Below are 114,072 nucleotides of genomic sequence, written 5' to 3'. Positions count from 1 at the left end.
ATAAAGATACTGTAATTAGGTGACTATGTCAAGTCCTTTCTGTTACATTAGTTTTTTATATCAACACTTTGTTTACACCCCTCTCAATAACTAATGACTGATTAGATTTTGAAGTATATCGTTTTGATCTACAAGTGGGAATTGTGGGTAATATGCTCAGGGTTGTCTTTCTTTTATTATTATTATGCTGGCACAATGAAGTATAGTAATGTTTTACATTTCAGTGTCACTGTTTTTACAGTCTTGAGCGAATTGATTAGGCTAAATGTACAGTTAGTGTGTTTAATGATCGATAATATTTAAATTCAGAAACATGTAGGCTGTGTGTAACATAACATGTGTATTTTTTTTTTTTCATTCTCTAAAACGTAATTTAAAAAGACCATCAGACCTCTTTAGGCTATGCCAAAAAACTTAAACCAAAATGTGGATGCTTTTCAAACCACAAACAGTCTATGCCACTTTGCCCTTGATGAAGTCCAAATATCTATCATATGTTATATATCAACTTTTTAAATGTAGATTTAAAAAAATGAACATGGGAAATACTAATAAAAGTTATTAAAAACTAGTATTTTCATTTATAGATGAGCTGAATTTGATCTTTCTTTTAGATTCATGTTGTTCTTTTTGAATAGTTTTTCCTCATTTCCCAAATTTATTAGAAAAAGTATTGCTTTGAAAGTATTAAATAAGAAATTTAGAGCTCAATTCCAGTTCTACCCCTTCACTAGATAGCCCTTCAAACGGAGATCGTCTACAGTTTAATTTTTTGGCTTTTTTAAGAATTTTTACAACAAACAAACGTGTTTTAATACATTCATAATGCTATTTGTGTTTTACAGTCATGCTTTAAAAAACAATAAAAAAAAAAACTGCAAAATTTTAAACCATAAACATAACTCCTGAATGGGAATGACGTTTTTAAACTGTCTGATATAAGAATGTTGCTTTCTTGTTTTAACATGGATGAATACAGCCACGGTGTAAATGCACAGTACAGTTACGATCTTTTTGCCACATTAGATCATTAAGGCAGCATTTACACTGCATTGTTTAGGTGACTCGATTCCATTTTTTTTTCTCCCATGAATAAATGAATTTATTTATTTAACAGGGACAATGCACAAAAATTACATTAACCTCAAGGAGGAAAGATGCATTGTGCCAGGTTGTAGCAGGATTGCTAATTTCCACCTGCAGTCCCTGGACAGGTTAAAAGGAAAACAATAATATCCACTAAATTAAAAAAGTCTAAGTTTTTAAGCATTCAAGCATAAACGTACATATAAACTATAACACTGACAACTCAAAAACATCTCACTCTGTGTATAAATCTGATTTGACAAAAAACACTTTCTAGTTTGACGTGAAAACATCTTATAATTTGTACATTTGATTATTTCTGTTGGGAGAGAAATGTGGTACAGATCGGCTGTGGCCCATGTACGTACGTGTAAGCAGGAACAAATCACATGGATTCCGATTTACTCGAATCAGATTCAGGCCTTGTTCATATGTGGAAAATTATTCGTTATGAATCGGATAGGTGTTCTCGTGTCTGCTGTAAAAGCAGGTAGATCAGATTTTCGTCTGTCAATGTGAGTCGCGCACCATTAAAAACCATAGCGAATGACGTCAAGTCTGACACTTTCACTTCAGAACAGACTTCAGCAGAGTCCCAAACCTTAAATCTCATACACAAGGAACTACACAACTTTTATATTGTCATATAGCACAGGTATTTAAGCATGTTAACGAGAGCAAGAGAGCGCAATATAACCAATATAAACTAATATAAAACTAGTGTATAGCTACATCACGTGCATAAATCATGCCAAGGACATTACATCAACATGCCTAAAGGTTTAAAAAAGCCTATATATCAAAAGTAGATGGACAAATGAGAACCTTTCTGTCATAAACTATACATCAATAAAGAAAAGAGCACTTAGTAATTATCAGCTGTTAGTCAGCGCCGCTCTTTTTTTCTTGGTCATTGCGCCTTTGCCGTGTGCTGTGTCGGTTGAGAGTCACTTTTAAAAGATGATGTAAGCAAATCGGATACAGTCACAAAATCGGAACTGACCATCAAGATCTGCAGTGTAAATGCAGCCTAAGATAACAACATATTGTTGCCTTCTGTGATTTTCTGAAGAATAAGACCAAAAAAAGAACGTAACTGAAATAACTACAGCAGTCACCATTGTTGAGCTCATGTGAAGTAAGAGCTCGCAACGACATATGACATTTGTGGGTGTTGTCCCATTTCTTAGGGGTAAATTTTAAAGCCTTTCCCTTCACACTGTTTCAAGGGCCAAGGTAAAAATTTTAATTGGGCTTAAAGGTGCCATAGAATCTAAATCTGTGTATTACAAGTTGAATAAGATTTCAGTCTGTGGAAATGACATACAGTACACTGCTCCTCCTTCAATAAATCTCATTTAAACAAAAGGCCACAAAAAATACATAAACCAGAACACAACACTTAGTTACAATCCAGATCATTAATATGCCCCTTCCCTCCATCTTTTGATGGGCCACAGCATTCCTGGTGAGATGACAACGATATAAATGTTTCCTTGTGTTTAAAGTTTCAATTCAAAGTTAAAATGTTCAAAGCTTAATATATTTACTATGTATGCAGGACTCTTATTGTGAAAACACAACAGGCGTTAATGTTCTTAGTTCTAAGATAATGAAACAAGTAACTTTTGGAAAACCTCATATAGTCAAAGATAATCCAAACACTATATATGGGTTTTAAATGTATTCAGCACACCCCCAAATAGGCATGATGTCTGTTAAGCTGTATCTTATATTAGTTTTAATGTGTACATTGTAAAATTTGCTGTGTGCTTTTTCCCCAACTTGATTTCACCAAGTAGGACATGTTTCTGGATTGACATCTATGTTGATCCTGGAACAACATTCCAATCCTCAGAATTAGGGGATATGTTTACAGTTTATGTTATGTTTAGGCATACGGTTAGGTTTATGCACTTCTACATGAATGTTATGCTACTATTTTGGGAATTATCTGATTTTGGGAATAATTTAGTTGTTGTTGGGTTTAGGGGTAGGGAATAGGATGGATTACATTTTCGAACAAAGGATCAACAACAGATCTCTGTCCAGGATCAACATGTTAATTTAGGATTGCATCGTACTTGGCAAAATCATGATATGCGTGTGTTTGTAATGAGGCAACAGCGATTTAACTTTGTTTAATCCTTATCTTAGCATTCAGTTCTTGTGTGATTTTTCTGGAGTGAAAGGATGGCAATAAGCTTCATAGGACAAAGTTTTTGTTTATTATTCAGACAGGGTGATAATAGTATGACAATCTGTTTGTGTGATCTGTTTAGGTTGATATATGAAAACACATCCAGACAATTGTTTAATCCACAAAAAAAAAAACAAAAAAAAAAAACTGAAAACTCCTATATTTCTTGTGGTTAGAATTATATTTACCCTTTATTTTATCTATATTTTATTACAAAGCTCACTCTTCCCTGGCTAACGTGACTATTTTCAATGATTTAATTGAAATGATTGTCATGTTACAGGATCTACTTAATTTGTTCATATATATATATATATATATATATATATATATATATATATATATATATATATATATATATATATATATATATAGTATAAAACTGGATTTGTGTATTTCATGTATTTCAGAGTACATCATAATTTGTGAGCATCAGTAAGCAGAGCTCATTATTATTCACAACCCTTCCACATAGGGTAAAAACAGAGCACATCATTGTAAGTGGACATGTAAACCCGTTTCTGGGGAATTTTTGCAACATACCTTAAATGAAGATTTTGGATAATTACAGTTGAAGGCAGAATTATTAGCAGATTATTATTCTTTTTAAAAATTTCCCAAATTATGTTTATTAGAGCAAGGAAAATTTTACAGCATGTCTGATAATATTTTTTCTTCTCAAGAAAGTCTTATTTGTTTTATTTCGGCTAGAATAAAAACAGTTTTAAATAATAAAAAAAAAAAACATTTTAAGATCAAAATTATTAGCCCCTTTAAATCCACAGAACAAACCATTATTATACAATAACTTGCCTAATTACTCCATCCTGCCTAGTTAATCTAATTAACCTAGTTAACCCTTTAAATGTCACTTTAAGCTGTATAGAAGTGTCTTGAAAAATACCTAGTAAAATATTATATACTGTCATCATGGCAAAGATAAAATAAATCAGTTGTTATAAATTAGTTATTAAAAATATTATGTTTAGAAATTTGTTGAGAAACTCTTCTCTCCGATAAATAGAAATTAAGGGCTAATCATTCAGGGGGACTAATAATTCTGACTTTAACTGTATTTAAGTATATTGTATCAATGCATTCAATGGCACCTTTAATTAACTCATTTTAAAAGTTAAATACTATTCCAAAGGTGATTTATATTAAAGGGATTGACACAAATCACTGAAATATTCGGGAAAACAAAGAAATAATGTGTTTGGTAACTTTGTAGAGTTGCTGCTGCATTTCATGGAAACATTACCTTGGTGTTTTGTACAAGACCATCTTTTTTATAAACTTTTTTTTTTCTTTTCTGTACAATATGAACAAGTTGAATTATTTTGTTTAAAAAAAAACCCAATAAAGTCTGCAAATAAATACCAACATGACTATGTACAAAAGTTAATTTATTTTTGAGTATTTACATCTTTTCACTCAAGCTACAGTTTAACACAGACCACAACACATATAATCCTTTAAGACAACTGACATTAAAATTCAATCATTAAGTAACCAGAGATAAATATTTACAGGGTAACACATTCCTGAACTATACAAAAACGAAAGATTTATCTTTATTGATTTAGGCTTAGAGTTAATGATTGACTACTATGCACTGAGGTTTGATGGGGTTTTGGCTCAATCACATGATGGGAAATGGAGGAAGGAGTGGGAATTCATGTGGATGTATACTACCATTCAAAAGTTTGGGATCAGACTTTTTTTTTTTTTTTTAAGAAAAAGGAACTAATACACTACCCGACAAAAGTCTTGTCGCCTATCCAAGTTTTAAAAACAACTAATAATAACTTGACTTCTTGTTAATCATTTGGTATCCGAAGTGGCTTATATGAAAGACAAAGGCCTCAAGATTACGCTTATTTTATCATAATAGAATATGATTATGCCCTAATTTTTAGTTATTTAATTAGGACAGTAAGGTCTGACTTTGCTTACACAAAAGTCTTGTCAATTAACAGAAAAAAATGTACAGTATAGAATATAAAAATCATGGTGCAGTGGAAACAGAATTAATATTGTGTATGACTCCCATGAGCCCTGAGGACTGCATCCATACACCAATGACTCAAATAACTCATTTATAAAGTCATCTGGAATGGCAAAGAAATCATTCATCTTCAATGCCTCCTCCTTCATCTTACCCCAGACATGCTCATTAATGTTCATGTCTGATGACTGGGCTGGCCAATTCTGGAGCACCTTGACCTTTGCTTTCAGGAACTTTGATGTGGAGGCTGAAGTATGAGGAGCGCTATTTGAAGAATTAGCTTTCTCCTGTGGGACCTGTGACACATCAGGCTGTTGTTGTTGCCATACACTCTGCAGATCTCTCGCACGCCCCCATATTGAATGTAACTCCAAACCATGATTTTTTCCTTCACCAAACTTGACTGATTTGTGAGAATCTTTGGTCCATGTGAGTTCCAGTAGGTCTTTTGCAGTATTTGTGATGATTGGGATGCAGTTCAACAGATCATTTAATCTACCTTCTGCCACTTTTGCAAATGATCATCTAGAAGTCAAGTTATTATTTGTTGCTCTTACAACAGGGATCGACGACAAGACTTTTGTGTACTTTTATTCAGCAAGGATGCATTAAATTGATCAAGATTTATAGTGTAGCTAAAGATTTCTGTTTTAAATAAATGCATTTATGAACCATCTGAAAATACTGGAGACAATGCAAGACGGTGTCTATAAAAATACCAAGCTGCTTTTTTTAACATTGACAGCAATACATTTTGTTTTGAGCAGCTAATCTGATTCATGTATATCTTTTTATTGGTAAAGTTGTTTTTTTTTTTTGTTGTTTTTTTACAGTATTACTAACTTTTTGTTCAAGTAAATGCATCCTTGGTAAGAATAAGACAATTCGAAAAGCATTTGTTTTTAGAAGTAGAGTTGAAGCACTGCATGAAACGATCGTCCCACTATATGTCATTTCTAAAGAATGTGTATGAATTCCCAAAGGAGCCTGAAATACCTTCTCGTCACTGTCAACATTATCAGCGGCAGACATTTAAATGTTTGCGGAGATAAGAGAATACTGCGGATGGAGCGGTTAGCACAGCGTGGAAGAAGAGGTCGGACTTAAATATATGCTTGCAGAGCTCAGCGTCTGCTCGGGTCCAGACGTGGTGAAGGAAACATTTCTCATGACTAAATCATGCTGGACCGCCTTGTCCCCTTACTGAGCAAGGAGATTTGTCCTGAAATGTTCAAGTGAGTGTGAGGTGTGTTTCTGAGTGGCCTTGTCACCATTGTTCAGTTCCAGTTGCGCCCTGTGCAGTGACCCACGGAAGAGCACTCTGGTAAGGGAGCGCGGATGCCCCTCTGCTGAACCCCTGTGGCAGGCGAAGAGAGGAGAAGTTTCGCATGGGACGCTCCCAACGGGATGCCTTCTATGGAGTGGCAAGCAAGGGAACTGAGGTTCAAAGTGAGGACATGTCAGACGCTTTCTCTCTCTCTCTCTCTCTCTCTCTCTGTCCTGCTTTACTGCCTCTTCTTAAGCGCACATTATGGAGTCTCTGTTCCTCAACAGCTTGTCAGGGTCTATGTGCATCACCGGGTGAATTAAGTGCACACACGTACACACAGGTAGATTTTTACGTGTGTGGGGGTGTGTGTGTGTGTGTGTTGGTGAGAGGAAAGGGCTGGTGGCGGATTTTGAAGTTTGTGCATTACATAAAGTCATTTTTTAGGACTACTTGTTGGGTTTTGTTTTTAATGGCGGTAGTCCATTGGAGTGTCCGAATTGCATATTGGAGGCGGTTTTTAGATTTTTGAAAGTCCTTGAGGTGGTCGGTTCGCTCAATTCCTGCTGATGTCAGACTTTGGCCTTTTTTGGTACCACAGGGCGGTAGGCAGGTTCTGGCATCCCATGTACTCCTTCCTCATTTCAGCCTCGGTGAGGGCCGGGGTGGAGTTGCATGGAGCCCCGGCCAGAGTCACGTTCAGCAGACCCAGAGCTGCATCACCCAATCGGGACGGCACTGGACTCTGGTGTCAGATTAAGCAAATAGTTAAAGAGTTTAGACTTTGAGTTAAAACGGTTACCCAAACAAATGAAAATTCCCTCAATTTCCCTCAAGTCAACTTTTATGAATTTCTTTCTTCCCAACACAAAAGAAAATGTTCTATAGCAGCGGTTCCCAACAGGAGGGTCTTGGCCCAAAAGAAGGCCTCAGCATGCTCTGTGTTTCTTCTTTTTTTTTTTTTTTTTTTTTTTTTAAGCAGTGTTAAATTAGAAGAACGGTGTTGCCTTAGTTCATTTCATTCCCTGGCTGAACAAAAAAAATCACAAATTTGTAATTTGTTCTCTTCAAGAAAGACAGAGTCTCACTGATTCGCCTTCAGCAGCTAATACTAATGACAAGCATGCTGGACCCACGTGATGAAGCGCCAAGCATTTTGGGTCCAAGCACTAGCAATACTGGAAACACGAAATGCAGGAAATACCGAGATAGTTACCTGAACTATGCTTTTACTCCATTTTCTTGAAACAAAGAGTCCCTGACAAGAGTCCCTGAAAGTTCTTGCTAACAATTGCATGAGGTTGTCCAAATAAATTTGACATTTGCAGACAATTCATATCCAATACCGCGACAAGTCCAGAGCATGTTTTGCAAAAGAATTGACACACACCCAAAATGAGGTGTGACACACCTTAAAATGAGACGTCACAGCTACTGACAATGAACTTTTAAAAAATTGGCAACTAATATAGGGCCAATTTAAAGGCCGAACTGATGTTTGGATTTTATATTTTATATTAGGCTATTATTTACTTTTATCATTAAATGTTACCTTACATGGGCCTTACAATATTTTCTGGGGGAAAGGGGGGTCTCAGACAAAAAAAAGGTTGGGAACCACTGTTCTATAGAATGTTGCAGAAAACAACTATTAACTACTTCTCCATCCATATGTTTTTATTTCCATTAATCCAAAATGAGCATAAAAAAAAGATTTTAAAAATGCACACAAATGAGTAGAATAAACTTTTAGCCAATCAAAAAAAAAAAGTGTATAATCTACTATAAAAGCACATTTATTTAATAAATTTCAACATTTGCATCGCATCGACCCACAGCTACTTCTCCTGTGGCAGCAAAATCCATTTTCCTTTTTGATATTCAGTGTCAGTTTATCAGGAAGTAGTGATATTGTTCTCTGGAGGTTCTGGAGGTCCAGTATCCTATAGTTTTTAGCTAAAACGTACCTCAACACATCTGCAAGGATGTTTCTAGAAAGCAAGAGCTTTCAAATTAAGAGCTTGAATAGCTAGCCTAGGTGTGTCTGATTGGGGTTGAAACTAAAATCTGCAGGACACCGGACCTCCAGACCGATATTGAGAACCCCAGAACTAAACCTTTGTAAGAGTTTTGTGTGTGAAACAGATTGAAATCATTTCACTGAAAATCCTAAATGTCAAAGTTTTGACTTCCTGTATTAACATGCACTTTCAGTGATCCCATCACAAGTGCTCAGCCATTGAATGAATGAACTCATGTCAGTCTGACCAAGCTGAAAAGAAAACAATAGAAAAGGATGTGGATGGCAACTAATACGATTTTGATTGTAATCTGTGTGTTTTTACACAAGTCAGCGTAATATTGTTTTTGGTGCACTTTCTCACAAAATGTCCCATAAACATTGCATTTTAGGTCAGTAGACTGAGATTAGCTGATCTTTTGTGGCTGCTTGAATCCATTCGGCCCCATAGTGTTTACACTATGGAAGCAACCCGATATAGCACATATTAAGCTACCTTTGGCATAGTTGAATGTGTTTTAGATCCTGCTTTTAACACCTGTATTCACCATTGTCCTCTTGTGTTCATATCAACAACAAATCTGAATATTAGTTGCCAACTAGCCTCATTTGTCTGGTGATCATGCTACTTTTTGAATTTGGGCCTGTTTTGCAGAAAAAAAATAGTTATAACACACAAAAAGTGCTACAGAGTATTTCTACAGATGGCACTTAATGATGTAGGTCAAAAGCATGTTTTTTCTTCTTCTTTACAACCTTAGTTCCTTTTCACTGTTTATTACAAAAGCATTTTTAAGATATTTGGTATCACTTTACAGGTTCCATAAGCTAAACTTATTAAAGATTATACCATTTTTTTTTTTAAATACCATGGTTCATTGTTAGGTAAAGTTTATTAAATTTTAATTTTGATTATGTTTTAGTAAATGTTGAATTCTTTAGAATAGTTTTTCATTGATTAACACTGTTAGCAAATGGAACTGCCTGTTTGTTTCTTTGAACAAAATTATTTTCCATTTCCATTGTCTAAAATTGTGAATGGTACCAATATAGTCAACCTTTTTATTGGTTCTTTTCCATTGGAATACCTAACACAATTCTGGTGCCTAAAGTGTGGAGCTTTGATTAGTTGACATAAAAATTTTCAATTGTGCATGCTACAAGAGCCACTATTTTTACAATATACAGTAAGGTTGGTAGGCAAAAATGAACCATGGTTGACCCAGGAGGTGCAGAATGAGCACAAATGGAATTGATTGCTATTTTCTGGTACACACCGAGCCTATCACGTGACGTCAATCTCTACTTATTAACACATGCCATGCTTATCCAGTTAGGGTACTGTGACAGTGAAAATTCAAGTCAACCGTTATTTATGTAATTACATAATCTAGTTTGCATATCCACATTATTTTTGATTTGTAGAAGATACTGTAGTAGAATAATATCCCAATTTAGTGACCACTGAACATATGAGCTGAAGAATAACAAACTATTGCACTGCAAGGTAGTGTGTTTATGATGATTATATTGAATTAAAATATGATATCGAATGCCAGTTTTGCGTTATCAAGCAGCATAATGGACTATTTTCAGTCCAGCTAAGACAAGGGTGTCCAGTCTATTCCTACAGGGCTGGTGTCCTGGAGTTTAGTTTAAACTTGCTTTAGTCTACCTCCCTGAAGTTGCCTGAAGACATTGGTCAGCTAGTTCAGGTGTTTAAATGAGAATTGAGGATAAACTTTGCTGGACATTGGGCCTCCAGGAGCAGGATTAGATACTTCTGAACTAAAATAACTGGAAGCGGATCACATAAATACTTACAAATTCCTGGATAGCTTTAGAAACTTTTTTACATAAAAAGTTTAGCCATACTTACACTGAGATTTAGGCCACATTTTGGATGTCTAGGAAAAAATTGGGAAATCCTAAAGGATTCCTATAATGCAAGGCTAAAACCTTTGGTCTTTGATTGCAAGTTTGGTTGCAAGTGTTCGCTGAGAGCAAAGCTCACTGAGAGTTTCTGGCATTTTGAGAATATTTGAGAAACATTCCTTCAGTATACTTTGTTTAAAATGTGGATTCATTTTGTATGACTTTTATTGACTTTTGATTTTGTTTTGATTGATGACACAAAACCCCAGATGAGTGTTTTGCATGTATCCATTTTTCCATAAAGTCTGACATTAAGTCAGCTGAAATCTTACAGTGTGACAGGAAGATCATGTTCCCACCATCACACAGCTTTATCAATTAATAAATTCCGGCCATTTAAAGCCTCTTGTAAAGCCTCACCTTACTGAGGTGGTCTATGAGGCATTGGGCCGGGTGCAGAGAAGCCCAGAACTCAGCGGTTTGCACCCAGGGCAGGCCGTTCAGCAGCACAACATTGACGTGTTTGAGAGATCCCATCAGCCTCTTGCTGAGCGCCCCACTGTAGCTCTGCTCCACAAACAGCAGCACTCGACTGGCCTTGCACCCGGCCAGATCCGCCAGCAGTTCGCCCACAGAGTAACGCTCCTTCAGATCTGCCTGAGGATTTAAAAAAAACAAGACATGTTAACATCAGCTATCCATGAGAGTCCACACATCACAGTGGTTTAAGAAATAGTTTCTTGGCATAGCTTGATGTAAAATATGTGTAATGTAAGGACCCTTGTGGATGTTGCATTTTTAAACAGTGCCCACAGCAATAATGAGAACATAAACATACATTGCTGTTCAGAAGACTGGGTTCTGTAAGAAGTTTAACATTCAGGTTTTTAATCTAAAATACCTTGAAAACAGCAATATTGTTAAATTTCGTTTCCTGAATTGAAAATGTAAATAGAAAACAAAATAATATTAATAAATCATATTGTTTTTGTTTTGTTTTAGAGGCAGAATTTTCTACATCAATACTTTTTAGTATCACATGATCCTGTAGAACACATTCTAGTAATTTGATAATTTGGTTGTAAGCAGATTTTTGACACCATTATCCATTTTTTAGCAATTTTTAATAGTATTTATTTATTTTAGACACATGGATCATTGTAATATAACATTATAAATATATTTAGTGTCACTTTTTATTACTTGAATGAATCCTTGCTAAATTAAAATATGAAAATAGTATGTATTAATCATAAAATAAAGTTATTACAAATGCCGAGTTCACAATGCACCGTTTTTGCTTGATCGCCAGGTTTTGTGAAATCGCTGACAAAAGCCAAAAATCGAAATATCTGAACTTGTCTGCAATTCAAAATCATGCTGTGTGAAAGTGTTCTGACTAAAAACAGCCAATGAGAGAGATGGATACAGGTCAGCTGAGATTTCTGGGAGTTACAGACCACAATATCAGAATAAATAAGCTTTACAGCAACATTAAACGGAAACAAAGAAACATTAGTTTAATCAGCCGCACATTGTATTATTTATTGAACTTCAACTATTTTTTTCTCTCTTTGCACAATGCAGTCCTTGTTCCCAGCATCTCCCCAAACATTTCCTGCTCCATAATCTTTTCTTTTTGGCCTTTCGCTGTAAATCACCATTCAGCGCACAAACCATTTAAATGGCTGATTATTTAAAATATTTATTGCAGGGTACCTTTTCCAGTCTTGCATGTACTTTAGAGTGATCTTGTCACTTCTTGTATCCGTTTTTATGTCAGAGTTGTCGAAGATTTGTTTTGTAGTCATGCAGTGTGTATCTTCCGTTCACAGATCTATCATGCAGTATGAACACAGCAGCAACGGAACGCCATTCTAGATAGTCATTCAGTGCGAAAACAGTCGATCTGATGATTATAGTATCAAACAGGTTGTGATTGTTTTGTAGTCATATAGTGTGTATCCTCCTGTCTTAGATCTGTCATACAGTATGAACACAGCAGCAGCAGAACACCACTTATGATAGGCATGCAGTGCAAAAACAGTCAATCGATGATTATAGTATCGAATAGATTGTGATTAACGGTAATGCATTCATCTTTCCCTCTATCCTGACTAGTCTTCCAGTTCCTGCTGCTGAAAAACATTCCCACAGCATGAAGCACCACCATGCTTCACTGTAGGCATGGTATTAGCCTGGTGATGAGTGGTGCCTGGTTTTCTCTGAATGTAACGCCTGACATTCACTCCAAAGAGTTCAATTTTAGCCTCATCAGACCAGAGAATTTTGTTTCTTATGTCTGAGAGTCCTTCAGATGCCTATCGGCAAATTCCAGGCGGGGAGTGACTTCCGCTCTACCATACAGACCTGATTAGAGAATTGCTGCACAGATGGTTGTCCTTCTGTAAGGTTCTCCTCTCTCCAGAGAAGAACACTGGAGCTCAGACAGAGTGACCATTGGATTATTGATTACCTCCCTGACTAAGAGCCTACTCACACTATGCCATCCGTACCGTGCTCAGGCCCGTTTCCCGGATCATTTGAGAAGTGTGAGTGCGCTGAATCGGGCTCAAGCACGGTTCACTTGGCCGGCCCTGGCCCGGTTGGAAGAGGTGTGCCTGAGCGCGGTTCACTTAGGCTTTGGCGCGGTACGCTTGTGTGTGAGTGCAAAACGCGCCAAAGCCCAAAACTGAAAGCAAGACGTGACTTTTAAGGGGTTGTTTCATATGGATTTATTAATCATTCTTACTGTTCAGTGATCGCAAACTGCCGTAGTTTATTAAAGACAAGAACTCCTCACAGCACGACAGCTGTGCGGCTTCAGCAGACCTCCTCATTCCTGCAGCACGAGAGCTTTATGATTGTTTATGAGCGCCAAAAGTGGTGGATCTGTTCGGCGAAATATCTGACAGCGTGTCACCGCATCGCCAAGGACTGTTTGGCGAAATATTTGACTGCATGTCAATGCATAACAAACGACTGAAAGGATATAACTAGAGAAATCTCCACTGTGCTACTGGGTGAGAGCGTATGGCAAGCCGTTTTAGCATTTAAACCTTGTTCTGACTATCCATAAATATATTTAGAGATATCTCTAATTATATTTTGACTAGTCATAATTATAATTCGACTAGTCAGAATGAAAATTAGAGATATCTGCAATTACAATTGTACTAGTACGAAATCAGATTGGAGATATCTGCAAATATATTATGACTAGTCATATTCCTCCATTGACTTCCATTGAAAAATATTTGCAGATATCTCTAAATGAGTTTTGACTCGTCACAATTGTAATTAGAGATATTTCTAAATGAATTTTGACTAGTCAAAAATCCAATTCAAGGTATCTACAACTGTAATTTGACTATTAGATATCTTCAAATATATTAGTAAAAATCTCTAAATATGACAAATTAAAGATATCTCCAAATGTATTATGACTAGTGAAAACTCAGTTAGAGATATCTCTAACTACAATTGTTACTAGTCTAAATTCATTTGGAGATATCTCTAATTATGATTGTGACTAGTCAAAACTCTTTTAGAGATATCTGCAAATATTTTTCAATGGAAGTCAATGGAGGATATGGTTTGAGTGCGGTCAGTCAGGGGAGACGGGAGGGGGGACAAGCGTGCTTTGGCCCGGTTCGAGGCAACTGTACCTAGTGTGAGTACGGCCTAAGGCTCTTCTGCCCTGATCACTCAGCTTAGATGGCCGGCCAGCTGTAGGAAGAGTCCTGATAGTTCCAAACATCTTCCACTTACTGATGATAGACCACTGGAACTTTCAGAGTAGCAGAAATTTTTCTGTAACCTTCCCCAGCCTTGTGCCTTGAGATAATCCTGTCTCGAAGGTCTACAGACAATTCCTTTGTCTTCATGCTTTGGTTGTGCTTTGACATGCACTGTCAACCCTGGGGCCTTATTTAGAAAGTTGCATGCCTTTTCAAATCATGTCCAATCAACTGAATTTACTGTAGGTGAACTCCAATTAAGCTGCTGAAACATCAAGAATGATCAGTGGAAGCAGAATGTACCTGAGCTCAATTTAGAGCTTCATGGCAAAGGCTGTGAGTACTTCTGTACATGTGATTTTTCAGCTTTTTTACTTTTTATAAATTTGCAAAAAAAAAAAATGTAAAAATCACATTGTCATTATAGGGTATCAGCGACGCAGTGGCGCAGTAGATAGTGCTGTCGCCTCACAGCAAGAAGGTCGCTGGTTCGAACCTCGGCTCGGCTCAGTCTGCCTTCGCGTGGGTTTCCTCCGGGTGCTCCGGTTTCCCCCACAGTCAAAAGACATGCAGTACAGGGGAATTGGGTAGGCTAAATTGTCTGTAGTGTATGAGTATGTGTATGAATGAGTGTGTGGATGTTTCCCAGAGATGGGTTGCGGCTGGAAAGGCATCCGCTGCGTAAAAACGTGTTGGATAAGTTGGCGGTTGATTCCGCTGTGGCGACCCCGGATTAATAAAGGGACTAAGCCGACAAGAAAAATAATGAATTATGGGGTATTGTGTGTAGAATTTTGAGGAAATAAATGAATTTATTCAATTCAAGGCTGTAACAAAAATTTGTGGGAAAAAGTGAAGCGCTATGAACACTTTCCGGAAGCACTTTATATAGTGTGTATCCTCCTGTCACAGATCCATTATGCAATATGAACACAGCAGCAACGCCACTCATGATAGTCATTTAGTGTTAAAACAATCGATTCGATGATTATAGTATCAAATTAGTTGTGATATTTGTAGTCTTTTTATCATTTAATTATTATATGAATTTATTTTACATGTTGTTTTTGTGTGTTCATTTTCAATTGTATCACTACAATGACTGTAATCCATTGCAAGGCACATCAAGAGACTAACATTGATTTGTTCTGGCAATTACGCTCACGGCAGTTGTTGAAGTGAACAGTTATCCACACTTTCTACTTGAAGGAGAAATCAGCAGCTTTCCTGTGGGAAGCCGAGCGTCTGGTGGCCCTGATCCTGTGTGGTCCTTGTCTTTCAAGGCCCCCCCCCCTTTTGTCACTACACCCCGTCTGGGGATCAGGTTGTTGCCTTTGTCCCAAGAGAGTCTGTCCCTATTGTCATGGAAGGGCGAGCTTTACTGCACAGTCTGCTCCCTTCTGTTTGCCCCACTCTAAACATATGGCCAGGATTACTGACCACCTTTTGCGAAGGATTGCAGGATTTCGCTGAAGCGACATGAGTGTACTTTATAAAAGCCAATATAATTAAATGTGTGCACATTTTTCTGGAACAATTGTATTAATGATAGATGAAAGAGACACAAGGTGGATGGCTGCTCTATTGTGAGATGATAAAAGACCCGGTCTGTGTTTCCTAATAAGATCGAGGGCTTAAGATTGTGCTATATTTCTCTATGAAATTCAATCTAATCTCTTTTATCTTTCTTGTTAAGTAATGACCATGCTCTGGATTGTACATTTGCTGGTTAATCTCACATCACGTGTCACAGTTTCTGGGTCTAAATGCTTTTTCAGATGCCAAAAGCAAACAACAAATGGTTTTAATATGCAGCGGGGACAATAAGTATTGAACACGTCACCATTTTTCCTCAAAAACCATTTTATAATAAAGGTGCAATTCACTTGAAATTTTCCCTGGATGTTGGTAACAACCAAAGAAATGCATATACTGTATGCAAAGACAATAAAACTAATTAGTTCATAAATAAATTTTGTGTAAATAAATGAAATGACACAGGGAAAAAGTATTGAACACTTGAATAAAGGGAGGTGTAGAAATTCAGTGAAAGCCCATACAGCAGCTGAAACCTCTATTCAGCAGCTCTCTGCCCTCCATCATTGTAAATGAATATTAGCTGCTTCAGTTCAACATCTACATTATCAGAATGATGAAGATGAATCCAGGGTGGACATTTCAGCAAGACAATGAGCCAAAACACAGCTAAGGAAACTCCTAAATGCTTTCAGAGAAAGAAAATCAAGCTGTAGAATGGCCCAGCCAATCATCTGACTTGAATCCAATAGAGAATACAAATTAAAGTTCAGATTTGATTGACAAGACCCTAAGAACTATCAAGATTTTTAAACTCTGTTGGAGTGAAAAACTCACCTTAGCAGTTAATGTGACTTTATTCTTTATATAAGAGGCGTCTTTAAGCTGCCATCACCAAAAAAGACTATCATATAAAGTATTAAATACATTTCAGTAGTTCAGTAATTTCTCGTTGTCAATACACTGTTATTACACACAACACATTTTTCAGATTTTTTTTTTTCATTTTATTATTATGTTTGTATTGTTTGGGTTTACCAAAATCTGGTTCAATTCACAAATATTAAATATTATTCACAGGAAAATCCATGATGTGTTCAATACTTAATTTCTCCACTGTATGCTTACAATGTGCTATAATAATCTTGAAAATCATGTTTATATCAATACTCAGATGGTCAGACGGCGATTCAGCTTTTATAAATAGTTATAATATTGGTTTCTAAGATGCAGTCATTTCAGAGACTGTACTGAACACCATGATTTGTAAATGATTCACTTTAATGTGTGTTATGGCTGAGCCCATGCTTGGGTGTTGAGGAAAATATTCCCAATTTAAATTGGTAGAGGCATGGACCTGCAAACAGTTTTCTATACATTACAACTTAAATCCAAATTTTATATTGTTGCACCGTAGAGAGAAATCTAAGTGGGGTGGACTTCCGTATAGGTTGGGTTAAAACTAGAATTTTGGCTACTGAGCATGTGCAATTAAAATAGCGTAATTTTTGTGTGACTGTTCAACAATAATTTTTGAGAGTCATAAGACTGATTAGATGGACTTTAAAAGCAGCACAGACACACACACACTAGTTGCTGAGGCTTGTTATACAGTATTGTGAGCATTAGAATGTGTTTTCCTTGCTTTGCCTTCCATGTTTGAACCTTGCCTTTTGTTTGTTTTATGTTGTCTGCTGCCTGCCTTTTTGACCATCCGCCTTTCTATGACTACGACTCATGATTTCCTGTGTACATCTGTTTTCTCCGGTATTGACCATTGCTTGCCTGACCATCTCTGTTTAATAAACCTCCGTTTGGACCCACACTTTCTTTGTCAGCGTCCACTTTACATAACATTTGCACACAAAATCTGACATTTTTGGCTGAAATATTTACACGTTAAAATATAAATTTGACCATTTGCACACTGCCTACAATCTTTTGTCCATCATACAATTTTTGAATTGGGTTTGATTTATTTATTTTATTATTTTTTTGCATCTGTAAAAAGCATTTTGAGAGGTATTTAAACAGCTCAGAGCCATCATTTTTGAGAGAAGACTGGACGCCTTAAGACTTAATTCATGTGATTTGTTTCACGTTTTTATGTTGTTGGTTGCTGTTGTTGTTATTAAATGTGAGTCTTGGCGTGTATTGTGTCATAAATGAAGACTCTAGACTGTAAAACAAATCTACTTTTTGAACAAGTAATCTAAGCTGTACAAGCGAAAGCCAAAATCTGAAATGCTGTCACAGCACAGATAGGAACTTTAGATAACAAAGTGCGTAATATATAGACAGAATGTGGTGGATGTTTGAGAACCACTGCTGTAGCCTATTGCATGCTGGTTTCAGTGCCTGGCATGCCCGTTTCCCATGTCGGACTGTGTGTCCATACGTTTGACATATAGCCAGTCTGTGTTCAGGATTTATTTAAGGAAATGTGTGTTATGGGGCAGCAGTATCATAAGCAAAGTACTAAAATGCCACTGATTTCCTGAAATTAATATTGAATTTCAGGATGATCCCGCAATGTGCTCTGATTCGATAAGGAGGTGAACTCTTCTTCCTATACATGCAGTAAACCACTGCATAGAGAGGAGAAAGAGTTCACCTCCTTATTGGATGAACACAATATTTCCTCCTCCTTTTTTTAGGATAGAAGAAGAGAGTAAAACAAAGTATTGCTGCTAGAATTGGCCAAATTCTGAATTGTTAACAATGAATCTATTTATATCCAAAGATTTCTGTGTGACAAATTTTTGGATACCAATGCGAAAAAATAACGCTTATGTAAATTCCAGACTTCAGTGTGGAAAGACCTTAAGGCAGGGCTATTCAATTGGTGGCCCGACCTGCGAAGCAATTTGTTCCGGCCCTTGAAATAGTACGACCAAGACATCAAAAATAAATTTAGTTCAGTCGAAAAACAGGTGCTATAGTTATAAAGTGACGTGCATCTGTTCAATACAGCATGAGCTGAAGTTGAAGGCTGCGCAGAGTGTGAATCACCTCACATTAAGCGAGTGGTGTGAGCAGCCGAAAACATTTGGATCCTTAATTGTAAAGTCTTCTCAACGCCGCGTTTCTGTTGCATGGATTGAAACTGCTGCAACTAAAGTTATGCCACCTGTGTGCTAGTTTAAAGTTCCAAACTTATACATGAAGTCTAATACACTGCAGAGGAGCGGGCCATTCACATATTGCGTCTTTTCCACACACAAGTTCGTTATTCCAGTGTAAAAATATATACCAATCTGTGTACGCAAGCGGAACGATATTCTCACGCCTTCCAGACACAACAAGTAGAAAACATCTCTTGTTGTGCGTGGATTTCAGTGCAATGTAAACAAAAGACATGTTAGACGAATTATTACAAATTAGTAAAATGATTATGTATGTATGAACGCACATGATAACAACAGTTCATTTAAATACTTACCTTATATAAAGCTTAAATTTACTTTAGACGTGATGAACATGAAACCATAATCATTCTTTAGATTTTAGCCGTACAACCAAAATACTTGATGCATTCCTAATTGTTATGCAGTTCACAACATAACATATGAGTGTGTCTGAATGTAGAAGAAGCCTACTTAAGCATTGCACTGCTTTTGTTGTGCTTTGAAATACAACATTTGAATATTTGTAAAAAAAATAATAAATAAATAAATAAATAAATTAAAAGTCTATTGTACAATGCAGTGATATTATTTAGTTTCAAAATACAATATATTAAAAATTTTATGTACAAACATACAATGTGGGTGTCTTAAGGAGCAAAAATACAACATATGAGCTTTTATATGCTGTTTTGTCATCACTCATTGCAAGTCATATTTCTCCGGCCTCTGATTTGGTATGCTTTTCATGAACTGGAACTCATGACAAACTAACTGAATAGCCCTGCCTTAAGGGATAGGCTTGGGTTTGTCGTAGGTGTAGACGTTAATAATAAAAGCCTCCTGGGGCTTTATTAAATGCCTTCTATATGACACAGAGTTCACTCTATTGTGTTTTATTAGCATCTACACCTACACCAACCCTAAACCTATCCCTTACAGTAACTTGTTTTATTAACATCTACACCTACCTATATATATATATATATATATATATATATATATATATATATATATATATATATATATATATATCAGTAGCCGCAGTTGTAACCCCTATAACCCCAACCTACTCGCGGCATAAGTCCCTCCCACTTGAACATCTGCATGCTTAAGCGATATAGGGCCCCTATATCATACACCCAGCGCAAGACATTAATGCCGCAATTTGTTGCTGTTTTCAGTCTAGCAAAACCTTAATTTTCACGTTTTGCGCCACGTTGTTTAAACGTTGTTTGTGCCACTTTGTGTTCTGGTCTAAAAATGAAGGTGTGTTATGGTGTTAATCATTAGCATGTATTTTGAGGAAGTGAAACAGACTGCACCATTGACCAACTGAAAGTTGGTCTAAAGTCCAGTCCAGTTATGGGGTTAAACACTTACACATTGCTTAATACACACAGGGTGCAATACACAAATATCTTTACATATGAAAAAATAAAGGATTAAAATATTACAAAAATTATTTTCTACATAAATAAAAAAAAGAAATCACTGCCTCCATGCCGCCTTCATCTCGGGAGCTTTTTTCAGTTTATTCATGACAATTTGCATTTGAAGATAATATTATTATCCGCAGTATTATTGATTATATGCATATTTATATTTGTTTTAATAAAAACAAGTTTAGATTTGTCCACCTGTTGGGTTTTGTAGACTTTTGCATCACCATATGGGGCATAAGTGTGTTTGGTTTTTTTAACCACACTTGATTATTATTGTTCATTTATTAATTTTCTGGAAATTAGAACTGAATTTAGAAATAGTTTTGAAACAAATCTTTGCACTTAACGAACTAAATTAAATATGTGGACTAATGGATGTAAAAAGAAGTGAGTTTCCACCATTCCCTTACTCCATAAAAGTAAAGGAGTAAAGAAAAGTAAATTAAAGAGAAAGAGGCAGAATGGAGGAGGCTCATTCTTTATCCTCATGCTGCAGATAGTCTGTTTTACTGTTTTCTCGCTAGTGAAGTGTTCAGTTTTTCCACTTAATAAGTCTGCCATGTAAATAGCATATGCGAAATGACTCGACGTAACTGACTCTTAAAGGGAATGGGAGATTCCTATATATATATATATATACCCACAGTATAGGGGTTGAGTTTCGACGGACAAAAAGCAAATACAGACATCTTCTGGATGGATACCCACCAAAACCCTCCAGTACCACTCAAACAATTTAAAAATATAGTTAAAGGGCACCTAGGTTACCCCTATTTCAGATTTAATATAAGTCTTTTGCGTCTCTAGAATGTGTATATAAAGTTTCAGATCAAAATACCCATCAGATTTTTCATTATACCTTTTACAAGATGCTTTTTTATGCTGTTTTTCAGCAGGGGGTGGTTTTGTCGTACTACGCCTTTAAGACGATTCTTTCCCGCCCACTACATGCCTCCTTCCTCAGCTGCGTCAGACAACAGACAGACTTAAAGGAAGAAGGTCTCACGTAGCGTTTGTGAGATACTACAGTAAGAACTAACCTTTACTAATCAGTATTGTGAAGTTGCATTGATGAGTCACACACAAAATCGTTACAAAGTTAGCACACACACACACACACACACACACACACCACAGATGACACACACACACACAGGCAGGCAGACAGAGCGCGCTTAGCTTAGTTAAGGCCAACCTCAAGTACTGTGAGGATATCTGTTATGCTAATGTACAAAATAAACCTAATTTAACTTCCACAAACCGGGATTGAAGCGTCTTCTTTTATAATTGTTCTGACACGCGGCTGTGCTGATGAAGTAAAGCTGAAGTAAAACGCTATAATTAATTACACACATACTCTATTTTAAAACACTTTAAACATGTGAAACTTACTCTTAATCACATTTGATGATGATTGCTGATCCTAGCGAACAGAACAGACCTTTTATTCCCCGGTTGCTTTGCGTATGTCTGCCTGGTCTTGTTGACATATACACAAGACTACCGGAACATGTTAATGCGCGCAGCTGTCAATCAATTCGGTGGGCGGGGGGATCGCACACCTACGTAATGGTGCGATCGATTTGAAAACAGCTCCAATTGGCCGACCCTTTTTTTTGTAGTTAAATTGAAAAAAAAGGACTGGGTGTGTTCATATCACCCCAGTATGACGGTCTATACACTATACCAACACACAGATCTGTCCAAACAGCTTGAAAAGTAGATTTTTTACCATAGGTGCCCTTTAAAATCTGAATTATTAGCCCCCTTTAATTGTTTTTCTTTTTAAATATTTTCCAAATGATTTTCAACAGAGCAAGGAAATTTTCACAGTATGTCTAATAATATTTTTTTCTTCTGGATGAAGTTTTATTTGTTTTATTTTAGCTAGAATAAAAGCAGTTTTTATTTAAAAAATAAAAGAAAACATTTTAAAGTCAAAATTAATAGCCCTTTTAAGTTTTTTTTTTTTCTTTTTTTGCATAGTCTACAGCAGTGGTTCCCAACAAGGATGTCCCGGCCCACAATGGGGCCTCAGCGATCTCTGTGGAGGGGTCGCATCATATTTTTAAAAGTTTTAAGCAGTGAACAATCAGGAACAATCATGTTGTCTAAGTTCATTTTATCCCCTGGCTGACCAAAAGATGGACAAATTTGTAATTCTTCCTCCACAAAAATTACAGTGTCTCACTAATTCTTCTTCAGCAGTTAATACTAATGACCCAAGCATACTGGACCCAGATGAGGAAGCTCTAAACATTTCTGGTCACAGCACTAGCAATACTGAAAACACGAAATGCAGAAAATACCAAGATACTTTCCTGAACTATGGCTTTATTCAATTTTCTCGAAGCAAAATAACCCTGACCCAGCCACAGTGTATTACCTGCACCAGAGTTCCTGCTAACAAATGCATGAGGTGTCCAAATTATAAGACAATTGCTGACAACTCATCCCCAATACAGCAACAAGCCCAGATCATTTTTTGAGCGCAAGGAAAAAGAATCGACACACACTCAAAATTAGATGAGTGACGTCATTGCTAGAAAGAAAAAAGAAACAAGAAACTTTTACAAATTTGTCAACTAATTGGCAACTAATATAGAGCCAATTTAAAGGCCAAAGGCTTACGTTTTTCAGTTACAAATGGCAAACTGATGTTTTTTTATTTTTCATTTTACACAGGCTATTATTTGTGCATAAACATATCTAGATATAAACATACAGTTTGTTTAAAAATAACATTTTTTGTCATCACTACAGCAAATTATATGAACGATAATAACATTAAATGTTAAGGGGGGCCTTACAATATTTTCCAGGGGGAAAAGAGGGTCTCAGCCAAAAAAAAAGGTTATGAACCACTGGTCTACAGAACAACCATTGTTATACAATAACTTGCCTAATTACCCTAACCTGCCTGGTTAGCCTAATTAACCTAGTTAAGCCTTTAAATCTCACTCTTGAGTACTTTTTATTGTCTTGAAAAATATCTAGTCAAATATTATGTACTGTCATCATGGCAAAGATCAAATAAATTAGCTATTAGAGAAGAGTTATTAAAACTATTCTGTTTAGAAGTGTGTTGAAAAAAAATCTTCTCTCCGTTATTCTTCCCTCTGTTAAACAGAAATTAGTTGAAAAATAAACAGGGGGCTAATATTTCTGACTTCAACTGTATACACAGTATTACAAGCTTAACATTGATATATTCATTCATTCATTCATTCATTTTCTTGTCGGCTTAGTCCCTTTATTAATCCAGAGTCGCCACAGCGGAATGAACCACCAACTTATCCAGCACGTTTTTACGCAGCGGATGCTCTCCCAGCTGCAACCCATCCCTGGGAAACATCCACACACTCACTCACACACACTCACTCATACACTACGGACAATTTAGCCTTCCCAGTTCACCTGTACCAAATGTCTTTGGACTGTGGGGGAAACCGGAGCACCCGGAGGAAACCCACGCGAACAAAGGGAGAACATGCAAATTCCACACAGAAACGCCAACTGAGCCAAGGCTCGACGCCACTGCGTCGCCTACCATTGAAACACTGGCTGGATATGTATTTTCATTTTGGACTATTTTTAACCAAAAATGTTCTGTACTGCAGCTTTAACATGGGGTAATGTTCTGACAGTCTTGGGTGTTCACTGCAAAGGTGGTTTTCTCATTAGCTGCCCTAAAAATACTCCAGTATAGTGCAAAGTATCTACAGATTCATCGCTTCTGAGAAAAGAGTAAGTTGAAGTCAACTTCCATAGCATAATGCTTGTATCCTTTGGTTAGTGGGCTCTTTGAAGTGGTGGGATTGGGGAAGCATGTTGGATTCATTTTCAGGAAGATAAAGGATTCCTGAACTCCCTTTATGCATCTGTCCTTTCTGTGCTTCCTGGAAAGCCACATTTAAGATAAATCTCCCTCAGCACCTACATAGGAGGTCTGACTGTGAAAGTACATCCTGTTACAAGAAATCCACTCAACTAAGATATTTATGTATTTTTTAAAACTCTTTTTTTTTTAACTACTACACTACCTGACAAATGCCTTGTCATCGATCCTAGTTGTAAGAGCAACAAGTAGTAACTTGACTTTTAGTTGATCATTTGAAAAAGTGGCGGAAGGTAGATTTTTCAGATGAATCTGTTGAACTGCATCCCAATCATCTCAAATACTGCAGAAGACCTACTGGAACCCACATGAACCCAAGATTCTCACAGAAATTAGTCAAGTTTGGTGAAGGAAAAAAATCACAGTTTGGGGTTATATTCAGTATGGGGGTATGGAAGAGATCTGCAGAGTAGATGGCAACATAAACAGCTATAGCAAGACGTTTGTGCTACCCATTACATCACAAACCACAGGAGAGGGCAGGATATCGCTAAGTTCCTGAAAGCAAAGAAGGTCAAGTTGCACCAGGATTGGCCAGACCAATCATCAGACATGAAGGTTATTAAGCAAGTCTGGGGTAAGATGAAGGTGGAGGCATTGAAGAAGAATCCAATGAATCTTGATGAACTCTGGGAGTCCTTTCTTTGCCATTCCAGATGACTTTATTAATGAGTTATTTGAGTCATTGCAGATATATATGGATGCAGTCCTCCAAGCTCATGGGAGTCATACACAATATTAACTCTCTTTCCACTGCACCATGACTTTATATTCTATACTGTACATTATTTCAGTGACAAGACTTTTGTCTAAGCAAAGTCAGACTTTACTGTCAAGACTTGATCATATTTTATTTGAGTTAAATAAGCGTAATCTAGAGGCCTTAGCCTTTCATATAATCCACTTTTGGTGCAAACTGATCAACTAGAAGTCAAGTTATTATTTGTTGTTCCTAAAACTCAAATATGTAACAAAACTTTTGTCAAGTAGTTTACAGAACACAACGGTTAACCTCTGGAAGAATAAATAATGACAAATAAAGGTTTTTTTCATGGTAATACACTTTCCAACACAAACCTGTGATGATGTCAGAGATTGACTGGTGACAAGCCTTAGTGCAATTCCAGTTTTAGACACCTGTTTTTACCAGATAATTTTCCTGCAGTAATTGTAACATTGAAGAGGAAATTCCTCTAGTTCCACTTTTAAACACTTCAAATTAAGTCAGTCTTAAACTTCTCTTACTGTAGTGTTTAAAAGTAAGTTAATTTTTTAAATGCCATTGTCTTGTGGCAAAATTTCTTTTCAAATTAATTCATTCATTTTCTTGTCGGCTTAGTCCCTTTATTAATCCGGGGTCGCCACAGCGGAATGAATCGCCAACTTATCCAGCAAGTTTTTACGCAGCGGATGCCCTTTCAGCCACAACCCATCTCCCTGGGAAACATACACACACAATTACCCACTCATACACTAAGGGCAATTTAGCCTACCCAATTCCCCTGTACCACATGTCTTTGGACTGTGAGGGAAACCAGAGCGCCCGGAAGAAAACCCACACGAACACAGGGAGAACATGCAAACTTCCCACAGAAATGCCAACTGAGCCGAGGCTTGAACCAGCGACCTTCTTGCTGTGAGGCGACAGCACTACCTACTGCGCCACTGCTTCGCCTTTTGTTTTCAAATATTTTAGTACAGTTTTATTATAATTATTATAATTTTGTATTATTAATTTTTGTTAGAATTTAAAATAAGCATTTTTACATATTTTAAAATGTAGTTTATTCATGTCATGAATAAAGTAAATTTTCAACATCATTCTTCTATGTTTTCCCATTGATGGGTTGCAGGTGGAAGGGCATCCGCTGTGTAAAACATATGCTGGATAAGTTGGCAGTTTATTCTGCTGTGGCGACCTCAAATTAATAAAGGCACAAAGCCAAAAAGAAAATGAATGAATGAATTCTTCAGTGTCACATGATCCTTTGGAAATCATTCTAATATTTTGCTTTGAATATCAAGAAACATTCCCTAGGAATAGTTTATGTTATTTGAAATGTAAAGCATTTGTTGCTATTATTTTTTTCAAAGATTTTACTGTCACATTTGATTCATTTAGAGCATACTTGCTGGTAAAAAATAAAAGTAAAAAATAAATTAATTAATTAAATTTTGAAAAGGTGTAATTAAAAATATGCATAAATTATGTACGTATTTTAAATTGTTTTAAATTAATAAACAATAAAATCAGAGGTCCAAGGCACTCAACGTAAGTGAATTTTTCAAAAAGTCTTTAGTAACATTGCTATTCTATAAAACAACAGGTCTTTCGGCACACTTGCCTTCATCAGGGTAATCATCATCGTTATCCTGATGAAGGCCAGTGTGCCGAAACGCCTAGATGCTGTTTTATAGAATAGCGATGTTGATAAAGGCTTTTAAAAAGAAATTCACTTACTTCATCATTTACCTTTATGAATCCCTTACCCAAAGAACACTGACACATTAATTACCCCTAAAGCATTGGAATCATTGGTTTGATTTTGGGTCTTTTTTTTTTTATTAATGAAAAAAATGTAATAAAATTATAAAAAATGTATTAATAAATTAATAATAAAAAGTTTTCATTATTGTTATAAAGTATTAAAACTCATCATTTAATTGATTGACTATCATACCAATAGTAAAAGCTTAAATGTTGTACAATGTTAAGCTGCAAGGACTTAAAACTAAAAGCAAATTTTATCCCCCATGCAGATTTTAGTTTGGGGTTATCAAGTTCACTACTTTGAATGACAGAAATCTACTTCGTTTCAGAGTCACTTCTGCGTGCTTCATCATACAAGGCTACAAAGTTGCCATGTCATAATTACTAGATTACATACATTCAATACGTTCATTTATTTTCCTTCAGCTTAATCTCTTTATTCATCTAGGGTCGTCACAGCGGAATGTACTGCCAACTGATCCAGCATATGTTTTTCACAGTGGATGCCCTTCCAGCATAATGCAAACAGTCCAATCAAACCCATTCTCAGGCTTTTCTTTGTAATTCTATGGCAACACCTATCCCGACACCTATTCATCATTTATGAATTCCCACGACAACCCTACATCTAGCAAATCCTGTATTCTGAATGGGACTTTACACTACCCTGTAAAATAATTCCATGAATTTGCAGTTTTCCCTATTTTCCCTTGTTTATTTCTGCTTTTGAATCACGTTATGGGAGCTTGATCTTCCTTCCAACAACTTTTGACCCTAAAAAGTTGGATAAGTGACTTTTATTTAAGCGTTTTATAATTTAATGCGAGATATTGTCTGGGTTGATGTTGTATATTATGCTACAAAAACATTGTAATAAGCTGCCAGTACATTTTCTGTTATTTTACAGATTTATTTCTCTATATAGTATACATTATACATTACATTGCTTCAAACTACTAAAATGTCACTGTAGAGAAATTTTTTATGTCAAAAGTCGACAGAGCAGAGATCAACATCCCACAATGCAATTCACAACCGCAAATAAATGGTAAACAATTATGAGTCACTAAATACAGACACTGTTAATTAACAGATTTTTTTTTGACAGTGTACATGGGCGTCAGATTGTTTAGTAGCACACACTCACAATGCCGTTGTTGTTGCGGTCCCAGAGCAGCATGGTGCCGTCATTGCGTGTGGGGCTGTTCAGATATAGAACCAGGGAATCCACACAGTGTTGCTTGCGGCAGATGTAGGAGATGTGGTTCCTGATCACCTCCTTCTCTGTGGCTGGATACATGCCCTCCGTCTCTTTAACTGTAGAAGTAAAGAGCATTATTACATCTAAATGCGACAGGCTGAAATGCCACTTTTAATAATTAATTGGGCACTATGCACAGCTAGAGCTTTAAAGTCAATGATAAACCTCCGGTGAAAGCCTAATATGACTATTCTCAATTTCACAAGGTTGTTTTTAAATGCATCGGTGTTGTAATGTATTTACAATACATTCAGTTAAGTAGACTTCAGCATGCATTTAGTTAAGCGTAAAACAAGATGAAAGACTGTTGTAACCACTAGCGCTGTCTAGCAACAGGCTAGTGCAAAAATTTTTTAAAAAAATACTGAGGTAAAATAAACGGTCATATTTTAAAGACATGGCAAGGGGAAATGGAATTTAATGCAGTGCTTCTTGTCCAATCTGAGACCCACTTCATATCGTATATCTAACAGGCAGTGAAGATTGCTGATTTTTAAAGAAATTTCATAATGGAAAGACTGTTCAAAATTCTGTCCAAATTTCATAATGGAAGTTCACTGGAAGCTCTTGGGCTGCCTGGCTGAAAATTAAAAGTCTGTGCATATAGCCTATTCAAGTTTATTTTGTATTGCACTTTTCACAATAATTATTGTTTCAATGCAGCTTTACACAAGCATTACGATCAAAATCAGAGAGGTAAAGATTATAAGATACTATAACTTTATTAGTTAACCTGTGTTGGGGTTAACGCATTACAAGTAATGCGAGTTACGTAATAATATTACTTTTCTAAGTAGTGAGTAAAGTAACCCATTACTTTTAAAAATTAAGTAGTAATAGTTGAGCTACTTTTTAAAAATATAACGCAAGTTACTTTTTGGTTTAGTTAAATTTGCTTTTAAAAATTAGCTGAATTAAAATGATCATAGTCACATTAAATCTCACACACAATAACAGACAGAAATGAAGATGGCAAAGACTTACATTTCTGCGATTGAAAATATTCTCATTATTTTAAACACATGGAAGAAAAGAAAAGAGGTTTATCTGAATGGGCAGTGATTTTACTTTTTAATAAGATAAAAAGTACAAAAGTAGCAAACACGTTGCTTTAAACTTTCATTAATCTGTAAATAAAGCATGTATAGCTCTGGGGTCAGGAAGTTCTCCAAAGATAACTTTATCCTACATTAATTATTATTATGTTTTTTTTTCTATGTAAATTAAGGTTATATACAATGTGTTGTTAACTCCTCTTTTTAAAAAAAGAAGAAGAAACAAAAGAACCTGCAAGTTCTGAAAGACAATAAACCTCAGCCAGATCAGAAAAAGTAAAATTAACTCAAAAGCAACGTAACGCATTACTTGCCATAAAAAGTAACTAAGCAACATAAAATTTTTGGGGGAGAAAATCAATATCGTAATGCAATACTTTCAAAAGTATGACCCAGACGTCATTTTAAAAGCGAAAGTGAGGCTGCGGTGGGAAGAAACTCAGAAGTACTCTGGAGTCTCACTATTTTCCGACCCAAAGGTTCGTTCTGAATGGATCGTGAAAATAAAAAAGTCAAAAAATGTTAATAAAAGTTGCTTTGTTTTACTGTGGAGTTGAATTTTCAACATTAAAAGCCGACAGAGCAGAGATCAAGATCGCATAATGCATTTCGCAACCGGAAATAAACAGAAAAAACTAATTACGGAAACTGCTAACAGATATTTATTACAGTGTATGAGTACTTGTTCAATGAAGTTTATTGAGTGTATTTGTTGTCTTCAAAAGTCAATTTTATGACAACAAACACCATAATGAGTCAAATAAACATCCATCTGTTCAGTAAATTGTTTTGCAGCACCCAAAATCTGATTCTGAATTCAATTTTGAGTCAGTCATCATCAGATTTGAACAGTGTTCTAGTACTAACAGTAATAACAACCCATTAAAAGTGTAACTAACGTCCTCTGACCTGCTACCTGTCCGTTCCCAGCAAAGAAAGTCTTAACATGGTCCTTATGGAAGCCGTTGTTCCTCAGCATCTGGTAGAAGAGCTGCAGGTTGTGCGCGTGCCGCTGGTATGTTATCTGCTCCTGCCAGCCACCTGCACGTGCACGGGTTAAAGGTTACGCAGCGAGCAGCATACCTGAGAGTGCTGATAATCCTGCTTTTCTGACATCATAGAGGCAGATCTTACAAATGAGCTCTTTGAGTACCTGACAGGAGCACGGCGTGATCACAGGTCTGGTAGAGGCGGCAGGACAGGTGTGTGGCCAGACGTTGCTGATGGCACCGGCGGGTGTTTTTATTGAGCTCACAGCTGGAGATGGGCACACTGGGGCTGGTCAGAGGCAAAGGCTGTGGGCATCTGGCAAAGTCTGGATGATCTACGGCAAATATCATTGAAATTATTTAATTTTTAGTTGAGCAGAAATACAATGTAGAGGAAGAATGTTTTTTTTTGTGTGTGTGTGTCAATAAAAGTCAATGGTTACCAGTTTCCAACATTTTTTTAAATAGCTATCTCAAAACGTTTTGTGAAATAAGTGAAGGGTGAGTAAATGATTAGTTAAATGATGTGAAATGTTAAGATGCAAATATGTTGGTCATACAAATTCTCCACTTTGACAAAACCAGAACTGTCCCTGTTTATACCTGGCATTAAGATACGTTTGTTAAACCAGGATACTAATTCAGGTTTATACCTGATGTTTTAATCTGTCTCTTTTGTCGACTGTAGAACACTTTCCTGATTTCCATCAGTGGAGGGTTTATGGGTAGATGTACAGAGGGGAAAACAATTACTGAACACGTCACCATTTTTCTTAGAAAACATATTTCTAAAGGTACCGTTGACTTGTTAGTTACAAAGAAATCCGTTTATGCAAAGACAATAAAACGAATTAGTTCATAAATAAATTTAGTGTGAATAAATGAAATGACACAGGGAAAAAGTATTGAACACTTGAATAAAGGGAGGTGTAGAAATTCAGTGAAAGACCAGACAGCAGCTGAATCTTTCAGTTCTTCAGCAACCCTCTGCTCTTCCTCATTGTAAATGAATATTAGCTGCTTCAGTCCAACATCTATTATCAGGATAATGATGATGAAACTAAGGTGGACATTTCAGCAAGACAATGATCCAAAACACAGCCAAGGCAACTCTTAAATGCTTTCAGAGAAAGAAAATCAAGCTGTAGAATGGCCCAGCCAATCACCTGATTTGAATCCAATAAAAAAATACAAATTAAAGATCAGATTTGATAAACAAAACCAACAGAACCATCAAGATTTTTACTCTGTAAAAAAAAAAAAAAAAAAAAACTCACAACGGAGTAGTTAATGTAACTTCATTCATATGAGAGGCGTCTTCAAAGGTTCAAGACACCCATGGGTACTTTTTTATTATTTTAACAGATTTATGTGTGTTGAGCATCAGTTAAGACAACAGTAGCACCTGTTAGGTTTTATTCTGGGGAAAATTGGATAATTTTGAGCTCTTGTCAGCTAATTTCTTAATTATTCATGAAAGCACATCATTCACAAAAGCAAGGCATACTTGCCAAGCAATTTTTGTTGGGAGAGCTGTGCAAGAATTGGAGAATGGCAGACTTTGCCTTTTATTAGTTGAGTTTGTTACTATTGAGACACATTACCTATACCTGTGCTGCTGTTCGCATTTTTTACTGGCAGGGTTAATGGTTGAAATAGACCTGCTGCACTGCTATCTACTGTCTGCATTCAGACCCAGGGATTGAGAAAGTGTAACGAGGAGACTGACACGGAGGGATCCATTATGCAGTATTTATTGCTCAAGCTCTTATTCACACACACACACACACACACACACAATATGCACTAACGTGCAAACACACAACAACAATAACAGTCTATGATGGATAAAGACTGGCGATGAATAGACACGGAGTATTACCAGACATAGATCGAGGGCAGGCTGCAAGTATCAGAATCCTTGAACCAGGCGTGGTTCGTGGGCAGGCAGTGAGTATCAGAGTCCGTATACAATGCGTGGGTCGTGGGCAGGCAGAAGGCCTGAGTCAAGAAACAGGCTGGAGTAATACACAAGGAATCAGGGAGGAATAAAGCTCAGAAATGCTGGCCAGGGCTAAACAAGACTTCGCACTGAATGAGCATTTGGTGCTGGCTTATAAAGGGTACGTGGATCATTAGCGGGATTCAGTTCAGGTGTGCATGATCAGAGTAAATGGATGATGTAATGCTTAGAAGTCCGGAGATGGTGGCCTCTGCTGGCCAGCGAGGGGAATGACTGGGACCGAGTCGGTGACAAAGAGAGAAGTCCTCCTTATTTATAGTGATTATATAAACACAATTATCTTTATAATGAGATAACAAATTGTGTTTATGTTTATATGAAATTACGAATAACAAATGTAGCAGGACATTAGATTACTTACTGTGTATTTATTTGCATTTTTACTCTGTAAACTATAAAATTATGGGTCTCCTTTTGGTTTGTATCTCACTTTGTGCGCCAAGTGACAACAGTTATTTGCCCCCCTCTTTTTCCCTTGCTCTGTCGACCATGCCTACTCCAGCTCGCAGAGCTCCACGCCCTGCCTCATGAAGCATTTTTTGAAAAAAAAATTACTTGGGCCCAATCCCAATTCTACCCCTTAGCACTTTTAGCCCTTTCCCCTTACCCCTACCCCTCATTTTGCATGTTCCCGTGAAGGGGTAAGAGTGTCCCAATTCTCTTTAGCTTGAATGCGTATAGGGCTAAGGGGGAAGGAGTGAATAGCCCTTCGAACAAAGATTTTTCAGGACCACACTTGAAAGCAAGGGGTAAGAAATTTTCCCAAAATACACCAGCCACAACGGCAGGATAGTTACACCCGGAAGTGAGGAGATCCACAAATGTGTATTTATTTGTCATTATTTGGAAGTTTTACAACAAACAAACACTAATTTTAATATATTCATAACCGTGTTCGTGTTTACCATCATGCTTTAAAAATAAAAACTAAATTTCACGATCTATAATCCATAATCATACCTCCAGTACAGCAGTCCCACAACATTCTGACACTTGGTGACAGTGGAATACCCTGTCAGAAAAGTCTAATTGCAGGGAATAGGCTTTTTACATTGTCTGCCATAATGTTAATGTTGTTTTTGGTGTGTTTACATAGATGAATATGGCCACTGTGTAAATGCACAGTACAGTTACAATCTTATTGCCACATTTTAACTGCGATCCCAAAAAAAAAAATATATATATATATAAAGTATTAAAGGCATTTAAGTAGTTCAGTACTTTCTTCTTGTTTCATTACACAACAAAATTTATTGATTTATTTATTTGTTTTTTTTTTATGTTTTTTTGTTTTTTTTTGTTTTTTTTACCAAAATCTGGTTTAAATCCATGTCACAGCTCCTTTGAAAATTAATAATATTATTCCCAAAAAAACATGACGGTAAATACTTATTTCCCCGATTGTATGTACAGGCTTTTTCTGATCTTTCAAGCTAATACTGCACAACAGTCTTGCACAGTTTAAGAACTAGAAATTAGACAGCAGAAGATAATAAACATGGCAGCGGCATTAATTTGGTTTCTGATAGCTGTAAAATTAAACTGAATTGCAGCCACAATTTCAAACCAATATATCAAAAGTTTAAATGCCATCAGACTACTGGCTTCAACAGCACAGTCATTTTTAAGGAATATGTCAGTTGGTGGTCTTATGTGGCTGTTTGAACGCACTTGACCACATAAGAACTTACAACGCGCAAGCAGTCCAAGCCAATGTGTTTTCAACTACCTTTACCTTTGAAAGTGGTCAAAAATAGACCAGATCAAAACATTTTACACCTGTATTCACTATTGAACACCTTACGAGTGCGAGATCATTCCAGTAAGGCTTAAGCACAGTTAAAAGTACCGTGTATATACAGTAAGTGTATATATATATATATATATATATATATATATATATATATATATATATATATATATATATATATATATATATATATATATATATATATATATATATATATATATATATCAAAAAACATATTTCACTAAATCTTTCCCTAATAAATAACACCAGTATCTGTGACAGCAATAAAAAAAAAACATTAATCCTGTAAAACTGCTGTCTGCATGTAAATCACCTGGGATTGAAGACATCTGCTTGACAGATTTGTCTTTGGCGAGTGGGTTTTGGAGCAGAGGACTAAAGGAATGTTTAACCCTTCAATGTGTACACTCACACCAGTTAGAAGAGAGTATTCAGTGCATGACAAGATCATCTGCTAAATTCAAACAAATATCATGCATTTTACAGTATAGTTAGGTTATTTGTCGATATTGGCAAAGAAGGTCAAATTAATTAAAAATCAAAATATGCTTAAATCTTCAACATGTGTCTCACATGATAAAACTGATGCATTGAAATGAAAACTTTAAAGCGATGCATTATAAATAATGGTCACATTTAAAAAAGAAACACACAGGGAGCTCCATGGGAATAGTTAAACAAAAAGTGTAAAAGGAGAAAGGAATATATATATTTTTTTTTTCACTACAATAAATTTAGATTTTTGGTAACTGGTAGCCACTGACTTCTATAGTAGGAAACTACACTCATTGACCACTTTATTAGGTACACCTTACTACTACCGGGTTGGACTCCCTTTTGCCTTCAGGACTGTCTTAATCTTTCTTGGCATAGATTCAACAAGATACTGGAAAATTTCTCAGAGATTTTGGTCCATATTGCCATGATAGCATTACAGTTGCAGAATTGTTGGCTCCACATCAATGATGTGAATCTCTCGTTCCACCACATACCGAAGGTGCCCTATTGGATTGAGATCTGGTGACTGTGGAGGCCATTTTAGTACAGTAAACTCATTGTCATGTTCAAGAAACCAGTCTGATATGATTCACACTTTATGACATGGCGCGTTTTCCTGCCTCAAGTAGCCATCAGAAGATGGGTACACTGTTGTCATAAAAGGGATGAACATGGTCACCAACAATACTCAGGTAGACTGTGGCGTTGACACAATGCTGAATTGGTACTAACGAGCCCAAAATGTGCCAAGAAAATATCTCCCACACCATTACACTACCACCACCAGCTTGAACCCCTCATACAAGGCAGTTATTTGAGTTACTGTTGCCTTTCTATCAGCTGGAACCAGCCTGACCATTCTGCCTCAACAAGGCATTTGCGCCCACAGAACTGCCGCTCACTATATATTTTCTCTTTTTTGGGCCATTCTCTGTAAACCCTGGAGATAGTTGTGCGTGAAAAATCTGGTAGATCAACAGTTTTTGAAATACACCAGCCCATCTGGCATCAACAGTCATGCCACATTCAAAGTCACTTAAATCACCTTTTCTTCCCCACTCTGACGCTAACTGAACTGCAGTAAATTGCTGTGACCTTGTTCACAGGGCTAAATGCATTGAGTTGCTGCCATGTGATAGGAAATTTGCTTCAATCAGCAGTTGTACAGGTGTACCTAATAAAGTGTCAAAGTCTACAGGCTTTTAACATTCTACAAAACGTCTTTTGTGTTAAACAAATGAAATAAACTCAAATAGCTTTAGAACAAGTGGAAGATGTGTAAATGACAGAATTTTCATTATCGCTTCTAATCTTGGCAGAAAAAATTAGAGCAGGACTTTTAAAGTCTCTGTGACTTCAAAAAAAAAGTGATATTAATATCAGTATGTTTGTCTTAAGTATATTTATAAGCTGGTGTGCTCTAAAACAGTGACAAATTTGGCGTTTAAAAGATGGAAACATTCAAAGCTTGCAGTTTGTCGCTTCCTTTTTATATTGTGCATTAGTCATTTACAGTTATAAGAAAATCAGGCATCAACAACAAAAGTTCCAAAGAGAATTGAAATTCTTAGAAAAAGAAAAACAAAGAAACAAAATGGCCTAAATGGATCAACGATTTTCTGTCGTCACCTCATCCTTCAGTCTCTCATCAAGTCTGGAGACCAATTAAATGCTCTCTAGTATCAGTGTGTTATTTTTATATGCGCTTAAGCTCAACCACTCACACTGGCAGATCTGTGATCAAATGAAAAGCTATAGACCCTTTTCACATTTCTGGCTTTCTCAGAAGTGGAAGTCGTCATAGTTGGGAAAACTTAAAGTGCAGTGAATGTGAGAATACAACAAATATTTTTTTTCAAAATCTTATTTGCTCAAATAACTAAAGAAAAACTCTACAAGGATGTTATAAAGACTTCAGAAATAGGAAAAAACATGTGTAGGATGAGGGCAGCCAGAAGAGAGAATAATGTCAAATTTACTGTCCTGTTCCATATCAGAAACACCTCTCACAAGCGGTAATTCATTTTTTGTCATTTAAAGCAAAGATTATATAATACATACATAAATTTGTATAAATCTTCATATGTTTGTAAAAAAAAATCTAAATTTTAAAAACTTTTAGGGATTTAGGATGCTGATGACCATTAAACGTGTCATAACAGGCTAGTGAAAAGGGTCCATTGGCTATTTTATTAAAAGGGGAGGGGCTGTTTTATGTCCTGTCATGTCTTGTTTCAGTTAAAATTACACCACAAATCAAACAAAACAGCCTATTTCAAAGCACTTCACAAGACTTTTAAATAGTATTTAATTCCTACTCAAAGTAGGATAATTATACCATCATAATCAGCTCATTGTTACTGCTTCTTCCTAGACTTCCAGAGATCATTAAGCCGGTTGAACCACCTCAGCTGACTCACCTACACAGCGCAGTCGTTGGGTTCGGTTGGTATCTTTCACTCCAACAACCAGAGGGAGAAAGTGAATCTCGCAGAGGCCACTGCTGTGCTCCATGCGGGCCGTCCTGCCCACCGGACTCCTGCGGGCCCTCAAGCGGCTCGCCATACGGTCACTGCGGCTCCTCCTCCGCTTCAGCTGGTTCTGACAGCGCGTTTTCACAGCCATCGTCAAGCACTCCTCTCCTGTAGAGGTGTAGCATGAAATTGTGAAAATGAGATTGTGAAATCAAAAATAACTCTTATTTTAATGGAATACTTCTGTGTTTGTTGTTGCAACCCAGACTCATTGTGGAAACGTGCTCCATCTACATTTCTGAGTGTGTGAAAATGTGAAAATGTGTGACCGGAGGTCTGCTCACAGTTTTTGTTTTTGTGAATCCACCAGAGGCTGTCGGGTAAGCTTTTTAATGATCTTGAATGTTTCTTGTTGAAATCCACCAGAGGGCACAATATACACTTCGGCCAACCAGGCCAGCTTGCTGTCGACTTACTGACTGACCACCCACCCCTTCCCTAAACCCAACCGATAGTGTTTTCAAGAGCAATCTAGAAAAAGAAAAGCTGTTGCAGCTGCGTGATTTCACCACATTTTCAGCCTGTCGCTTCTTAATTTATTGAATCTTTTCTTTTGTTTTACTTCATTTCTGGAACCGTTCTTCGACAGACTCGAACCTTGGCTGTTTTTCAATATGCGTTCTTGTCGGTTCTTGCATTCTTGTGTCCTCTTAAAGCGTCATTTACCGTCGCCGAAGTACTGTTCCAATTCAAAGTTCACATCTTGCTAAGTACAGATAAAATTCCCAGATGTTTACTTGCTCCGCCACTTTTGCCAAAGATGCATCTAGAGGTGACTTGTGCGAACTTGCGAAGCACAGGTATCTCAGAATGCATTGCAGCCTAACCAGCAAAAGCTAATTGAAGAGGAGAAAACCCGTACTGTTTTAAAAGTACTGTCACAAAATAAAGTTGTAACATTTTTTCAAGTGAGAATGTACTTGTTTTAAACTCGAATCGGCAGTTTGTTTATAAAGATAGCGCATCTTTGGCGATGTGCCTCAGCTTATGGTGACTCTGACCCCCAGCCTGTCAGCAGGAGCTTCGTCATCATCTCCCCCTCCAAGAGCAGTTTTAATCGGCCAGTCCATCCCGAATGTACCGCTGGATTGCATCTCTCCATAGTAGTTAAAACATAATTTAAAACATCTAACATATCTAACAGACAGTTTTTGGTCTTATAAATCTATTATTTTATCAGTATTATTTTGTTAAGCCGTCCCTACAAAGACAGGTGGTGAGCTGAAAGCTTGGAAAAGAACAGAAGCTGGCAATGGCATCATACCATCTCGTACCGTTCATTTTAACGACGAAATTTCGCCAGATGTACTTCTGGCCACATAATTTGTGCTCTACAGAAATGTAGACAGGGGTACATATCCACATTGAGTGTTCTTGTTGTTATTTGTGCATAATTATAACTTTTTCGTAATTTATGTACCTTCATATTTTTTGTCTAAATAGTTCCTCACGATGACATGAGGGTGGGACAAACTGTCACACACTTGAAACTGACCAATAGCAAATCACAGTGATCCAATCCAGCCCAATAGACAAAAATCAAGCCCAACCCTACATTTTTTTTCCAGTTTCACTACAAGTCAAAGAAGAAATAGAATTTCAAGAATCAATTCAAAAACTGTATTACATTTTTTTTTGTTTTGTTTTGTGTTCAAACAGGTTTAGAATAAGTGGAGGAAGTGTAAATTATAGAATTTCCATTTTGAGGTGAACTGTTCCTTTAAGTGCGACATGTTTTCGCTGTATCTTATCAGGCATATTAGGTGCAATAATAATTTGATGATATATTAAAATGAACGTGCAAGCAGCTGCAAAACACTAAATAATTGTTGTTTTAAATGATACTTTATCACTATCTTTCGAACCACAAGGCTTTTTTGTCAGCAAGAAGCTTTTAATCATTTCAAATATAATGCAATAGTATATAATCTCTTATTTTATATATGCATAAAATACAATGTTTAATTTTTAATACATTGGATTGCATTTTTAACATCTATTTTTTGGCATTTTATTTTAACAAAAGTTCTTTAAACTTTAAAGTAGATCTTTATATTTATATTAAATCACTTTTGCAAATTTGATGGTGGCACAAAAATGGGAAGTGTCATCTTTTTTTGGGGTTCTTTTTCCAATTCTAATTGTGTAAAGTAGTTTAAAGCATTTGTGACCAGTAGTTAAAGTAAAAAAAAAAAATTTTGGCCAAAAACAAGCAGTTTTTGAAGACATTTGTAGGAATACCCAACAATAGTATGCAAAAATGATAAATCCTTGACGAGCAAAAATGAGCAAATGTTATATGAAGACATTTTAAAAATTCCATACTCTAAATATATTTTAAAAATTTCATTTCTGGTTAGTAAATGCAATGCTAAGATTTTCATTTGAGCAACTTCAAAGAAAATGTTCTTCAAATTTAGATTTTTTTACTTTCAGATTCCAGATTCTCAAATGGATCCTTTTCACATTTCTGTGTTTTTCAGTACCAGAAGTCGTCATAGTTGGGTAAACATAGAGCGCAGTGAATGGAAAAGTACAACAAATAATATTTTTTACAATTCTATTCTAAATTATCTGATTATCTGAAATAATACAATAAAAGCTCCATTTTGGTGTTACCAAGACTTTTAGAAAAGAAAAAAATATTGTGTGAGATTGATAATGGCAACCAGAATAGAGAAAAACATCAAATTTACTGTCCTGCCGATAGACGCTACATTAGAAACACTCCTCACAAGGGGTAAATAGTTTTTTTGTAATTTGATGCAAAGATGATATAATACATACATAAATACATATAAATATACGTATATTTTGTTTTGTTTTTTAATCTAAATGTTAAAAACGGATTTAAGATTAAACACCATTAAACACATCACAACAGTCTTGTGAAAAGGGTCCATAGATCGGCCATAACAAACAATCCATCAATGAAAAGCTTATTCATTTTTCAGATGATAAATAGACATAATAAAACTCTGTTTGTGATCAGTGGCGGATTTAGGCATGGGAAATATGGGCGATCGCCCAGGGCGGCATGGGTGCGGCACAGGGACATAAAAACAGGGCCCTAGTAAAAGCTATAAGATAAGATTTACTTTATGCAAGTGTATTGAGTGGTTATCCAAGAATAAAGACGTAAGGGGCCATTCCCAATTCAATTCACAACTCAAGTTTGTTATTCTTTATGTGCAACCAAAACAACGCTGATTAAAACAAATTGATACATGTGCGCAGAAAGCCTTTTCTACGTGCCTCAATAGCGCTGCTCCTGATCCCAGTTGTTTACTGTACATGCACGCCGATATGCGTCAACATCCAAGTCGACAAAACTAAAGTTCATATCATATGATGATGATGATGTTACTTTGACTAAGCAGGGCTATGAAGCAGAAAGGGGGAATAATGAGTCAGGAAGGTAACTAAGACTTCATAACATTAATTCTAGGCCATGAGTCAGGTCTAAGACAACAGATAATTCTATAAAACATATATATTTGTATTCTATAGAACTGTCATAATTAATATTCATGCAAAAGTCTTAGAATAGTACTCCAGTTGTGTCTTTACATTGTTTTTCAGTTCCATTTAGGATTGATTTCTTTTATTTTTTTAGAATAACAATTGTAAAATAATAATAATAAACAAATTGTTATATTTATTGAAAATAAATATACTTAAATATACTTATAATAATAATTATAAATGTATATACATATATATATATATATATATATATATATATATATATATATATATATATATATATATATATATATACACACACAGTTGAAGTCAGAATTATTAGCCCCCCTAAATTATTAGACCACTTGTTTATTTTTTCCCCAATTTATTTTTAACAGAGAGACAATTTTTTTCAACACATTTCTAAACATAACAATTTTAATAACACATTTCTCATAACTGATTTATTTTATCTTTACCATGATGACTGTAGATAATATTTGAGTACAGGATTTTCAAGACAGTTCTATACAGCTTAAAATGACATTTAAAGTCTTAACAAGGTTAATTAAGTTAACTAGGCAGGTTAGGGCAATTAGGCAATTTATTGTTTAACAGTGGTTTGTTCTGTAAAATATAGCTTAAAGAGGCTAATAATTTTGTCCCTAAAATGGTGTTTAAAAAATGCAAAACTGCTTATATTCTAGCCGAAATAAAACAAATAAAAAAGAAAGACTTTCTCCAGAAGAAAAAAATTATCAGACATACCGTGAAAATGTCCTTGCTCTGTTAAACATCATTTGGGAAATATTTAAAAAAGAAGGAAAAAAAATCGAAGGGGCCTAATAATTCTGACTTCAACTGTATATATATATATATATATATATATATATATATATATATATATATATATATATATATATATATATATATATATATATATATATTGTTGTTGTTTATTTTTATTTAATATATATAAAGTCCACCGCATAGTGTCTTTATTTCTAGAGGGATGTTTGGGGTGGCCCAGGGTGCCATTTGAACTAGAACCGCCACTGTCTGTGATGACTGAACATGCAAATGTCAACAGTTTAGTTTAGTTGAACAGCATTGTACTTTCTTCATCTAACAGAGCATAAATCTGCATAAAAGTCCTGTGACTTGGATAAATGAGAGTCATCGGCATCATTTGTCCAGGTTTTATTGCTCCACAGTCATGATCATCCACCTGGCTTTAATGAAAAAAATGTGCCTGCAATGCCAGTTTCCACCCTATAAGAGTGACAAAGAAAAACCGGCCTTTCACAACAAGCACTAATAATGACTTTTAAACAGGCATAGCGTCGGGCCTGGCAGAACAGCGTGCATTCCTTCAGTAATCCGCCATAACTGCAGACTATCCATTCAAGCACATGCTGCACGCTAGACAGGACTGCAGCAGAGCTTCTGATGCCAGGCAATTTTGATCAGTTTCACTCTGCGGAAACCTGAATTAGACAGCAGCGCAAGGGGGTGTAATCACAAGCCATTATAAATCCATTTCACTTAACAACTCAAATTGCCTCACAAATTAAAGGTTTCCTTGGCTGCCCATGATTTGGCACTGTGGGGTGGAAGACAGCATTAGAACACTGTAAAAAATAGCCGATATTTAACGTTCTGTATTTTGTGATTTACTGTTTGTTTGTTTTTTTGTTTCTTATTGTTTTCAGTGGTTATGAATTGCGTTGTGGTGCATTTGTACATTTACATAACAATTGATGCTTTGTTCACAGCGACTTACAATTGAGGAGGCATTCAGCGATTCAACATGAAGAGGCAGTGCACACAAGAAGTGCTAATTACACAAAGGGAGTGTTAGAGAATTGAGTTCTAGAGTAAAAGTCTTTCCCCACTGAAGCCTGAAATTTTAGTATGCCTTTTTTTGTATTCAAATTTTAAAAGTTTGTCATGTACTTAATCCTTACCCATCAAGTCCAATGCATATTAATCTGTTGCGTAATAATTTGAAAACAATACAAAACAAAGTAGTTAAGATAATTTTGTTGTCCTCTCCCTGCTTAACAAAAGAAAGAAATATTGGGTCTGAGAAGCACTGTCGCCTCACAGCAAGAAGGTCGCTGGTTCGAGTCCCGGCTGGGCCAGTTGGCGTGTGTGGACTTTGCATGTTCTCCCAGTGTTTGCGTTGGTTTCCCCCACAGTCCATACATGCGATATAGGTGAATTGGATAAACTAAATTCTGTAGTTTTAGATCCCAGCTCAGAACAGGATTGGTGCAGTAGGACTGGTGGGTTACATGTGGGGGCTCGTCCGGGATGAGAGTAAGGTTTAGGGGGCTGAGTGTAACAGAGGCCATCTAGCGAAGTACTATCCAGGTAAACCTCACTCCTCTGACCTCAAAAGGTGCTCTAGTGACAGGCGCTAAAGGTCATTAGCCTTCTTGTTAGAGCAACCGACTCCCATAAAAAGAATCGTCAGTTTAATCCCAGCTTAGAACGGAATGGGTGCAGTAGGACTGGTGAGTTATACTAGTGTCTGAATGTGTGTGTGTGTGAATAAGTGTGTATGGGTGTTTTCCAGTCCTGGGTTATGGCTGGAAGGGCATCCGCAGCGTAAAACATATGCTTGAATAGTTGCCGGTTCATTCTGCTGTGGCGGCCCCTGAAATAGAGTCTAAGCTAAAGGAAAATGAATGAATGATTATTGGGTCCATCCCATCCTTAGATTGCAGAGATCAAAAAGCTGCAGGATTATGCCAAACCATTCAAAGTTTACTTCAGTATGTCATCGGTTTGATATTTTACAAGCAATACTGGAACCTTATTTTAAAAAGAAGACCACCAATTTCTGTAAACAAATTAATCCTGAACAAAGACTGTAAGTTTGTCTAACATATGGAGACAGACAGAAACACACAAACAGACACACACACACACACCAAACTAGCATACAAAAAAAACACAGAACATTTGTATTATTTTATATTAATTTCTCAGACACCATTTTAGATTTTGCCTTTTTCTTGTAAGGCAGCCCTAAATTGTCAAAACACTTTTCAAAATGAGAGGGGTCTGGAGACCTGGTGCAGATGCAATCTGAACTGCATCCAATGCTTTTTATTGCGCACACCTAACCCCATCGCTTCCCCTTACAGTGATGTCACTAGATCCATTGAGTGTATTGTTTCTGACATTACGTCTCTGAGAGATGCAGTCTCAGCTTGCATCATCAAGACTGCATCCAGATATTACTGCTCCCTTTTCGGATGTGAAAAAGAAAAAGAAATCGAACACCATCAAATGTGTTTTATAACAGATGAAAGTTTCAGAGACAGTGTGTCAATAAGATTGAGAAAATAGCTATTGACAATAACTAACTTTATGCGCAAAACTGGAATATAGCAAAAAAGACATGCAAATAAAGCAGCACTTTCATCCAACGACTCAAAGTGAACAAAATCGTCACTTCTTGATTAACTACTTCCAAATATCAACAGTAAAAAACAGAATTTGTTGCATTATGAATAGCTGCCTGAATCTTTTCTTTGTTTAATAAACGACTTATGCCTCAGAAGGCAATCCTGACATGCAGTGAATGGGTTGTGGCGTTTCAAGGCACGAGACACGGATCACAGTCTCAATTGATAAATAATATAGTATTAATAATTGATAAATATTAATAGTAATTAATAATATAATGACACTAATACTGAAATGGTTAAGGCATTTTAGAATGACCAAAACAACATTTCAGACGATTTACAATGTTCTCAGCCTGCTGGTTTGTCCATTCACACACATTTTTATCATCACATGATCTCATATAACAAAATCACATGACTTTTAAATGGGCATACTGGAATTTGTACAGTAAAAGTGTTTCCATCGCAGTTTACGCGCATCTCTTCGAATAAAAAGTTTATCCTACCCAGTTATGCGCATACATTTTTATGTGCATTTACAAAATGTATGTGCATCTTGGCGTTTCCATCAACCATTTTTTTTTTTATGCGCACATCATAAAGATGTAGCTAATGTGAGGTTGAATAAATTTTTTATATGCAGAAATTTTGGGTTCAGTGTGCAAGTTTTTTTTTAAAGAGAGCGAAAAATTTATACAGGTGGTTTGTCAACCCCACTTACCTGTGTGAGGCACATTTCACAAACGCCCAATGTTTGAAAGTTCAACTCTGCAGTTTAATAAAGTGACTTTTATTGACATTTTAGTAGGTTAAAGCAATATATTGTAGTAGTCTATAAAGTAAAGGAAAAAGTACCGAACACGTATCTTCATTTACAACAACAATACAGGAAATATATATCACTTCAAACGATCAAAAATGTAAATAAAAGATTTTTTTTTTTAAACATTCAACATAAAAAAAAGTTGGAGAAAGGATTAAGGTCCCATAATGCAATTCAAAAGCATAAATAAATAAAAAATCATGAACCACAAAATATGAAAAAGTTTGTGCGATTGACAATCTGAGGTAAATTTATTTTTTAACGTGAAGAAATTGCGGTTGAAATTTTCGGATTCAGTCTGCAATAACCTTAAGGGGGTGGGGTGTTTTTTTAGAGAGAGAAAGAGAGAAGAATTTCAACAGGTGGTTTGTCAACCCCACTCATCTGTGTGAGGCACACTTCCTTAACACACAATGTTATTTCATCTAGTAGGTAAGGTGGGTTTAATTGTTATATTGTTGTTTACTAGTTTAAAGCGATATATTGTATAAGACATAATATATATTCCATAAAACATAAAATAAAGAAACAGCACAGTACACATTTTTGTGCAGTAATTTACAACACTAATACCGGGAACAAATATCACTTCAAACTATTAAAAATGTAAATAAAAGTCTCCTTTTTCAACATTTAAAAAGGAATGTTGGAGCAAAGATTACATAATACAATTCATAATAACAGATAAATGAAAAAAGTGAACCAAAAACTATATTAAACTCTTAATTCACTGGTATATACAGTTGAAGTCAGAATTATTAGCCCCCTTTAAATTTTTTTTTTTTAAGAATTTTTTTTAAAGATTTTATTTCCAAAATTATGTAACAATTATGTAACAGATTCAGGAATTTTTCACAAAATTTCTGATAATATTTTTATTTGTTTTATTTGTTATTTAAAGTTGTATTTGTTTGGCTAGAGTAAAAGCAGTTTTAAATTTTTTGAAAAACCATTATGTAAATTTATGTAAATAAATCAGTTATTAGAAATGAGTTATTCAAAATATTGTGTTTAGAAATGCGCTGAAATGTGTAAAGAAAATAAACTGGGGGGGCTATTAACTCTGACCTCAACTGTATATATCTATACAGTTTATATCTATTGAGTCTCTCTCATGCTCACTCATATGCGGAGACCCTTTACAAAAACGCAGAGAGACTTGGGCTGATTTTAAATGTGGCAACAACTAAACGCAGTTTTCATTCCAGCCTCTGATTCCCACCACATCTTCAGATGAGATGGTCAAGTTTGGACACGGGGAGAGTTGAAAATGCTTCCAGATTTGAACCGAGTCGCACATGCCTTGAGCTCTTGTGTAAACCGGAGTTTTTTGTTTATCATTTTTTAATAGGTCTGCTCATTATTTCCCTTCCCAAGCTTTATTTGGTCTCCATTTGCTAAATATATTTCTCGAGACAGTTCAGTATGAGGAAGACTTGAGGCTGGACATGCTTGTGTAGTCTTGAAAACCAAATTTAAATATATTTACATAATACAGATGAGTCTAAAAGCTGAGACTAATTTATAAGAGAATTCTCTGAACATTTAAGCATCGCAACATTTTCGAAATTGGTGATGATGAGAAATGTTTCTTGAGTATCGAATCAGCATATTAGAATGATTCCTGAAAGATCTTATGATACTGGTGTAATGATGCTGACAATTCAGCTGTGATGGCATTAATTTATTTGAACATATATTGAAATACACTGTAAAAAAAAACTGTTAATTAAAATCTCCTGTATGTCTTAATTGGGTCAGTTGGCAATTCTGTGTGGAGTTTGCATGTTATCCCCGTGTTCGTGTGGGTTTTCTCTGGGTGCTCCAGTTTCCCCCACAGTCCAAAGACATGTGCTACAGATGAATTGGGTTAGCTAAATTGTTCGTAGTGTATGTGTGTGAATGAGTGTGTATGGATGTTTCCCAGTGATGGGTTGCAGCTGGAAGGGCATCCGCTGCAATAAAACATATGCTGGATAAGTTGGCGGATCATTCCACTGTGGCGATCCCAGATTATTTAAGGGACTAAATCGAAAAGAAAATGAATGAGCGAATTTGTCCATAGTGTATGTGTGTGAATGAAAGTGTACGGGTGTTTGCCAGTGCTGGGTTGCAGCTGGAAGGGTATCCTCTGTGTAAAACATATGCTGGATGAGTTAGCGGTTTATTTCGCTGTGGCGGAATGAATGAATGAATGTATGTCTTGATCCATTTTTTTAATGAATCTTGTTATGGGCCTTTTATTTCTGCTCCGTCGACTTTCGATGTTGAAATTTTCACTCTGCCATTTAAGAAGGGGACTTTTATTGACATTTTTGGAACAATATATTGAATAAAAAGTAATATATGTATAAAAAAGTCCCTAAAATAACTGAAAACATTCTGGCAGTTTATTGACAGATTTTCAAACCTTAATTTGCAACACCAACAAACAAAATATCAATTTAAACTATTAAAAATGTCAATAAAAATCAACATCAAATTTTTTTAGGAAAGATCAAGGTCTCATAATGCAATTCAAAGCACATAATGCAATTCAAACATAATTTACATATATTTTATAGCATAGAAATCTTAAATTTTTATATATTTCTGATCAAATAAATAAATTATTTTCTTTTAAAATAATTTTAAACTTTATTATATTTAATTTTATATTTAGTTTATTCAATTTTAACTGACTTCAAACTTTTGAATCGAGTAATAACGTGCAAACCATATATATATATATAATTTTTTTTTTAATTGGTAAAATAAAAACAAACTCATAATTTTTTTATTAAAATATTTTTAGTTTTTATAAATTTTAAGTAAACTTTTTTATTATTTTTAAATAAATCTTTAAAATTGATTTTGTCAATTTGTCAAATATTTTACCCAAATTTGCATCGACACAATGCTGGATAATTTAAATCCCATTTTGGATAGAATATGTAAAAAAAAAAATTTTTTTAAATCTAATTTTAATTTGATATTTATCAAATAACATTTTTGATTCAATGGATAAGTCTGTACATTTTTTCAAAATCTCCAAATTTAGATTGAAACAGTCCAGCAATTTATTTATTTATTTATTTATTTATATTTATTTATTTATTTATTTATTTATTTATTTATTTATCAATCTAATGCTTAAAAGTAGTCACTGATAAAGCTTTTAACCTAAAGAAATGCAGTCGAATAAACTTTCATCATCAATTTTTCACACATCTCTTGCAGCAGTGCAAATCAGTTCAGGGAAGGGGGCTTGACTTATAGTGAACTGGGGGCACAGCTGGGCACTGAACCCAGTGATAAGGACTGAACTCTCACAGTCAGGGATGAATTATTGAGCACTCTTATTGAGAATGCATGACTCTGTCTCAGTCGTGAGTCTGCCCTCCACTTTCCCTGCAGGGTGTTTTGGCCTGAAGTACTGCAGACTAACTCGCACAGCTTCATGTCACAGGCCAGATGACCTTAGTCTGTTTTGAAGTGTTGACTTCACATCTAAACTGACTTTTTATATGAACTATTGACATTTTTAGGAAGATCTATATTCATTTAAACAAGTTTTGCATGTCTCCATGCTTCTGAAATCACTTTTATCTAATTAAGCTTTTCTATTACTATTAATCACTGCCCATCCCGAGTTTTACACTGTATTTGAGTATATGCGGTATAAATAGATATTATGCCCTATTCATGTTCGGGTTCATCTTCTACTTATATGTAATTATTTTGTGCTGTTATTAGCTGCTGTAAATGCACATCATTACTGTAATTAGTAGGCTGTAGTCATTCGTTATAATAGCATAATTAAAGTAACTTGATTGAAGGTTTTATGCATAACACACCTTACCTTGCACATTTATACCAAGACAAAACACAACTATTACAATAAAATAGGAAGCTGTCAAGAATACTTTGGTTTGAAGGGGTTTTAAACAGAGGATTTTACAGTGAGACAGGCTTGAATTCATGTCAAAACATCAGGCGAGGGTCAAAGCTTATTGAAACATGAGTCTGTTTTGTATTATGCCTCACATACAGTAAATCATGTCAGATGGCCAGTCCATGGCCCTTCAGTTAAGAGTGCATAATTTAATAAACAATATAGTATATACAAAGCTTCATGTCACTCATATAAATCAAAAGTACGCATTGATTTATTGATAATCTATTATCACTGACAGCTGGCTCAATATTAATAACTTTATTTAATATTTACCTATTAATATTTAGCTTAAATTTAACATCATATTACTTTACTTTAACGTAGGCTATTACCTTTTTTCTCAACAAACATTTTTCTCCATCATTAAAGCTGCTTTAAAACTTTTTTCCCACTTGACAAATTAATTTATTATAGATTTACAGTATAAACCTGGTGGCTAAAACTAACTAAACTCATCCTTTTGAACTCTCCTTTAAATTGAGGAAACAGCAATCTCGGTAACACTTTAGGACACAATTCATCCTATTAAGTACTATAGATTAATACTTGTCTGTTATTTAGATAATAACTGTTCATTAGTAGTTATATAAAATGATTTTATGCTGCATACTTAATCCTACCTAAAACTTCAACCGAATTTGTACCTTACTAACTATTATTAAACAGCTAATTGGCAGTTTATTAAGCTAGCTGTGTTAGTTAATGGTTTGCTAATACCGTGAATTGTGACCTAAAGTGTTGCAGCAATCTCACCGGGGTTTGTTTGTTTTTTGTTAGTTAGTTAGTTAGTTAGTTAGTTAGTTAGTTAGTTAGTTAGTTAGTTAGTTTGTTTGTTTGTTTGTTTGTTTGTTTGTTTGTTTGTTTGTTTGTTTTAGTAGCATATTTTTTATTTCAAATCTGACAGAAAAGGTCCACTCACCCAGATAAATGCCGTCCATGTGAGCGCATTTCTTCTTGGTTACGTTGAAGTCCACGTAGAACAGAACCACCGGGTGTCCGAAACTCTCTCCGGGACTGGGGTCGAGCAGCAGCACGGCGTCATGCGCGCTGGCTCCGGGGTACAGCTCCTCGTTGGTCCGGCTCTCCTCATCCGCGCTCGGATCTACCGAGAACCCACTGTGTTTGGACTGCAGCGCGCCGCTCGAGTAAGAATCCGGCAGGATCGCCAGCACCTTCCCTGAACCGGACTCGGACACGTACACGACCACCCCGCTTAAGTGCAGGTGGGACATCTTCTTACACTCGCTCTCCGGCAAAGAGACCCTCCGGCACAAGTTGAGCTTCAGGTACTGAAGTCCAGTTCTGACCCAGCGGTCCACGCGAGACCCGCAGCACTCGCCAATGAGCAGAGCGCAGATGAGGAGAGAAACGCACTGGAGCTTCATAGTTTGGCTGTGTGGAGGTCTGTTTTGGGGTGTCCTGGAGGTGAAGTTTACTTTTAGCAGAGTTGTTTTGCGCTTGGGGTGTCTGTTGGACACTCGGGGCTCTTGTGGAGTTTGGACAGATGCGGCGGTCTTCATTAAAGGTGCTCAGAGCAGCATCCAGAAGGAAAGCAATGCGCTGTAACTCCATCCCACAGGCTCTGACATGCTGTTAAAGCCGAGGAAGGAGGGAGGGGAGAGAGAGAAAAGAGAGGGAGGGAGGATGGACTGTCGTGTAATTTCCATTAGCGAAATTATTTTATTGTTACTTTTATGTTATTGCTTTCTAGAATAAAATGAAAACGTCTAGTGTTTGAAATAACTCGAATTAGCCTAGCCACTGTCTTTTTACTTCTGTTTCACATCAATTTGCTATGCATGCAAGTGACTATAAACACAAATATTGCCTTTTACAATTTTAGTCATTTTCTAGTTTATATATATAAACTAGAAAATGTATTTTAAGATAGCAGTGCCACATGATTATTTGTTTGAGGATGCAGTCTATACACCATTCTCAGTCCAATAATTAGGCTATGTTGCACTGACTGGATCTTAAAATAAAGATGTTGAAATAGATGTATGCTTTAGGAAATACGGTTATGCGTTTATGAATAAACGAAAAATTCTAGATATTTTATTATTATAGCATGGTTTTAGTGCACTTGCTCGATATGCAACTTAAAGGCTAAGCCTTATGGTTTGCGCCGAAAATATGACAGAGGTGCGGTACAAACATGCAAGGGCTTATTATATTACAATTATTTTAAGGGCATCCTGCTGCTGGATAGGTTGGCGGTTCCTTCCGCTGTGGTGACTCCTGAATAATAGAGGGACTAAGCCGAAAGGAAAATTAATGATTTAGCAAATAACAAAAACTTGAACATTATCATTATTGTTACTATTATTATTATTATTATTATTATTATTATTATTAGCCCCAGGGAGACTAATGTAATATGCCATGGTAGAATTAGGCTATTTGAGAACTTGAAGCACACATGATCAGTAGATAGCCTACATGCACACACACATATACATAGCCTACATGATGATGTTACAGATGTTTAAATAAGATGTTACAGATGTTAAAATAATAAATAAGTAAAGAAAAATCACAAGGGGAACACTGGCGCATAAATCTTGGTTTTTAAACGCAGTTGTTGTTGTTTTTTCAGAACAAGGTTAGATTTACCAGGGGGTGGCGCTGTTATCTCATTTATTATGTTTCAGGTCACACTCAATTGACTACAACCTGTTTGACCAGTCAGATTATTTGAACATAATATCTGGATAAAACGGTGAAATGATCAGTCGTTTCATAATTACATTATATTGTATTAGATATTATTTCACCGCATTGATTTCAAAGCAGACTAAATTACATAGAGAGAGATTTCTTGAACACAGAGACGTCTCTTGCGTGACTGCAGTTTCTCAGAATGTCTGAGGGTTTCTTGACATAATTACAGGCCATTGTGTCATTAATTACATTTAATTTGAAACACAATCTGCATTCGATTCTACCTCTAAGGTCAAAACTCTTTTAATTTCCAGTCCTAGTTAGAAAACTGTCATTGTATTTTCCCTGCACTGTCTCTGAGGGATAGTTCACCCAAAAAAGAAATGGGCTATATGCGCTGCCAGTGTTTTTCAGCCAATGATGAACTTTCAGTAAAAGGTGTATGTGACTATTTTCAATTTCATAAGTTTCATTTTACAGTATCGATGTCGTAATGTCATTGGAACACATTCAGTTAGACTTAAGCATCCATTTGTTTGTTAAAGCGTAAAAGGAGACGAAAGACAGTTTAAATGTAAGTGCCGCCATTAGCCACAGGCTAGAGCAAAACTCCATTAAAAATACTGGGGCATAATTAATTTCCATATTTTGGAGACATGGAAAAATATTATTTAATGCAGTGCATCTTGGTCTCGCTGTTTTTCAAAGAAATCAGATCTTACTGTAAATGTGGTAATGGGATTACAATTAACTGGAAGCCCTAGTACTGGCTGACTGAAAAAAAGTTTGTGTGCATGTACCCCATTTTTACTCACTCTCAAGTCAGGCCCATAACCTGCCTGGAAAGGGGCGATTCTTTTTTCCCAAAAAAAAGGACCTTTTTGCAAATATACGCCTCATATTTTTTCGGTATACCAAAAATATTTAAGTTTTAAAGATTTAGAATGAAAAAATATGAAAAAAATTCAAATTTAGCTTATTGTCATAAATAAAGGCAATTAATAATAACAAACTGGCCTGCAAATCCAACTTTTCACAATCAGACCATTTGAATAAAATAATAATAATAATAATAAAATAATATAGAGCTTTAGCCTCTCTTGTAAATTAAAGTATATTTGAAAATCCATGGATAACAATAACAACTGCCAAATTGGTACTCAAATTATCACTGATATGGTCCACTTTTGGTGCTTCACACATTTTTATTGGTCATTTTTTGTTTGAATGAGGTCCAGGACTTAGAATAAAAATTACTTGTAAAATATTTAAAAACAATACAGTGGCAAAAGATTACTGCACTTACATCAGATTGTATGTTTTCTAGCAGCTGGATGTTGGATTCATTTATTCGTTCATTTGTTCGTTCGTTCATTCATTCATTCATTCATTCATTCATTCATTCATTCATTCATTCATTCATTCATTCATTCATTCGTTCATTCATTCATTCATTCATTCATTTTCTTTTCTTCTAAGTCCCTTTATTAATCAGGGTTCTTCACAACGAAGTGACCCGCCAACTTATCCAGCATAAGTTTTACACAGCGGTTGCCCTTCCAGCGGCAACCCAACACTGGGAAACACCCACACTTTCTTGGTCAAAACTGATTAGCTGAAGTCACAACAGCCAACAAAGGATTCCGCTCCCTCTTCAAGCCATTTTGATGAGTTATTTTCACTTACTATGACGGCACAGCAGTCAAAATAGGACAAATGAGCTCATGTTTGGCACAAATTCCGAAACTTTGTCAGTGAGGGGTGAGTCTTTAGAACCACCTGAACCCCCCTGGCTAGAGGCCTGAAATGGTTCCATAATTTTGTGCAAAAATGAAATTTAGAAGAAAGCTGACAACCTGTAAACCCTAACTTCCAAGGGGAAAACAATGGAAGTCAGTTGTGGTTTCCACCTTTTTTTCTAAATAATTTTGTGTTTAGCAGAAGAAAAAAGAAACTATGAAGTGAAGGGAGAGTAAATGATGGCCATTTTAATTTTTGTCTGAATTATCTCCATTATGAAGGTTTCGATCTAATTATTACAATTTTTCACTTTTACTTCAATCACAAATGGGTGCTCGACCAAAGAGTCAAACAAAACAAATATTCATTCATTCATTTTCCTTCGGCTTAGTCCTTTTATTTATCTGCATGGGGTCACCACAAAGGAATGAACCGCCAACTTATCCAGCATATGTTTTACGCAGCGGATGCCCTTCCAGCTGCATCCCAACACTGGGAAACACCCATACACTTTCGCATTCACGCTCCCTACGCCCTACTTAGCTTACCCAATTTAGCTGCATGCTTGTGGAAGAAACTGGAGCACCCAGAGGAAACCCACACCAACATGGGGAGAACATGCAAACTCCACACAGAAATGCCAACTGGCCCAACCAGGACTCGAACCAGCAACTTTCTTGCTGTGAGGCGACATCGCTAACCACTAACCCACCGTGTCGCCATAAAACAAGTAAAATAAACAAAATTATTTAAAAAATAAAAATGAATGTCAGATTACAATGATTTTGTGGATTAATACCTGACACACAACCTAAAAACCAAACCAGATATTCATTTCTACCTTTATGTTATCAGTTATTCTTATATATGTTTCACTAAATAGACCACTGTACTTTAAGCATAGCCTAGTTAGTAGCAGGTGTGAATGGTCTTTCCATGGTAATGTAACCACAACTTGACTTCAGTCACCCTATCCAGTGTCATGTCATTCTAGTGCTGAAGAAAAGAGGTGATCAAGCCCTCTCTCACCTGAGGATCAGGACGCCATTGTGATTTCATGAGGGTCACTGAAAGAGTAGAGCACATCTCTGATTCAGCCTCAAAGCATCTGCAGAGCTTAATGTAAAACTAATGGAATATACTGTATGTGTTTAACTGTGTGTGTTTTTGTATGCGAGTGTATGTGTGTGTGTTTGTTCTCTAGCAACTGTGTTTCACTGTGTGTGTGTGTATGTGTCCAAGGGCATCCCGGTGACCTGCTGAGAGTTTGAATTGCAGGTAGTTTGTCACTATGCATATTTAATTTTAAGAGCATGTGAGAAGGTGATACTGGGTTACCTCGTTCTGTAAATGAGTTTACAATAAACTGGAACGGATATATGATGAGTTTAGTCAGTTGGCTTTGTCTTTACCACTGAAACCACGTCTCTTGAGCTGATTTAATTGGTAAGATTATAGATTATATGATAATTATTGATCTATTTTTGCCTATTTTTCTATTGTTTAGTGTTAGTTTTTTAAACTGCCAATGCAAAAAAAAAGTTTGTTCTGTGTACACAGTAGATTTTGAATGATGATAAGGTTTATTTTAAGCTAAGTTTTACTTAGTTAAATGAGTTAAATGTCTTTGTTCTTTATATCTGTCGTTAAACTTTTTAAATAGCAGTTTGTCTCTTTAAGGAAGTATGCATTATCAAAACAATAAGAGATCATCTTTTTATTTATTTTATTTGATCAGTTATTCTTATTAGTTCTGTAGATTTTCCATTAAAAGGTATTTTGTAAAAAATCGTATGTGCTATTTACCTAAAAATTAGTGGTAACACTATTGCACGTATTTTTAAGTATAGTTTGAAAACTTGATTCTTTTTTTAACTTGAATGAATCATGTGAAAATTACAAATTTTTTTGAGTGAATTTTATATTATTATTGGAATGTGATTTTATAACTTAAGCAAATCCACCACCATTTACTCATATTTATTATTTTTAGCAAAAAACACTTAAATAAATCATGTAAAGATTACTAGTTTATTTTTTATTTTTGGAGAGATGATGAATTTAATATTATTAGTGGAATGTGTTTTTATAATTTAGGCAAATTAACCACCTTTTACTCAAATTTATTAATGAAAATTACTTGTTCATAAAATATAATTTATATATTTTGTAATGAAATACACAATGCATGTTTGCCAAATTTCATTTTATTACATGTTCCACTGATATCAAAATGGTACATACAATTTGTTAAACAAAATCTACAGCAATGCTAAGCTCTGGAAAAAGTCCTTTCTTTTGTAGGAATAGTCACATTTTAATGTGACAGAATTGCACAACAAATAAAACCAGTATAAAAGCTGTATCTCAAAATATTAGCAACACAATCTGTCAATGCAGTGAAAATTCCCCAAAAGTTTGTGGCAGTTAATTTGTGTCAGAAACATATTATACGTTTGTTTTTGGGTGATTTTATTTGGGGAATACTTGTATAAATCCAGTTTAGCAATTTTAGGCTTTCTATGACTCGCTCATCCTCCAAGACAATACAGAAGTCCTCATGGTTGGTCATCCCTCTGGCAGACAGCATTTCTCTGTGCAATCCCACACTGTAAAAAAAACATTACGTTTATCATTATTAAATTATGCAGTTGTACATTTTAAATGTTTAAGGTTTACTAAAACACATTAGGCAAATACATTAAGGAAAAAAAAACATTTCTTTGTATCTCTGTGAACAGTAATTCTCCAAAATGTTTGAGTAGACATTGCTGACTTACACTATAACACAAGTACACAAGTATTTTGACTAATATTGGACAGGGTGTTTTCAAAATGTATACTAGTGTACAAAAAATAAGTTTATAAAAACAAACCATATTTATACAAGGAATAGTGCGTTCAACAATGTACTGTTTTTATTAAGTTTTTATTTTTTGTAAAAATGCAAAAATATAAAGGCAGTTTTCTAAAAACCATAAGTATCTGAAACAGTTAAAGACACTTACATGGCACTCCCGGATGAGCTCTTCTACTTTTTTTTATACAAGTACACCAGCAACAGAGAACGACATCTCTCATCTTGTCCCAGATTTAATGTGAGGTCTTATGCAACAAAAGTGTAGAAATTAGTAATATTGCCTAATAATAATACTACACAAATAGCATGATAAAAAACTGCTGTATGGCACCCACAAACTGCTCCTCTTTTGTGGGAAAAAAAAAACTGTATTCATTAATCTGAAAAAAATGAGCAAACAAATATTAGTAGCTATTTATATACAGTATTAAATAAAAACACAGTTAATTACATTACATCATCAATGCTGTAAAAGGAACTTTATGAAATGGAAAAACACTAGCTGTGCATAAACTCTGTTGAATAGCTATATATACTAGCTTAGGCTAACCAACAAGTTCACTGTTGTTCATCCAACCCACTTAAATGTTGCCTGATCAAACTAGGCTGCTGAACAAGCTTGAACAGCATGTGTCTTTTCTAAAAGAATTTATTTAACAATAAAAATGATAAACATGCGCACTGTTGATCTGCTCCTTCAAAATGTCGTCTGGTCACTGCCGTTGTTGAGATACAAATGCAAACATCTCGAATAAATCCACATAATTGAGTCAATTTTCTTAAAACGAACCTGAAGCCATCTTTCCTCAATTTTATTAGCTTATTTGGTTTCTCAAATGAAGCCTAATAATTGCATGGGTTTGCTTTAAAAAATAAGTAAAATTTATCTCTTGATTTTATTAGCAAAATCTTCTCAATATTTTATAACAAATCCAAAATATCATTTTTAATAAGAAATTATGACCATTATTTTTAATAACCACATACATTTTTTAATGAAAATTACAAGCCTCAAGATTAATTTTTTATGTTGTAGATTTTTATAACTATGTATGAACATAGCCTATTTTTCATGACTACTATATTTTGCGCATGTGGCTGACGTTTTAGAATAGTCTACAGCATTTCAGAAAATGTGATTGTCAAAACTCATAATAATGTTATCAGAAAAATTAAACATGTGAGGGGGTGGCACTGTGCATAGCGCTGTCGCCTCACAGCAAGTATGTTGCTGGCTCAAGCCTCGCCCTGGGTCAGTTGAGATTTCTGTGTGGAGTTTGCATGTTCTCCCAGTGTTCCATGGGTTTCCTCCGGGTGCTCTTGTTTCCCCCACAGTCCAAAGACATGCGCTATAGGTGAATTGAGTAAGCTAAATTGTCTGTAGTGTATGTGTGTGAATAAGAGTGTATGGATGTTTCCCAGTATTGGGTTGCAGCTGGAAGGGCACCCGCTGCGTAAAACATATGCTGGATAAGTGTGGATGAATAAAGGAACTAAGCCAAAGGAAAATGAAGGAATACACGTGAGTTATGAGTATGCTATATTTTAATATAATCTATGTTGTAGAATTTGACTAATATGTGACCTGGTCATAAGTTATAAGGGTCAATTTTCTTGAAATTGAGATTTGTACATCATCTGAAAAAGCTGAATAAATACGCTTTTGATTGTTTTATGGTTTGTTAAAATACCATAATATTTGGCCAATATAAAACCTGGAATCAGAGGGTTCCGTAAAGTTATTAAAATTAAGTTCACGCCAGCTCATTTTACTAAACAAAAAATAGCCTAGTTTTTCTTATACTTACACATACGTGTAATATTTATCATAATAAATGATTTTTGTCATAAAAGAAAAATCTCTTAGAGGCCCATAGCCAACCTATTAAAAGAGGTGGTTCTTTTTTTCCTAAAAAAGTTAACCTTTTTGCAGTTAATGGCCTTAAATTTTGAGGTTCAAATACCGTTACAACTAATTTGTGCTGGATTAGCTTGTTGGATGGTTATCATTACCACACTTTTTGATCCAAACAAAAAAATTTTGCTTATCATAATATTTTGCTTATCATATCATTTTTTTTTGTTTACAAAATTGTATGTTTATTTACAAATGTGCATTTATACTGCAAGTTATTTATATAGTTGTTTATATAGTTTATATGGTTGTTTATATATAATGTAATGAGAATAGAATTTTAAAAATACGAAAAATACTTATTTTTTTAAATGCTAATTTTTTATCGTCCATCACAAAAAATAAACAAACAAAAAAATACATGTTTTAACATGAAAAACTGTAGCCTTTAGGCAAATAACAAACTGACCAGCTCATTTCCTTAAACAGAATTTGTCCATTTAAATAATTAAAGCCTTCTTTTATTGGTCATTCTTCTTAAAGCCTTCTTCTATTGGGTATTTTTCACAATTTATGATGGCATACTGTCAAAAATGGGACAAATGAGCTTCTATAGGGGCCAAATTCTGGAATATGTCAGAACGTGGGTGGGTCCTTTGAACCCACCCGGGCTATGGGCCTGTCATACAGTGTATTTTTGGCTATTCTCATAAATACAACTGTGCTCCGCAACTTTGTTTTGTGGTCCAGAGTCACATATAAGGAATGTTAATAAACATTTCTTCAATTTTCTTTTTATTCATTCAATTTCTTTTCAGCTTAGTCCCTTAATCTGGGGTCGCCACAGCAGAATGAACCGCCAACTTATCCAGCATATGTTTTACGTAATGGATGGCGCTCCTGCTGCAACCCATCTCTGGGAATTTTTTCCTTTTAATTTCAGCTTAAATTTTAGAAATTCTGTTTTAAAGGCTTTTTGACATTTCCCCTAGCAGTTTCAGTTAGTTTTAAATAAATGTAGTAATTTCAGTAGGCTACTTCAACCTTCAGTTCATTGTCAGGGCTTTTTTTCAAATTTCTAGACTTTTAAACAAGTTTTTATTAAATATTTTACATATTTTATTATTATATGCCAGCTTTATTTGTATTTTTTCCCCCATAGAAATCTATATATAATATGCATGAGCAGCAATGCAAGTCGAGCAGTGCTTGTGTATGAGTGTATATGTGTATGAGTGTATATGTGTATGAGTATGTGTGTGTGTCAGACACAGTAGACAGGCAGCGGCGCAGGCAGCAGCAGCACGAGGGAAAACGGCACGAGGCGCGAGACATTACCCTGTCATCCCGAGCCGGTAAGACTTTTTTATCACTTACCACTTACAGACCTAAGTCTTTGTGTAGAAATAATTGTTTGTGTTAAAAAACGTGTTTGTCTCGTACACGAGGACGCTGGTGACGAATGTCAGGAGAAAGTGTTGTTAACCCACTATGAGGCTACTGATGTGTGCGAAGCTAACAGGCTAACAGTTAGCTTTGTATTGGCCGTGTCTCAAAATCTAACGCGGTGTCTACATAGACTTCATTTAACACGACTGACAGCCCTAAACGGACTGTGTAGCTAGGCGGCTCACTAAGATTTGAAACGGAACCTATGATGTATGTTTTGAATTCATTCACAACAATAAATCAGTTTGTGTAGGCTTAGTGAAAGCTCATTGCCAGACCGCCCAACATATTGATTATTCATTTTAACAAGCTGGATTTACGTCTGAAGTGAGTGGAGGTGTTGGCCTTAAAGGGTCTCCATGGAATTCAAGCACAAGTGGAAAGATTAAGCCTTTTAACAGTGTGGTTGTGTCTCAAAATAATCTTGGTGCATTTTTAGGTGCCCACTATCCCAAGAGTTCTTTTAGTTTGTTTTAAGACTACACAGAGACTCAGGCTTAAATGCACTTTAGTCTTACTGTGCATTGTGTCGAAGAATACCATGAGCTGTAAATGCATTAATTGATGAATATAAAAAGAGAAAGCAAAAAGTTTGTTTAGCTTCTTGTCACCACATGGCAGGACCTAAAATAACACTGGCCAAATGCAAGTAAACATCAGCATTGACTGACTAACTTAGTGTAAATGAGTTTACTCTCCAGTTGGACATCATTTTGTTTTTGTTATTGATTCTGAAAAGGCCAGAAAACACATTATGGTTTAGCTCAAGCATCAATTTGTAAATTCATTCATTTTCTTGTCAGCTTAGTCCCTTTATTAATCCGGGGTCACCACAGCGGAATGAACCGCCAACTGATCCTGCACGTTTTTACGCAGCGGATGCCCTTCCAGCCGCAACCCATCGCTGGGAAACATCCAAACACACACACTCATACTCTATGGACAATTTAGCCTACTCAACTCACCTGTACAGTATGTCTTTGGACTGTGGGGGGAAACCGGAGCACCCGGAGGAAATCCACACGAACGCAGGGAGAACATGCAAACTCCACACAGACACGCCAACTGAGCCCAGGCACGACCCAGCTACCTTCTTGCTGTGAGGCGACAGCACTACCGACTGCGCCACTACTTCGCCCTAAATTTGTAAATCCTTTGTGTAATTATATGAATATGCAATCTAATGCTAATTTGATCTTTTTCAAATGAGCTTTTCATAACAGTGTTTTCTTTGATGAGTATGAGTAAAAAAGTTAATTTGGAAGTGGAACATGTTAAACATCTGTCCATATTTGTCATGAGATTAGGTTATAAATTTGTTGCCTGCATATATTATAATTCGCTGTGTGTTTCCATAAAAATTTAAAGGGATAGTTTACTCAAAAATGAAAATTTTGTCATCATTTATTCAGTCTTTGCTTGTTTTAAAGCTTTTTTTTCTTTCTTTTGTTAAACACAACAAAAGATTTTTTTTAAAAGAGCTGAAAAAACCTTTAACCATCAACTTCGTTAATAATTTGTTTTTTTTCTGCTATGGAGATCAATGGTTACAGGTTTTCAGCATTCTTCAAAATATTTTCCAACATAAGAAAGAAACTTATAAAGGTTTGGAACCACTTGAGGGAGAATAAATAATGATTAATATGTTCTTTTACGGTGGAAAAAAAATCAAAAACAAAATCTCAATTAAATAAACATTTTAATTCTATTATGATTAATGAAATATTTATTTTATGTTTTTGTCCTCATAGGTAAATATGCTCACATATTACAAGTGAGAGATGTTTGAATGAAGGATCCATTACTTTATTTTTAAAATAATGGAAGTAAAAACACACCATCTACGATTATTGAATATTAATGCTAAACAACTGAAATTACCTAAAACGAGGCTCTCTGATCTCCCCACTCTCATCACCTCTACTAAACTGACCAATCACAAAGCTTGTGCTGCATGTCACTGTGACGTGTAGTTGAATTCTTTAAAAGGTGTGCGGGCATGCGAAGGTTGCGCCGGACCATGCACTTGTGCTTGGCATAAGCATGTCAGAATATTATAATAAGTATAAATCATAATATAAAAAGTATAAATTAGCCTTGACAAAGTGGGGTCACGTCACTCCACGCGCGGTAGGAAAAGCAATTGAAAAAATTAACCTGGAAAAATTTTATCTTTTATAAGTTCTAAATGTTGATTTCACTGGGCTATTAGGACTTAAATCAAAATCTCGATTAATTGACAAACTTGCAAATAACACCCTTTTTCTCCAGTCTACCTTTAAAACGAGCACCTCAAATTCACAATCTGTTCAAAGTTGACAGTGGCTGATTTATACATCTGCATCAAGTGATCGGCATGACCCACGGCGCCTGCCTTATGTGTAGCCGTTCATTGACATACGCAGGGGGGATTTATGTTCCTCTGTGTCGAGTTTCTTTATGGAGGTTTTGTTTTTTCTGAATGCTACCTTTAATGTACAAGAAGATAAATCTCACACAGGCTCTCTGCTGTCCGAATTACAAATTACCAATTACAAAGCTTGCGCTACATGTTGTCGCAATGTGTAGGTACATTTTTGGGAGGTACATGGGTATGCGAAGGCTGTGCTGGACCATACGCGTGCTCTTAATGCAAAAGTATACTGTAAATCAGCCTTAACAGAGCGGGGTCACGTGTAGAGCTGTAAACTTACACTAGTCTCACGGTTCGGTTACGATTATCATGCCATTGATTCGGTTCAATTCAATATCTCGGTGCATCACGGTGCATTGACTGTGCTTTTTATACACAGTTTTATATTTTCTTCACAGCAGTAATTCTTGTATTATAATGTATGATATATTTATATTTATATATTATTTGTAATACAATTTTGTCATTTAATACCAACAGCCAGATACATAAACTGTACCTTTAAACAACACGAGCATTTAGCAAATAATATAAACAAATGTAAATATCCAGCTCGTTTTCTGATCCTTGTCTAGTTCTCTTACACCCCTTTGATTGGTCAAACCCTCAACAAAAACAGTTGCTATTGGCTCTTGCGGGCTGCGCTCTTCACAGAGTGATACTGATAAGTGGCAGACGGCAGCAGCGATCATAGCTGATCCATGATAGACACGGTGGAGAAGACTCTGCAGACACGTGCTCGTGTCTGTATCTCGAAGTATCGCTGTAAAACAGCCGAGAGGAGAAGAAAAGTCAGCCAGCAGGTCAAATGGGTGCGTGCGTGCGTGAGAGAGAGAGAGAGAGAGAGAGAGAAATTGATTACTTTCATTCTCTCAATCGCAGTGAAATAGGGGCTTCTGCTGTAAATTTCAGCGAAAGACTGATCCAGCAAACACACACAGTGAAATTGTGCACAGTTTATGAGTTCTAAGTAGTTTGTGCGTTGTAAATGCTCCCGCTCGCCTCCCTCGCGACAGAGCGGATATGAGATAAATGACGTCAGTACATAATAACCGGGTTTGATTATTACTGAACTGAAACCAAATTGTCCGCGTCTGCATTACGGTAGGGCTGTGACGGTAACAGATTTTCTGTTACCGCGGTGATGAAGCAAGAAATCAAGCAGTATGTCGGTTAACCGTGCATATATATATATATATATATATATATATATATATATATATATATATATATATATATATATATATATTTATCTATATATATATATATATATATATCTATATTTATCTATATATATATATATATATATATCTATATTTATCTATATGCGCTACATAGCAGGGACGTTAAGGATTAATCCATTGTAGGTAACCCCAATAGACCTCATTAATGACATTTTAAGTAGGCTATGGACTTTTAAAGTCTAAGTTATGCTTTGCGCTGAGATGTGTCCATGCGTTCGTCCTAATCGGACGTGCTGCGCGCGTGCACTGTGGTTGGTACTCGGAGAACGCAGCATCTTTCGAAAAAGAGACCGATCGAGTCAGATCGGGGGGGACAGAGATGGAGAGCTTTCAAAGAATGTGGTATTCTTGTTTAAAACCTGTTGAGGTGCTTTTCTTGTTGATCGTAAATTGTGAATTTTAAGGTGCTCTTCATATTTTTCTTCTCCCCTCCTTGTTGTGATTGTTACACGACGCTGAGCGCCGTAGGGGCTAAGTCCCATTTACTTTGAACTGAAATTTTCTCTTGTTTTTGGTTTAGTTAAGAAGTAAGGGTAGTATTTGAAATATATTTTCTGCATTTCTTTTGGCTCATTAGGTAAGTTATCTTCGAGGTGGAGTTAGCTAATATTTTGATTATTGATTTGGTGTTACTCAGCCCTGAAGCAATTTTTTTCGCTCATTTCTTTGTTTTCTTGTAAATACAATCTTTTCCTCCTCCTCACAATTAAAGAACCTTTAAGGCATTTTAAATCATAACCTGCCAACTGTTTATTTATTTATTTTCTTTAACATTTATGTTCAACCTCAGCCCTAGACATTTGAGTCGTAACACTGATCAATGAATGTTTGTCATAAACAGTCATAATATAGGCTGCTCAATTCATTTTGATCATACAGTTTACAAAGATACATTATTTCAAAACTGAATATTTCACTTTTATTAAATTTATATTATAATTGTATTTAGCAGGCAATGTTTGTGTTTTGGCCATGGCATATAGTGGACCCGGAGGCACATTGCTTCATCTTAAAGTTTATTCGTTATTCTTGTTTTTTGACAGTATTCTTCAGTAGTCACCTGAACTCAACGCAAGAAAGCAGAAAAGTGCAGCGCTGAGGATTTGTTCGATTCCTAGATTATGTAGGCTATTTTAAAATAGCTCTGCCCGTGTTCGCGTGGGTTTCCTCCGGGTTCTGCGGTTTCCCCCACAATTCTAAAGACGGTACAGGTGAATTGGGTAATCTAAATTGTCAGTAGTATAGCTTCTGTAAAAAAAGACCTACAATTGATCAGCCTTTTAGCCTTTTTACTGATATTCCTGTGCCAGTTTGACACTGTACATTAAACTGAGGATAGTTTAATGAGGCTACTTCACAACACTCCGTCATCTGAATTGGAAAAATCATCCTGGGAAAATTAGATCGATTATAGGTTCTGAATGTCGATTTCGATTATTTTTTTATTTATCACGTGTGTGTTATTTACGTGTGCGCTTGATGCAGAAGTATAATGCTGTGTTCACACCAGACGTGGAACGCGCGGATAAATTGTGCTATTCACACGTAAATAGCTGCGTGAGTTTACTCGCTTCATTCGCGCATCAAATCTGCTTCATTCGCGCGTCAAATTCACTTAAGAACAGACGCGGATTCGCGTGATGGGCAGGGCTTCTGTCTGCCCGGTGACTGTAGCTTTGTTGCTAGATGGGTAACATGGATTTTATGAAGAAAATAACAGTGTTTATGTGCTTTATGAAGGCTGAAAAACAGCGTCGGTACGTTTAGGGGCGTTTCTGAGTCTACTAGATTCTTTCAGAGGTGTAGCCAGCTCTATGAGCTTATAAACTCTTCCAGTAACTTAACGTGGATGACGGAGGCTTTCAGCGGTGATTCTAACTGAGCCGAGCCCAGTTTGATGAACTTTTTGTCAGTGTCAGCTGTAGGACTTCCCTTGGGACACCTACAACAGGCGATACGTCACAATCATGCGCCCACAAGATCAAGCTCCTGATTGGTTAACACAGCGCGAATGTCCGCTGAAGTTCAGATTTTCGAACTCGACCGATTCGTGCGAAACGCACATTAATCAGCGCTAAGACTGTTGCTTATTAACGGGGGAGAGTCTGACTGTTTGTAATTAGTCAGAATCTATGTTGCTAAAAGGCAACAAAATTCAGTGAGTGCTATCAATAACCACTGTTATTTTTCTCTGATTTATAGCCTTGGCCCTTCTACCCTTTGCTTCTTCACTTATGTGTGTGCCTGAGCCCATGCCAGGGGGGTGTGAGATGGCAATTGATGGCCTCCAGTGGAGCTGAAGACGTAAGGAATGGGGCATCCTGGCCAGCCCTCATAGTCCAAGCCAAGTCTGCTGTAGTTCATTCGCCCAATGCACGAGGCGGCTTCATCGCTGAAAGAAAGAGATCGCAGGGCAGCTCGAGTGATTCAGTGCCTCACCCCAATGTGAGAGTGCTGTACGATCAGCCCTACTGTATCTCAGGGACCCCCACACAACGTGCCTATCCACACGTGCCTACAGTACGAGTCAACCGTGCACAGAGCACAAGTGCAGCTTCTCTGAACGGTGCTAGCAATGGTTTAAGGGCGCAAAGCGTTTTGTCCAAGAGCTTGCCACATATTAACACTACTCCCGCTGCATGCCATCGTCAACCCCACTGGAAACTTGAATCACTTCGATTCAAGTCTGGGCTGTTAGGAAAAAGGGCCTTTTCACCTCAGCTGTCTGTTTGTCCTGCCTGTCCTTCCCCACCGAAGTCGTCTTCTCAAAGAGGCGTAATTGAGAAAGTCATGCCTACCAATCAGTCTTCGCCTTGGACGAGTAATAAGCTCAGGAATAACAGCAATGGTGTTGTGCGGCCCCCAAACGCCAAAATGCCAACATTCTCTAAACAAGAGATGCACAGTCCTGCCAATGTCATGTCCAGCTGTAATGGGACATTTTCACGAGGCCTCAAAGTAGATGCAATGAAGCCTCCTCAACCGAGTGTGCCTTTGAAAGACATAAGCACAGATGTGATTTTGAACCACGGCAAGGCTGTTAAGGATTTGAGGCAGTTTGAAAAGATTAAAGTGGATAACGCAAATGAACTGGACTGCTGTATGGGACACGGTGTCAATGAAGCTCCTCAGAGAGTGACGAAAATCAGCTCTGAGGCAGAGTTCAATGCCAGTGCTGTGCTAAAACCTAATGTACATGCAAGACAAAGGACAATCAATGGTTTGAGCAACATAAAACGCATCACTGTTGGTGCTGTGCCCGTCTGCCTTAATGATGAAGAGTCTCGTTTTGCACCCATGGAAACCAACAGTGCCCTCAGTTTTGGTATTATAGCGGATGAGAAGTGCCCCTCTGATGTTGTTTGTATTGGAGGTGATTGTGCCATTCCAGAGGTGACCGGCCATAATATGCCTTCTCCTCTTTCGCCATCTGTTTACACCGTGACAAACCAGATTTCTGCCATTCAGCTCACAAAAGAGGAAAGTTGTCAGGCCTCTCCAGTGGGCCCACTTAACGGAGAGGCGGGCGATGATAATTCTGAGATTCAAAGGTGTGTTCACACTTACTCGATGAACTGGTTTTGTATATTCATAGTGCTTGTAATTTAAAACTTTTATTAAAGGAGTCTTTTATGTTCTCCAAGTCTGCATTTGCTTGCAATACAATAAAGTATAAACAAACAATAGTATTGTGAAATAATAAGCTATTCCATTTTAGATAACTGGTTAAATATATTTAAAATGTATATATAAAACTGTTTTAAATATTCACGTAATGTATTATATGTTTAAAATACATTTTAAACTGTTTATACATTGATTTTTTTAAATTTCATATTTTAAATTGCTCAAGAAACATTTATTTATTATTATCATCATCATCATCATCATTATCATTATTAGTGTTCAAAACAGATGTCATTTTTAAAAAAATCACCAACAATTCATCCTAAAAACACTTTCAACCAAACTGTATTTAAAAGTGGTTAAAAATGTACTTGTTCACAGCTAGGGTTTGCTTGTTTTGACACATTATTTAAAATGTGTGGCAAAAAAAAAAAAACTATTGTGAATTTTTTTGGGATGATGCAAGTAAACCTTTTCTGCAGGACCTATTGAGCCATTAGAAAAATGTGTTTAGCCCTCTATTATTTCATTCATAACAGTCTTAAAAAGGTCTAAAAAAAAGTCTTAAATCTGACTATATGAAACCTGCAGAAACCCTGAGTAAATGATTTTTCTCTTTTTTTTTTTAAGTAGTTTTTGATACAATTTATATTGTGTTGAGTTGTTTGAAACTAATTTCTTTCACTGAACTATTTGGAAACTACTCAAGCATTTTTGTTTTGCATTTTGGATTCCGTTTGTTTGCATGTGCTTTGGTTGATCTGATCGCAAGTAGACAACACATTCCCATATACACCAGGCTATTTATTTGGTATTTTGGTTTGGCTAAAGATTTAGTCTATTTTGTCCACTTTTAACCACTCACCTCATGAAAAAGTTGAGGGTTGGCTTTTGTGTCTGTTTGAATTCATTGAGTCATCCAAACTAGAAAAGCAGTCCATCAAATATACTTTTTGCAACTTTGTGGTTGAAAATGGACAAACTGAACCTTTTTAGCCCCTTTTTACACCCATATTTAGAAAATCTTTTTTAAACAGGTCTTAATTTTCCTTTGGTCATGTATTGCAACCCAATCTGACCAAAACCCATACCATCACCAACAATACATCTCAATAAAACTTTAAACCTTTTATTTAAAAAGTTAATTTTTAACTCTATCATAATGGTTTAATTATTTTCCTTACAATAACATTTGTTCTTCAAGTGCTTCATGTATTTACTGCTGAGGACACTGACCTGGACAGATTGTTGTGCATAGATTTAGTTTCTTAAAGTTTTTAAAACTTTTAAAACATTTAATCATTTTTAAATGTTAAAACTTTATGTTGGAAAAAGTGTATGGATATGGAGTAGAGCTTGCTTGTTTTTAAACAATTCATTTTTATTATTAGTATATGATTATATCATTAAATTATAATATGTTTTTGATAGGACAAATAAAAATCTTTTTCATCTGGGTCATTTGAAAAATTCCTTAGCTTTTAGCCCTTTATAAGTCTAAAATTTCATTCATAATGGTATTAAAATGTCCTAAATTTAACTCTGTGAAACCTGCAGAAACCCTGTATTTAGTGTTGTTCATTAGTGATTAGACTGACAAAAATGCACCTTAAAACCAGTTGCATACAGGCCCTGTAAGCTCAGATTTCTTTTTTTTTTTTATTTCTGCATCACTCTCCAGGCAGGGTATGCTCCTGGATGTTGATGAAGAGGAGCTTCCAGATAAGCTGGAGGATGACTTCAGTGATGATGGTAACTGTGTCTCTCTGTTTGGCAAGAATTAATTTTAATTTTTAAATATATATTAGGTTGTATTTTGTTAATGTCTGACTGTATGTAATGTTACTTTTCCATTCCTCAGATGACTTTGATGATTGTGATGTCTCCTCAACAGCATCCATGGCTGCTTCGTCCAAGTAATTATTACATTTCTTACTTTTAATTACTTGTTTTAGTACTTTAGGAGACTTTTACATTTTTTAGGACACTTAAGACGGATACGATTCTGTACAGTATGTGTAAAAAGGAAAAAAATCACATGGATACCGATTTACTTAAAACAGAGTCAGGCCTTGTTCATATGTGGAAATTTATTTGATATGAATCTACAGTGTAAGCAGGTAGATCAGATTTTCACCTGTTAATGCAAGTCACGCTTGACCTAGTGAATGACATCAACTCAGAACGAGAGCGAGAGCATAACATTCGCCATGTAACCATTATAAACAAATATAAAACTATTGCATAGGTCACATGCACACATCACACCATGGCCCTTAACGTTAAAATGCCTAGATTAAAAAAATATGGCCAAATGAGAACTTATCTGTCATAAACTATAGTAAAACGACTTGTCAAAAAGAATTTTAAAAATGAAACTGTGCGCACAGATTAAATACAAGAACAGGGAAAAGGGTGCTCTTTTATTATCAGCTGTCAGTCAGTGCCCACTTTTATTTATTTATTTTTTGTTCATTGTGCCTTTGCTGTGTGCTTTGCTTTGCGCTGTTCATTGTGCCTTTGCTGTGTGCTGTGTAACTGCAGACAAGTGGATACGAGTCACTTTTAAAAGATGATGTAAGCAGGTCATCAAAGAATCGAATACAGTCACAAAATCGGAATTGACCATCAAGATCTGCAGTGTTAATGCGGCCCTTATTTTATATCTTGAAATTTATCTCATCCAAATGTAAATCATGTTTTATTTTAATCATAATTACTAAATGAAAATGAAATTTATTAATGAACTTATTCATTAAATGACTAAGACTCTTACAACTGATTGAATCAGCAAATGTACTATTTTATTATAAGGTTTCTTTCCTTTTTTTTCGTATATTTCTGTCATCAATTTCTTATTTTCAGTTAATAATCATTGTTCTCAGGGTCTCACCCTAAGAATGGTGGTCTTTTCATGAAAAATAGCCTCACTAGTAGTCTCTAGCAAAACATTCAGCTATAGACTACAAAAGAAACAGCTTTTCAGTTTAGCATTGTGTTTTTTATCTGCAAAAAGCATATTGATGTTAAATATTAATGTAATAAAAAATATTGTTGCTGTTACTAAATACTGTTTAGTCTAAATATGAATTAATAATAATTCAAACGCACCCTATGACGTCATTTTTTTGTCATTAAAATGTTTTTGCTATTTAGAATTTTTTGGCAAAATCTATCAAACTCCTCCTAGGCCGTGTGCCCGATTTTTCACAATAACCATGCTGACCAAAAGTTATTCAGGTTATATTATAAGTTATATTTAAGTTGATTCGACAAACCGTTTTTCATTTAACTTCACAAAAATCTAAAGTAGCTTGCGAAAATGGACTTGAGGCGAAATCTTCGTAATGCATTGGGATATTCACACCAAACCTAGTGTGGGTTATGACAACCATGGTCTGAGATAACCTGTAGTGCTTCGTTGCCCAAATGGTAGTGTTGTTAATACCAAATAATATTTTGGAATTTAAAATGAACTTGCTGAAGAAATTATTAATAAATAATAATAATGAATAAATAAATAAAACAAACAGAACCTGTTGAACTTTTAAACTGGTAACTAAATAATTCCCTTTACACATCATGATCCAAGCACTGTTTCCCTCTGAATTTTAGTTCAGCTACAGTATTTAGCAAATCCCCGTTTTTATCTTTTTGCTGATCTAAAGATCTCTTTCTGCTAGCTAATCCTGGCTTTGTGCTGGTTGCTGGTGATCTGCCAAAAGCTTACTTTTGACTGAGATTTTGAGGGCAAACTAAGGCTGACTGTGTAAGCTAGATCACAGTGGAAGAGTCTTAAAACTTTGCATGTTTCTCCTCTAGTCACCTGACATTACCATGGTGATTACCAACACACAGAGGAGGACCTGACTGCTTTTTTTTATTTTCTAGTGGTTGCTGTCAGAGAAAAGCTTTAAAGCCAGAGGCCTGTAGAAAGCTCCCACAATTGTTCTTCTACGATAGAAGTAGAACTATCCCTCTATAACAGGAAAATGAGTCTCTGGTGAATTGTTTTAGCCTCGTGGAGCCATTGTCATGAAGTGACGTCCAGCTGCTGGGTTTGTTTGTAGTAAAGGTTTTCTGGTTTTGTTTTCTCCACTCAAAGTAAAGGCCCATGTTGAGTGTAAGCTCAAACTGATTTACCATTTTGGATCAACTTTAATAGTTCTTCATGACTGTCACGTGAGTTTATTTATTACCTGTCTTCCGCTGACTTAAGTTGATTTATATCACAGAATGTCCAAGATTAGTTTGTTGTTGTTGTAATCGCTTAATGAAGTGGTTTATAGTTTGCTGTTGATGGATACTTAAACAACAATATTTTTTAAATTTTTAATTATATATTTTTTTATGACAAATTCAGAATTTAGACAGTTACTTTTTGTGTACACTTTTTGATAAATATGTGTTTTTAACAAACCTGACAGTGCTACACAATATTTACATTAATCTTGAGTTCTCAATAAATAAACATAGAGGATGTGCAGGCCTATCATTGCACCAAGATACATTGCGATAAATGTTATTGTCATTTTAAGGCCATTTAATGCCACTAACTGCCAGAATGACAACATATAATCATCACAATGCAAGTAAACTCTTCCAAAGAACACATTCTTCTTGAAGATTTCATTTTAATCACAGTAATTTTAACAATTGAATAATTATGCATTGCAGTCAGAATGTGAAAATGCATATCCTAAAAAAATTATAATAATAGTAAATGTTAACAAAAAAGTGCAAAGTAAAGAGTAACAGAGGCTGCGATATCAGATCTATTTTCAGTTGTCAGACACCCACATAAAAATTATACTAATGGTATTTACGGTAAATATTATAGTGGGTTTTTTAACCACACTGACACCTCTAACAGAAAAAGAGAACAGCCAGCTAAATGTTTCTAGAATTGGTTTTTATGTCTGGGCGAAATATAGGCATGGGCTGGTATAAGATTCTGACGTTATGATAACCTTGGATAACAAAATATCAAAGTTTCACAGTGTTATTGCTACTATAAAATATATTCTTTTTAAATGCCTGGGTAAAAAGCTAAAAATGTTTTTCCCCTTTGAACACTACATATTTTATTTTGAGAAACATTTATAATATTTTGGAGCAGTGAACATGTCAGGCTAAATAATTCAAATGAGTCATTGCCTTCTGTCTTCATTAGTTAAAAAAAAACAAATTTCTTTTACAATTTAAAACGGGATCTTTGGATATCTTTTCTTCTGGAGATACTGTTGTCATAAAAAAAAAATGTAAATAAAAAAATCTTTACCCATACTGTAGGACCAGTATTACAGACAATTTTGGCAGTTTTAAAACCTTGACTTCTCTAAACCACGGTATACGTTGAAGATTATTGTCCCAAGACTAGTGATATATATGGCATCACCAATAATGCTTGAGGGTATGTCCATGTGTTGTACGATAAGTCGAAATATAAATTATTGTGACAGGCTTTGAGGTGTTAGATAATTTGTTAATATTGAAAAATTGTTGTAAGTGTGTTCAGAGTGTGTTGGTCATTTGTGGACCTGCTAATGATCCTTGCTTGTGTTTTTTAGTGTTGAGGAGCCTATTAGTCCTGATGTGGAGGGAGATTTGGTGGAGAGATCAGCACTTGTTCCCAGTCTTTTCCCCCACATGCCCTCCACCCTATACTTCAGCACTGCCAATGAAAGAGGTTGGCACACAAACAAAAACACTGACTTCTAATGCATATTTAATTGTTATTATACTAGAATTATTTATTACCACTGTCAGACTTAAATTGGACTTATTTTGCATAGTTCTTATTTTAATCTCTGTTGTAACTTTCTTCTCACTTCGCAGTGGAGCTGTTGCCCGCTGAACAGATGAAGTTACTCAAATGGAAGATTACTACAGTCACTCCAAATGTTGTGAAAAACACCATTTTCAGATCACACTTCAAAGCTACCAAAAGTGAGTCAACAGCTTTTCTTTTGTTGTTTGTTGTTGTTGATCGTGTTTAGAATGTCAACGATTGTTTAGCTTAGGGATCAGCTTGCTTTAATGATGGAATGCCACTAGGGTTGTCATGGTATTAAAATTTCAGTGTGTGGTACCAATATCATTGAGAATACATAGTTCGGTATACTCACCCTGAATATACACGTTTCGGTAGACTAATTATCTCAGACAAACATAGAACAGCCAAACACTGCAGTGCTTTTAATTTTGTCCATAAATGCAACCTGTATCAGTGTGACAGCTTGTCGTCCTCTAAGAAAACGACTGGTCGCCTAAGCTAAACTGAGCTAAACTGAACTGAACTGAACTTAAACACTAAAAACTGAACTACACTGTTCCAGTTACTATGACCATTTATGTGAAGCTGCTTTGACACAATCTACAATGTAAAAGCGCTATACAAATAAAGCTGAATTGAATTGAATAATTTTGTTACCAAAGCAAACTAATAAACCATACTAATTAAAAAACACACTCTTTATTAACAAAGTTGAGCTACATTGTAATGAAGTTCAGTGGCTGTTAGTTATAGGGAAGGAGGTGTAGAACCAACAAACAATCGATAACTTTAATAAATAAATGAACACACTACAAATGTACGACGGTGTCAGCCCCTCAGGAACAACTGAACAATTAAACTGAAACTAAACATTACATGTTCCAGGCCTGGTCTTCTCTTGTCTGTCGTCACTCCTCTTTTTAGCTCCGTGAGACTCGAGACCGGAGTGATGCTTAGGCGATGCTCATTAGCAGTTACATCACCACACTCCTTGTGACACATTTATATGGTTTAAAACAGTGGTCCTCAACCTTTTTGTAACTGTGGACTGGTCAACGCTTGACAATTTTGCTGCGGACCGATGGGAGGGGGGTTGTTGTGTGTTGGTGTCGGGTGGTTGGAGGCCCATCGCTTGCAAGGTGACCAGTCGTTTTCTTAGAGGACGACAAGCTGTCACTCTGATACAAGTTGCATTTATGGACAAAATTAAAAGCACTGCAGTGTTTGGCTGTTCTATGTTTGTCTGAGATAATTAGTCTACCGAAACGTGTATATTCAGGGTGTCCGTGGGGTTGTAAGAGGTAGTAAATGAAATTAGCCAAAATTAAGGGTTTAATAATTTTTTGCTATTTTTATTATTTGTTACGGCCCAAACTCAAAACTGGCTCGAATAACAACAACATTCAAGGTTTGAGCCGAACATATGAAAGACACAGACGTTTGAATTGTTAAATTGTTAAACAGTATTAAAAAGTAATAAACGTCTGACGGCGTATTAAATTTTCAAGCCCGATTCTTTTTATAAATTTTCAATTTGTCTTTATTCTAAATTTTGCGTGGATTTATATGTTGAGAGTAGGATCGGAGCGCTGTCATGTAAGGTGGTCATTGCGCACGGGATGAAATAAACCGGGTACTTTGCTGGCTTGCTGCCAACCATATAGGCGAGCTCGATTCGTTCATTAATTAAATTAAAACATGAGGAAATGCAAGTTTTCAGACCTCTGGCTATAGGACTCAAGATTTAAATACTGGCCAAGGCCTGTAGCCACGAGGCTTATAGCCACGTCTGCAAGAAGACGATTATATTGACGCTATATTGGTTCATATCAGCTGTCAATCATTCAAGGCTTTCTGCTGTCAGATGACAGGAAGCTTTTGTGATCATGGGAAACGCAAACGTCTGAAGAGTGAAAAGTACACAGGTTTGCAAATCCTACTGAAAGATAGAAAAAATGGCACAGATGACAGCAATTATGTTGATCCGGAGAAGGTGCCTGAATCTCGATGCGTTGCATTCACTGCATGTTCAGCGCAAATGTCTGCTAAATGTGAAATCTAACACTGTACACATCATCGCCAAAAAAAGCTTTCCAAAGTTTACTAAGTTTTTCTAAGTTTACACTGAAACTGCGGCTCATGAAAAAGAACTGTATTGCGCCGGTGGTCATCGTGAGAATCCTGCTTTGTCCTGCTCATATATTGGGTCGACTGACTCACCTGCTTTATTCTACAAACACAGAAAAATAAAAATCTGCGCACAATGAGACTGAGCATTTAAAATGACACAAATCCAAACCAGAACTTTCAAAGAGTGGCAGAAGCGAGACTTTTCTTACTTTCTTTTGTCATTTTTTCTTGTTGTAGATTATTTTTCTATTTAATTAATGATGGCTGCTTTGCAGCTTTCAGTCTTGAATTAAATGATTTATTATAATGTTTTGTTTGTTTTGTAGCAGAAATATTATTTATTAAATTGACATGCATATAAAAACAATAGTGCAAAATAAATATTTATTACTGCAATGCTTTAATTTTGTTTGATGCAAACCATACGTTTATTTGTCATTACGTAACGGTCAGACTTTTTATAGCAGGTAACTGTCATTCAAGGCAGCATGATAATGAGAGATGTAATTCACTATTGACATCATCGTCATCATTAATATTTTATAATTATAAGATATTCATTTTGAAATTATTGCACAAATATTAATAAGTCATCACAGCATTAGTTAGATGGTTGTTTCTGTGTTTTTTTAGTCCTAATTTAATGTTGTTTTCAAATACAAGAAATCCCTTAATATACAATTTGCAGTGGTGCTTATTAATTTATGGTGGGTGCTGCATAATTTTTTTTGGTGGTTCTAAATATTTAAAGTTGGGAGCACCGGTGCTACCAAGTAAAAAAGTCCATTTTGAGCCCTGACACACAGAATCTATCGGAACTGTTCAGCACGGTTGTCTAACTGGGTTAAGAATTCTGGGCCGTGAACGGTTTGTAAATGTGTCCGCTCCAGGCTTAGTGGAGAAACAACCGTACCGAACTGTTAGAAGAGCGACTATTGACATTGACATATATGACATTGATTAAAAACTATAGACAAAGGCTTATAGTGACACCTTGATTGATCTCTCTGCTTTACTTAAGTGTATATGTTATCTACAATATGTTATTTAATTTGAAAAGATATTTCATTGACGCCACTACAGTTGCAGCGTGCGAGCTACCTCCATTGAAAATAACTAACTTGCGCCAACTATAAAAAAGACGCGCTATGCGAACAGCCCCTAAAAGGCCGCCATTATTTGCGATCTCTAACTGTAGATCTTTTTGCACAGACATGGTGGATTCACCTGAAAATTTCATTTTATTTATTTATTTTTTTTGACAAATGGATTGCGGATCTATTCCTTGGCGATTGACGGGTCCTTCACTGGGCATTTCCCCTTAGCATAGAGACTTTAAAAAAGACATCTGTTTCTCACTTATTTTGCTGCTTGTGGGATAAATTTGGGTGCTCAGGTTTTTTAAAATAAAAGATTTTACTTAAACTAAAAGATCACTCAGACTCTGATAATAAATAAAATGGCCCATTGGTTGTATGTTGAAAAAAAAACATTATTAAAAAAACATCTGCTACACATCAATTAATTTGTTAATAAAGAATGAGAGCATACATCACATTTAAGTTGCCTGAAAATATTTTCATATTATTAGATTTTTAGGTATCTATAATTTGTTGTGCTTATGCTAGAGGTCTGCTTTAGTTCTTAAATTTGTACACTAAACAAATACCTTCGTCCACAAACCCATCATTCATAAAGTTAGTTTTAGTTCACCCAAAATTGAAAATTGTTACTAATTTCTCATCTTGATGTCATTTCCAATTCTTTTTTTTTTCTTTTCTTTTTTTTTAGATTTAACCAGAGAGCTCTTGAATTTAATCTAAAAAAATCTTATTTTGTGTTCTGAAGATTAAAAAATGCCTTGGGATTGTAATGATTTTAACGGAAGTTTTGTTTTTGTGTGAACTAACACTTTTAAAAGAAACCTGACCCAGGACAGTCGTAATAAATGTAGACCAGACTTGACCATTTATTTTCAAACTTATTTTCGAACATAGACCACATGTGTGCATAGCCTGCAGCCCCATGCCAGTATGGAAAAACCAATGCTGACTTGTTTGGCCACTGCTTTATTACTTTTATTTGTTTATTTATTTAGTTACTTTATAATACCTGCCTGATAGATGGATGTTATTTTGGAGTTTTACTCTTAAATATGAATCTTAGTAAAATTCTAAAACTCTACAAGTGGTTTGGAAAAATAAACATTATAGCTTGATTAAATTGAAATCACATGAATATGCTAGTGTTGTCTACAGCACTATTTACCCCATCTCTGGTGAAGGATTTCTGCACACAAAATAAAAATAACCTTTATGAATATGCAGTGTTATGAAGCGTCTAGTTTTCCTGAGCAATACTGTAACTAAGAAGTCTGTTTGCAGCATTGCTTTCCTATGTGCATTTTTCAGAAGTGCACTTAACATGTGCAAGCAGATGCATTCCAAAGTTCTAAAAACTGCTACTGCTATTACATCCTATTACTTTTTGTGTCTGATTAGAACCTTTTGGCAAAAGCAGATTTGTTTTGAATTACCCAAGACCACTAATGATACTATGGTGCTGTATGTGTTACACATCCACTTCCTAACAAATACCACTTTTCAATATTATTTATTTATTTATTAATAAGGTTGGGAAAGGTTTAAGTTAGGGGTGTCCAAACTTGGTTCTGGAGGGCCGGTGTCCTGCAAAGTTTAGATCCAACCCCATCAGACACACCTGGGTTAGCTAATCAAGCTCTTAATAGGCTTTCTAGAAACATTCATGCAAATGTGTTGAAGCAAGTTGGAGCTAAAATCTGCAGCACATCTCGGCCCTCCAGGACCAAGTTTGGACACCCCAGGGTTTAAGTAAATTGCAATAGTGTTGTTATTTAGCTGTGTTTGTAGAATTTATTTTTTCATCCCAGCTCTACAGTTCGGTACCACTTCGGAATTGTTAGGAATGTAGCTGTAGTATTCTCATGACAGTCTCTGTTGTCCCATACGGCTCCTGCTCTTTATGATATTATTACTTCAGTATGATAATGTTACTTCAGTATGATTTTTATGTTGTATGTCATTATTATGCAGACCAAGGTTATTATAGTAAACGAAAACTAACAAAAAAATGAAAACTAAAATATAAAATAATTGTCGTTAACTGAACTAAAAATAAAAACGAGAGTTGTTTTTAAAAACTACAACTAACTGAAACTGTATTGTGTACATGCAAAACTGACTGAAACTAATGTAAATTATGGCAAAAACCTCCTTTTTCATATTTGTAAATGTATTTAATACATAATCTTACTGTAAGGCTTTTAAAAGTAAATTTATGTACTCCGCGCTGCAGGTGTTTGACCCGTACGGCACCTCAAAGTCTGTAATCCTGCTGCCACTCGCCAGATCAATCAGTCCTCGCTGACCTTCAGTCAGTCCTCGCTGTTGCTTCTGCGACAAAAACAACGAGTGGACATGACAGCAGCATGGTGACAGCATTACAGGCACTTAAAACTATTACGTTAACATCTTTTTGCCCAATAATGAGTTTTATCTCTGTATCGCGATCACGAATGAATCTTTTTAAATGGATCTTCTAAGTGAACTGGTTGAACTAGTTTACCTAATCGAATCATTTGAAGCGATTTGCATCTCCAGTAAGCACGTATCCACAAACCCCTTACTTTTTTAACAAGCCTAATAATCACCTCTGACTCAAAATAATTCAATATATACTCTTATTCAGTTATTTGAACAGTACTAAGATCAAAATTGAGAAGCGGTGAACCTGTAATACTGCACATGCGTGATTCAGTGAACCAAACACAAACCATTCATGACAGCCTCCTGTGACTAAACTAAACGTGAACAGCTGCACCGTGGGTAAACCGAGGGCTTAAATGAGAGGATCTGGTGAAAAAATGTTTAAGTTTATTTCCTAACAGAAAATAGTAATGGAATTTAAATAAGTGAATCATGCTTCAGTTGGGTTGCAAAACTTCACTCTAAGATATTTTTCAGATCATGGTAATGTTTTAACTGACTAAAATTACTATTTCTGACTACATAATGTTAAGTCCTAACATCAGCGTTAAATATCTGAACTTCCCATCACTACTGTGTATGTAACCTCAGAGCAGCCTTGCACACATATTGTTCTTAAGGCTGCTATCTTGTGGGCTGTTGTATTTGAATTTGAGGATGGGTATAGTATTGGTAGATGGTAGTGGTCTTGTGTCCTCTGAATACATGTTTCAAAAAAAGTGTGGCTAAGTTTTATTATACAATATATATTCTATTGATTTTTGAATCTTGAAACCTAACAAATATCCTTATTTAGAAAAAAAAAACTAAAACTAATACTGAAACTAATAAAAACTAAACTAAAACTAAGCAATTTCAAAATATAGAAACTAATAAAAACTAGTTAATCTGAAAACTGAATTTGAAAACAAATAGTAGAATAGAAAATAGAAACTAAAACTAATGAAAAATCCAAATCTATTATAACTTTGATGCAGACAAAAGTTAGTGTATTCCATCTTTCAGTTATCATGGTTGTCCCTTTTCTCCCCCATTAGAGAGTCATGATTGGCTGGGCTGCTGGGGTCACCATATGAAGTCACCAGGGTTCAAGGCCATTCGAGAGTTTCAGAAGGTAAGATTGGTATCCATCAATCTGATTCCGCATATTTGAAGGTCTGGAAAATTGCCAAATTGCTGGTGAAATTTTAATACCTTTCATAATTGCCTAAAACTTCCTGTCAGTCGAGTATTAACAAGTATGCATTTCTGTTTGTCAGCTGAACCACTTTCCAGGCTCCTTTCAGATCGGCCGGAAGGACAGACTTTGGAGGAACCTGTCCAAGATGCAGGCACGCTTTGGCAAAAGAGAATTTGGCTTCTTCCCACGCTCCTTCATTCTCCCACAGGATATCAAGCTGCTGAGGAAAGCCTGGGATGATGGAGGCAGCAAGCAGAAGTGGATCGTCAAACCGGTACCATTGCAATAATAAAGTTGTTGTGAAATTACTCTCTTAAATTCTTGTCATTGACATGCTGCCGTTTCTCACTTTCAGCCAGCGTCTGCTCGTGGAATTGGCATTCAAGTCATTCACAAGTGGAGCCAGATGCCACGCAAGAGACCGCTGCTGGTGCAGAAGTGAGTTGGAAGACCGTGCATCATATTTCATTGATGAGAGAAGTTTCTTAACTGTTAAATGTTGTGGCCTGTGTTTCCTTAGATATCTTCACAAGCCCTACCTCATCAGTGGGAATAAGTTTGATCTGCGCATCTATGTGTATGTGACTTCTTATGACCCACTCCGTATTTACATCTTTAACGATGGACTGGTCCGTTTTGCAAGCTGCAAGTGAGTCTATCATTTTACTAAAGGCATTAAAAACACTTTTCTTTAGCAGTACTGGATCCAGAAATATTTTCACTATTTATGACTTTAAGAAAGTCTTAGTTGAAGTGTTAGAAGCTATGAAACAAAACATTCAGATACAAGGTGAATAAAAAAATTTCAAACTATGAAAATCAGACTAGGACTTAAGAGCTTTAATGAGGAAAAGAACTCCAAATTCATGTTTTGTGCATTTCAATCATTGTGAAGACAAATTAAAATGGAGAAAAATAGAAATATTACTATCATTATAGGTTGTTTTATCAACATGATATGGAAAAATCTACACGTCTACAAATATTGAAGTATTTTGTGGCTGATTTCATTACAGCATTGAGATGTTTCATGGGAGAATAAAAAGTTATGCAGTTGTTTTAAGAATAAGTTTAACTTCTACTTTTTCACCTCACCTTGAGTTCACATTTAAAATAGGTTTATGATTTTTGCATATGATACACTACCTGACAAAAGTCTTGTCACCTATCCAAGTTTTAGGAACAACAAATAATAACTTGATTTCTAGTTGATCATTTGGTATCAGAAGTGGCTTATGTGAAAGGCAAAGGCCTCTACATTACGCCTACTTTACAAAAATAAAATATGATCATGCCTTGATTTTTAATTATTTAATCAGGACGGTAAGGTCTGACTTTACTTAGACAAAAGTCTTGTCATTTAACAGAAATAAGGGACAGTATAGAATATAAAGTCATGGTGCAGTGGGTAAGGAGTTAATATTGTGTATGACTCCCATAGGCTTGGAGGACTGCATCCATATATATCTGCTATGACTCAAACAACTTTTTAATAAAGTCATCTTGAATGGCAAAGAAAGTGTTCTTGCAGGACTCCCATCAAGATTCTTTTGATTCATCTTCAATGCCTCCATCTTAACCCAGACATGCTTAATAATGTTCATGACTGGTGACTGGGCTGGCCATGTGGATGTGGATGCTGAAGTATGAGAAGGAACGCTATCCTGCTGAAGAATTTGCCCTCTCTTGTGGTTTGTAATGTAACGGGCAGCACAAATGTTTATACCTTATATAACTTTATACCTCAGGCTGTTGATGTTGCCATCCACTCTGCAGATCTCTTGAATACCCTCATACTGAATGTAACCCCAAAACCCATGATTTTTCCTTCACCAAACTTGAACATTGAACATTTCTGTGAGAATCCTGGATCCATGCAGGTTCCAATCGGTCCTCTGCAGTATTCGTGATGATGGGGATGCAGTTTAACAGATGATTCATCAGAAAAATCTACCATCTTCCATTTCCAAATGATCAACTAGAAGTCAAGTTATTATTTGTTGCTATTACAACTGGGGCTGACAACAAGACATCGGGTTGTGTAGTTTGTCGCGATAAGTTCATGTTGAGAAAGATATTACTTATCCTCAATTTTTCCCAAACTGGTTTGAGTTTCTTTCATCTTATAGATTTACTGTAAAATGTTGGGGAAAAAAAACGCCTCTGACTTCTATAGTATGTTTTGTTTCTGCTATGGATGTCAATGGTTGCTTTTTCCCAAACTATCTTTAGAATATCATATTATATTAAACAAATCCATAAAAGTTGAGACTCACTTGAGCGTGAGGAAAGGGCGAGGATATATTGATTTTTGGAAAATTATCACTTTAAATATTTACTGCAAAATGTTGTATGGTGACAGATAATGCAAACAGATAGGTCTCTTTTTTTAAAATGCCATTAGATAAAATGTTTAAAATTTAGATTTGAAAAAAAATCTAATAATAAAAATTAAAATCCTGTAGAGAAAGTAAATTGTTTTTATTTTCAGACCATAACTGTTGTGCTTCATTGCGAAGATTTAGTTCATTTAAACTGCTTTTTCTTTGACACAGATACTCTTCTTCTATGAAGACTCTCAACAACAAGTTTATGCACCTTACAAACTACAGTGTAAATAAGAAGAACTCTGAGTATCAGAGCAACAGTGATGATAAGGCCTGTCAGGGCCATAAATGGTAAGAATAGACAGATACTGCTCCTGAATTCAGGGCGAGTCTGATCTGCACTAGTAAGATATAAGTGTTTTATGGCTAATCAGTGGCTATGGCCTCATGGCAAGGCCAAATATTAGAAATGGCCTCATAACCATAGTATAGTCTAATGAAAGTGCCTTTATTTAACACAGGGCCTTGAAGGCATTGTGGCAGTACTTGGGCTCTCAGGGGATCAATACCACACTCATCTGGGAGAAGATCAAAGATATGGTTATCAAAACCATCATTGCGTAGGTGTCGAGTTCTGCATTTGCAATTCGTCTATGTATGTGCAAAAATTTATTGTTCTTTTAAACTGAAGCTGTTTTCTCTTGTACCATTTCAGGTCGGACCCATATGTGAACTCGCTGGTGAAGATGCATGTGCGTTCTCCCTATAGCTGCCATGAGCTGTTTGGCTTTGACATCATGTTGGATGAAAATCTGAAGCCGTGGGTGCTGGAGGTGAACATCTCTCCCAGGTACAACAGAGAGAAAACCTTACAGTTGAACCTCACTAACTTACCTCACTTCTAAAACATTTTACTAACACCTTGGAAATGACACTGAACTAGGGTGTTTTAAAGTATCAAAAGCCAATAAATTAAATTAGAAAAATTTTAAGGCCATTAAAAGTATTTTAAAAAGTCTTAAATGCTATTTCATAAGGTATTCCATTTTTTACTACCTTATTGTAGTGTATGAAATTAAGAAAATCCTGCTAGATTTTTGTTTACTGTAGTAACTAAGACAACACCCTTATTCCTGCAGTTCTATAGACGCCACCTGCTGGATTAGCATTTATATTCATTATATGAGTATTGTCTTAGCTTAGGACATGCATGTCCAAACTCGGTCCTGAAGGGCCGGTGTCCTGCAAAGTTGAGTTCTAACCCTAATCAGACACACCTGGGCTTGCTAATCAAGCTCTTTCTAGGCTTTCTAGAAACGTTCTTGCAAGTGTGTTGAGGCAAGTTGGAGCTAAAATCTGCTGGACACATTCTGTCAACATTTTGATATAAAATATATAGCTTCAAACGATAGAATACATTACAAAAATGGAAATTAAAATAACTTTTAGCCTATTAAAATCAATGGCCTATAAAGAAATCAACTCTATTTCCCTGTTTATTCACTGGGTTTAAATATTGAATAAAGTTATAAAAGTTATTTAGTGAATATCTTATTTTGATCCGCTCTTTTGTTTGATAACAGAGGTGTCACTTTAAGTTTTCACTGATCTGTAATGAAAGCTTTCAAACACTTTCGTAACTGTTCATGCTCATTTAAGACAAAATTATTTCTGTTTTAAATAAAACACCCCAGGACAGACATGTTTACATATTAAGCGTATTTGTCTGTTTAAACACACACCCAAATCCAAAAGTATCCACTTTCACTCCTCTTCAAGTTGCATGTACAGAAGCTGATCAGTGCATTAGTCAGCACCAATACATGAATGGACTGATTGAGAGGTTGCATAGCTTTAATGGAAAGGGAGTGAATGCAGCTATGTTAATATAATTTCAACATGCTTTTAAGTCTAAAAGCGAAAGCATAATTCTTTTGAACAGCTCTTGCAATTGTCACATTTGTGATCAGCTCTTTGATGCTACTTTCACTTTTCATAGATTAAAAATGCAGGAAAACACTTAAACGGGATGATAGCGGGATAGAATGGCAAAATACAGGAGAATCCCTGCAAAAAGGGGAGAGATGACAGATATGGTTTAGGATAAGTTACAATCAGTAATTATTCAATATACTATAAGTTAAAATGTAGACAATGTTACTGGTTGAAACAAATTACCAATGAGTTCATGCATGGGATGCGCACTCCGGAATCTTGCCGGAAGTAGTAAGTCATCCGGGTACTTCTCGCATACTGATTTTCGAATTCTATGAATTCGGACATACTACTCGGCTCGCATACTGATTTTGGCGTACTATATAGTATGGAAGTATGCGGTTTTGGACGCAGCCATTGTATGGAAAGAGTCTTAAATGTCCTAAAATGTATCAAATTTCACTCTCTGATTCTTGCACACACCTTGTGGACTACATTAAATAACTCCAACACTAGTCTTGACACATTTGTCAAGTAATATAAATTGTACTAATTTTAGTCCCATACTATCAGTATCTATACATTCAAGATAAGTCCTCATAAATGCACTAAACCTGAAGAGTTTTCCCATTAAAAAAGTTTTTGTATAAGAAAATGTATTTTACAAAACTGCTGTGTTCCACAGAATAACAAATATCATTTTTATAATGTCTTCTCTGTCTTTGTCTAGCTTGCATTCAAACACACCGCTGGATGTGAGCATTAAGGGTCAGATGATACGAGATCTGCTGAACCTCGCTGGCTTTGTGTTGCCGTTGAGAGATGACTTTGCACCATCTGGTTCCAGTGCCAGCAGCTCCACCAGCAGGTCAGTTGGGGTATTGCATTGTATGTTTATGTTCCTGGATTTTTATGTAAGCCTGAAAGAAACTGTAATGCATAAAAAAAGACCATAAATATTATCAGGAACATGACATATATTTTAGTTATTATATTATTTGAAATAAGAATTATTTAAAGACGTATTTAAAAGGGTTACAGTGCAACACCAAAGTACTAATTAATATTCATTTGTAATGTTTATATCCTTCAAATCACTACCTTTTAACCCAATTGGTAAATGATTTCTGTTTGCTTGACTGAGTCTTTGTTTTGTTTTTGTTTTTTGTTCAGTTTATGTGGCGGGGTGCGAGAGAAATGGCGACCAGACATTTCACCTGATGAGAAAGTAAAGAGGGCCTTTTACCTGAGCCAGCGCTTTGGAGACCAGGTACTCAAACATTCTTAAAGTGTTAGTTCACCCAAATATGAACATTTCCTCACTGTTTACTCACACTTAAGTGCTTCTAAATGATTTTGATTTTCTTCTTTTGAACATAAAACAAGGTATTATGAAGAATGACATCAACAGTAGGAACGAAAATCCTATGGAAGTCAATAGCTGTTTTTTCCAGCATATGTCAATTAGTTTATTTTACTTGTTTTGTTCAATAGACAATCAAAACTCAAACAGGTTTGTAAGAAATTGAGGATGAGTAAATGATGACAGAATACAATTTTTTGTTTGAACTGAATCACTTTAAGTCATGCAAAAAATATTGTCCACTCATCATTTTTGATAATACTACTGACTGTTTTTCAGTACCGGATACAATTAAGTGAACTGTGTTTTGTGTGTGTAGGATTTCTGTGCCACAGTCCTGGATGTGCTGACACCTGACGATGTGCGTGTGCTGGCAGAGAGTGAGGACGAGTTGAGTCGTAAAGGAGATTTTGAACGTGTTTTTCCCTCTCATGCTTCCTCCCGGTACCTCCGCTTCTTTGAGCAACCGCGCTACCTCAACATCCTCCTCAACCAGTGGGAACAAAAATACTGGCTCAGCAGGAGCAAAGGTGTGTGTGTGTGTGTGTGACTGCATAGGACAATGCTGTGATCTGCTCTTCTATGGTTTTTGACTATTTTCATACTTCATTTAGGCATCAATCTACTGAGGGATTTGTGTGAGAAGAGGGTGCACTTGGGAAACCTGGCAGAATCTGTTCATCACGTAAGTAACAAACTTTAGTTAGTAGCTTTAGATAAACATTTAGATGAATGCAAAGTAAATAACTAAAACTAACAATAGCTGTTTCCAACCACCTATTTTTAATGGCATTTTGGACATGCACAGAAAAGATGCGCATAAACTACGATGAAAACACTTATCGAATAAATTCTAGTATGCTCATTTAAAAAAGTCATGTGATTTGTTATGAGAGATCATATGATGATAAAAGTGTATGAATGGACAAACCAGCAGGCTGAGCACATCGTAAAACATCTGAAATGTTGTTTTGGTCATTCTAAAACACCTTAACCGTATTAGTGTTATGGTGTCACCTCATCAGTTGTTTTGGTCATTCTAAAACACCTTAACCGTATTAGTGTTATGGTGTCACCTCATCAGTATTAGTGTTATTATATTAGTAATTACCTCCAGGACTGTCAAGAGCATCTGTGGTCTGCGTCTTACGGTTTGAAACGCCAACACGCGTTTATTGAGTGTCAGCATCGTCTTCTGTGTTGCAAGTAATTCATTAAAGGGCCATGAAACCCCCTCATTTTAGCAGGGTGTTTTCACACCTCTACTTTGGAAAAAGTCAGAAAAGTGGGCGTGTCCAGCTTTGTTTAGGGGGAAGTGTCGGAGGAAGAAAAGAGGCTTGGTGTGGGAGTGTCTATTTGGGCGCGCTGAATTTCAGAGTCAAAACACAACCACAGCGGACAATGTGACTGTGTTTACATGGACATCTGTAGTCGAATTATTTGCCAAATTATTAAATGGTGGACTTTAACTACAGTTTGGCTCTTTCATTCAGGGAATTCATTCATGTCCCTCCTGATAAACGAGATATTTGATTCGAGGAACTGCTCTAAGCATGTATTTTTCATGCAATGTTTGATACCGCACGGCGAATGAGAGAAAAAAAGACTCAGCATTTACCGAAAACTTAGATGCACACGGCAGGTAGTGTCAGAAAGCCGCGTGTGTTATTCCGGTCACAAAATCCAACACGAGGTTATAGTTTGGTTGTAACTGTTAGTGCTAACTTGTTTACACTCGGTGCAATAGTTTGTTTGATACGATTAAAATACAACTGAATAAACAAAGAGCACTGGTCGCTCACGTACCAAATCAGACAGGACAATCACCAGCAACTAGAGCTGCGTCTTTATTTAGAGGAGACTACAAGCGAATCCGGATCTCAGTGTTTGCAGATGAGAACAGCTCTCAGGTAAACAATAATCCTCCTTAGACACGCAAGGTATTGTTGTTGAGCGTCGCGTACACTGTTATTCCACACGTGACGCCAGCTGCACTCTCACAGAGAGAAAATGAAAACAAAACTTAACTGCAGCAAACTATAAAAGCAACACTTCACGCTTGTTTTGCCAACACAACGTGGCATCTCTGCCGTCTACACTCTGACAGTAATGAATATTAATGAAGTTGCACAATAGAGCACGCTGATTGGTTTGAACCAAGCCTTACTCTTGCATTAATGCAACACACTGTAAGAATAAGACACACTCTGGCACAGACGCCCAGTCTGCACGCTGGAATACAGGCTATTATGTCATGATCGTGACGCAGCTTCAAAAATTCGTTTCAAACCGGAAGTACGAATTTGCTTGAAATAACGCAAAAACAACCAATTTACACTTTTTAGTGAAATATAGGTGTCCTAATAGTGTTTTTAGCAGTGTGGGACACATATGCGACTGTCAACAGCTCAAAAAAGGTGTTTTGGTGTTTCGTGACCCTTTAAATGAAAAGATTCCCAAAGCTTCTACTACAGCTAAATTAGTTTTTACTGTTGATATTTGGTGCCAGTTAATCAGGAAGTTTGCTTTGTTCACTCGTTAGATGGAAACGCTGCTTTATTTATATGTCTCTTATGCGATATTCTAGTTTTGCCCGCAAATTCAATTTGCATTTTTGGATGGAAACATTGCTACTGTAATTCACATTTAATATTAGCTATATAGACAAAATGTAAAAAAAAAACATATATAGGGAAAAATATTTTTGTTGTATTTTTGCTAAGTATGACAGTATAAGTATGACAAAATATATATAAAAAACAAGTAGTCTCTAAACAAAATGTTCAATGGAGTATAACATTTGTGTTAAGTGTGGTTTCATCAGTAGAAAAGTATAAATAAGTGGTGGAATAAATAAATAAGTGTGTGTAAATGTATTTATATTCCTTGAAATTTTGCAATTTTAATCAATTTCCTTTTGTAGGAAAACTTATGGAAGATAATATATAAACAATTTTACATCTTTAAAGTGATGGTTCACCCTATAATAAGAATTAACTCACCCTCAGGTGATTTCAAACCTTTTTTTCTTCTAATGAACACAAGGATATTTTGAAGAAAGCTGAATACCTGTAACTATTGACATCTATAGTAGAAATAACAAATACTTTGGAAGTCAGTGGTAACAAGTTTTCAATATTTTTCTAAATATCTTCTTTTGTGTTTAACAATTTGTGAAGTTAAGAGTGGGTGAATGATGACAGAATTTCCAGTTTAGGGTGAACTATCCGATTAATAGTACTAATAAATTTAAATAATCATAATTTTTTTTAAAAAATTTGATTAAAGAGATACGCTGCTAGTAATTCAAATTTTTGGTATCTGACATGCAAATGTAAAATATGGGCCTCATATCTTACTTCCTTTTTTTATTCTTTTCGACTGCAATTTAGGAAAATTCTTTGTTTTTAATCTTGTTTATCCGATATTATGCACTATTAGTAAGGAAAATAACTATTCTTAATGCTAATGCTATAAATTTTGTAAATTCCATAGTAGCTCTGTGCGATGTTAGCAAAATAAACCTATCATGATATTTAAACAGAATCGAAATTGAAATATCGTTCATATCACGATTTTGTCGTAGACGGACTGAATCTGTGTTTACAGTGTGGATCTGAAAAAAAAAAATTCTGATCTTTATCTGTATCTCTAAAACAGACATTAAATAAAATAAAAATCACCTTGTAAATCTGTAACACATTGTCTCTAGAACAGACCTATGGCAAAACAAATGTGTGTCACGTAACAAGAACTGAGCAATCAACTTTATACTTTGTATGGAATATACACATTTCGGTTCCCTCAGACAAACACAAGACACCCGAACACCAAGTGCTTTTTAATTCTCTCAACACTTGAAACTTGTATCAGAGCTGCCGCAGTGTTTTATTAGTTTGTCATTCTCTGAAAAAATGGTTGATGGCCACTGAGCAATGACAATGGAGCGACTGCAAAGCACGTTGAAAATGTTGAACGTGCATGTTCCACATGCGTTCCACACGATTTTAGACACAATATATGACGAACTTACCAATTATCTGGTTCTTCCATACATAAGCCTTTCTGTATCCAAAGTAACCTAATGCCATACCACAGATTTAGACTTTTTTTGGCACCAAGTCCTGTGCTAAACTCATCATCCCTGTATACGCAGGCTATTCAGTCTCCTGTTCTTGGGCCTGTTTAGGCACGCTGCGTTATGATTTGTTCAAATAGCATACTGCGGGAAAATCATACTGTAATGTCCAAATTGCGATTTCGATAAGATTTCAATTAATCCCATAGCCCTGTTCCATAGTAAAATATTTGATTTTTAAACTATTTTGTTTATTTCCTGTATGCTTCTGCTTTTATTCACAGTGGTCTTCCAAATCATATCACGGACACAGATCTCAGCTGACTAGATCTGGGTATGGGCACGCACATAAAACCCTCCCACATTGATCCATAAGACATTTTCATGTACAAGATGTGAGCTGATCCTCCTTTTCTTTCTTTCCCTCAGTGTTCTTGTCAGTCAGAGATCTGACGCCGAAGATGAAGACCTGTCTGATCGCGAACTTCAGTCGGTCACCATGAGTCTTCCAGACATGAGTTTACTGAGTACTGTCAGCCTGAGCCCCAGTCCAACCTCCAGCTCCAGCCTGGCCAGCGACACCCTGCACTCTCATGATGACCTTTGACCTCGACCCAGATAAACCTAGACATTCAGAGCTTCCAAGGCGTGTGTATTCATGCCACATCTCAAGAGTTGAGCATTTCTGCCTTCAAGACCAGAAAGCAGATCTAACAGATTAACTGGCCAGATGAATGGGCGTTAAAACCCATATTTTGAACAAGGATTTTGTTGCCAGACCACACTGCGGTGTGTATTCACAGCACATGTGGGTGGTAGAAGTTCTATTTGCTTCCTGTTTGGGGTTTCAATTGTGTTATGCTATGAGCCTATTGATACTTCTGCTTTGTTTACATCACATGTCTGTGTACAGTACAGGCATCTGTTGGGCTGATTATTTTTAACGTGTGGAATGAAATGTAAAGTTTGCAAAAAAATCAATATTGTAAAAAAAAAAAAAAGAAAATAAAAAGTCACTGTCTCATGTCTGTTAATGACATCTGCATGCCCTTCTCCATGGAGACAACATGCTCAGGTTCAAGTTTTTAAATTAAAGTTGTTGTTTGAAATACGAGCGTGTCATTCTTTCATGCATCTTATTGGGTCCTCAAATGTGTGGAGAATATTAGGACACTTGTTCTTGTGATTATTTTCAGAATATAACAACTGTTTAATGCAACAAGTACTTGGCTGACTGGAATTTCAACTGCATGGGTGGATTACAGGAATAGTCTCAAAGAGGCAGATTCACTACTTGAGTAGTGTGTATGGTCATAACTAAACACTGACAGCGGGTTTACTTCTCATTAATGTTGCTCCTACTGTTACTCTAAAATCAACAGCTGTTCTTAAAGTCACAATATTTACGTATGATGTTTTTTATTCAAATTAGGTTACCTCTTGACTTGATGATGTACTTGCATGTTCTCAGATGTTTAGAATAGTTAAGTAAATTTAACTAGTGCTAAGAGCCGTGTCCTGTGTCGTCATGCTAATAAAAAGCAGGGAAAGACCAGAGATGCATATTATAACATAATCCTAAAATGTATTAAGTATGATAAAACACAGCACTTTCTTTCCCAGGTGATCATGCGCTGAAGAATTGAATGCACTAGACTGGATGTTAAACTCTCTGCTGCTTTCGTGCTGCTTGCACTCGTCGCTCATCAGCAATCGTTTTCTGCACTTTAATGGCTTTCAGCTTTACTCTGCTTTATACTGCCATGGCCATAAGATTAGAATACTTTATCCAATCCATGAACATGATTTCTGCAGGAGTCCTGTGTAGGATGTAATGAAGATGACAACTCCTATGATTCCACACTCAGTCATGGGGTCATCAAACTATGCCTTTTGTTGTAAAAATGTTTGTTAGAAATACCCTCTAGCTGTAAAATGACATACTGTGTCTTTAATCTGAGGTCCAGGGACCTTAGACTTCCAAAAATGATCACTTAAGATGATTTAAAATAAAGTAAAAAATGTAAATTATCGTTTCAGGATTGGTTTATGGCTTCTTTTAAAAGCATCCCATAGTCTTGAGAAGAATTTCCAAAATTGTTGTTTATCTAGACTTTATGGAAAAATCATGCAATATATTTGGTTAAAATAATGGCATGCTTAAATCTCTTAAAAAGCTTTGGTATTCCTTAAATATATATACAGTTGAAGTCAGAATTATTAGCCCCCTTTTGATTTTTTTCTTTTTTAAAAATTTCCCAAATGATGTTTGACAGCTAGGAAATTTTTTTCAGTATGTCTGATAATATTTTTTCTTCTAAAAAAAAAGTCTTATTTGTTTTATTTCAGCTAGAATAAAAGCAGTTTTGAAATTTTTTAAAACAATTTTTGGGACAAAATTATTAGCCCCTTTAAGCTAATTTTTTTTCGATAGTGTACAGAACAAACCACAGTTATAGAATAACTTGCCTAATAACTCTAACCTGCCTACTTCAACTTATTAACCTAGTTAAGCCTTTAAATGTCAATTTTAGCGGTATAGAAGTGTCTTGAAAAATGCCAAGTAAATTATGATCTACTGTCATCATGGCAAAGATAAAATAAATCAGTTTTTAGAAATAGGTTTTTAAAACTATTATGCTTAGAAATGTGCTGAAACAATCTTCCCTCCATTAAACAGAAATTGGGGAAAAAAATAAACAGGAGGGCTAATAATTTGACTTCAACTGTGTGTGTGTGTGTATGTGTGTGTGTGTGTGTGTGTGTGTATATATATATATATATATATATATATATATATATATATATATATATATATATATATATATATACATACAAACACACACACACGCATATATATATATATATATATATATATATATATATATATATATATATATATATATATATATATATAAAGCACGTTCGCCTCACAGCAAGAAGGTTGCTGGGTCAGTTGGCGTTTCTGTGTGGAGTTTGCATGTTCTCCCCTTGTTGGCATGGGTTTCCTCCGGGTGCTTCGGTCCAAAGAATGTTGTATAGGTGAATTGGGTAAGCTAAATTGTCCGTAGTGTATGTGTGTGTACGTTTGCTGCATAAATTTTCTTTTATTTTTTTATTAATTTTTATTTTAAGCTGCATTTTTGTTGTTTGTTTTAGGAGTATAGGTTTGCGAAGAACCCACTTCCACTTCTTATTATGCATATGATATTTTCATAGAAATAAATATAGCTGAATACAAGTTTCTCGCTTTTCAAAACATTATTCTTAAAAAAAAAAAAGTCAAGTATAAAAATATCAATAGCTCATCCTAGTTTTCTAATATCATTCTCTAAAAATTTTCAAAATAATGTTTTGTTATTGGAACAAATTCGCACAATGCAAAGGTAACATGTTTAATTCAAATGTTACCAAACAAACGAACAAATGAAGTTAGAGCAGTCGGGACGGATTTCGCGGGAAATTACGTAGGCAGTCGCATTTGAGGGTGACACGCCATATCCACATACAAATAAGGTAAATCGCATTCCTGTGTGGCGTGGTTGTGTGTGAGGCTAAAAGTTCTCACTAGCTAAAAGTAATTAATTTATCTGGGACCACTCAAAGCAGCACATTTATGGGAAAACACCAGCTGCCTGTAACAAACCTAAGAGGTTTACAAGCACAATGAAGCGCAATGCGGCCTTATTACCTAAAATTAAAAAAGCAGTATCCGAGCCTACAATTGCTTTGTTGTCATTAATTAATGAAGATATTTTTCTGAACTAATGGTAACCGATTGTCTGAGATCTTTTAATTTTAGGGTAAAAAGCTATCACGCTCCCTTTTTTGCAAACATCTTGGTTTTCCATAAAAAAAAAAAAATGTTTATACTTCGTTATTTACGTTACATTTTTTGTTTTTTGCTTAATTAAATAATTTGGTTTTTGGCAGGTCCATAAGTATATATATATATATATATATATATATATATATATATATATATATATATATATATATATATATATATATATATATATATATATATATATATATGCCTATATATATATATATATATATATATATATATATATATATATATATATATATATATATATATATATAAATATATATATATATATAAATATTATCTCTGTGATATATATATGTGAAATTATCTCTGTAAAAACCTTAAGATTATAAATAGGCCTAATGAATAAAAAAAAGTACAATTTGCTTTTAGTGCCGCAGAATTGGAGATTTTATAAGTAGAGGAAATAAAATCTTTAGAAAACAGGCTATATGTGTTAAGATAAGAGTATCAGAGCAATAATAATAAAAAAAAACCTTAAAAGCAATTTTTGGATGCTTTCTATTATACTGGAAAGGCCATAAGGTGAGACACTGCATGTAAAATCATTTTGTGTTTTATTCCAATTTAAAATATCCTAAATAAACTTTTAATCACTTATTTTGTTGCAATTTATCAGTTACTATCTTTAGGTTTTAATTAAATTGTGTTTATAAAGCTTTTTTATTTTCTTCCGTACTGAGCCATAAATATTTATATACATGTAAATATTCATACTTCAGCTGCTCTTCCATACAACAAACTGCACAGATTTACTCATCTGTATTCTCACAGAGAGATATATCCATACAGAATTCACCTTATATATACAGCGTTTTTGTTATTTACAAAAGTTTTGCGTGTATACACAGCCACAAGTGCTTTTCTCCTCCCCCCATTCTGTGTCCAGCCCTCTGCATGCCTGGGCCGGCTTCTCTCCTGATTTAGACCACACTCTTCACACAGCGACAGGAGCACAGCTGAAGTTATGCTCGGCTCAGGACAGATCGAACACTAAACGCATTCGGCTAATGCTGGGACCCCAAACCATGGACCCTCTGACAGAGGTAAGACCCTGAGATCAAACTATACATACAGTCAGTCATAATCCGGGAACATTTCAGCCAGCTGATTGCATATGAACAAATTATTGTATCAGCTTTAAATTTATATGGTTCCTGATGTTAAAAGAACTAAAAGTCAATAAACAAACTGCCCCCCTCCTCCCTCGTCAGGCAAGTGTCAATGTTGGTTGTCAAACAGTGGATTTAACAGATAACATACATTAAGAATAACAAGTCTTTCGGGTTGCTTTGCACATTGTTTATGTTTGAGGTTATTTTTGGATAGTCTGAGCAGTGCACAGTGACAAGGCCTCTGTGGAGATCAACTTTAATGTGTGCTTGAGATACAGTAGGTAGCACGAAAACATTATTTCTAATAATAATTAACTACATGTGCATTTCCTGTTGAAAAAACAACAACGAATTGCAGAGTTGAGACTTGGTGCAGGATAAATATGTAGAATAAGAAGAGCTCTATGAACTGCACGTGAACAAATCATTTCTTTGATCTTCAAAAATATATATTGTTATGAGGCCTGCACAATATATCGTTTCAGGATCGATATGGCAATGTGATCATCCGCAATAGTCACATCGGAGGATAGGCAATGTTGAGTTTGTATTATAATTCATCAGTTGCATGTATTTTGATGCCTGTGATTGTATGATTTTAAAAGCATTCAGGTATAAAAGATTGTACAGTTTGTGACCTTAACTACGATTCATTTTATTAAATTATTTTTATTTTAATCATTAGACTCGGTAAACGATATTTTATTTGTATCTTTGTCTTGATAGTATTTATAGATTGCTATGCATAAAAATACTCACAAAATGCAGAAATGCACTGCGAAATAGCACAGACCACAACAAAATTTGTCGTTTTTTTTATTTTTATTAGATTTTAAGGAGATGTACTTCTACTGCAGAGTCATCCCAATCGTTCTAACATTATAAGTTCTTTCCGAATAATGATATTAAGTCATCTGGTGAAATTGTATTCATAAGGCAATATTTATCACAAAATAAAAATAAAAAAATCGCAATGTTAAATATTTCTTATATCATGCAGCTCTTATTGGTAGTACAGTATGTGAAGAATATTACATTCAATTTAGTTTATATTTTGTCATAAGACTGCAGGCAATACTTGAAGAGTTTAGATGCAAAAACCTCTAAATGCTGTTTTAAAATTTTTTTCTAAAATGAGCATTTTTCTTCCTGTGACTCCTCTGTGTAGGCTCAGTAATTTTTACTTTTATAGTGACAAATAAGGTCTTTTCATTGCATTTAAAGGAAAACAACTGATCATAAACGTAGGAGGCTGAAAAAATGCTCATTTTAGGAGATTTTGCATCTGAACTCTTCATTTGGACTGGAGTTTTCGCAATGAAATGGTATTGATGATAATTATGGTTTAAATACAGAATTGGATAATTGTTCTTGTAGTAGTGGAATCAGAAAATACCAAGGTACATTATACACAGTTGAAGTCAGAATTATTAGCCCTCTTTGAATTTTTTTTTCTTTTTTTAATGTTTCCCAAAAGATGATTAAAAGAGCAATACAAATTTCACTGTATCTCTGATAATATTTTTTCTTCTGGAGAAAGTCTTATTTGTTTTCTTTCGGCTAAAATAAAAGCAACTTTTCATTTTTTAAGAATCATTTTAAGGTCAAAATTATTAGCCTCTTTAAGGTATATATTTTTTTCAATAGTCTACAGAACAAACCATTGTTATACAATAAATTGCCTAATTACCCTAACCTGCCTAGTTAACCTAATTAACCTAGTTAAGCCTTTAAATGTCACTTTAAGCTGTATAGAAGTGTCTTGAAAAATATCTAGTCAAATATTATGTACTGTCATCATGGCAACAATAAAATATTCTTTGTTGCAATTCTTTTGGAAATGTGAAGTGAAAAATCTAATACCGCCATGGTTTTATTCAGACCTGTGGCATTATTGTTAGTGTGCTTTAGTTATTAATTTATTCATTTATTTTAAACTGTTTAGCAAATAAGTTTGTGTCTTTGATTGCAGACACACTTTTGAGCTGATTGGTTTATATTTTTCCCTATATTAAAGTAAATTGTCCATACCATCATTTAAATAATTGAACGTTTTTGAAGCTCTGGGTTAAATGAAGGATTCAGTGATTTATCGCCCTCTGCTGGTGTTCTGTATTACCTGCATAATGAATCACTGAAGAATTTCAATTACTGCGAAGTAACACGATTAAGGAGCCGAGTCGTGTTATGTAAATGAAAGTTTACATGGCTTAATCATTGTAAATGCATCTCCCCTGTGTGTCCGGCAACAGAACAATCAATCAAATTCAAGCACTGGAACTAACTGTTGTTTAATCAGTAACTGTAACTTAGTTACAAAAACAAAATACGGTGACCAAATGCTCGGCAAGCTGACTCTGATGCTGATGATTTCAAGCAGGTTAAAGTACAAGCTACGTAAGATCATGCCATGTCTTCTCCACTTCATTGGACTGCTTTTTTTATCCTGTTTCCTTAGTTAAAATCTTTATTTTGTGTTTTAGTTCCCTTTTATGGAGGATGAGGGGCTCACCATGAAGAGGACAGGTATCTATCAGTATCTTTTTTTTTTTTTTTTTACAACAGCAACAGTCTCAAATTTAGCTTAAGTTAAGTGTTGTTAATTTTTTCCTTTTTTATATGAAACATTTAAAACATGTGGATGTGTAGCTTATGAAAATATCCGATACTGACATTGATTTTTAAAATGATTATTAGAAGTAATGAGAAAGACCCTATATGTTGGTGCTCCTGGGGCTTTCCCAGTTTTGATTATTAAACTAGTACAATTTTTGCTATTACATTAACCAAGACTTTTAACTACTTCTTATTAATATGTATTAGGTAGTAGTTGGGTTTAGGTGTTGGGTTGTATTAGGAATGCAGCGTAAGTATACTTTATAATAAAACAATAAACAGCCAATATCGAAATTTTACCAAAATAATTATTACTAAGAAAAGATTTTTTTAATAAGGGTAAGTTTATAAGGTTAAAAAGATAATGGCAGAGGCCAAAATTCTTTGGACACATGTGTTTTGCTAGTTGTATTTTCGTTTTTAATTACTAAACTTATTATTATTGTTATTATTTTATTCCTGTTTTTGTCATTAAGTCCTAAACAAAATTTTCTTGGTTGGCTTAAGGTTCACCAAATGGGGCAAGTAGGTATTGCTGCAGCCCAGAGACCTCTAAATGGAAGGGATTACACCACAGATAGGTTGGATGACCTCCAAGTGGGAGGGACTTAAATCAAAAGTAGGCTGGGTTTAGATGGTGTAGGTGGAGCAGATATTAATAAAACACGTCAGGTTACTCTGAGGGTGGGTTTAGGGTTGGGGTAGGTGTAGACATTAATAAAGCACAATAGTGGATTTTGTGTCATGTACAAGACATTAAATAACTAAAAACTCCAGCCTACTTGGAGCTTGAAGGCCCACCCACTTGGACCTAGAATTTTCGTTTATACCCTTCTCAAATGTGGTGGCACAGATATATGGTGGCAAATTTTTCCAAATGGATCCTTTTTAAAGAGCTGTGTGCAGTTCTGTATAGTTATAAAAATCCTCTACCTGACATATATTGGAATTAACATGTTTCTTTTTAACTGTTTTTGTCACAAAAATCTATTTTGTGTTTTTTGTATTGCTCTTTACAGTCTTCAATAACAATAAATCTCCTTTCTGTTTAAAGAACAAGATTGAACGATTTCTTAATAAAATAATTAACCCTCAACCATCCTTTGCATTGTAGCCTCTAATTGTTCTAATGAGGACACTTTTGGGCACAAAGGTATCGGGTACAATATGATCCCATTTTTTACATGTTTTTTTAACAAATACCATATCACTTTTCTAAAATAAAATCTCTCTCTCTCTCTCTCTCTCTCTCTCTCTCTCTCTCTCTCTCTCTCTATATATATATATATATATATATATATATATATATATATATATATATATATATATTTAAAATCTGGTGTCTTATGATTGTGAAAAAATCTCAGAATATCAAAAATAACAGCAAAAAGTAAATAGCGATTCAGTTTTTTTTTTTTTGCCATTGTGCACAAATAAAAAAAATGTTTTACATTTAATTTTTATTGGACAAATAATATTTTAAAAGCTTGTATAATAATAAATAATGCATATTTTTAGCAGAAAGACAAAATAAACTTTGTATTTTACAGCATAACTTTGATGAAGTCGAGTGTGTGTGTGCGTTTGTGTTGATGGTAAACCTTCAAAAACCAGCCAAGTTCAAACCGGCTCAGATTAAGGAAGTTACTTAAAAAACTAAATTAAATGATTTCACCCAAAGAAAAGTCCTCTAAGATGCTTGGGGGTTAAACATCTTGAGCTTCATTAGCGAAGTTAGTTGTTCATAAGATAGTAAACATGTATCAGGACTAGAGTTTGTCAGCAGACTGACCGACCTGCAGCAGGGGTCTCCCTCTCTGTCTCCCTCTCTAGGCCCTCTCCAAGACCCTGATGCTGATGTGTATGCCAAGTTCTTCATGAGTCACTGCTGCTACGATGCCATTCCAACCAGCTCCAAACTTGTGGTCTTTGACACAACCCTGCAGGTGAACTCATGTCACGATTGTTCAGTCCACTTCCAAAACACTTGCCTAAAAGTTTCTAGTGCTCAGTCCTGCTGAATCATGGCCCTCCAGGAATAAAACCAGACACCTGCTTAAGTGCTTAAGTAACGTCCTGTACTTTGAGTAGATTGACTTGCAACAAAAATATTCACACCCTTTCCAGAGCGCAATTGCTGAAATATGTGATGATGTGTGCAGGTGAAGAAGGCATTCTTCGCTCTTGTTGCAAACGGGGTGAGAGCGGCACCTTTGTGGGACGACAAGCTGCAGTGTTTTGTAGGTGAGCAAAAGATTGAGTAATTCCAAGTCTGTTGACAAATGTGTCACTGGCCCCGCTGCAAGCCTGCATCAGATTACTGAAATCTTATAATGTCACAACAATATCTTAACCTATAAATCTAAGAAAAGCAAGCGGGATTTACAGCATATGCCAAAAGATTCAGGACATGCAATCCTATAAAACCAGATTTTGAGTTTTGATAAATGTGGGATAAGAAATTTGTAGATGATATTTGATATGATTTTCTGCATATCATACAAAATTTTAACAGATTCTTCACTGCTTTTGAGTAAACAGTAGCATCAGCACAGAGTAAATCATGAAATGCAGTTTAAAAGATTTCACCCAAATTAAAAATGCCTTAAGTGTTTATTTCCTGCAAGTTTGTCATTACCAGGTTATCAAACTAAAATGATTGATATATGTCTTGTAATTGCAAGGCGTTTGATAGCACTCTATTGGAAGAACATAGAAAGTCCATCCATTGACCACTGGCTAAAAAATTTGACACATTATATTTCACTGAAGAGAATCACCTACAGTATAAAGGGCAAATTAAAAGAGACTGTAAAAATTGAGATCTGTTCATACAATTTTTGGAACAGAACTATCCAATGGTACAAGCAAATACCTCTCATGCTGCTGGTTAATTGATTGATATGTGTATATGTGTATTTTTGTACCTGGAATACAGTATGTTTTTCTTTGCCTTAGCCCATGTATAACAATACATACAGTACCTGTTCAACTGAATTTGGATGCTTTGAGGGAGGGAGGGGGGAAGAGTTAAAATGTAAAAAAGTGTATTTTCATGTTAAATTTTAAATGTTTTTTTCTACAATCAAAAATTTTTTTTTTAAATGTCTTAAGTTCAAGGTAAGGGGACAAGAAATGCCTCTGCTACATTAAACTAAATTACTAATGACTGTTATGATTAAAGTGAAAGGAACAAAGTATCCGTCTGGAGCATTAGAAATGGTTAACCTAAAAATAATTGGGTCATCATTCACTTTAAAGATATTTTGAAGAATTTTCAAAGCCTGTAACCATTGACATCCATAATACATGTCGGTAGTTTTCAATGGCGTCTTGTCAGTCTGTTGGATTTGTTTAAAAAAAAAAAAAAAAAAAGCTTTTAATTTTTATTTAATTTTATTATTGAACAAATAATTAAAAATCTTGTATAACAACAACAGTAATAATTAAAAATTGTGGTATTATCTATGGATACTCATATTTTGCAAAGACAAAATTACTATAGTGTGTGGTGTGTGTGTGTGTGTGTGTGCGTGTGTGTGTGCATGCGTGTGTGCATGCGTGTGTGTGCATGCGTGTGTTCAGATGGCAAATTTCAAATCTAGCTCATATTAAGGAAGCAGTTTTTTTATTTTTTTTATTTAAACTAAATTATTTTCCCCAAATAAAAGTAATATACTAACAACAAGTACTATGGAAGTCAGTGGTTACAGGTTTCCAACATTTCTGTTGAGCTTTTGAATGCAGGGCATAATTAGTCCCCACTAATACAGCTGTTTTTTTTATTGTTATTTTATTGAGCGAACATATTCAGTAACTGCTAATTCATCATTAACCCTCGGACATGTTATAATTCTAGATGAGATTACTTTGCATTCTCAGTGATTATGACAATGTTTTGTCGAAAGTGACTTTAGATTAAAGACATGATTTGTTTGTGTGTAACAGAGTATGTTTGTGTGTACTGTTTCTTCATACACAAAAATATTTGTAACCTTTTAGCAAACACAGTTGACCTTTATGAGTGAGCCATTTAAAAATATATATAAAAAATTGGTCATTGTGTGGTCAGGAAAACAATTTTATCAATAAATAATTCATTATTAATTATTTTAAAAAGCTATATTTTATATTTAAAAATTAATATTTATTCATATTTATTCATATTTTATATTTTAATATTTTATATTATTAATTATGTATTAATAATAATACATTAATAATACATTTTTAATGTCTTGTCACTCTGCATTATTGATCAATTATACAATCTTCTATTGCTTTTTAAAAATGTATATCTCTAAGAGGGAAACTGTTTATTGTTGTATTGTATTAAAATGTTATTTTCTTTCAATAAAAAATGGCAACTCTTATTCAATTTTAAACAGTTTGATAATATTTAATTAGCAACATTTTATAAAATTCCTGTTAAATAGCTGGTTAAATATAAGTTAATAATATCTACATGTATGACAGCAAAGATATTTTATTGAATGAATAGTTTCATTAGAAGGTGATTCATCAAAGTGTGTTTGTATATAGTTCTCGTAAAATGGTTTTCATGTCAAGACTGTTCTTTGAACTTCTTATCATTAAGTGATTTTAGAATCAGTGAAGTTATTTCACTAAATATAGCATTTTTATGCTTGTGAAATTAAATTTAGAAGTACAAATGTGAAAACAAACACGGTAATAATGTGAAATTTGATTACAATTTAAAAGAAGTCTTTTTTGTTGTTGTTTGACCAAAACAATTTTCATTTTAGCCAACACAATTGTGTATTTAGCATTGTTTTGTCTAAAATAAAAATAAAAAATCTAATAAAAATACTTTTACTAAATTGTAATGATATTTCACATTATTATTGTGTTTATTTTCATTTTTATCAAATAAATACTTAGTGAATTAACAAATAATCCTAATGAGCTTAATTGATTTTCGGGAAAAAAAACATTATAAAAGCCATTTAAAGCATTACTGTACAAGTATCTGGTTATGTATACACACTGTACATGAATGCGTGTGCTGACACAGCTTTGATTGATCATACTCAGCACCTCATCTTCTCCACCAGTGTCAGTGTCTAAGTTTAGCGTGGCTTCTGTGCCGTGGTGTCTGGTGGGAAATGGCAGGGTAGAGCTCTAATCCCCTGAACCTTCTCTGGGAGTAATAATAGCCATGCTAATGAGAAAGCATATCCTCCTACTGAAAGGAAACCTGGGCACAGGAGCACGTTCCTGTTTCAGTGCATAGTGACATTTAGTATGTTTATGCTAATGATAGCCTCCTTGATACTTTAATTTCAAGCTGTGATTTGCTTAATGACTTCATTTAAATGCAGAGCTGTCTGGTCAATTTTAGATGGGCTTGGGTGAATAAATTGTTGAATCCGAATGTGGAATTGAATTGAGTTTAAAGCTGCGTGTTCACGTTTATGTTCTGTGCTATTTGTGTCTTTTGCAGGGATGCTCACCATTACGGACTTTATCAACATTCTCCATCGTTACTACAAATCTCCTTTGGTAAACTAGCATGTTTTTGTTTCTAGATTTAAAGTCACCTTATGTAAGATTTATTTATTAAAATATCCAAAGAACACTATTGATTTTACTCACTGCTCTTACATTATGCCAAATAATTTGAAGGATGTTCAAATTCAGAGAAATAAGCTACGTTTTAAAATTGTTATTAGTTTGATTTAGGAATTTGGTTTGCAAAGCACCCATTTTGTGAATACATCATATTTTCCTGACAAAAAAAAATAAAATAAATTAATACATTTTGCTTGCTTTTTAAAATATTCAAAATACACCTATGTTTGTTTTGAATGCACACCCTCACAGATACTTGGGGATAGTTTTGATAGTTTGTACAGAATATTACTGAAAATGACTAATATTATGTATATTTAATAAGAAAGAGGTTGTAACACGTTAAGCTTTCAAGAGTTCACACTTAGCTGATGATTGATAGTAAAGCTAGTTTGGCGTGCTGTCCCGGGAGAGAGCCCTGAGCTTGTAAGATCCTCGAGCCCTGGGCTCCCTCCCGTTGCAAGGCGAGAGGGGAGTTTGAGCTCAGGTAGATCTCGATGACTCCCCTTCCTGCTTGTAGTAGCTAAGTGTCGGATATGTATGCTGAAAGGTGTACTCAGAGTTTAACTAATGTATTTTGATTAATTGTTTAGAGTGCTTGTTTTTGAACTGTGGGAGGAAACCGGAGGATCCGGGGAAAACCCACGCGACCACGGGGAGAACAAGCAAACTCCGCACAGAAATGCCATCTGGTTTGGAAAGGAATTAAACCAGGGGCATTCTTGCTGTGAGGCAACAGCGCTAATTGCTGGCCACCGTGACGCCCGTTTGAAAGGAGGGAAAGTAGGGTTGGGTGGGGGGGTTTCTTCAAGACGAAGATATTGAGATGAGACAAGTCTGGTTATTTATAGTGAGTTAAGGATCGTCTGATAGGATAATCAGTCATTAGCTAAAGTTGTAACAGCTGTGAACAATCATAAGCACGTGATCCTCTCGAAATTTGTTTATGAATAAACTTCACTTTGTGACATGCACCACTACAATAGCAATGTATGGGCCCCATCTAAATTCACTTATATGTAGAGTAAAATAAATATAAAAATAGAATTTGTGGAAAAATTAACTTATACACTACTGTTCAAAAGTTGTTTTTTATCTTCATAATATTTTATTTATAACTTTTTTTTTAAAATGAACATTTTTGATGTTATTAAATATTTCATTCATTCATTCATTTTCTTTTTGGCTTTGTCCCTTTATTAATCCGGGGTCGCCACAGCGGAAAAAAAAATCCAGCATGGTTTTATGCAACGCATGCCCTTCCAGCCGCAACCCATCTGTGGGAAACATCCACACACATTCATCCACACTCATACACTACGGACAATTTAGCCTACCCAATTCACCTGTACCGCATGTCTTTGGACAGTGGGGGAAACAGGAGCACCCGGAGGAAACCCACGCGAATGCATGGAGAACATGCAAACTCCACACATAAACGCCAACTGACCCAGCTCGAACCAGCGACCTTCTTGCTGCGAGGCGGCAGCACTACCTACTCCACCACTGCATCGCTCGTTATTAAATATTTCTCTTTCTAAAATTAAAGTCAAAATATGTGAGGCTTATTCATTTAAATATCCAAAAAACTTAATTTACAACATATAATTTACTGGCACATGCACTTGCATTATGCCAAATGTTTCAAAGAATGTTCAAATTCCAAGATATTAGCTATCGTTTTGATCTGTTATTAGTTTGTTTTAGGAGTTCGGTTTGCAAGTCACCTACTTTTTATACATATTATATTAGCATATTTACCTGACAATAAACATAATTGAATACTTTGAATTGAATAATTTTTTTTTCATGCTTTTCAAATATGTCACCATCTTATTAAAATACGTCTTTGTTTGTTGTGAATATGCACCCTCTTGTGGTGAAAATTACACACTGTGTCTTTATATGTAAGAGATACTGGGAATAGTTTTGAAAGTTTGTACTGAATATTACTGAAAAACACTTATATATATTTAATAAAAAAGATTGTAACACTTTAAGCTTGCATCACTACTTCAGCAATGTATTACAGTATGTATCGGCCCTATAATATTTTCCAAAATGCCGCAAGAAAATCAAATATAAAAATAGAATTTGTGGAACAGTTTACAAAACGACTAATCTATGGACAACTAGATAACTATTAACCTATACACTACTATATAAAAGTTGCTTTTATATCAAGATTTTTTAGATTAATATTTTATTATTTATAACTTTTATTCAGAAAGGACATATTGAATAGATCAAACTAACATTTTTGATGTTATAAATGTTTCTGAAGGATCATGTGACACTGAAGACTTGAGTACTGAGGCTGAAATTTGAGCATTGAATTGCAAGAGTCAAACGCATTAATTTCACAGTATAATTTTTTTCTGTGTATTTGTTTTTAAAAACAATATGCAAGCTTGAGAAGCATAACAGACTTCTATTCTAAATGAATTAATAAATGGAGAGTTAGAAATATGATATGAACAAATATCACCTTCATTTATTCCATTTTAGGTTCAAATCTATGAACTGGAGGAACACAAGATTGAAACGTGGAGAGGTGATTGTCTTTAATGTTGAGGACAAATTAGCAATTCAACATGCATGGTAGTGTTTTAAAGACTTGTGTTTGTTCCCTCTTTCAGAGACCTATCTACAGTATTCAGTCACCTCCCTGATTAGCATCGCTCCTGACTCCAGGTAAAACCAGGATCTCTACACTACTTTGTCCTTCATTATTCTTCAATCTTTCTAGTAACAGATGAATGTGTTTTCTCATCACAGCCTCTTCGAAGCCATATATTCTTTGCTGAAGAACAAGATTCATCGGCTACCTGTCATTGATCCAGAAACGGGGAACGTCCTCCACATACTCACACATAAACGCATCCTCAAGTTCTTACACATCTTTGTAAGAGCTTTTTATCTTTTAATTTATTTCAGTAATTTTTTATTCACATTTTTTCCATATAAATGCATTGACTAGTACTGTTGTTTTAATGATGTCCATGCACCCTTTTCATATTTATGGTTTTTTCAACAGCAGATGTCGTCATAGCTGTGTTAGCAAAGTGCAGTGAATGGGAGATTAAAACCAATAATTTTTTTGTGTTCCTATTTGCTCAAATAATTAAAGAAAAACTTTATGGTGTTATCAAGATTTTTAGAAAAAAAAATGAAGTGAGACTGATAACAGCAGCCTGAAGAGAGAACAATGTCAAATTTACTGTTCTACCCATTGCCACTGCATTAGAAGCACCGCACATAATTTTTAATTATTGTATTTGTATTGTTTTTTGTCATTTGATGCAAAGATGATATAATACAAAGTATAGATTTTTAAACTTACTTACATCTTTAAAAATATTACCAAGTGCAAATAAAATATTATATGCATCATAACCATCCTGAAAAAAAGGTTTATTTTAATGAAATAATGGTTCCAGTCATATATTACCAGGTATGCATTGCTAGTACCAGGCTGGATGCCCCTTATACCTTCAGAATGGCTTCAGTTTTATGTGGCACATATTTAGCAAGGTTCTGTAAACATTCTTTAGAGATATTAGTCAATATTGACATGAGAGCATCACACAGTTTCTGCAGATTTGTCAGCTGCACATCAGTAATCTGAATTTCCCATTCCAGCACAATCCAAATGTGCTATGTTGGGTTGAAATCTGGTGAATGTGGGTTGTGAAGTCATTAGAGTTCAGTTAACTCAGTCATGTTCAGAGAGAAAAACAGTTTGAGATGATTTCAGTCTTGTGACATGGCACATTATGTTAAGTTTTCAGAGGCAAAATATACATTTTCAATCAATATATCAATATACACAACATAGGTGCAAAGTGATTGGTTAACGTTAACCAACTGAAATCTCATTGGTTTGTAGTGACTTCTTTTCAGGTTGTGTAATACTGCATACTCATACTGCATAGAGCTGCATCTAAAATTACATTTTACTCTAGTAGGAACTATATTTCGTTTTGAATTTACTGCAGGACTGTTAGAAAAGTTTTTTTTCTTCTATGTAGTATGAATGATACAGGCAGGCTAGATGTCATTATAAACAATTGTTATATTATCTCACAAAAAACTTAAAGGGGTGGTCCAGTTTGGCTTGGTTGTGTTTATAAGATGCAAAGCAATGTGTGCTCATGCTTCATTGGTAGAAAATCCTGTCATTATTTCAAATATCCAACTTTGATTATATACAGCTACTCAGCTAACATGAAAATGACTGTCATATTTCCTAGTTCCTCTGAAGACCCACCCTCAAGAGCCTCTGATTGGTCTTCTAACATAATATGCTGTGATTTACATATCAGCTCTGCTTCATCAGGATGCATTTACATTTACATTTAGTCATTTAGCAGACGCTTTTATCCAAAGCGAATTACAAATGAGGACAAGGAAGCAATTTACACAACTAAGAGCAACAATGAATAAGTGCTATAGGCAAGTTTCAGGTCTGTAAAGTCTAAGAAGGGAAGTATTAGTAGTATTAGTATTTTTTTTTTTTGGGGTACAGGTAGTGTGATATTCAGAGAGGCAATTGCAGATTAGGAAGTGTAGTGGAGACTAAATAGTTGAGTTTTTAGTCATTTCTTGAAAGTAGCGAGTGACTCTGCTGTTCTGATGCAGTTAGGGAGTTCATTCCACCAACTGGGCAGATTAAGCGTGAGTGTTCGCGAAAGTGATTTCTTCCCTCTTTGGGATGGAACCACGAGGCGACGTTCATTCACAGAACGCAAGTTTCTGGAGGGCACATAGATCTGCAGAAGTGAGAGCAGATAAGAAGGAGCAAGGCCAGAAGTCACTTTGTAGGCAAACATCAGAGCTTTGAATTTGATGCGAGCAGCAACTGGCAGCCAGTGCAAACGGACTAGCAGCGGAGTGATATGTGCTCGTTTAGGTTCATTGAAGACCACTCGTGCTGCTGCATTCTGGAGCAGTTGAAGAGGCTTGATAGAGTTAGCTGGAAGCCCAGCTAGTAGAGAGTATAACAGAGAGGATGCATCTCTGTTATAACATTACATCGTTTCTGACCACGCCCCTTCGCTGCGCAGTTTGTATGTGCATAATCTGAAGGGTTTATGGCATCATTCACCTGTATGTATTTTTTTGTAGCCCCCTAACTTTGTTTGCTGTAGGCTTTGCTAAGCTAACTGTAAAAGCCAATAGCTGCGCCCCAAATCGCATACTTATGCACTATTCTAAGCCATTTTGTAGTATTAATATTGTAAGTAGTGTGTTCACACTGAAAACTCTAAAAATAATAAGTGCACTTTAATTACCCGGATGTTGCACTCATTCAGCCACTAAAATGAAGTGTGTAATTGTAACAGAGGCCAGTTAGTGAGAGCTGTGCAGGTAAACCTCACTCCTCTGACCTCTAAAGGAGCTCTAGCGACCGACGCTAGAGGCCATGGTCTTTAGCCTCTTTGTTGGAGCAACCGACTCCCATGCGGAAGATTGCCGGTTCGATACCAGCTTGGAGCGTGTTGGGTGGCGCAGGACCGGCAGGGTTACATTGGTGCCGTGACCCGGACAGGAGTGAGGTTTAGGGGGGTGTGTGTAACGGAGGCCAGCTAGTGAGAGCTGTGCAGGTAAACATCACTCCTCTGACCTCTAAAGGTGTCTAGTGACCGATGCTAGAGGCCATGGTCTTTAGCCTCCTTGTTAGAGCAACCGACTCCCATGCGGAAGGTTGCCGGTTCGATACCAGCTTGGAGCGGGTTGGGTGGCGTAGGACCGACGGGGTTACATAATGATGGACACTTCATGCAATCAACGACTGCAGGTTTGCTTACGTAGCGGAAAGGGGCAGAGCTATCGGACGCACATGTTCAATAACTTTATTTATTTTGGATGGTGAAAGCAAATTTCTCCTATGAAAGTGATTATAGCGCCTCCCGATGGTGAATGCGGCAATATTCATGGCAGGTATTATTTGATAATTTGGTCGTTTATTTCACTGATTGGCAAGCGTCTTTCGGATGAGACGTTAAACCGAGGTCCTGACTCTCTGTGGTCATTAAAAATCCCAAGGCACTTCTCGTGAAAGAGCAGGGGTGTAACCCCGGTGTCCTGGCCAAAGTCCCTCTATCGGCCCTTACGATCATGGCCTCCCAATCATCCCCTCTCCACCGAATTGGCTCTATCACTGTCCCTCCACTCCACCAATAGCTGATGTGTGGTGAGCGCACTGGCGCCGTTGTCCTGTGGCAGCCGTCGCATCATCCAAGTGGAGAGACCCCCCCTCATGATTGTGAAGCGCTTTGGGTGTATGGCCATACACAACAAATGCGCTATATAAATACACATTACATTACATTTTTACATTACAACCGTCAAACGTCTTCAGGGAAACGGTTTGAATTTCCGCTTGGTAAAAAAAACATTAGTGTGCCATTTGGGATGCCACTAAATACATATACTATCCTGTTGCGTGTGTAAGTGCATAAGTACATAGTGCATGAGTGCATAGTGTATAGTGTGCCATTTGGGACGCAGCTATTGTGTCTCCCTTTGCATTGAACTTTGAGCGTCTTATTAAGAGATGTTGTTTATGTTCACACAGCTACATTAATCATCAACTAAAGTTTAAAATATAATATTGTAGTGGACCACCCCTTTAACTCTTACATTCCAGTCTCATAAAAAATTATTGTACAATATGTCCGTTTTTTATGATTTTAAATTGTGATTTGTATGAAAATGTACAAATCATGCTTTTAAAATAATAAAAAAGACATTAAAGACATGATTCACCCCAAAAATAACAATTATATCATCATTTACTGTTTACACCACACTTGTTACAAACCTTTATGAGTTTTTTTAAAGCTTGAAACAGGTAACCATTGACTTCCATAGTATTTGTTTTTCCTACTATGGAAGTGACATGTTTTCAGCATTCTTTTTTTAATATTAAACACAAAAATAACGCTTTAGAACCACTTGAGTGTTTGTGTAAATGATGAGTCCATTTTTATTTTAGGGTGAACTATCTCTTTAAGGTACATCCCTAACCCACTACTAAACTGATCTTACATGAGGGTTTGACATATTAGCCATCATTTAGCTAATGAAATATGTAATATGGTTAGAAATTACAGATTGTTAATATCCAAAATGACTACAAATTACTTCAAGTGTATGTTTGCCACCATTAATGTGTATCCTAGTACAATGGGTTAAACCATAACTGTGTTTTTAATGATGAACATTTTCTTGGTGAATCTTAGGGCTCGATGATCCCAAAGCCACGATTCTTACAGAAGCGGATTGAGGAAGTGGAAATCGGGACTTTCAAGAGCATCGCGACTGTCAAGGAGACAGAAACCGTTTATGATGCTTTAACAATATTTGTAGAGCGACGAGTCTCAGCTCTACCTGTGGTCAATGAGCAAGGTACTACGCATAACTGTTTGAGTTAGTTTTTCTGTAGCTAAATGAATTGCACACCTTTTACTTCAGAGTGGTCATTGAGATTTTTCCTTCTCTCTAGGCAAAGTAGTGGCACTTTACTCCAGATTTGATGTCATTGTACGTAGACCCACATCCACACCTCTTAATTAATTAATTAATTTATTTGTTGCTTTTTTTGTTTTTGACTTGTATCATGGGTAACAATTTTTAATTTGGATCACAATTCATAAGATTAACAGCTGGCTTAATAATTGACTATTAGTAAGATATTCACCTTTTATAAGGACTTATAAAGTATGATCTTATTTTACAACCCTAATCCCACCCAAAACCTAAACCCAGAACCTTACTTACTTTTAATAAACAGCTATAATTAGTAGTTTATTAAAGCTAGTAATGTTAGTCAATGGTTTGTTAATACTGTGAATTGTGACCTTAAGTGTTACCATATCATGTAATGTGTGTAACTTAAACATGAAGTAATTTTTTTATTATTATTAGGCTAAGAGATACACAAATTACCAACCCAGGCTGTTTATGGCTACGTGCCCCTGTATACATTTTTTGAGAGCGTGAATTACATCCCAGGAGGTACGTTTTTTGTTTTTTTGCAGTTTTTGTTTTTGCGAATTCACCAGAGGCTGCTGTGTACCCTTTTTCAGATATCAAATATCTCTTACCAGTGCCATTCGTGACTGCTCTTCCTGCGTAAATCCACCAGAGGCCTCTGTGTGCGCTTTTTCAGATCTCAAATTTCTCTCACGATTGTCATTTGCGGCAGATCTTCCTGCGAACATCCACCAAAAGCTGCTGTGTCTACTTTTACTGACAGTTTTTAAAAGCAATCCAAAAAAAGAGAAGCCGCCTGATTTTTAACAAGTTTTTAGATCTTACCACATTTTCACCGTTATTTACTAGTTTATTTTATTTTTTGTTTTTGCCTTACCTGCTTTCTCGAACCGTTCTTCGCCAGACTCAAACCCTGTCATCACGGTCAACTCCACTCTGCCTCCCAAGTCCGCCAACGTACGCGGCGAGCTACTGGGCAAACTGGTAACGGCGCAAAAGCCGTCCACATGGAGGTAAGCGGTCAGCTGGTAGCGCAAAATGAAACAGCGGCATCATACTACCCTGTAGCGTTCGTTTGAAAGATGAAATGCAGCCATATGTACCTCCTGGCTACATAACTTGTGTTCTATATAAATATATACAGGGATACATATTCACAACGAGCCTGTGTTGCAAATTACACAAATACAAAAGAAAACAAAAATCATGTAATGCATGCAAAACAAAGATACATGCAGTAAATTAAATTGAACACTAGTATCATCTGCATTTACATTTAGCTGATTGTTCAACAGAACTTGGCTGCGCAGAAAACCTACAACCACTTGAACATGACGATGGCGGAGGCCATTCAGGGGCGTTGGTGCTGCATTGAGGGGGTGCTGAAGTGTTACCCTCACGAAACCCTCGAAACTGTCATTGATCGCATTGCAGAGGCAGAGGTCTTTGAACAAAGATTTTCAAAGTGATCTTATTTCTTGAGTGTTTCTATGTAATGGCATTCAAGGACTTTTATGTTGCCGACTTCTTTATGTCAGGTTCACCGTCTAGTGCTGGTGGACACAGAAGATGTGGTGAGGGGAATTGTTTCGCTCTCGGATTTGCTTCAGGCACTGGTCTTGACTCCTGCAGGCGTTGAAGCACTTTTCTCTTGACACCAGTGGAGGGCTCTGTTTCCCTCATGACACTCATTTCACATCCTCTCACAGCAGGTAGGTAGAGTTGTTTGCTGACTGCTGTAATAATCCTCCAGATAAAAGTCCCTCCGTTTCTGTACACACCTCTTTATGTAAACTATAATACGCTCACATGAAATCATTTTCAAACTAAAAACTTTATGCTTTTTGCCCATTTGTGTGCAGTATATTTGTATTTTGTATAGGGATGCACAAATATTTGACAGTGGAAAATAAACAACAATTGACTATGGGATTGTGTTGTACAGCATCACCAAGTAGTTTGGCATGCATGATACAACATTTTTAGCCTTAATTTTTTTTTACAGATCCATGTAGGCAGGGATTGTTTTGTTGTTTTGACTGTTCTCATTTGTATCTTTCCAAAAATGTTTCTTTTAATTGTTTTTAGTAAACTACTGTTTGTGAGGGTTATACAACCACAACAAAGTTTGCCACTAGAGCAGTAGACTTTAAAAAGGTCCACCATTGTACCTTATTTACCCTGAATGGTTGTGCATTAGTATCTTTATGATTCATATTACACCTTTACAGATTATATTTATATATTTTAAATTATAAATGAGACCGCCCCAGTAATGACTTTGCTAAGAGTGTATTTATCTGTTGTCATCAGGTAAAGAGTACAATGTTTGCTTAAGAGTGCATGAATCGTTCAGGTCTTTGGAGATGTTATTCATATATAGTCTGCAAATATTTTGTTACATAAGAGAAGAATTGTTTATAATGTTGACCAAAAAAGGTGCATGGACATTAGTGTAGATCAAATATAAATGAAGATTAATACTTGTTCGTTTTATTTTCCAGAATTTTGTCACAAACCAAAATGAGCCATGAAGTCGAATGCTCGAAGACAGAAAGTGTAAATATGTGTAATGTTGGTGGCACTTTGGGATTTTACTCATCACTTTAAACATGTCTAATCTCATTTAGAAATTTTACTTCTGTATATATGTATAATTTATTAAACAACTGCCACAAAATCAATTGTATCATGCTAATTTTATGTGAGATAAAACTACAGACATTAATAATAATTATGTAATAATAGTAACTCTAGAAACTTAATTGAATGGTTCACCTAAACATTTCCTCATTATTCTCTCCCAAGCCATTCAAGATGTTTTGACAGTGTTTGTTAAGCTGAATAGAAATGAATGTCTTAGGATTTTCTTTCCATCTGACACAAGTTTAGCACATAGTAGGTAACTTATTGGTTCAGAATTCATATTTGGGCAGATTCAAAGTTCACATGACCACAGCTGACAAATAAGCCTCTTTTCCAACCAAAACAGTCAGTCATGTTGTATTTAATGTATATGTAAAATTGTATTTAATGTATTTTTTAAAATACTTTGCTTGATCCAGGCCTGCAATACACATTAACTGGACAGTTTTATTCAGGAATTCTTGAGTAACCAAGCGTTACACAGGTGAAATATTTTCTAATATATTTTTATAGGCACTCTACACCAATGTTGTGATTTCTGTAATTAAAGACGCTAGTTAATAATATTAATAATTTAACAACGCAACAGTAAGGCTTTGTTTTTAATAATAGTAATGAAGCTGGCACTGCTCGCTAACGTTTTATTTTTTTTATTTTTGGTGCTTTATTCTTGTTAATATTATTCAGAAGGTAATTTTCTGCACTTAATAAATAAACACTTTATACACTCACCGGCCACTTTATTAGGTACACCTAACTAGTATCGGGTTGGATCCCATTTTGCCTTCAGAACTGCTTTAATTATTCATGGCATAGATTCAACAAGGTACTTGAAATATTCATCAGAGATTTTGGTCCATATTGACATGATAGCATCACGCAATTGCTGCAGATTTGTCAGCTGCACATCCATTATACCAATCTCTCGTTCCACCACATCCTAAAGGTGCTCTATTGGATTGAGGTCTGGTGACTGTGGAGACCATTGAAGTACAGTGAACTCTTTGTCATGTTTGTCAAGAAACCAGCCTGAGATGGCTTGCACTTTATGACATGGCGCGTTATCCTCAGTTATCCAGTTTCCTGTGTGGTCTTTTGCTGCTGTAGCCCATTTGACTCAAGGTTGAACGTGTTGTGCATTCAGAGATGCTTTTTTGAATACCTCGGTTGTAATGAGTGGTTATTCCCCTTTGATCTCTGACATTAACAAGGCATTTGCACCCACAGAACTGCCGCTCACTGGATATTTTCTTTTTTTCAGACCATTCTCTGTAAACCCTAGAGATGGTTGTGTGTAAAAATTCCAGTAGATAAGCAGTTTTTGAGTACTCAGACCAGCCCGTTTGGCTCCAACAACCATGCCACGTTTAAAGTTACTTAAATCACCTTTCTTCCCCATTCTGATGCTCAGCTTGAACTGCAGGAGATCGTCTTGACCATGTCTACATGCCTAAATGCATTGAGTTGCTGCCATGTGATTGGCTGATTAGCAATATGCGTTAACGAGCAGTTGGACAGGTGTACCTAATAAAGTGGACGATGAGATATCTCTACATTCTTAGGTGTTACAAAACAGATGTTTCGGCAGAATGCCTTCCGTAGTCCATTAAGTAAGTTGCTGCTCCACGAGCATTAAAGAAGTTGTTAGAGTAAAATCTCTTTGTAAAATCAAATTATTAAAGAAATTACATATTTCATGCTTGTGTAATTTCTATATTTTTTTAAATGTTATTTGTGACATTTTGTTTTTATATTTTAGCACATGATTAAACATAAAAAATGATTCAGCCTGCTGATGACAAGTACAGAGATCAATGTTTGAGTAGCATATTTGGTGCATATATTTACCAGAGGTGTATCCTTGTACATCCTGCTTTTCACTGTCAGCAAACAGTGTAACAGCCTAATTTGCATCAGGTGTGCTGCTGACCAATTTGAACATGCATTTCAGTATGTAGCTAACACCTTCGTCATTAATTAAGACACAGATTTAAATTACATACTTAAAATAAGAACTTAATTGGTTGATGCTGTCTTTTAATGCATGTTCAAATAAAATTACACGCTTTACAATAAGCCCATGTTTATACGTTACCCAAGGCAATACTTAGCATGT

General features: G+C 35.6%; 3 protein-coding genes and 2 long non-coding RNA genes across 13 annotated transcripts; 3 read left to right on the top strand and 2 right to left on the bottom strand.

Moving 5' to 3' along the window:
- Positions 1–4,675: 4,675 nt before the first annotated feature.
- si:ch211-67e16.11 lies at positions 4,676–50,038 on the bottom strand. 2 transcript variants are annotated; one of them, XM_087267583.1, is made up of 7 exons: positions 49,389–50,038; positions 36,709–36,930; positions 30,161–30,331; positions 29,917–30,048; positions 27,839–28,008; positions 10,877–11,113; positions 4,676–7,306 (listed from the first exon to the last, which is right to left on the bottom strand). In XM_087267583.1, exons 1-7 carry the CDS (start codon positions 49,987–49,989, stop codon positions 7,118–7,120), a joined length of 1,722 nt encoding a protein of 573 aa, XP_087123709.1. In that variant the 5' UTR covers positions 49,990–50,038; the 3' UTR covers positions 4,676–7,117. The 2 variants fall into 2 exon arrangements, with proteins under 2 accessions (XP_087123709.1, XP_087123710.1); XM_087267584.1 differs by lacking the exons at positions 36,709–36,930; positions 49,389–50,038 and adding an exon at positions 31,879–32,090.
- LOC147842297 (uncharacterized) lies at positions 21,196–38,972 on the top strand. Its single transcript, XR_015499278.1, has 2 exons — positions 21,196–21,330; positions 36,663–38,972. It is a non-coding gene; the product is annotated as an uncharacterized LOC147842297 (long non-coding RNA).
- Positions 50,039–58,858: 8,820 nt separating the features above from the next.
- ttll4 (tubulin tyrosine ligase-like family, member 4) lies at positions 58,859–89,746 on the top strand. Of its 7 annotated transcripts, none has more exon segments than NM_001441553.1 (19): positions 58,868–58,943; positions 64,897–66,245; positions 68,003–68,073; positions 68,183–68,237; positions 71,892–72,010; positions 72,160–72,270; positions 78,792–78,868; positions 79,041–79,208; positions 79,290–79,372; positions 79,455–79,583; positions 81,490–81,612; positions 81,783–81,881; positions 81,977–82,111; positions 83,927–84,064; positions 84,370–84,466; positions 84,879–85,089; positions 85,174–85,244; positions 88,922–88,971; positions 89,067–89,746. In NM_001441553.1, coding segments are annotated over 18 exon segments (3,186 nt in total). In that variant the 5' UTR covers positions 58,868–58,943; positions 64,897–64,974; the 3' UTR covers positions 89,245–89,746.
- On the bottom strand, positions 75,989–81,362 carry LOC141376085 (uncharacterized). The gene is made up of 3 exons (XR_015499274.1): positions 78,595–81,362; positions 77,055–78,529; positions 75,989–76,772 (listed from the first exon to the last, which is right to left on the bottom strand). It is a non-coding gene; the product is annotated as an uncharacterized LOC141376085 (long non-coding RNA).
- A 3,671-nt stretch (positions 89,747–93,417) lies between the features above and the next one.
- Positions 93,418–111,994, top strand: prkag3b (protein kinase, AMP-activated, gamma 3b non-catalytic subunit). Of its 2 annotated transcripts, none has more exons than XM_087267035.1 (13): positions 93,418–93,533; positions 96,086–96,128; positions 98,024–98,164; positions 98,381–98,462; positions 101,683–101,741; positions 104,319–104,364; positions 104,450–104,504; positions 104,589–104,715; positions 109,058–109,223; positions 109,321–109,358; positions 110,606–110,752; positions 110,849–111,022; positions 111,815–111,994. In XM_087267035.1, the coding sequence occupies exons 3-12, from the start codon at positions 98,096–98,098 to the stop codon at positions 110,963–110,965; spliced, it is 906 nt and encodes a 301-aa protein (XP_087123161.1). In that variant the 5' UTR covers positions 93,418–93,533; positions 96,086–96,128; positions 98,024–98,095; the 3' UTR covers positions 110,966–111,022; positions 111,815–111,994. The 2 variants fall into 2 exon arrangements, with proteins under 2 accessions (XP_087123161.1, NP_001035456.2); NM_001040366.2 differs by having other exon boundaries at positions 93,427–93,533; positions 98,052–98,164; positions 111,815–111,990.
- Positions 111,995–114,072: the final 2,078 nt, after the last annotated feature.

Source organism: Danio rerio, chromosome 9 (genome assembly GCF_052040795.2).
Source record: "Danio rerio strain M-AB ecotype USA chromosome 9, GRCz13ab, whole genome shotgun sequence".
Taxonomy (NCBI): domain Eukaryota; kingdom Metazoa; phylum Chordata; class Actinopteri; order Cypriniformes; family Danionidae; genus Danio; species Danio rerio.
The sequence above is the reverse complement of the archived record's forward strand: the minus strand, read 5'-3'. Positions and strand labels throughout refer to the sequence as shown.

What these genes read in the sequence shown, in the direction of transcription:
- prkag3b (NM_001040366.2), top strand. Translation starts at nt 93,498, where the DNA reads ATGCTGGGACCCCAAACCATGGACCCTCTGACAGAG. An exon ending in CCATGGACCCTCTGACAGAG is followed by an intron (nt 93,534 to 96,085) that starts GTAAGACCCTGA and finishes TTTGTGTTTTAG; the next exon opens with TTCCCTTTTATGGAGGATGA. An exon ending in CAAGCTGCAGTGTTTTGTAG is followed by an intron (nt 98,463 to 101,682) that starts GTGAGCAAAAGA and finishes TGTCTTTTGCAG; the next exon opens with GGATGCTCACCATTACGGAC.
- si:ch211-67e16.11 (XM_087267583.1), bottom strand. Translation starts at nt 49,989, where the DNA reads ATGAAGACCGCCGCATCTGTCCAAACTCCACAAGAGCCCCGAGTGTCC. An exon ending in CATGGACGGCATTTATCTGG is followed by an intron (nt 36,931 to 49,388) that starts GTGAGTGGACCT and finishes ACACCTCTACAG; the next exon opens with GAGAGGAGTGCTTGACGATG. An exon ending in TCACGCCGTGCTCCTGTCAG is followed by an intron (nt 30,049 to 30,160) that starts GTACTCAAAGAG and finishes GTGCACGTGCAG; the next exon opens with GTGGCTGGCAGGAGCAGATA.